This window comes from Marmota monax, unplaced genomic scaffold (genome assembly GCF_021218885.2).
Source record: "Marmota monax isolate L192 unplaced genomic scaffold, Marmota_monax_Labrador192_F-V1.1 WCK01_AAM20220418_F8-fsc00017, whole genome shotgun sequence".
NCBI lineage: Eukaryota > Metazoa > Chordata > Mammalia > Rodentia > Sciuridae > Marmota > Marmota monax.
In genome coordinates, this window is record NW_026695241.1 from 2305242 (window position 1) to 2449420 (window position 144179).

The 144179-nt window shown below is 44.8% G+C and overlaps 1 protein-coding gene across 6 annotated transcripts; it reads left to right on the forward strand.

Annotated features, from left to right (window-relative positions):
• The first annotated feature begins 17379 nt into the window (after window positions 1–17379).
• Dicer1 (dicer 1, ribonuclease III) lies at window positions 17380–88686 on the forward strand. 6 transcript variants are annotated; one of them, XM_058577858.1, is made up of 30 exons: window positions 17380–17566; window positions 27420–27457; window positions 32894–32959; window positions 34089–34189; window positions 41422–41584; window positions 42455–42585; window positions 43521–43655; window positions 44450–44610; window positions 47276–47444; window positions 49404–49876; window positions 56996–57128; window positions 59197–59439; window positions 61413–61567; window positions 63322–63454; window positions 64203–64278; window positions 65105–65244; window positions 66745–66924; window positions 67177–67390; window positions 67584–67737; window positions 68937–69119; window positions 69366–69471; window positions 69901–70076; window positions 71446–72226; window positions 75313–75468; window positions 75981–76109; window positions 78433–79342; window positions 80954–81222; window positions 83622–83784; window positions 83872–83947; window positions 84309–88686. In XM_058577858.1, the coding sequence occupies exons 4-30, from the start codon at window positions 34136–34138 to the stop codon at window positions 84472–84474; spliced, it is 5829 nt and encodes a 1942-aa protein (XP_058433841.1). In that variant the 5' UTR covers window positions 17380–17566; window positions 27420–27457; window positions 32894–32959; window positions 34089–34135; the 3' UTR covers window positions 84475–88686. The 6 variants fall into 6 exon arrangements, 5 of the variants coding, with proteins under 5 accessions (XP_058433841.1, XP_058433840.1, XP_046296494.1 ...); XM_046440538.2 differs by lacking the exon at window positions 27420–27457 and adding an exon at window positions 40617–40805 and having other exon boundaries at window positions 17381–17566; XM_058577857.1 differs by lacking the exon at window positions 27420–27457.
• Window positions 88687–144179: the final 55493 nt, after the last annotated feature.

Consider the following 144179-nt stretch of genomic DNA (forward strand, 5'->3'; position numbering starts at 1 on the left):
TCCTGCCTGTGATCTTAGGCTCTAGTGTCACCAGGTGTTACTATTGGGGGCAATGGTAAATGGAACTCAGGGTCTCTCTGATTAGTTCCCACAACTACATGAAATCTACAATTATCTTAATACAAAAAAAAGTTTAAATGTGAAAGACACTACTAAGAGAATGAAAAGCCACAGTCAAGGAGAAAACTTTTAAGAAATATATGAAATAGAACTTGTATCCAATACATAAAAAAAAAAACCTTCAAACTCAATGGAAAACATGAACACAATTGAAAAGTAAGGTAAAGATCTGAATAGACATGCAACAGAGATATACAACTGTCAAATAAGCATATCAAAAGATGTTCAACATGGTATTTTGTTAAAGAGTTACAAAATCAAAACAACAATGAGATATCACCTGGTAAAGTAGCTAAAATCCAAAATGTTGACACCAAATGTCAGGAAGGACATGCGGCAAGAGGGATTGCCACTCACTGTTGGTGAAACGAAATAGGACAGTCACTTGGGAAGTCAGTTTGGCAATTTCTTACAAAACTAAACATACTCTTTCCGTAGGATGTAGCATTTACCAAAATGAGTTGAAAATCTGTATCTACACAAAACCTTATACATTCATTTTTATAGCTTAATGTCATTTCCCAACCCTGGAACCCACCTAGATGATGTCCTTAATGGGCAAACATATAAACTGTGGAACATTTGTGCAATGACATGTTATTCAACTACATAAAGAAATAAGCTACTGAATCATGAAAGTAAACTTCCATGAAGGAAACTTAAATGCTTGTCTTTCATTGAAAGAAGCCAGTCTGCAAAGGCTACACACTGCAGGATTCTAATCATGTGGTGTCTGGAAAAGGTAAATTTATGGAAGATAGTAAGAATAGGAAGATCAGTGATTGCAGAAGTTGACTGGGGAGGGATGAAAAGGCAGAGTACGGGGTTTTTAGGGCAATGAGTTTATGAGACTGTAATGGTAGGGACACATCATTATGCACTTGTCACAGGCCCTAGAACTACACCACATGATGAGTGAATCCTAATGCAAACCATGGACTTTGATTAATAATAATGTATCATTATTAGTGCATCAACTGTATCAAATGCATCACCCCTAATGCAAGATGTTAACAACAGAAGAAGCTATGATGGATGGTATATTAGAACTCTCTGGACTTTGTGCTTAATTTTTTGTTAACTTCAACATTGTCTAAAAATAAACTTTCTTTTCTTTCCCTTTTTTTTTTTTTTGATGGAGTCTTGCTGTGCTGCCAGACAGGCCTCCAATCCTGGCCTCAAGCGATCCCCCCATCTCTCAGTCTCCTGAGTACCTGGGACTACAGGCATGAGCCTTGTGCCCAGCTGAGTTTAATATTTTATAAAAAGAGAGAATCATGACTATGATAGGAAGTTGCTATAGAATTACATAAAAGGTAGAGAGCTGCTCCTTTGCCTAGAGAGAAAATATGTATAGCCAAGTCATGTCAGAGAAAAGCAAGTAGATAAAGAAAATGTTGTACATTTATACTAGATAAAGAAAATGTAGTACATTTATATTGTTTATATACACACACACACACATATATATATGCATGTGTATCTGTGTGTGTGTGTGTGTGTGTAAACACACACATACACAGTGGTGTACTACTTAGCCATAGAAGGAAATCCTGTCATTGGATGACTTGGGTGAACTGGGAGGACATTTTGCTAAGTGCAATAAGCCAGCGGACAGACACACACCACATATTCCCACTCCTGTGGCATCTAAAACAGTCAAACTCATCAAAACAGAGAGTAGATTCATGATTGCCAGGAGCTGGAGGAGAACCGAGTTGGGGGCAGGTTGGTCAAAAGTTACCAAATTCCAATTAGAAAATGTAGTAGTTTCAAGAGATCTATTACACAACCCAGTGACAATAATTAATAACAATATATTCTTGAAAAATGCTAAAAGAGATTTTAAGTGTTCTCATTATAAATGATAGCCTTATAAGATAATGCATATGTTAAAAACTGTATTTAACTAATCTACAATAAATATATTCTTTAAAACATCATATTATACTGAGGAGGCTGAGGAAGGAGGATTGCAAGTTCAAGGTCAGCCTCAGCAACTGAACAAGGCCGTCTCAAAAAAAAAAAAAAAGTTGGGGATATGGCTCAGTGGCTAATTGCCCAAGACAAACAAACAAATAAAATGTTATATATGATAAGTACATACAAATTTATCTGTCAATTGAAATAAAGTAAAAAATAATAAAAAACACACACCAATAAGAAAAAAAAAGAAAGAAGCCAATACAAGGGCAACAACAGTAGCTAAAGAAATGGAAGTTACAGGAACACTTTACACATCTTCCATCAACAAAATGTAAATTAGGGTGCTACTTCACGTGTGTCAAATTAGCACCCGCTGAAGAGCCTGGCACCTGGTGTTCAGCAAGCTGTGAGGAGGGCATGCAGCGAGAGGATCCCCTGCTGGTGGCAGTGCCTGTAATAAACACTCCTGCCTGTCACATGGTGAGCCAGAGCCACAGAGATGTTGGTGTCCTTTGTGCAGATAATTCTAGAAATTTATTCTAAAGAATGTTTCCCGAGGACCTAAAGCCCATTCTGAAATATTGCTCAGAAAAAACTGTCTGATCTCTCTAATAAACAGATGACATTTAAAAAAATGGGTGAGGCTGGGGAGACATTCCAGGCCAAAGGAGTGTTTTAAGACAGGATAATCAAATGCCGTACAGACTCTGTGTGCACCTGACATAAATAAATAGCTAAGACTTCTTTAGACATACGAACAAATTTTAATGTGGGCTGGATATTAGATTATGTTAATGAATTATTGTTAATTCGTGTGCGAAAATGGCAGATGGTTATGTTTAAAAAGTCATTCACTATCAGAGAGGTAATTTGAAGTATATATGGTAAAATGGCATGCTAAAAATAATGCAAAGTTAATTATTTTTTAAAAAATTAAAAAAGCAGATAAGAATATAGGCAGTGGGAGAGGTGTGTAAGATGTGAAATAGGACATGCAAACGTTGGTCACGGTTGAAGATTTTTGTCATGGGTGAAATTCATGATACATCTTTAACATACTTGCAACTTCATAATAAGGAGTTTTAAAAATGCCCTCTTACGACAGACTTCTAGTTGCTCCTCCCCATGTTATAGTTTAATTCTGCCCCAGTTGCCTGGTGGACTCCTTCCCAGCCTTCCTAGGTACAGCCACGTGACTAAGTTCTGACCAGTAAGAGTCTTGCTGTTGACAATTGTGGACGTGTTCCAATGGTCTTCACCACTTTCCCAGTCTATCCTACTAGGCTCAGAAATACGGAGAAAGGAACCAAGGACCCCGACCCTTCATTGCATGTTCTCAGGAAGTTCATTCCTTACCACATAAAAATTAGACTGAAAGATACGTCATCCCTCTGGTTTAGGACCAGTCTCTGTGATGACAGCGAGGGCTTACTTTCCAATGCCACCTATTGAGCCGCCCATGCACAAGGACTGTCACTGGCATGGTTTCAGTCTGCCAACCAGAGGAAATGCATGAACTCCATGGGCACCGCTGGGGACTTGGGGCGACAGCCTGATTAGGAATTTTCTTAGCCACTTACTCACTTGAGACGGATTATGAAAAATTGGTATTCAGCATGTACTATGTGCCAAGCACCTTCCTGTGTCTGGAAAGACAGATGAATAAGATACTGTGTGTCCCCTTTGTAAAACACTTTAGTCTTGTCATACAAAACTGAGGACAGAAACACGTGCTCCATTGGTGGAAAAACAGCAGCTCTGTCTAAGATCAAGCCCAGTGTGTGATTAGATGTAGGAATCTGAATCTCCACTGCCTGCTGTGGTCCAGTGAACAAACCAAAAGAGAATGGAGTAAGTTTTCTAATTTTTAAACTGCAAAAGCATTATAACAACAAAAATATTTTAGAGGAGAAGATTCTACATCATATATACACTATTTTCATTTTTCTGTGTACTCCAGTTCTTGCCTATGTTTATGTACGATTTTTTACAATACCTAACAAGAGAATAGGTAGATTACATTCTGAAGTGTTGATCTAACCCTCACCTCAGTGGCTCGTAAGCATTTTCTTGTATGTCTATCTAGCCTGCATAAATATTTGCATGGTTACATAATATCCCGTCATTCTAATCTCATATTTTTAGTCATTTAATATTTATTAATAAGGCTTTTAAATGTTTAATTTTAAGTGTCTCTGATAACAAATGCTACAATAAGCAATTTCAAAAATTTAACTTCTTTTCTTTTGGATTATTTCTTAACAAAGGCATCAAACGATATAAATCATCAGTTCAAAAGATGAATTATTTTTATGTTTCCTACCACATTGATTTCCAGAAGAACACGAATCATCCTTACTACAGTATAACAGTCTGAATAGAACTTCACCAGATTTGAGCACTATCACTAACATTTTTGGTTAATTTAGAATATATACTTTAGAAATAGGCTCATAGAAGAAAACCTCTTTTCTTATTTGTGAGTTGGCTGCTCTTGTGGGAATGTAAATGTCTTCTGTGCACTTCTGGGAGGTCACAAAGATTTCACTGGATCTCTAGTTTTTAATAATGTCTTCTTTTGCTTTTAATCAATGCAATTTTTAGTAAAACTTTTAAAAAATGTTTTCTAGTAATTTAAAGCTAGCAAGGATAAACACGGCAAGTGAATCCCATGGCTTTTACTGTGATTAAGCAGAAAGTATGAGCATCAGCGATTGCCAAGACGGTCAGGATTTCATGCTACATGAAGTACAGAGCAGATCACAGTGAAAGACACAGCTCCATCTACTGTAAAGACTTTGAATTGGATAGCTCCAGGTTTTGCCTCCATGGGGCTCCTCTCATAATGGCTTTGGGACTTCTCTGTGTGGCATCGTGCTCACAGTCCTTTACTGAGAGGGGAGGGATATAAACCTGACAAACTTGAGGCTGCTGCTGCCCTCAAGGAGCTCCTGGCAGAACAGCTGGAAGGCAGCAGCTAGTTTAGGCTGACATTTCACGCTCTGCAGACTTTGTGCTGCCTCACAAGGGCCAAGGGTGTAGGAGAAAGAGGGAGTTACTCTGCTCTACTTAAAGCCGGAAGCATCGAAATCAATGGAATTAATCTATGAGTTGGGCAAAGACCTAGGAGAGTGCTGAAGAGGTGACTGGAGAATTGGAAACCCAGGGTGAAGGGGAAGGAGATGCCAATGGTGTTTCTGCTTATGCTGACCAGCATTTCGAGGCAATGAAAGGGCACAGTCAGGGGCGAGGGCTTCTAGATGGACAAGGTCATTCATTTACAGTAACTATGTATAGTGACATAGGGTGACAGCATGTTCTGAGCAGGGAGAACCTTCAAGCAACTCTTCTCTAGGGGATGAACAGGACACTCAAGTAGAAAGCAGCCCCTGATGTAAGTGTTAGAATGAACTTATATGCAGCATGGCTTGGAAGTAACGAGGAAGAACTCTTCTTTCTTCAGTGAGTAAGGTTCAGAGCAATGGGGCATCAGGTGGCAGAATCGGGCAATGGCACCAAGAACAGTTGAGATAGACACTGAAGAATAATGGATTTCCAAGGACACAGAAAGAGAGGATGGGTGTTTCAGGTAAGAGGAAAAGTGTGGACGGCTGCCCCGAGGTGTGGAATTTCATCATGTGTTTAGGAAACAGTGCAGCTTGGTGTGGCTAAGGGTTGGTAAGGTGGCAGGACAAGAAGTTACTTAAGCGGGGACCAGCTTCTAAAAATCTTGAATTCTAAGGCAAAAAGTTTGCACACATCAGAGAGTCATTGAGAGGTTTTTTTGTTTTGTTCTGTTTTTCCAGTTCTAGGGATTGAACCCAGGTGCACCCTACCACTGAACTATTTCCCTACCCCATTTATAAATTTTACTTTGAGACAGTGTCTTGCTGTGTTGCTCAGGTGGGCCTCAAACTTGAATTCCTCCTGTTCCAGCCTCCCAAGAAGCTGGGAATGTATGGTGCACCAGCTCCTTTGGGAGCTTTGAAGTGGAGCAGAGACAAGAGAACAATCACCTCAAAGCAAAGTGGAGGGTGGGTCATGGCAGGATGAGGACGCAGATCAGAGAAGCTGGTCAGGAAGAGAATGCAAAGAGTTCCGAAGAGACGCAGAGGACCCGAAACAGGGGAGTGAAGGGGAAAGAGGAGGAAACAATCACACACGAAGTTCAAATTCACCTATGGAATACCAGCCTGGGCTGATAGCTGGACCCAGGCGGTACCTTTAACAGGCTGGGACAGTCAGGGGAAGGAATGATCAGGTGATTATGATCTACCTGTTGCCAATACAGGTATTACACATAGAATTACACATAGAAAGTGCTATATCTATGTTCTATATATTGTTATTATTATTTACCTCAAAAACTAGGTCATCTTTATACATAACTTTTTATACTTTTAGCAAAATGTAATTAGATTTCTTTAGAGTAAGCAAACTACCAGAGATCACTAGAAAACATGATTTATTGCCCATAATATCATTAACCTTTGAATGAAAGCCTGTATAATGCATGTCTATTCAACATTGCCTCTGAGAAGCAACTGTAAATTATTAGGATAATGACACCCAGTTTACCCCGTCTCCTAGCCTCCCAAGGGACTGTACACTTCTCAAAGTCAGACTCTTAACTGTATTCTCCATTGTATCCCCAATCTCCAGGGGAGTCTTATAAGGTGGCCATTGCTCCACAGGCATTTGTCAAAAGTAGATGATGGATGGATGGAAGGAATGGTAAAAAAGATTTAAATGCTTGGGGAAAAAGAAACTTTCTTTTAAACAAAATATAATGTTTTAGACTCAGAAAATTGTCAAATGATCCACCCAAGGGAAGTGCCCAACGACTCGCTGATAGACTCCCTGAGAATCAGAATCCTACACAGAGGCAGCTGAGGCTAAGCCACCAGATATGTTCTCCCTGGGAGCAGCTTTCTCAACCATAGCCTCATATGAGAGATCATGGTTGAAGGAAAGTTTGGCTGAATAGATGCCATGGGAAGTCTCGAAATGGATGTTTAGCTTAAAATGTTAAGTAAGGCTCAAGTATTCCAGACCAGGAAGCCATGGTGCCTGCGAACAATGAGGCTTCAGGGAATGTCTGTTTGGATGAAAACTGGCCCAGTACAGCAGGAGGAGTGGACTGTGGTCTAGGTTCACAGTGGTATTGTCCATCCTGAGTCCTTGGACTGGCCAGGAGCACTCTAAGCAGGAGAGAGAGGGCTTTCCCTACTGAAGTTCACGGAAGACCACCTGAATCAGAATTACCCAGGAACTGCATGCACCTGCAGAGTTGCAGGTCCTAGCCCAAGCCCTCAATCAGAATCTGAGAGTCATCCTGAGAATCTGTACTCTTAACATCTTCTGGGATCAAAAGAGATCTATATTTGAAACTCAGCTAACCCTCACACTGTCCATCTAAACTTGGACAAACTAAAACATTCCCCTGGATTTTACTTCCTCTGCACAGTGCAGATAGAAAAACTCCTTTTGCCCGGCGGGGCGGGGGGGGGGGTGTGTCATTCTGAGCGCTGGAATGAGGCATCCAAAGCCCAGAGCACTGGAAGGCAGCCCCAGCTCAGAGCTGGGGTGGGCAGGGGAGCAGGTGAAACCTTCTCCTCCAAGCTGCCTTTCTGAATCGCTAGTCCCTGTCCTCCCCGAGCAGGTCTCATCTTCCTCTCCACTTCTTGCCACCCCAGCTCCTATGCTGGAGTGGCAAGAGGGTTCCCTATGATGTACATTCACTCTGCTTATCCCAGCTCCCGGCTGAAAATGTTCCTTTCCCCACAACCACTGGGAATCACAGCTGCATCTACAGTTCTTCCTTAGGTGATCTTGCTCAGCCTCCCAACTAGCTCCCTTCAAACCCACCCTGGGATCCCGTCCTGGTGCCTTTCAGTTCCTTAATTATTTTTTTGTCATGGTAAAATACATGTAATTTTTAATTGTTTTCACCATGTTTTTGTGTCCAAGTCGGTGACAGTAAGTAAATTTGCAATGTTGGGCAACCACCATCACTAACCATCTTCAGAACTTTATCTTCATCCCAAATTGAGACTGGACTGCATTAAACCTTCACTCTACATTTCTCCCTGTTCAAATCCTGCGATGCCACCATTCTTCTATCTACACATTTATGCATTCAAGGCACCTTATATAAGTGGAATCACTTAACATTTGTCCTTTTATATCTGCTCATTTCCCTCAGACTAATGTTTTCAAGGTTTGTTGGTGTTAATAAGTATCAGAATGTCACTCCTTGATGGTTGAATAATAGTCTGTTGTGTGAACAGACCACATTTTGTTGATCCATTCTTATGTCCAGGGTGTCTGGGTTATTCTCACCCTCTGGCTGTTTGAATAATGCTGCCATTAACATGGGTCACACAGACAGTTCCTCTCTTCAGATACTTTGGGTCTGCATCTAGCTCTGACCTCTGCCTTTCTGCTTCTTGGCTTCATTTGCTTCTGAAATGTACCCTCTCGTATTTACAGTACATATCTGCCTGCAGCTTCTAGAATGACATACTTATAGCATCCCAACAGTGAGGCATAGGGATTAGTTTTCACTAACTCTTGGCAAAAAAAAAAAAAAAAAAAAAAAATCCTGGAGGATTTTGATTGGCTGGGGTCTTGGATCCAGTTGGTGACTCATGATTGCTTCAGCCTCCATAAGTCTAACTCCGAGGTTAGGGTAGGGTCCATGACCAGAAGTCCCACAGGATGCATTGCTGGAGGTAGGGTCACAGGGAAGAGACTTACTACTTATAGATGAAACCACATTTGTTCAGTATACTAAAACATGTGCCCAGCCATGTTTTAGTGTGGAAGTCACTGCATCATGTAACTTGCCTTGAAATTACACGAAAGCAGGTAACCTAGATGAATTTAATGAGTGGAATGTGTTTAAATTACATGGGATCATATAAAGACTTAGGTTTTGCCCTCTTCTTCCCTCTCTTTCTTTCTGCTATATGCTGGACTTTGGAGCTACAGAGATGAGGAAAACAAGCACCATCTGTATACTTGGGGTACTGTGCTTAGTGGGAAAGTGGGGTGGGGGAGGTCAGGGAGAAGAGTGATCCCTGGGGTGTCCGGCTATGATCAGGGTGATGTTTCCGTGGGAAAACCAGATGGGGAGCATCAACTGTGTTGGAGAGGAGCCAGAGAAAACAGCAGGATGAGGGGCTTTCAAGCCACATTTTGAAGGACCAGTACCTCTGTAGAGCACAGAGGGCTTCCCAGCAAAAAAGTGGAATAACCACGCTAACTACCCAAGTCAAAACACAGTGACCCCGCAATGTCCTGTCTCTGGAAAGGATAGCGTTTCCATAGAAGTCATAGGAGAAATTATCCAAGTATTATTTTAGTACCATGCTAGATATTATAAGACATTCAAAAGGTTCATTTAGTGGCCGGTAGTGTCTTAATGCTTTTTACAAAATAAGAAGCATGACACGTTAAATCAGTGGGCACCAGTAGATTGTGATAGCATTTTTAAATGGGATGGGTGTAGAATAAAAAAAAAAAAAGAAGTCAAAGGAGGTCAGTGTTGCCAGAGAGCGAGGGACTATGGAAGCAGGACAAGCCCAGCTAAGGAGGACATTGAATTTCACACTAGAAATCTTGGCTGGGCACAGTTGAAGATTCTGGGCAGTGGAGTTACTTAATCAGACTTGTGAGTTAGAAAACTCAGGCTAGAAGCAATGTGAGATTTGAAGTGGAAAGTAGGGATCCTGGATGTGGAAAGGAGTGGGTCTTGAGCTCATGGGGACTTCAGGGAGTTCGGACATGACAGTCTTTTCACTGTGAATTGTGAAGAAGAAGGAAGGTTATAACAGGGCAGTGCGGAAGCTTGCAGTTGGGGATGCTATTCTGGGGTCAGTTATGTGTTTCTGAAAAACCAGATGAGAGAAGGATCATGCAGGGGTAAGGGTTGAATTGTGTCCCCACGAAACACCTATGCTGAAATCCCAACCCTCAGCACCTCAGAACGTGACTGTGCTTGAAATCAGGGCCTTTATTGGGGTGATAAGTGAGGATGTGAGAGTAGGTCCTACCCAAGGTGCCTGGTGTCCTTGTAAGTTAGGGCACATAGAGATGTCAGGAATGTGCAAGCACAGAGAAAAGGGCATTTAGGACACAGGGACAAAGTGGCCTTCTGAAAGCCAGGGAGAGAGGCATCAGAAGGAACCAACCCTGATAACCCTTGATGTTGAACTTCTAGCCTTTAGAACAGGGAGAAAATACATCTTGACAGTCCATCTGGCCTGATACTTTTGTTGTGGCAGCCTGGGAAGACTAAGCCAGTGTGTCAAAGTCCTCCAAGACACTGGATGGACATGGAACTAGCCCGACATTTGCTTTCCTCTGATTGTCCTGGTTCATATCGCATGGAGCGGGGGTGGGCACCAGAAAACCATAGGGGAAAAGTCAGGAGGGTGAGAACTGAAGACAGAAGCCATGAGAAGTTCCACAGGTCCAGGCAAACGGGTTGGTAGTGAAGAGTGAAGCAATAAATGATAGAACTACATAAAAGCAATTTTAAAACCTATCCTTGTGTCTAGTTGCATTAAAAAATCGCAAACTTGGTTTTGTAATTCCAAGCTTTTTCAGAAATTGGCTTATCAGAAGTAGTAATGCTGCCTGCCTGCTGTTGATTCAGTGACAATCCAATCTAAATTAAAAGGTCACTACCATTTTTTTTTTTCTGATGAAAAAGAACTGATGCCAAGGGTGGGGAAATTTTCTGAAGGGGGCAGTTGATCAAATACTGTGACACCGATTACCCTGTGCTATGGTCTTCTGTTGTTTCATTTTCCTCTGGGGAAAATACACTCTGTAAGAGAGCTCCTCAGGGAACTGGAAAAGCAGCAAGTAATTTTAGACAACTTCCTGGTAAAATACTACATGGTCTGAGGGTAGGTTCTATAAATCTAAATGAAACAAGCCTTAGGGAATTGGTATGGAAGTGAGGGCAGAGGTCATAGGCAGGAGAAGCCTGATTTGCCTGAAAAAGAAGATATCAAGAAATAATGATTTAATTTTTACTCTGGTGTGAAGAGCTGAAGAGAGGCATGATCTATTCATGCTCTGGGGCAGTGGAAAAGGTGTTGATTGTGCCTGACTGGTGTATATATTTTTCTAATGAAAATGCAATTTGAATAGAGCTTAGGGTGGCCATGAAAATGTGACTCTCCACTGGAGAGTCATAGATTTTGTCTTAAAATCAAGTTTATTAGCATGTGCCAGGCCCTGGGTTCAATTCTTAGTACATGCACACATGTGCGTATATACACACAAAAGTTGAGGTCTAATTTAAATTCAATAAATTCAAGTGTATACGTCAAAGAGCCTACAAATGTTTAGTGTCCCCACTCTTACAATCAGGACTAAGGGCATTTCCATTACCCAAAAAAGATCTCTATGGCCTCTTATACTCATCTCTCTCCCCGTCTCCTTTAGCACCTAATGTCTACTGCTCTTCTTCCCCTACAGTTCTGCCTTTTTCAGAATGGCATAGAAATGAAATCCTACAATATGTAGCCTTTTGTGTCTTTAAGTCAGGTAGTTGCAGCCTTCAACTTGCAACTTAAAAATTTCTACATGCACACACCTGCACACCCAGCTCATTGGGATTTTGATTGCAATTGCTCAGAATCTATATATCAATTTTGGGAGAACTGGCATTTCTGCAATACTGTCTTTACTCCATGAACATAGTATACCTCTCTATTTATGTAGTTTTTACCTTCTCTTATCAATGTTTTATGGTTTTCAGTGTAAAACTCTTGCATATATTTATTTTGACTTTTCCCCAAGTGTTTTATATTTTTTGATGTTGTAGGGAAAAATCAAATTGATTTCCTCTTTCACAGCACAACAAAACAGGTTTTTGTGACTTCAGAAATGTGTGCATATTTCTCTCCACCAACAAGCAAACAATACTGCAGTGGACACAGTGGGGTAATGCTGTAATCTGCTTCAGTTCAGGCACTGTCTACATGGTGAAAGCATCTGATCCTAAAGGACGGGAGGGGGGGTACATTCCGATAATAACCCCCCACTTCAGATGCTAATTATAAGCTCCACGTTGTTTTACCTGTGCATCTGACCAACCAACTATAAATCATGACTCCCACAACCCTCTTTTGTTTAAATGCTAAAGAAGCTCACAGAACTCAGGGAAATACATTTATTGGTTTATTACAAAGGATGTTACAAAGGATACAGGTGAAGAAATTCATAGGTGACTTATGGGAGGAAGGACATGGAGCTTCTACGCCCTTTCAAGTTGTGCCCCCCAACCCCCCAGGATCTCCATGTGCTCAGTTATCCAAAAGCTCTTCAAAGTCTGGTCTTTTGACTTTTCAAGGAGGCTTCATTACATAGGCATAATTGATAAAATCATTGGTCATTGGTGATCAACTTAAGTTTTAGTCCCTCTCTTCTCCATGGAGACTGGCAGGTAGGGCTGAAAGTCCCAATCCTCTAAACCTGCTTTGGTTTTTCTGGTGACCAGTGTCTGTGCTACAAGCTAGGGTATGCCAGCCACCTGTCAACTCAATGGCACATAAAAGACACTATTTTGATGATTCCAAGGATTTTAGGAGGTATATGCCAGGAAATGGAAATGAAAACCAAATATATATTTCACATATCACAGATGCCATTGTAAATGATTTTAAAATTTTAATTTTTTATTATTTATTGCTAGAATATAGAAATGTATATGATTTTTGAATGCTGATCTTGCACACAGTGATCTTGGTAAATCTGTATATTAGTTTTATCAGCTCTTTTATAGAAAATTGAGTCTTTTCTACAGGTTGGCTTCTAATTTTCATGTTTTATTTGAAAATAATTCCAAACACAGAAGTGGCAAGAAAGTGTAAAGAACTCCCCCATGCCCATCACCTAGAAAGCCCATTCATTTTTGCTATCTATATCATACTACTATTTAGGGCAGAAAGACCTGAGCCAGGAGTAACACATTTCTCTTGGTTGTTATGAATCTTCAGTCTTTCATTCAGTTTAGATCTTAAAACACTGGCAATTATAGTCCTTAAAAAAAACTCAAACAACTATTCTGCAATTTGGGTCTTTCTTGCATTTCCATGTGGTAATATCCAGAATATTCATTTTTGGCAGAAATACTACAGACGTGATGATGCTCATGATGATTTGTTCCATCACTGGTGACATTAATGACAGTAGACATATCAGGAAGATCCTGGAGGCCCATATCCTTCCATCTTTGGTAGCAGAACTGAGTCTGGCTGAAACTGGACCAATTGGACCAATCAGGTCTGTGGAGGGACAAGACCTTGTTGGTGGGCAAGGCTCTTCCCAGGGCTCTCTGTGGGCAGATCTTGGCCCTTAGTATGCCTAGTTTCTAGAACTACTATGGTACATATGATTTCCCTTGACACATTTCTTGTTACTTAGAGAAACTAGGAATTCCTTAAACCTTACTTAGGTTAACATATAATTATGTAACACAATATGGTAGGAGTAGGGCTCACATTCTCTCCTGGGTTGTGACTGTCTGTTGCATCTGGCTGCTGGCTGAGGCAAACCCTATTTCTGCTGGAACTGTGGCCATGATGCACACACATCTATACTCAGCCTATGCTGGGTAATGAAAGTTCAGGGGACAGTATGCATTGCATCACTTTCCGTAAGTTTCTCCCAACAAACCCCATGTAATAGGTGGATTATTACCAACATGTCACTTAAAAATTTCTGAGTTGATAAGCTGGAGGATTTGACACTAATGGGGTATGGCTACTTCTCTCACATGCCAGTTAACTACTTGAATAAGGTAGGTATCTATCAGATTTCTTTTTTGTAAAGTTCTCATTTGTTAAATAAGAATTTCATGGGAGATGCTTTGAACCTATGTAAATTATCTCATTCCTTGTCCAACTTTTACCCACTAGATTTGGCAAACACTGATATTTCTTGTCTGACGATTGCAAAATTGTGATTTTATAATTCCATTATTCTAAATTTATTAATGCGTTCTATCTTAAGGAAAAGCTTCTCATTTATTTATTTAAAAAATATCAGTGTGGACTCATGGATTTCTAAGGGAAAAAAAATTAGCCCACAGGAAATGCATGCCACGAGGCATTGTACTGTTGATTAATGTGGTCTGAAGTATCAGCTATAAGATTTCTAATGATCCAAACAAAGTGTGAAACACTACCCCTTACAAGATTTTGTATTTTATATCTCCAGATTTAGAAAAAAACAGCAACTGGAGCATGAAAAGATAGGGCACTATAACAGATACCAAGTCCAGAAGTGAACTATTCAACAAATCAACAATTAATGGGCAATTGTGTAGGCATTTGGAAAAAAATTAATTTTGAACCATTCATCATCTCATATACCGAATCAATCCCAAATGGATCAATGTTTAATTACAACAGTCTGAAAATTTACATGTCCATTAAAACAGAATTCTTAAATTATGGCATATCTCTGCAATAAAATATTATGGGGGGGCCTGGAGAAAACAGATAGGAGCTCTGTATATATTACTACAGACACATCTTCTGGATATATTAATAAAAAAAGCAAATGTAGTCAATGTACATGGCATACTGGCATTTTTATAAATGAGGAACACAAAGAATAAATAATTATCCTTGTATGAATAAAATTTCTGAAGAATGAGCAAGATATAATATTGTCTTTTGGGGGCATGAGAACAAGTGAAGTGGAGAGACTTTTTTTCACTGTGTATTTTTCATTGGTACTGATTGTAATTCTGGAAAGATACAATACCAAGTGCTATAATCTCTGAAGATTACAATCCCTAAACTTCCCAAATTCACAATGCCTAGAGATTAAAAATTTTGAATGTTGAAATCCAGAACACTTAAGACCCACTGAAGAAAAGAAAAAAAAAAAGGCTTTGGAAGAGGTTAGAAAGATGAATTCTGGGGAAGAGATTGATGCATCTTGATTGTATGCAGGAAAGTTGTATCAAGTTGGGTGGAATGAAAACCTAGAACCTAGTAAAGCATTACTCTGGATGCACAGAGGAGGGTGTTTCCAGAGGAGATGAGTGTTTGAGTGGAAGGGAAGATCCTTTCCCTATAGCTGCATTTGTGAAAATCAAGTTTCTTATTTGGCTCTTAGGGCAACTGCACATGTGGAGATGACCCACTGTGGTTTTTGACTGGTCTTATCACAAAATTTAGGTTATCTATCACTAAAGTTGAGATGTCTTCAGTTTTAATAAGCTGGGTGCACACATTTCCAACTACAGCAATATGCATTTGTATATTTCCCTTTTTGGTCCATTTGTGAACATAGTTCATATGCTCATAACTGCTTTTGCAGTGACTGTTATTAATCCTGAGAGTTGATGCTTACAAAAATGTTACTGTTGCCTATTTTACTGTGTAAAAATAAGGCTGTATCAAATAAAGCCTGTTTAAAAGTATAAATGTCTTAAAAAATTTTTCAAAATTTTTTCCAGAATGATATTTTTGGGATTTTTCCAACATCTGGGATTATGGCATTTGAGAATTGGGTCTTTCAGTATTATGGCCCAAATCCATCTTTTTTTTAGATGCTTTTTTTTTTTAAATGTAAGATGATCTGAGTAATTTTTTGTTGTTGTTGTTTAGATAGATACAATATCTTTATTTATTTATTTTTTTTGTGTGGTACTGAGGATAGAGCCCAGCGCCTCAGAGGTGTAAGGCGGGTGCTCTACCACTGAGCTACAGCCCCAGCCCTTTTTTGATAAATGAACTATATGTATGCACAACAATGAAAATCTTGCTAATGGAAAAGATAGATTATAAAAGGACACAGGAAGGAGGACAGTTTACCTGCCCATGAGTTTCCACTGCCAGTGTACACCTACACTGAGAGGCCATTCTGCTCAAAAAAGATTATGTCTAAACACCCTTTACATATTTACTGGGGAAATCTATTCCCAAAGTGCTTGGCATATAAGAAATATCATTTTTTTAATATGCAGATCTGTCAAAAGCATTCCCATTACTTCTTAATTTTGCCCATGATGATTCCATGTTCAGTGAACCTTCAAGCCAATTTATGATAAATACATGATCAAAATTTCAGCACAGTAGAGATCAAGCCCATCAGCTCCAAAGCCCACTTATTAGCTGGGGCATGTTGGAAGTTATTCTGTTTCTTAACGTGTTTAAATGGGGAGCAATTCCAGCACCCACCAAGGTCCAGGCGTGTAAACCCAGACCAATCTCTCCAATAACAACGTAATTCCAGCAGGTAATACCAAAATTTTGAATAGTACTCACATCAGAATATTAAAACAAATAAAACTAGATTTATCCCAATATATCAAAAATAGTACCGTTCCAATGTGTCACAACACAAAATTATTAGATGTTTTATTTACACTCCTTTCCGGTAAAGAACACAGACCTTCACGCTGTCTGAAGGGCTCAGCGGCTACACGGGGCACGGAGGGGCGCAGGGCCCTGACCTGTGCGGCCCCCGCCAGGTGCCGCCGGTGCCACCAAGTGCGTGAGCAAGCCCACCTGCTGCTACCATACCTCACCTGGGCCCAGCCGTCTACCGGGGTCTTCGGGAAGAGAGGCCTACACTTCGGGATACACTAAGCCGGTTTTGTTTCAGCCACTTCCCGCAGGTCCACCGATCCTTAACCCACCAGTGTGCCGCGGGTCCAACCCCTGCAAACGGGCGGTGTGCGTAACTGGGGCCACCGCCTACTTCTCTCGATCCGGCTACCCCGGTTCTGGGAGAGTGACTTTCCCAGGGCGGAGGCCCCCGCACCAGTAACGCGGGGGGCGGGCGACTGGGAAGGTCCTTGGGAACCCGGAGGGGCAGCCTGGGCGCCGAGCTCGGCGGAGAACAATTACGACCGCGGGGAAGGGCCGCGCCGAAGGGCGGTGGGCGCCAGACGGTGCCGACGTGGAGACTGGCGAGTCCACCGGGCCAAGCCGGCATCCGGCCGCGGGAGAGCAGCCAGGACGCCGGGCCGCGGTCTGCGCGACGCCGCTCGAGTCCCAGCGCTGAGCCGCCAAGACCGCCTCGGCCTCCCGGCCCGCGCCCGCTGTGTCCCAGCTCCTGAGTGGCTGGGAGGCCGGGATTAACCTTTCACCGCCGCGCTCTGCCCAATCACAGGCTCGCTCTCATGCCGCCGCGGGGCGAGCGGAGCGTGGGGGCGCGGAGCGGCGGCGCGGCGCGGGTGGGATTCTGCAAGCGGCTGTGCGCCGTTGCCGCGGGCCGTGCGCGGGCTGCGGGCGAGCCGGGCGCTGCGCAGTCTCCGCAGGCGCCGGCGGGAGGGGTCGAGGCGCGGCGCGGCGCGGCGCAAGCTGCTCCAGGACCAGGTGAATGGAGTAACCTGACAGCGGCGACGAGGCGACGGCGAGCGGCAGGAAATGGCGGCGGCGGCGGCGGCGCCGGGCGGCACCGGGAGGCCTGGGCTGTGACGCGCGCGCCGGAGCGGGGTCCGATGGTTCTGGAAGGCCCGCGGCGCCCCGTGCTGCAGGTGAGGCGGGCTCCCGCGGGGCCGCTTTGTGTCCGGGGCGGGGGCGGCTCCGCCCGGCCGCGTCCCGCCTCCGCGCGAGGCCCGCGTGGGCGCCCAGGGCCTGGGCCGCGCCGGCAGATGGCGGCCTGCTGGCTGCAGCCTCCCCGCTCCCGGCCGGCCCTGCCCGCGCGCGCCCACCCTGTCCCTGCTGCCGCGTCAGCCGCGGGGTGCGGCCGCCCGCGCCGCCCGCGCGCCCCCGCCCCGGGCTTTTGACAGGTCGCGTCCCGCACCCCGAGGCGGCGAGCTGGCCCGAGGGGTCCACGCGGGCGCGGCGGCCGGGCCTGCTGGGACCGCGGCCGGCCCGGGGGACGCCTTCGGAGGGCGGGCGGGGGGGGGGGGGCAAGGCCGGGGCGTGGTGCCGTCGGGAGGGCGCGAGCCTGTTCTCCAGAGGAGGGCCGTGTGTGTTTACTGCCCAGGGACCTGGTCTGGCCCCAGGGGGTTGGTGGCCGAGGCCATCTTTTGCCCCTCCCCTTGGATGTGTTTTGTGCCAGGATGCCTGGATCTGCGAAGGAGCTTCAGGGTTTTCAATTTCGGGGGAAATCTGTGTGTTTCAGGTTAGCTGTCAGGGTTATGTGGGTTGTCTAGGAAAGCCGAGCTGCCCAGGTGGCCCTGCTGCAGGTCAGAGGCAGTCCCCTGAAGACTTGCGAAAACCCATGAGCTGGAGGCCTTGCTCTGCAATGGTCACCGATTGCTTTTGTGAGGAAAGTTGTGGTTGAAGGGATAAGTTCCCGGTGCACATGGTGCGTGTTAGGTCTGAAGATCACGTTTGAAGACGTCTGCTGAGCAGGAGGTATGACTTCGGAATCTGTGCTTCTCTCTCAGTTTTCTAAATCTTTACCATCCCGATTGTCAGTTATCTTGCCGGAGGTTGTTTTCAAGTGCAGCATACTCAGCAGTGCAGGCCTCAAATTAGGAGTTAATCAACTTGGGAAATGTGTTTTAAACATGTTCTTTAAGAAAAGTTTACCTAGCCGGGTGCGGTGGTGCACGCCTGTAATCCCAGGGGCTCAGGAGGCCGAGTCAGGAGGATCTCAAGTTCAAAGCCAGCCTCAGCAATAGAGAGGCGCTTCAGTGAGATCCTGTCTCTGAATAAAATGCAGAATAGGTCTGGGGATGTGGCTCAGTGGTTGAGTGCCCCTGAGTTCAATCCCTTCTACACCCCTCCTGCAAAAGAACATCCGGGTTAAAAATTTATTAGTATAAATATCAAATATCTATCGAGGCTAAGAGCTCAAATAATTTATGAAAACATGAATTCTGGATAAGCCCTTTAGCAAATCATAACTTGATATTAATATCTTTGGGAACTGGATTCTGGAATCATTAGTATATTTTGTAAAGCGTCTTTTTTGAAGCCACCTGTGGCATGTGTATGTTATATGTAATACATGCAATACACATACACATACACATATAATTATTTCAAAGCCTATTTTAGAACTTATTTTATAAATCGTGTACATAGATAAAAACACTAAAGATTGCTTTTTATTTATTATAAACATTGATAATGTGGCATAGCTGTGGCTTTGATTTACTCATGGCACACATGCTGATTTAAGAAAAGATGAATTACTCAATTTTCATTTCAGGATAAAGGCCTCTTCTTGCAGTTGGTATAATAAGGATATTCTTTACTGTCTATGCCACCATCTCATCATTAAAGTTTTGGTTCTGAGTATTATGCCTGTGGCTCTGTATGAGTTGTATAGCTAGGTTGCTTTGCTGTTGTTGAGCTTTTTTGGCTTAGTTTTAAGAGACATTTTGGTGTGACTCATGATTCTTACTTGATAGTGATTTTGTGATGTTATATAATCAGGAATACATGCAGTACTGATTTCTAGGGAAAATAACTTTCAGAGCATTGAGGTGTTTAATTCTTGCCACTGACCAACATGTAAGATGTTTGTTTCATTTGAGAAAACAGATATTTCATAGACATTCATTCACTTGTGACTTTAACATGCTAATTTGTGGCAGAGTTATGGGAAACATTTATTAAGTACCTCCTCATTATAGGCCAAGATGTGTCCAGTTCTTTGCATATATTCTCATTTAATTTTTGCTGTAATCCCAATACAAACTCAATATTATCCTTATTTTATAGGTAGGAAAACTAATGCTTAGTGATTGTTGTTGTGAGTTGTTAATCAAGCGGAGGCACAGCCAGGACTGAATCACTGTTTTTGATTTCAGAGATGTTTCACGTTTCCTTTGCAATATATTGTACCAGCTGGGTTTTAGGGGAGAAAATCTGCACACTAGGAAGTAAATCCTGTGGAGTGAATGAAGCTCTGTCTAACCTTGAATGTTCAGATGACCTCTGCTTGTCTGAATATTTCAGATTGTTTCTTTTTTCCTTTTAATGTGGTAAAATACACATCACATTTACAGTTGCAGCCTTTTTGAGTGGACAGTTCAGCTGCATTCAGTGCATTCACATTGTTTTGCAATTCTTTCCACCATTCATCTTCTCCATCTTAAATTCTGTAGCCATTTAAACACTAACCCCACATGCTGCCCTCCTCTACGCCACCTTTCAACTCTCCTTCTCTGAATCTGCCCACCCTAGGAACCTCATAGAAGTGGACTCCTGCGGTAGCTGTCCTTTGTGTCTGGCTGGTTTCACTTAGCATGGTGCCTTCAGGGTTCATTCCTCATGGTGACTGCCAGGCTCACCTCTCTTTTAGGACTGGATCGTGTTTCGTGGATGCACAGATGATCCCCAGCTTATGCTGGTTTCACTTATAGTTTTTCAGCTTTAAGGTGGTGTGAAAGCAACACATGTGCAGTAGAAACTGCAGTCTTCTCGGTGTTATTTCCTTAGTGTTCTACCTTCTTAGCCTATGGAGCTTGGACTTTGTAGAATTTATTTTCTGAGACTTTGATTTTTACTAAATCCTTTACATGTTAAAAGTTGATTTTCAGTTCTTAGCTAATTTTTTTCTAAGGAGACTCATGTATTAGAACATTTGTGGAGAGACAGCTATTTATTTAACAATTTATAATCTGTCTACTTTGAGAAAAAAATTTAATATGTTTTTACAATAATAGCTGTTGTAGAGAGTTATGAAAATATTGGTAAAGAGTCATGGGGATTAGTGTGGAGGGAGAGAATTAGGTGAAAGATAACTAAAGTTGTCTTTTTAATTTTAATTTGCCAAAGTGAAAGAGGAAATAGGACTAATTATAATTAGCATTGTTTAGAAAGAGAAAGTATACCAATTAGTCAGGAGAAGTGGGCCTTTCTCTCATATAATTGTTTGGCTATGGAAAAATGTTTCACATTTTATGGATGATAGAGAAAAATTTTTCACATGCCATTGTAAACTGGATAAAAGTCTCAGGCATGATGGAAAAGCCTGAATAAGACAGGTGTACATGAATCTCGTGATTTAACTCATTGGTCTTTCAGGTAGTGTCTCTTAAATGTCACTTGCCTTATTTATGCTTTTAATGGATGTCAAATAAAAATCTATTCAAGAATGAACTCTTTTCTGGACCATACAGGCAGTCAAGATTTTCCCAATAGTGATTTTCAGCTGGACTTTGGGAATGTGTATTGTCTAAAAAGTAGACCTGCTTATATGGTGGTGTTTACCCCATTAATAACTGAATACTGAGAGAGAAGCTTTGCTTTTGAGATGTAGCTAATGAAATTGAAGTTTTTAGTCATGTAAGAAAGCCTGTGTTAAAATAAATTCTGAGTCCAAAATGGCTTTCATATTTATCTAAAGTTGCCGATGAATTAACACTCAGCGATACCACTATAAATGATTCAAAAGATGCCTCAAAACCTTGTCTAAGGATGTCAATATGTCTGTTACTAGAAATAAGACAGGACAGGCTTCAGTTTGGCCTCATACTTTTAGTTTTTGACGCTCATATTGACATTAATGCTCTTGGCTGTTAAGGTTTGTAAAATAGTGAGCATTAAGTATCTAATTCATATTCATTGCCAGACAGTATCTGGCCTGTAAGAGGTGCCCAGTTTTGCTAAGTGACTAAATTAGTTTATAATATTTTTTCACATTTTTAGAAGCTGAAATAGTTTCATGGCCAGGCCTAGTGGCACGAACCTGTAATCCCAGCTACTTGGAAGGCTGAGGCAGGAGGATCCTGAGTTTGAGGGCAGCCTGGGCAATTTAGTGAGACCCTGTCTCAAAATAAAAAGGGCTGGGTGTGAGGTTCACAAGTACAATGTTTGCCTAGTGTGCTGGAGGACCTGGATTCAGTCCCTAGGACCACAAAAGCAGCCAACCAACTAACCAAGCCAGTCTTGTGGAGAGTAATACTGCTTCATGTTAAGGCTTTCAAAAAGATTATTACTGTTCTGAGTCTGGACAAAGAGTACTAGTGCTCCTTCCCCACTTGTGAGTTGCATGTGACTGCATGCATAGTAATGTTGTGGTATCAAGAATCATGGAAGAAAATTGGTATTTGGAGTTCTATTGGTATTCTAAACTTTTTCATTGTTGAAAGAGGCTAAATTCCTTTTTTTTTTTTTTTTAAGTGACAGCTCACTGTATGTAATAGAGATTTAAAAAAACACATTAAAAAATCTTGGGGATTAAAAAATAGGGTCATTAACCAGTTCAGAATTTTTTAAAATGAGGTCTAGAATTGTGGTTCAGTGGTGCTTGCCTGACATATTTGAGGCACTGGGTTCGATTCTCAGCACAATAAATAATTAAATAAATAAAAAAGACCCATCGACAACTAAAATATATGTATAAGTATAAATATAAGTATAAAAATTTTTAAAGATGCATTCTATACTTAAATAATGCAAGAAGGGTTTAGAGCAGTAATAGACTTATCTAATGTGTTAAAGATATTCTGAGATTTCAAGATTTCTGTCTTCCTTCCCTTGGGAGTGGCTGGAAGGGCAAGATTGCCATGAGCCTGTGACCTCCCCCTCCTTTTACATTTCTGCTGTATAGCAGTCACTCAAGGTAGCTGTAATCTTAGTGATCTTTTAGGCTTTTTCTGTTTTGCAAAATTAAAATGTTAAAAGGTATGCTTAACCACTGAGGCACATCCTCAGTCCTTCTAAAATATTTTATTTAGAGGGTCTCACTGAGCGCCTGGCTGTTGCTTGGGCTTTCTTTGAATATGTGATTCTCCTGTTTCAGCCTCCTGTGCCTCTGGGATTACAGGCATGTGTCACCATAATCCCTGTTCTTATAGTTTATGGCTGAGGAGCTTTGGGCAGATAGCAGCCTGAGTTGCAGCTTCCTCATCTGTAAAGTATCTACTTGTTCAGGTTCCTAAGCAAAAGCTCTCTGCCCAGTCCTGACATGTGACTTGCATTTGATACAATTTTGGTGAAGTGTTTTTTATTTAAATGTGTGCTTCAGAAAAAATTTTTCTCCATTCTTAATGTGATTGGATTATATCACAGCTCAAAATTATTAATGACGAAATGCATGTCTAGCTTTGTAATGGAAGATGAAAAGGAAAAGAGGTCTTGAGAAAAGTGTTTGCTCTGACAAGTTATCTCTGAGGCTTCTCCATACTGGTTTAGCTGTTCTAGTTGGAGCTCTATAATATTGATACCAAGTCTAATTATGCTTTAAATGTCTCTAATGTACCTGGAATAGCCCATTATTTATCTGTTACACATGAATAAATGTATCCATGAGACTATACCAGCTTACTAGCTTAGGCTTTATATATATATGTGTTTGTGTGTGTGTGTGTGTCATATATACTTGATGTAGACAGTAGTTCTTATGCTTTGGAGACTCCTGATTTGTTGGAGGACATGAAATTATCCCCAGAAAAATATGCCTATACATATTCATAGTTTTATGTAAAATTATGGGAGGTACAGTGCCCCCATCCAGGTGATTTGACTATGGCCACACATATACAAATAATAGGTTAATTTTGGGAACAGATAATTGAGGCAGATGTGATCCATAGAACTGAATGAACAGTGTAAAAAGAAATCTGTGTTTTGTTCTAGGTGGGCTCTACCTCTGACTCACTTTGTGGTTAAAAGCAAGTCAGCTTGGGCTTTCTAGACTCAGTTTTAGTTTTTTCACAAGTATAATGAGAAAATGTACTAAAATATTCCATAGTTAGCAATTTTCGAAATGCCTATATAATTCAGGGACATCTCCATTTCAGACTTGAGAATCTAGACTAAGCACCAGACATGGAGAGATTGTCTCTGCCAGGCATTAAGGTGCGTTGATAGCAATTGAAGGAATGGAATTGTCAGCTGTTCAGACAGAAAATGTGAGATGAAAACCCTTGGGAAGAACAGCTTGAAAGCTAGATAAAGCCTTGGATGGGATAGCAGATCCTCTCAGAGACATGTGTTTTCTTCTAAGTCCAGATTTGATTCAGCTTAGTAAATGTTTGCTAAGGAGGCAGAATCTGAAAGAAACTCTTTAAAACTTTCCATCTGATCATTATAGCAAAGAGCAAGGAAGCCTTGGAGAATCCTATCTGATGGGGACCTTGCACTTTAATTTTAAAAGCTTATTACATTTTGTATGTAACAGTACTGACATTACCCATTTTTTTTTCAGGATCATGCATATTGTATAGCTAGATGTTAAAAAGGGAGAGAAAAAAGCAAATGCTAAATATATGTACCTGTTACATATTATAAACTCAAATAATGTATTAATCTTAGACCAAACATATTGTACTTTCAGTCCAATGCAGAATTCTTTTGATAAAAATATGTGGACAAATAACAGAACAATGTAAATTGGCATTTTAATGCAGTATCTAAAAGAAAATTAACATTGAACTGGAGTTAAAAAAAGCTGAAATTTTTGAATTGTGCTAGTGTCTTAAGAGGAATAATTCTTCCTTGCCTATGTAATATATGGATTTTATTTTCCAGCCTTTCTTCAATAAAATATGTGAAGACATTGCCAAACAGTGCTTTCCTTTTGGGATCTGTTTATAAAAGAAAGTTTCCATTGACATATGACAGACTTCTGAGGGAGAATACTGTTTTTACAAAGGCTGTAGCTATCACTTAGTCTTTGTAAACCTTTAGTGTTTTTGTTGCTGAACATTAGAAGGATTCCAGAAATATTTTTTGTTGTTATGTGAGTCAAGATCATACTTTGGTCAAGAGTAGGGAGATATATAATTAAATCTTCTTTAGCATAGTTTGTTGTTAAAGTACGTCTCTCTTTCAGTGTATAATGTATTATAGATAAAATATGTAAAACTAAAAAATATAAAATATACACACTCATACATTCATGTATGCATTCTACATCTTGTCTAAGCCACAGACGCTCTGGCAAAGTTCTTCCTGTGTTATCCATGTCCTATGAGGATACACACTACTTGTAGTTGCTATAAGTCGGCCTATTCTATGGCACCATGCTGAACCTATGTTATGGTGATCATCTTTTAATAATCTCACTAGAGAGATGAATTGTTATGTATATTCAATCCAGGATTGTATCTTTTATTTAATTGTCAAGTCTCTGTGTTCTTTTAATCTGGAAGTTTCCCAACTTTTGACTTTTATGATGCTGACATTTTTAAAGAATGTGAGCCATTTGTTTTGTAAAATGAACTTCACATTTGGTTTTTATGTTTCCTCATGTTTAGATCCATGTTTGCACATGAGATTCATGTTGTCAGTTTGTCCTAATATTGGTAATCTTAACTTTGTTAGTTGGATTATATTAGTATCTGTGAGGTTTTCAGGTATTTCCACTATAATAAAAGTACTAGTTTTTATTGTAATTAGTAGGTAATCTGTGCAGAGATAATTTCAGACTAAGTAAATATTCTTTTGTATCTTCACCCAATGGTTTTGACATTCATTAATGATTCTTACCTTAGTTACTAATGTGATGATTAAAAATTACTATGCAATGGTGATTTTTCTTTCATTCCTGTTACATTTATTAGTTGAAATTTAATAGCGTTTTGCCTGAATTTTAAACCTAACAAAATACAGTTTCTAAAATGAAAAATTAAAGTTGAGAAATATTGTTTGAGCCTTAGGGTTTTCCCAGTTATACCTATTACTTTTAAGAACTAAATTGTTTTTGAAACATCTTCAAGATTAGAATCAGAGTACTTTGCATTAATGTGGAAGAGAATTTTGTAGTGTTTAGGAGTTACCTAGAAGTACTAGAGTGGGCATGGCTGGATGATGTCAAAGTTAATCATTGTATAAGTTGCTGTGTCGCTAGCTTTGACAGTTTCTAGCTAGTCCTTCTTTGGGCTTGGATGCCAAGGATAGAGACATTGACTTGTTAAAATAATTTGGGTTCTTGCCGCAGTCTGGCTGGGCACAAATCACCTAGCCACCACAAAGCACTTGTCAAACAGGAAGCTTTATTGCCCGAACTCTACCAGCACTCCGCGAATACTCCCCGGGAACTCTCCCAGCTCTCCACCGGGCTCTGTGCCCTCTCTCTCTCTCTCTCTCTCTCTCTCTCTCTCTCTCCAGAACTCAAAGGGAACTCCAAAGTGGCGGGCGCCTGAGGCAGCAGGAACCACCCTATTCCTGGAGCTGATTCCAGAGCCACCCTATTGCCGGACAGCAGGGGTCCATAAACAACTCAAAACACAGCCTGTCCCAATCCAGCATCATCCAGTCACAGCAATTATAACTTAATTATCATCACCTTAATGGCTTGCTGGTGTCACCTCTTAACCACTCCTTCTGGTGCCATCCCAACTGGCTGTGGCTCTCAGCAGGTTCTTTAAAGTTTTTTTTTTTTTTTTTTAAGTAACAGGTATTTAAATTGAATTTTTGTGTTTGAACTACAAAAAGATGTGTTAACTCAATAGATGTTAAGGTTAGAACAATAAAGCTTATTCTCAACTTAGAATTAATCAGTGACAATGTATTTGTGAATAGTTCCTCCCCTGCAGTCTAAACTATATTCTCATGATTAATTTACCAAAAGATGAAAATCAAACAATCCAAGAGTATATAATAGTATGAGTATAAGTGAAGTATGAGGTTATTGTACTTTACAGATATTTTAACAGTTTGGGGGGTGATGGCAATAATACTACTGCATGGAGCAGTAGGTGTAATGAAGCCCTGGTTTGGGTGATACAAATTGCCCACATGTGGAGTCAAGAGATGGAGGATTTTAGGGAAAGCCTGGGCATTGGGTACATGAACATGAGGCCAGGGAGCAGGGGTCATCTGTTGGTACTTACTTGTAATGGGGTGAGGTGGTGTTCACAGAAGCTGTGGTGTAGTGCTTGTTTTAATCAGCTTTTTCGCTGCTGTGACTAAGATTTGACCAGAACATTTTTAAAGGAGGAAAGGTTTATTTGAGGGCTCACGATTTCAGAGGTCTTAGTCCATAGAAGGCGGGCTCCATTCTTTGGGGCTCAAGGTGAGGCTGAACATCATGAAAGAAGAGTGTGGCAGAGGGAAGCAGCTCACACAGTTATCAGGAAGCTGAGAGAGAGAGAGAGACTCCACTCGCCAGATACAAAAGTTACCCCATAGCCATGCTCCCAATGAACCATTCCCTCCAGCCACACCCTACCTGCCTTCAGTTACCACTCAGTTAATCCTCATCAGGGGATTCATTTACTGATTGGGTTAAGGCTGTCACAATCCAATCATTTCTCCTCTGAACCTCTTGCACTGTCTCACATGTGAGCTTTTGGGGGACACCTCACATCCAGACCTTAACAGTGCTTTATCCCTTGCCTGGAATTCTTCCTGTCTCATATTTATTCAATTTTCCATTATATTCATTGTCTCTTAGGTTCATTTTGTCTCAGGATTGGTCTCTCTTTAGTATTCAAGTGTTCAAGTTAAGCTATCTTTCTTCTTCTTCTTACACAGTGCTGGGGTTGAACCCACTGCAGCCTCCTGCATGCTAGGTAAGTGCTCCACCCCGAGCTCCCAGTCCCCTTATATTCTCAGTACGTCTTAACCTATAGAAAATTGTAGCTCCTTTTTCCTCATGAAGATCTTTCTTTGGTGTAAAAAGCAGGATAGGCATGAATTGAATAAAATTTGAGCACTTAAGAATAAAGTACAGAAACTTGGAATCAAGTATTAACCTTAAAACTCACCATGAAAGTATGAACTCGATGTCCCTTGAAGTAGAACTGCAGGGGAAGTGTCACTGGGTATGAGGGAGGGCCTGGTGGGTATCTGCAGCTTTGGTGTTGGAATGTCATCTTTCTGAGAAGTACTCCCAATAAGTGGGCCATTGGCTGGCAGCCTCGATGATGTGTTTCATATGGGAGGTTTTGATGGATGGAATTTGTTAAAATGGTATTTGACCTGTGCTCAGCATCAGTTTTGGACAAATCTAATTTTAGGCATGATTATGTTGAAATCTAAACATGATATATTTATGTTACAGATTTAGAAAAACCCAGAAATTTGTTTGGTTCATAGAGAAGTGCATGGAAAGGACTTGGAATTTGTGGTTTAAATTAGATGTTGGAGTAAATTTTACCACATTTAGTGGTAAATTTAGGGGAGGAATTTTTTTTTTTTTTTTTTTTTTTTTTTTTTTTAAGAGAGAGTGTGAGAGAAAGAGGGAGAAGAGAGAATTTTTCAATATTTATTTTCTAGTTTTCGGCGGACACAACATCTTTGTTGGTATGTGGTGCTGAGGATCGAACCCGGGCCGCACGCATGCCAGGCGCTACCGCTTGAGCCACATCCCCAGCCCAAGGGGAGGAATTTTTTGTTACTTAAGATTATCTAAATCAGAATAATCTTTCTAAGCTATTGTCTTCACACTCATCATCCTCAGCATGAAAGTCTGTTCTCCAGATCTACAAATAATACATATTCAAATTGTAGGGAATTTTAAAATGCAGAAATTTGGGGGTGAATTTTCTTTCTTCCTCCTCTCCTCACTTCTCCTTTCTTTGTTTTTTAACTAAGACAAAATCATTAATTTTTTCTAGATAAAAGTGGGTTTTTTGTTTGTCATAATGTAGGCTTTTTGTTCATCATAAACTGTCATCATTTTTATTGGTTGAATTGAGTTGCACCATGTACAGTGAACCATGGTTTTCCAAACAATGCCCTGTTCTTTTTTAATAACCTGGGGTGTGTATACGTGTGTGTGTGTGTTTCTTTGCTATTATAAATGGTAATGGTAAAGGAAGTATTTCCGAAGTTTTTTCCTGCCTGTGGTAATGCTATAGGCTAGCATAATAGTAAGGATTTTTTATAATGATATGGGCAATTAAAAGCAAAAATTTAAGTATTTCTCTTGTGTATTAATTATTTAAAGGTACTAATGTTTAAATTCTTTTTTTTTTTTAAAGACAGAAGCATTTTAATTTTTTTTAGAGAGAATTTTTTAATATTTATTTTTTAGCTTTCGGCGGACACAACATCTTTGTTTGTATGTGGTGCTGAGGATCGAACCCGGGCCACACGCATGCCAGGCACGCATGCCAGGCAAGCGCGCTACCACTTGAGCCACATCCCCAGCCCCACTAATGTTTAAATTCTTGAAGTTATTGTCTAATTTCTTTCCTGTTAAGTCTCCTAATCTTTGATTTGAGCTTGGTCTTCTCATATTGTATATTCACTAAATAATACTTGACACACCCTTAACTTATCTCATATATTGTGGATATTTTAGATATCTAAAATTTTTATCTTATATTTTACATTTTCAAAATTTGTCCATTTTGAGTCAGGTGTGTGATGGTACAGGCCTATAATTCAGGGACACTAGGGGGCTGAAGCAGGAGGATTGTAAGTTTGAGAGCAACTTAGTGAGACCCTGTCTCAAAAAAATATAAAAAGGTTTAAAGGACTGGGCTGTGGTTCAGTGTAGCACTTGTATTGTAAGCAAATAAACAGAAAATATATCTATTTGATTGTTAGGATTTTTTGCCCATGTCTGTAATATTTCATTGCCTAAAAAAGTTTAGTTAAGTATTTTTAGTGACGTCTGCCCTGCTACTAAGTGGCACGTACTAGTTTTTGTTTTTGCTTTAAAAAAGAACTAGTAGATACAAAGGTGTTTAACTTTATTTCATGTTATGTACCATATTTCATGATTTTTAAGAAATTTTATTGTAATGCAAATTTCACATAGACTAGGTAATTGGGAACATAGAGGAGGAAAACATTTCTTCTACCCTCTTAGGTTTGATACATAAGGTCTTTGAATTAAACTGACAAAAGATAAATTAACAGGAAAAAGAGCTTAAAAATTTTATTGATGCAATTGCTAGTTTTGTGTGCACCTGGCTTCAGAAATAGAAGTGAAACTCCCAAAGAAATACCTTGGCTCAGATATTTACATGCTACATCTTCCTTGAGTGGGTGGTATGGTGTGATCAGAAAAGAGGGTGTGGTCTTCTAGGGCTGCTGAGTGTGGAGAGGGGCCTGGGAAGTACAGGAGAAAGCTGGTGGTAGATGGGGGTCATTTAGTAAGATTTATTTATACAGACCAGTGTTGGGGCCCTCTCTGTCTGCTACTTTAGGGAAATGGGGGAATGTATGCCTTAGTTTTTGGTAGAAGGGGCGAAGGAGGGCAAAGAAAATTTTTTTTTTTTAATCTGTTGGCTCTTAATTGCCTTCAGCTCAAAATAATGGGTCTGCCAAAGCACAGCGTATATGAGGGTGGCATGTGTCAATTCCCCATGGGAGTTGATGGTTGAAAGTACCGTAAAAGTCTTGTATGATTTAAAATATATCGCAGAGTGCATTTTCTTTGCTGAATCTTAGGATTCATGAAACATTTTAGGTTTTCTTTAAGGAGTTCCTTAACATTTTAAGGGTTTAAGAATTGTTTATAAACAGTGATTCTAGATAGAGATAGTGGAGTGCTTTTTTAAAATCTACTGTTTTGGGAGCATTTTCCATGTTCCAAGTCCTTTATTTTCTCCTTACCAAGTTCAAGATTTCATATCATCTTTATAATAGACATTTCTGTTTTATAGGCAAGGACACAACCTTAAGGGATAGTGTCATCTCAGTGTTCACCTTGGTCTTCCTGGGCACAGAATCTTTTGCTAGCATTCAGATGATTTTTAAATGAAAGATATTAAAAAAAATATGCTTTGTACATCCCTGGGGTCTTAGTGCATCCTAAATCACAGCCCAGTTTTCAAATATTCATACCAAGTAACAGCAATCTGTTTCTTGGACGTACTAGAGAAACTCTACAATATGCTGCCTACTACACTGGGGAGAGGAAGTTCAAAAAAACGAAGATGGAGCTAAATGAGCAAATAATGCGTTACACTAAAATGCACCCCCACACAGAAGGACCCAAGCTGTTTGAAAACCACTCCCACTGATCCCCTACTTCTCCTGGAGTCTTCAGCTAACTTCCTAAGTCAAGTTGATGCTCTGGCTATTAATGTGTAGTCACTTAAAAAGCCAGTGTTGTGAAAATATAATTCAAAAAACTTCGAACCCCTGGAAATATTTTCCCAAAGGTAGAAGAAAAAATTGTTTTTTTTACTGAATAGCATTAAGTCAGACTGTGGTTCCCATTCCAGGCAGAAGACAAACAGAAATCTGACCTTTCTGTAGCTAAGTGGTGTCGAGAAATGCAAACTTTAACCGTGAAAGTAAAAAGGGCTTTCTTCATGATCTTAGGAACTGCAATCCAGGAGACAGATTCAGGTGGCTGGGAATCAATGTTTTGAGGAAGGCAAGCAAAGCGGGAATTTACGGAACTTACGTTGAGCAAAGAGCGTTGATTTATCGCAAGTCAATAAAAATTTTTTTGTGGAGGGACTTCTATTGGAGTTGAGAACAGGTGCTGTGTCAGAAGGCCTGTGTGACTAATAGAAGATGAAAAAAGGAATGTATATACTTATAAAAAAATTCATAAGAGTCCTGTAACCTCTTGCTGTGTGTCTCTAATCTTAATCTGTTCCAACTGCCCAGAGTTCAGAAGGTGACCACAGTTCCCATGCCAGGGCCCACCTGCAGTCATGTGTACATGGTCCTCCCTTGAAGGCCTTCCAAAGGTCTTTCAGTGTTGTTTGCATTATACTTTTCCTTTAACTTTTCAGTGTTTATTATGCATTATGTCCACATCTTCAAGATAAAATCTCTAATTTTCTCATGTCTTTATGAGTAGGTTTTATAATTTGGAAATTATAACTGGGAATTATAACTGGGAAAAATAACTGGGAAATTGGTGTTGTCTTCCTTGATGATTGCATTTCAGAGATGCTCTTAGGTTCTCCAGGAAACATGCTGCTGTTGAGATAGGAGTCTTAGATGTCCATGCACCTGGTGGGAAAGAGGATGAAATTCTGACAAAGGGAGAAAAGTTTCATACCCTTCCTTTCCAGCAGGGAGAATTGAATTTGTGTGTGACCCTCTTGCCTTGCAGTCTACAGCCACAGGTGCCTTTAAGGACTTAGTCAGTCATAGTTAAAGCAATGCCTTGTTGGCTCCCCCACAGAGCTTTTGTTGCTAGGAACTTAAAGTCCTTCAAATATTTTTTAGTTTTCTTGTATGCTGATGGAGTGCTTTTGGCATTATGTTAATGCCACAGTATTATTCATATTAGAATGTGCTTTTCCTGTCTTGTGTACCATGGGACTTTAAGGAAGTTGTTCATTTGAACTTGAGTGTAGGAATGAAATCTGGTAATTATAAAGTTAGTAATATTGGGATCTGTGACACATAGTGGGATGAATGAATTGGAAATTTCTGTAATCAGTTTTGAAAATTCATACCAGGAAGGTCTGGATGCTTTCAGGTGGTTGCCTCTCCTTACTAGTCTTTGAAAGGATGCAGCCTACTACTTGCTGCCTTTAGATGCTAATGTGAGTAAAGTCTGTTGGTTTGTACTAAAACTTGACCAGGTGTCTGGAATGTGATCTGTCTGTTTCAGAGTTATCTTAAAGGACTCCATGAAGCAGAACTTTGCAGGTTTATTATTTAAGTTGTGGTCATCAATTAAAACTAGAAAATGACCTATTGGCTTGGTATTATCAACATAAAATAAGTCACCATTATACTTGTCATATTTCTTTCTATTGGGTATATGGAATTGTCTAGGAAAATAATTTGGATAAATTAGCAGAATCAAATGATATCTAGAGGGTGACACATTAGGCTGTGTTGGTGTGTATATTTTTTGCCTCTTACTAGGTGGCAGTACAGAATGGAATTAAAAATGAGGTGGTGTTAGGACAGACTCTGACATAACAGAAGATAGGAAGAAATGATCATTAAAGGATAGTACTGATTTACCATAATGTGTGTTAAGTATTTTTAAAGTGAAATTTTACTGGGGGGAATGTTACTTAATGCCGAGAGTGAGTTGTCTCTTCTAAAATATTTTTTCTGATTGCTTTTAGGTTACCTAGGGTATGAATTAATACAGACTTGGAATCTCTGAAAGAACTTAGAATCAGCATTTTGAGGTAAATATGTATACACTAAAGTAGTAAGGTTATCCCCATCTGCTTTGTTAACATCTTAGCCAAAAAAAAAAAGTATATGAAATGAGAAGGTTCAGTCTCCCCATGAATGTCTTGAAGGGTTGGAAACAGATGAGTAAAGACAGAGCACTGCCAGGGGAAGTCCACCCATCACAGTAAGCTCATTTGCATGAATAAAATTTGGTGTAATATCTTACCAAAACCAATGTTTACTGGTTTACTGATTAAATATTTCTTACTGATGCTTTATGCCTTCTTAGTTTTTTAATCTATACTCTTATTTAGGAGAGGCACCCCAAATTTAAACTTCTCCTCAATATTAACATTATTAACTGTATTCTTGAACTCTTTTGTTTATAAACTAATTTTATAAAAGAGCTTATAGTGTGAATATAACTGTTCTTTGAGTTTGTGTTTTTAATTTTGCTTTGGGAAAGGAAAATTGTTTGAATTTACACTTGTAGTACAGACTTAATACTAGGTCATGTCAATTTATCAGCCAAGTGCCTCTTCTGGTGACCTTCTTTATTTCTTTTGCTTTTTTTTTTTTTTTTTTTGGAACCTGGGATTGAACTCAGGGATGTAACCACTAGGCTACATTCCCATCCCTTTCTGTTTTTTATTTTGAGATAGGGTTTCTTAAATTGCTGAGGCTGGCTTTGAACTTGCGATCTTCCTGCCTCGGCCCCCTGAGCCAGAATTAGAGGCCTGTGCCACCTGCTGTTTATTTCTTTTGTGTATGTGAATTTAGGAAACAATGCATAATTACGTTTTCACTTTTCTGTAATCTATAAAGCATAATCTCTAAAATTTACTTAGCTTTGATTTCCTGGTATTCATTTTGAAATCTTTCCTTGATCTTTTCTTTAAGTCCCTTCACTCCCCACCCAATACTCCAGAGTTTCTTGAAGTTAGGTATAGTGTTGTTAGAGCTCATTCTCTTGTTCTTTGTTGTAAGATAAGACTTCATAACCTAAAATAACTCAAATATTTTTAATTTAAATTTTAATACAAAATAAGGGCCTTTTATTCAGCTCTTTATCAGCAGGACTCTCATGCATGTTCAGTTTACAGGACTCTTACACTTGGCTATTTTTGCATTTATTTTTAGAGCAGAAGCGTGGGCATGCTGTGATTTTCCAATAAACTGCTATCACAATGTCAAAATGCAGTTCAGACAGCAGCAACACAGAGATCTCAAACATTAAAACGGTAAATCTATGATGCGTCATACGTGGAAAGAAGGAAAGAGTTCGTTCTTGTGTTCTGTTATTATTGTTTTTTTGTGATGCTGGGAGTTGAACCCAGGGCCTTGTGTGCTCTGTCCCTGAGCTATACCCCAATTGTACCAAGTTATGTCTAAATTAATAATACATAGACACAGTGAAACAGCCTCACCAATTTCATAAGTATAAGTTACTTGACTATAAATTTAAAACCTATAGTTGAAAAACAGTCACTTGGAGTTATTCTTTTGCCTTTGCCAAAGTAGTTAATCTGTGAAACAAAATGTGAACAAAATAGTTCATCTGTGAAACTGTAGAACTTTTACTTACCAACAGGTACTTGGGGCTTTTCATTAGGCCAAGTTTAAAAAAAAAAAAAACTGCTTAAACATGCCAAAGAAAGTAATAATTGGCAAAATTACAGGTTTTCTGTTTTTACATTATTAGATAATCTGTCACGTTTTAAAACTTATATTTACTTTCCCTAAATAGCCCATTACTGGAGCCAGCCACTATATATAAAATGAATGAAAATTAATTTAAATATAAGGACCTTTTGGAAAATATAATCAGAAGGCCTACACTGCTATCTTCATTTCCTTGTAAATCCTCTTTCCTACACTCACCTGTCAGCTAGTAGGTATGGGGTAGGTGGGCTTATCCAAATCAAATAAAAATATATATTGAACTATCCATGATTCTGTTCTCTATCATATGGACATTCATGAATCTCTGACTCAACTTGTAAAAACACTTATTTAAATGTATATGTGGAACATTACAGCAGGAAATTTAAGAGGTACAAAAAGTGAGACGCATCTTGTTCTTGTAGAGCACGTATTCCAGTAGAAGAGGGAGGTGTGTAAGTGTTTCTATGAGTGTATGGGATGCGCACATTATAAAGGGCAGATGAGTAGAAGCTGTTGGAACATTTTTATGTCACTCAGGCTACATCATTTCTGTCCTGCAAACTTGCACTGTTGTTTTGCCACGTCCTGGGTATGGTTCAGGCAGTGGGTCACAATAAAAATAAGACTATACAACTTCTGCACTTAACCATTTCACTCAGTTATACATGTGAATCGGAGGTGGATTGTTTATATATTTCTGTAGTTTTAAAACAAGTTTTGGGCAGTCGGGGAGCATTAGACATTTAGCCTATAGAGATTACTTGGGTTGTGGAAATGGTTGGTGACTGACAGGGAAGCGTAAGCAGCATTGTAAGCTGGAAATGATCCAAGTGAGAGGGTAAAGGTGTCAGAGGCCAGGCAGCGGTGAGTAGGATACAGTGATATCCAGAGTGTTTTTTGGGACCAGATATCATAGATGGATGTGCTTTGATTAATTTCCCATTTTAACATCAAGTGTCTTTTCTATAAATTCTCTTCTGATATAACAGTTTGTATGACCACTTGCAAGATTTTTCCCTTGAAAGCTGATAGAATTCTTGTGTTTGCAAAGTTATATGTTTCATTTCTTCATTGACATCTTTTTAAAAAAATATATTTTTTTTAGTTGTCGATGGACTTTTATTTAGTTAATTAATTAATTTACATGTGTTGTTGAGAAGCAAACTTAGTGCCTCACACTCAGTAGGTGAGCGAGCGCTCTACCCCTGAGCCCCAACCCTAGCCCTCTTTATTGCCATCTGGTTTGACCTTTCCTTTATGTAGAGCCCAGCTGCTGACAGATGCTTTCATTTCATTGTTGTTTAATGGTTTTGTCACTTTTATTTTCAAATTGCTTCTTAGAAACTAATCACCTGTCCTTTTCCCCAAATTCTGTGCAAATCGTGGGTGGGGAAAGTTATGAGAAATGTTCTGTTTTCTAACTAAAACAAAACAAAACATAACAGTTTTCTGCTTTTTGAGATTCCAGGAATACATAGGCTGAACAGTGAGTCCTCATGCATCTCCTTCTTTTCCAGACTCTTTACCTGTTGGTTTATAGGAACAGGTCACTTATGGGTGAGTTGGTGTCTTGAGGTCACACTGGCATGAGGAGCAGTGGAGGTGGAGGGCTTGCTTTTCAACGGGAGTTGAGTCTGCTCTGCTGGTCTCGGCCCAGCTTCTCTGGCCTGCCTGCTTTCCTTTGTGACTTTACTATATTGTTTTCGAACAAGATCTGTTTCCTTCCTTGACTCACTGCAGAGGGAAGACTGACCACATTTCCCACCAGTTCGTTTTTGAAACAAGCAATTGCTCATTTTCAGTTTAAAAAAAGATTTACTGATAACAGGAAAAAAAAAAACCTCCCAAAATTCATAAGAACAAACTAGAAGAGAAATTCTAAGTTTCAAAACTCTCAGAAGCTTCTAGATGGAATCCCTTCCAGTTTCTTGGTGTAAGTGGTGCTAGACTAGTGGTTTCTGTCTTACAAACAAAGCCTATCAGCCTTCCTGTGATGTGGCTGCAGTCTGTTTCTGATCTGGCTCTTCTTTTTTGTCTGGCCGCTGACTTACCTTTACCCTTTCCTCCCTTCTTTTCTATTCCATTTATTCCTATTATTATTTTTCCCACCTAGACCTTTTATAAATCACTATAATAGTGGTTTAGATTATCATTTGGTTTACTTTTGTTCGTGAATCACAGAAAATTCAACTCTGGCTAGCCTGGGTAGGAAGGAAATCTTCTGGCACATGTAATTGAAAAGGCTGTTGTTAGACTGGGCACTTCACTGATACTACCAGGGACCCAGTTTCTTTATTTTTGTCTTCTGCAGTGTTGGCTTCATGACCCTTTTCTAGGGTGTAGGGTGATTTCTGCAGCAGATAGACAGTTATAATTTCTTAAACTATATTCATAGGGAAAGAATGAATTTCTTCTCAACCATCAAATAAAAATCCTAAACTTTTTGTCAGTGGCTTAGCATTACCCAGTTTCTCTGGCCAAGGAAGAGTCTTGTGCCTGTGGATTGGTCTGGATGAGAGCAGAAAAATAAGAAACTGGATCTTTGGTGACATCAGTGAGCTACTGCTTGCCTGAGACAGCACAGAGCCAGGGACTGTACCTGTAGAGGAAGTACACAGTGGGCATGCGAGATACAGCTCCAGGATCCACTGTAACTGTGCCTTTGGCTACATAAAGGAGTGAAGTATTTGTTCATATTACAAAACGGAATTTAAGAAGGGACTTGGTAATATCCTGTATGAGCAAGATAAGAATTACTAAGAGATTATCACCCTTTGTTTGGCTTTTGTGGCAGTATCATTCACAAAATTGAAGCCACAACTTGCATTTGTCAACAGACAAACGTGTACACACACGTACACAGGCATATTATTCAAAAAATGAAGGAAGAGGTTTATGCTGCAAGAATAACAACAGGAAAGTATGTGCTTTACCCATTTGGCCTCGTTTGCTTTCTGCCTGTACTTATCTGTCTACATGTACGTTCTTTTTCTGAATCATTTGAGAACAAGTTCCATACATCATGGTCCTTTACCCCTAAATACTTGGTATGGGTTTCCTAAGAATAAGGAACTACAGTGCAGTTATCAGCATCAGGAATTTTAACATTGCTGTTATCTACAAGATTTTAAATGGATTCAATAATGTCCTTAATGAATGAAAGAAAGGAATACCTCTGAGATCCCTGAACTTGAGGATTGATTGCAACATATTCATAGTAGCCAAGATATTGAAACAACCTAAGTGTCTGTCAGCAAATGAGTGGGAATACACACACACACACACACACACACGAATATTTATCCCTGAAAAAGAAGAACATCCTGCCATTTGCAATAAAACAGGTGAACATGGAGGACCGTATGCTAAGTAAACTAAGCCAGGCTCAGCAAGACAAATGCTGCATGATCTCTCTTGAAATGGAGGATTTTAGTAGGCTTCTTAGAAGCAAAGAAGAGAATGATGGTTACTAGGGTGCTGGGGAGAAAGGATGGTATCAATCAGAAGATACAAAGTTTTAGTTTTGTAAGTTCTAGAAATGTTAAGTACAAGGTGAGGACTGTAGTTAATAATACTATATGCGTTTACACTAGAATTTGCTGAGAGAGTACTTTTAGGTATTCTTACCCCCCAAATGGTAACTATACGAAGAGATGGATGGGTTAATTAGTTTGATCATAAACAGTTAACTATATCAAAACACTCTTCATCTTTAAGCAATTTCAACTGTCAAAGAAAGTTCTTTATGGCACTGTTCTCCTTCAGTGTGAGATCCCGTGTTTTAGGTATTTCAGCAGTTAGTTATCTATGCCTCTTAGAGCTTTCTTTCATCCCAACATTTTCTTAGTTTTTCTTTCTTTTTTGGCATTGACATTATTGAAGAATATAGTCTCTTTCCCCTTTAAAAAACAACATTACTCACACTTGTTGACTATTTTTCTGGAGTTATATATCCTTGTTATATGATGTCTATATGAGAAGAAAGGGTACCATAGAGTCGAGGGGACACAGCTGGCTCCTGGATGCACTTGGTGTTTGGATTGGGAGGGAATGGGAGAGTGGTCGGCACTGTGGCACCACCCTCTTTTCTGCTTCCTTTTATCTTCCCTCACCAAGCTTGGGCTCTTCTCTGACACATCCCACCATGTCCTCCACAGACCTGGCTTAGTGTTGTGGAGTGAAAAGTGAGGTGTCAGGCATTAATGGGCACACAGCCCTGGATAGGGTGCAGCTGCAGTCGTGAAGGATAGAGAGGTATCAGAGGACATGGTGGGGATGAGGGGGTGGAAGGTGGCACCTGCCTTAGTCTAGGACCTTCAGAGTGACATGTTGGTCTCTGGGAGTTAGGTGAACTAGACTTCTGCATGGGATTCTTAGCCTCTGTTGCTGAGAAAAGAGTTGAACTGTATGTCTTGAGGGCCTGAGGGGTTTGAAGAAGTAGATGCCAGGTGTGGGGCAGAAGCAGTGACTGTTGGGGCTTTGGTTCAGCAGCTAGTGAGCAGATTACTTCTCATAAGGAACATAGTTTTGTTGATCCGGGGAATATAGCTGCTTGTTAATGCCTCTCGAAGCGCTCTTACTGTGCCTGCACCTTCCTCTGAGAAAGATGGTGAGACCCCTGTGCTCTGCAGGCCCTGCCCTGCCCTGTTGTGGTCTGCAGCATGAGGTGTCCCAAGCCACGTCCTTGAGATGGCACTTTGTACTGGCTGGATGTTGAATTTTTATATATATATATATGTTTTTTTAGTTATAGTTGAACACAATACCTTTATTTATTTATTTTTTAAATATGGTGCTGAGAATTGAACCCAGGGCCTCACACATGCTAGGAAAGTGAGCCCCAGCCCCAGCCCTGGATGTTGAATTTTTGGCAATCAGAATTTGGTATTGTGCCTAGGCATGAAAGAAACTATACTTGAGGCTTCTTGTTGGATTAGGTACAACAACTTAATCACATTTTTGTACCCTGGTTATAAATTTAACATGTTAAGAAGAGTCACAGGTTTTGTTTGTCAGAGAAAGAAGATCTGGATTCTTCTTTCAGTTTCAGAGTGACAGCAATGAACCCTTAAGCAGGGTAAGGGAGGACATACCCATCTAAGGGGCAAGTCAGTCCTGCCTATTGATGAACTTTCTCACACAGATTTGAAACCCTAGCCTTCTGTAAAAAAAAGACTCAATTTTTACTTTATCATTTTGCATAATGAAATTTGTGTAAAAACTATGAGATATGCAAGAGTGCTTAGGTAACTTGAAAAAATTTTCATTTCACAGAATGGCATTCTTTATTTTAATTTATCTGGGGTATATTTAGTTTTAAAGATACATATCTAAATCATCGGTCAGTTCTGTAGTGTGGTATATTGTCAATTGAGTGAACATCTGCATTCATGGCCTTTTGATAAAATGACATCATTGGATGAGGTGTTGTAATCTCTTCTGTGGTGTGGGCACAGTATTAAGTCCTTCCCTTATATTGTGTCGTTGTCTTATCAATAACATCATAGAGATTTACTGATAATATATTTGTATATATTTACATATGTTATATATACAAGTATCTTTAATAAGGCATTATGCTGTGCATATTTTCTTTTAAAGGGGTAGTATGTTCTATTTCAGTAATATAATAATCTTAATGGATTTAAGAATTAGAATACAGGTAGCTACACCATATTTCATTCAGCTAATTTTCAATGAATTGATTTTAAAGTTATTTCTTGTTTTAAGTAATAATGCAACAACACCTGTTCAAGTACTTACAACTGTGCAGAAGTCTGATTCATTCTTTTAGAAAAGTTTCTCAGTAGAGGTTTGCTGGGTCACATATAGAATGCTTGACTTTTAAAACGATCTTCTGAGATCAAGAGAAAACTAAAACAACTCTAGGAAGAGTTTGAAATGGCCCCTAGGAGTGATATTCTGATGTTTCTCTTGTTTCCATGCTTTCTTTTGTTTTAACCCTGCATGGTTGTGTAATGGTATTCTTTTTCCCTTTTGTAGTAAGCTGTGCTAGGACAAAAATGCAATGAAAGAAACACTGGATGAATGAAAAGCCCTGCTTTGCAACCCCTCAGCATGGCAGGCCTGCAGCTCATGACCCCTGCTTCCTCACCAATGGGTCCTTTCTTTGGACTGCCATGGCAACAAGAAGCAATTCATGATAACATTTATACGCCAAGAAAATATCAGGTACTAATGAAAACACTAATACTGGAGCATTTTTCACTAAAATGGAATAAATTAGCATATAGTTGACACAACTTATAAAACTCATTTACCCTTCCAAGCCTCCCTCTTCTGATTAATTTTCTCATTTGAAACACTTTTGTTCTTAATAGTCCTTTTCTTTTCTAACGTCTGCTGGGTAATTGATTTGTTCTATTTATGAAATTCCTCATCCCCACATACCCCTGTAACCTCACTGTTCCTTAATGTCCATTTGGGCGTGTCTCTCCTAATGAGCTGGGCAGGAGCTGAGGTTGGTTTCCTAGTGCTCAGTTGTGCATGGGCAGAAGCACAGTTACTGTGAGTTTAGTCAGTTGTATTATTCTACCGAAGTAGTCTGTGCAAAAATAGTTCTTAAATTAAATGCCATTTCAGCATCTATTTATACAGCACAGTTATGTATTGCAGGCATTTTATTCCTCTGTTATTCTTGTATAAAGGTGTAGAAAGTTTATTTTGGGGAAAAATACTAGAGGAAGATTTTAGAAAATGCTGAACTTTCCTAATTTAAAAATCTAATTTTCTAAATTTTGTCCTTAGGTTAGGAAATGTATAATCTTGTTTTCCACCATATTTCTAGGTTGAACTGCTTGAAGCAGCTCTGGATCATAATACCATCGTCTGTTTGAACACTGGCTCAGGGAAGACATTTATCGCAGTACTACTCACTAAAGAGCTGTCCTATCAGATCAGGGGAGATTTCAACAGAAATGGAAAAAGGACCGTATTCTTGGTCAACTCTGGTAATAAAAATTTATTTTATCAAATGGTGTGGAAGAGATTGGAAGAGAGTTTTATGTTTAAGCAGAGTATCTCTGTGGATGTTAAGTTAAGGTATTGAAGGTGAAGAGAGTTTGACAAATGTGCTTATTGAAGCTCTGCTAGCAGAAATATTTTCTTTATAGTATTTCTCTGATTTGTTTTATTGTTGTATGTCTTTTGAACGAATTAGCTTTTGGAACATAATTTGTTATAGTCATTTTCATCCTTTATGTTTTAGCTTCACAAAATATGTTAAATGCTTGGATATCTTTTTGATTTGTGATTTGGCTATGCCCAGTTATAGGAAGAAAGTTATATGCTCTTAGATACTCAGTATGAGTTTAAAATACTGGTTTTATATGTTTGAGATTATATATCAAAATTAAAATTATCAAGTATGCATCTAAGCTAATAGACTCCTGAAGGACCACTGCCACTCCTCATCCTTGCTTTTGAGGCTGTCAGCATAGCTCTGTTCTGAGTACACATGAGACTGTCTTATTTCTTGGTGAAAATGCCTGGTGTTGTTGAGGGCAGAAGGGGTGGATCTAAAGTGGTTGCCACTCCAGCCTGGAAGGGAAAGTCTGAGGTTGGAGGGAATCTACCATAACGAAGCAAGGTGGTGTAAGGGCCCCTGGAGTGAGTGGCAGAGGGCCAGGTGGGGAGTCTTGCTAAGTGCCTGTTGGAGGGGATTTTGACACTGTGATTATGAATTGGGCTGTTTAAAAACTGGTGGCTAAGTGTGATGGATGACCATGAGTGTTTCTGTGACTGTCTCAATCATTAGTAGACCAGAAAGCCAATGAAGCAAAGTTTCTTATACTTACATGGAGTGTTGTATTTGTACTCAGCAAACCAGGTTGCTCAACAAGTATCAGCTGTCAGAACTCATTCCGATCTCAAGGTTGGGGAATACTCAAACCTAGAAGTAAATGCATCTTGGACAAAAGAGAGATGGAACCAAGAGTTTACTAAGCACCAGGTAAGACTTGTAGAGAAATTTCATTTTATAAACCCTACAAGTACTTGACTTGGTTTATAAGATGACCTGTAGCCTTGATTGTCTGAATTAGGTTTGAAAATTTCACTTTCCTGCTTCTTCTCAGCCTAGGGACCAGCCCTTGGGCTCTTTCTTTCATTGTAAGGCTCATCTGAAAAGAAACCAAATTACTAATTTGTGTTGCTTTTAATATGTAGAAAAGAAACTGCTTTCCTTGACTTGTACTTACTTGAAACACACAAGTTCGAGTGACCTGTTTCTGACTTGCAGATAACCTGCTTTCAGGAGACTGCTCTTTAGTTAAATGTATTGACTGGAGAAATTTTTTGGTTGAGGGCTTTGGATCTTTGATGGATACTCCCTCTGAGGTCCATGCTTTGTCAAGTAGCCAGCCTATGCTGAGGGCCTTTTGTGTGTGACACTGGTGACATAGAGTGATTAAGAGATGCTTCCTAACTAACTTTAAACAGCCCATTGTATACTTTTATTTCACATATTGGACTAAAGCCTTATAAATAAAGCCCTACGGTCCACAGAACTGTAGACTATGAACAGACATTCGGACTTCCAGACAAACTTATCAGTTCTGTGGGGGGAAACTTAGAAGCCATGTGAAATGTTTCTATGATTTAACTAAATTGACAGATTTTATCAGTGAGGATATGGCTATAGGAACCTTAAAACACCCGAAGGTCTCTTATCAGGAGGTTTTTCTCATAATTTTTTGCCCTTTTTTTCCTAATTTACTTTTTGGTTCCAGTGCATGAAATTCTATACATTTAGAATTTTTGTTCTAATTTTCAACTAAAAAATTTCTTATTCCTCACATATAATGCAATGGCTCTGTGATCTGATCTCATAAGTATATCCAAGCAGGTAAATGGCATATTGAGGTATTAATATCAATTTTATTTTAGGTTCTCATTATGACTTGCTATGTCGCCTTGAATGTTTTGAAAAATGGCTTCTTATCACTGTCGGACATTAACTTGTTGGTGTTTGATGAGTGTCATCTTGCCATTCTGGATCACCCCTATCGAGAAATTATGAAGGTAAATTTTTAGACTTTTTATCAGTCCTCACAATTCCTGATAAAACTTGAGTATATGCAGCTTTACTTTTAGGTATAAAAGCTAATAATACTAGTTAACAATATGGAGAACTTGGTTCCAGTGAATGAATGACTGATTATTAATGTTTTTATAAATCTATAATGTTTTAAACATTATACTGCAAATGAATTACATATAATAACCTTGTAGCATATCTAATATACTTTTTGAAAAAACAGATCTTTTAAACACACCACAGTAATTCTATAATTTTGCTGTTCTTGGTATATTGATGTTTCCACTGACAAATTGTTTTTTAGTATTTGTCAGTGATTTTTTTTTCTTTTTTTTTTGTTTTTGGTATTTATTTAGTTATTATTTTTTTTCTCTTTCAATTTTTTTTATTAATTGCTCAAGACAATACAATGATCTTGACATCATACATTTGATTCAAATAGGGTATGAATTCTCATTTTTCCATGTGTACAGATTGCAGGATCACATTGGTTATACATCCATGTGTATACATACAGCAGTCCTAGTGTCAGTTGTATTCTGTTGCCCCCCCTCCTCCCCTCCCCTCCCATCACTATTCTCTATCCATTCTACTGTGACACTTATCTCTCTCTCTCTCTCTCTCTTTTTTCCTTTCCTTCCTCCTCACACCATCATATATGTGTTTTGTGATCCCATAAGGGTCTCCTTCAGTGATTTTGATGTTTTCATATGACAATGTCTCTGGTCATGGCCTTGCAAAATGAAGTCTTTATTGTTAGTATCTTTTATTATGTTAGCTCTGTGAAAATTGTCCATCATGTCCTCGAATTTTGGGACTAACTGCTTCCATTTTAAATGGGAAATGTGATCCAGAGGAATTAGAAGAAAAGATTCAGAAACTGGAGAAAATCCTTAAGAGTAATGCTGAAACTGCCACTGACCTGGTGGTCTTAGACAGGTAAGCACTTCTAATTGGCTTGGCTTTAGGAGACTAGTTATGTCTAATAGTAAGCCCTTAGTGTCCTTTGTAATGCCTGGTGGACAGCACCTGTGTCTGCCAACAGGCAGCTGTTAATAGTAGTGAGACAGACTAAGCGTTCTTTGTAAGTACTTGCCAGTTCCAGAAACTCACCTTATTAGCCCAGAGAGCAGCAGGTGGAGGCGCATCTGCCTTGAGAGAGGACATTGCATGAGCATCAGGCCTTCCCCGCCCTTGGGCCACTAAAGTCTGGGCAGCAAAACAGGTTCTCCTCTGTTGCTGTGCTTTGTTGTTCTGACCTTGAGTCTCACAGGATGCTTTGAAAGAACATTAATTTTTTGAGAGAATTGAGCAATATACTTTAAAATATTTGGAAACACCCTTTTGTTTTTAAAATGATTTGCAGATTTCTGAGAATGATGTTGTTTCTGATTTGTAGGGTTGTCTCCTTGAGGAGGTTACTATTTTGAGTTTCAGTAATCTACACACAGAAATGCACACACACAACCTTAATGATGTGCTTAAATTGGTGGAAGAAAACATATATAAATTAGTAGGGAAATGGGTTTTTAGGTAATTATAACTAATGCACTTCATAAAGTTTTAAACAAGCCGAAGTAGATTACCAAGTGGTGATTTTGTTTTTTGGTACCGGTGATTGAACTGAGGGGCACTTTACCACTGAACCACATCACATCCCCAGACCTTTTTAAGAATTTTTTATTTTGAGACAGGGTCTCAATCAGTCACTTAGAGCCTCATTAATTTCCTGAGGCTGGCCTCAAACTTGCTATTATCCTGCCTCAGCTTCCCAAGTCACTGGGATTACAGGTGTTTGCCATCATGTCCGCCCAACTGGTGATTTTTAGGGTAGTTATGATAAATAAAAAAAGACTGATTTCTCTGGTTATGGATTTGAGTCTGACATGGGTTTGATTTCTTGCTCCACTAATTGTAAGCTGTGCGATCTCAGGCTGGTCACTTCCCTATAGTGTAAAATGGCACTGACAGTGGTTTCATGGGATTCTTCAATGATCACGTCAGTGCCATTTTACATTACACTCATTGTCACATTGTAGTGTGCCTGGCATTTAGTGGAGGTTTGGGAATTTCTCTTTGTAGAGTAAGAGGGAGAGATAACAGTTTGGATCTTGGGCTGACGTATCCAAATGCCTTATGAAATACAAACCTGTGGCCTTTAGGCTCTTCTGTTTTTGAGTTTCCTGAGTGTGAGCTATGATTAGAAGTAAAAGGCTGGGGCTGGGATTGTGGCTCCTCGTTGGAGCGCTCGCCCAGCACGGGCGGGACCTGGGTTCGATCCTCAGCACCACATAAAAATAAAGGCATTGTGTTGTGTCTGTCTACACCTAAAAAAATATATATATTAAAAAAAAAAAGAAAAAGTGTGCTTTTCTCGGACCTGAATTTTTTTGCTTGGCCTGGTGTAGTGGAAGTTTTTGGAAGAAGGAGCCTATTAGAGCATTTAAGTAATAGCTACTAAGTGATTCTAGGAGTTTGCAGCCATTTTTGAATGTTTGTGGCTTTTAATTTACCTATTTTTTCAAACTTTAGTTAAGTATACATTCTGATTTTGGTTAAGTGAAGAGTATAGTATTTAAATATGTCTTTACTGTGTCTTTCTGAAGTGAAACAATTGTGTGTGCTGATAGGATATCATGCCATTCACAGTTTATGAAAGGCAGGACAGAGCCAAAGAAATCAGAAATGAGTGAAAACTGGGGGCCAGGAGGGGGTTCCTTTATGAGGATACATTAAAAATTAAAATTGACTTTTGGAAATGTTAATTTCAGAAACTTCCCTCGTTGACTTATCCCCCCTTTTCTGTTTCAACTTCTGAAAAGGAATTGTTATGAGTTCATGAGTACTTTGAACATTTTTTGTTCCTTATTCTGGCTGATAACTAAGGGAACAAATGATGGAATCTAATCCCCAAAACAAAACCAGAAAAACCTGGGATGATAATGAAATCTATCCACAGAGTTCTTTGAACACCAGCCTTATGCCGTTGTTCCTTGTGACCTTAACAGGCCAACGTGGTACAGATAAAAGGCACTTCCTAGTGCCACTCTGAAGGCTCTCCGTGAGTCGGCCTCTGGCCCACGTGGAGATACAAACTGAAACTAGTTAGATGTGTAATGTCCTACTGGTTTTTAAAAATGAAGCAGAGGGTGTTTGGGGAAGAGTGTGGGGCCTGAATGAAAGAGTCTTTCAGAGGAAGGCCATCCTGAGTTTTGGTAGAAACACTGAATGCCTTCGAACTCTCATTTCCTTCATAATCCTGTGTGAGGATTAAAATGAAGGTTAGGCCAGGTTCTGGCATAAGGCTCACATTGTAGTAGGTGCCTGGTTTGTGTTCTCTTTTTCCCTCCTCTTCCCTTCCTTTGGAAAATGTATTATAAACAATGACCTACCAGTTTGCAAATAATGTTACACATTTTCTGTGGAGAAATTGAGTAATACAGAAAAATACTAAAACAGCTACCTATAGACTTATATCATTGCCAACATTTTAGAATATTTCTTAATATCTATACTCTTGTCCTTGTTTTAGAAAAAGTTTTTAAAGTTTTTTTTTTTGTTTTTTTTTAATTGTGACATTGACAACCTGTTTCTGATCTTAAAGGTATACTTCTCAGCCATGTGAGATTGTGGTAGATTGTGGACCATTTATTGACAGAAGTGGGCTTTATGAAAGACTGCTGATGGAATTAGAGGAAGCACTTAATTTTATCAATGACTGTAATATATCTGTACATTCAAAAGAAAGAGATTCTACTTTAATTTCTAAACAGGTAAGCAAATACAAAGTATAATGTAAAAACTTCTGTTTATAATATTGAAATGAAGATATGCTTCTTAGAAACAAGAGGCTGCTTTCTATATATTTTAAAGTCTCATCTTATCTCCTTGGACATTTTTCATTGAACATGTCATGTTGAATTGAAGATTGAGTTTACCTGATAGTTATTTACTTATTTACTTACTTATAACTTTCTGTGGTACCGAGGATTGAACCTAGGGCCTCACACATGCTGGGCAAGTGTTCTGCTGCTAAGCTACAATTCCCCAGACCTTCTTACTTTATATGGAGACAGGTCTTTCAAAAAGACAGGTTCTTGCTGGGTTGTCCATGCTGGTCCCTAACTCCATCCTTCTGCCTTAACCTGAGAAGCTGGGATTAAAGGCTTGTACCTCTGCATCTGGCCAGATATGTATATTTTTAAGCCTGATCCTCCCTGATTGAAGGGATGAGGTAGATTCCAAAGCATGGTTATTTAAGTGAAAGGAGTGAGCCCAATTTTTTGTTTTGTTTTGTTTTTGTTCAGGTGAGTTAATTCCTGCTCCAACCCTTGAACATAGGAATTCTCCCACTGTTTCCTGGTGTCCGACTGGACATAAGCCTGTCATCCTGAGTGCTGAGTAGTACAGCTTGAGAGAGAGCCTTTAGGGAGGTGGTCTTAATGAGCTCCAAGTGGGTGATACTAATATCCCATTCCCTAGCTTGTTAGAAATGCAAGTTGTGCCCCCCTCCACCTGCTTAATCAACCTAGATCTGATCCCCAAAACCGAGTTTTGATTTTGACCAGCCCACCAGTGATCCTGATGCATTGAAGTTTGAGGACCACTGTCCTAAGAGTTGGCAGCCATATTTGGATATTGGTATTGTATTGAATATGGGTTGTACTTTCTCTCATGCTGACTTTTTCGTGGTGTTTGTTTGTTTGTTTGGTTGTTGTTGTTTGTTTTTTTGTTTTTTGGTACTGGAGATTCATCCCAGAGGTGCTCTATCACAAAGCTATACCCCAATCCTTTTTATTTTTTCTTAGGAGACAGGGTCTCATTAAGTTGCCCAGGATGGCCTTGAACTTGTGATCCTCCTGCCTCAGCCTCCTGAGTAGCTAGAGTTCCAGGCATGTACCGCTGTGCTGATACCCAGATTTTTAAAAAATGTTTGAATTCTTGCTAAGTCCATGTTCAGTTCAGCATGTCTTGTGCTTGGTGTGTAGAACTAACAGTTCCTCTGTGATAGCCTAGCTGTAAGGACTCTGAGCTGGAGTTGTGAGGCATGGCACTCTGGGCAGATTTCAAGATCATACTCTAGATTTAGCTGGGATTTTAAAGATAAGGAACTCTGGAGTTGTGGTGGTATTTTCATTGAAATAATACCAGAGAACAGTTGTACAGTGAGTTTGGAACAGTTTCCCCTTTACAACCAGAAGTACTGGGCTATCGGCTAGCCAAAATTCACCCATAATCTTACTCTGTTTAATATTCATTGTAATGGAATATTTATATAAGACCAAGGAATGGTGTACATAGATAAAATTCAAGGAAAATTGTTTTGCTACTTACTTCTTGAAGAGCAAAAGTTGCTGATGGAAAAATTGCTCTACTGCATAGTTCTGCATAATTTGGCAAGAAATAAATGACTCGATTGTAGTCCTAACTAATTTCACAGATCTAAAGTTAAGTTTTTGTAGGTTTCGTTAACTTGGTACGGTTGCATCTTCTCTCTTTATGTTATGCCTAGATGGTTCTATGCATAGATACATGAAATAGCAGAACCTAAGAAGACCATTGGTCTGTCCCACCCCCCCGAGTTAAGGGGTTAACCTCAGTATTTATATTGGTGCGATAAATTGATTTTGAAGGGCATTTGAGGATGATTTAAGTCCCAATTAAACCCAGGTAAAAATGCTGCCATGATATATCGCCTAGCATTTTCTTTTTTCTTTTTCTTTTTTTGGTAGATTCTGTCAGACTGTCGTGCAGTATTGGTAGTTCTGGGACCCTGGTGTGCAGATAAAGTAGCTGGCATGATGGTGAGGGAACTTCAGAAGTACATCAAACATGAGCAAGAGGAGCTGCACAGGAAGTTCCTATTGTTTACAGACACTTTTCTGAGGAAAATCCATGCACTGTGTGAAGAGCACTTCTCACCTGCCTCGCTTGACCTGAGATTTGTGACTCCTAAAGTAATAAAACTGCTCGAAATCTTGCGCAAATATAAACCATATGAGCGGCAGCAGTTTGAAAGTGTCGAGTGGTACAACAACAGGAACCAGGACAATTATGTGTCTTGGAGTGATTCTGAGGATGAGGATGAAGATGAAGAAATTGAAGAAAAAGAGAAGCCAGAGACAAATTTTCCTTCTCCATTTACCAATATTTTATGTGGAATTATTTTTGTGGAAAGAAGATACACAGCAGTTGTCCTAAACAGGTAAACCTCTAGGTTAACCTTTGCTTCCAGGTAGAACAAAGCACCTTTTAGCCTTGTGAGGCCCCATCTGAAATGGCTCCAGAGCCAGCTGAGTGGTATCTAGGTGACCTTTGTCAACAAATTGTTCACTTGTCACACTGCTGGCATTGCAGAGGCGATATCTGTAAACACAGTTGCTGTCTTTTAAGGCCATTTGACATGACTAAGAGTTTTGTCTGCAAGGATGTTAATCTGTTCTGATTTAAAATAGGGAAATAGATTAAGTAATATTTCAGTAAAGTATTCCTTGTTTTGTATTTGATTGTTAGATTCAATTCAGATATTTATTCACCTTTAATTAAATATTAGCCATTGTGTTAAGCATTTCACATCAAGCTTTCTCCTTCAAGGGATTTTAGGATAAATTTTATCTGAGTATTGTGGCTTTTTTAATGTGAATTTTTTTCCTTAGTGTGATATGTTGAAATAGCTTTTTGGTCTTGTTCTTATTTCCTGGCTTACAGCTCTTTAAAATCCTTAGAATCCTCACGGTGATATGTAAGTCTCTTTGTATGCTAATGATGTGATTTATGGCTGCCAGCCCCTTAATAGCTTTAGGATGGGGCTGATCCCTGGAAAAACGGGCAAAATTAGAGGCGTGGGACTTTTACTCCTACCCCTAACCTGGAGGGAGGAGGAGGGACTGAACCTGAGTTGGTCACCAACAGCCAGTGATTTAGTCAGTTCATGCCTCTGTAATGAAGTCTCCATAAAAACACCAAGGGACAGGGTCTTGAGAGCGTCAGGATAGCTGGACACATGCAGACTCCTGGAGTAGCAAGCCTGGAGAGGGATGGAGGTCTGCCTTCTACCATAGGCTTCCTCCGGGGCATCTCCTCTCCTGTCAGAGTTCTTTGTACTAAACTGGTAAAGCGGAGCGTTCCTGACTTCTCTGGGTCACTCTAGCACGAGAAGCCATCTGGGGTAAAACCACCAGGGGCTTTGGTTGGCATCTGAAGTTCTGGAGTGCCGCTGGGCACAAAATCACGAGCCACCACACAGCTTTTAGATTCAAACAGCAATTCTTTATTCCCGAACTCACACCGGCACTCTGCAGACACGTTCTCGGGGGAATTCACGTTCCAGGCCCCAATCACGTTCTGGGCAAAATCCCAAATACTCTCTGAATCCCAGGAGAACTCAACGGGAACTCAATGAGCAGGCGTGCCTGAGGCAGCAGGATACGCCCTATTCCCAGCAGGGTACACCTTAAACCTGGAACCAGCCTAAACCCGGATTGTCCTAAACCGGGAACGCCAGGAACGCCCTAAACCCCGATCCGCCCTGGTCCTTGAGCAAGGTCACCTTACATGCAATGTCACTGCAAATGACCTGGGTCATGCCATGCGTCATTCTTACTTAGCAATGGCTCTCAGCCCTTTAGGGGCTTTGCCTTGCAACCTATAGGATCTGACCATACCCAGGTAGATAGTGTCAGAATTAAATTAAACTAGAGAGTATCCCCCTGATGTCTGCTGCTGCAGAATTGCTTGCTTGATAGGGGAAAGTCCCAACCCTTTTTGAGGTCACAGGAATATTCTGGGTTGACTGCTGTGGTGTGGGAGCTGAGGCAAGACTGTTTATTCAGCGTGCTAAATAGTTGTGAGTTGTGCTTTCAACGAGACAGTGGAAAAGCTGAGAACTAGATTTGCAGTATGGATTGGATTGTCAACTATGGGTCAAAACTTTCTGAGTTAGAAGAGAATGATGTTTGGAAGGATTCTGAGAATATTAGCAAAGGAGACAGTGAACCTGCATTTTAGGTTATGGATTCCAACTCCTTCCCCTTCTTCAATAAAGGCTAGTTTTTCCTGAGTATAGACCAGCCAAAGAACTATACTTAAATTTGTGCTAAATGGTCACCTAACATGTAGTCCTTTTAGTTTGTGGATGGATAGTCTATTATTTTCGGCCAAAAAATGGTCCATATTTTGTACTTAAGACAATCAGCTTTTCTATGCAATCTATTAATTGTCTAGAGTTGATCTCTTAAGAGCCTTTTCTGCAGGTGGTGATCTCTGAGGAAAAATTAAACTTTGTTTCCTGAGGTAATTTGGGATTTTTTTTTTTTAACTGCTTCTGAATGTTTGGGGGTTTTAAATTTTTTTGAGTAACGAGAAATTGGACTCGAGGGTAGTCGTCTGGCAGTTTTCAGTCTGGTAATTTTTGTAGTCAATTGAGCCTGAACTTTCTGATGAATATGAAATAAAATAACTCTAGGTACTGAATTACCTTTAAATCAGAAGTTTAAGGTTGGAAAGGGACCTCGTTGACTATCTAATCCAGCCCACTTATTTTTATAAAAAAGAGAAAGTGCCCCAGGAGGAAAAGTGATTTGCTCTACATTAAATTGCTAGTTAGTGGCAGGACAATTCTAGAATCCTAATATCCCAACTCCTAGTTTCCATTTCTTTGTACAATCATCATGCCCCTGGGCCTCACAACACTGGAAACCAGTGCTTCCCAGTGGGAAGATGGCCAGGAGACCTGCACAGGACTGACTAGGGATTATTTCTTAGAATGGGAAAAAGGCATTTCTAGGGTCATTTTCTGGGGCTTGGAAAGAAGAATGATGCGAGTTTATTTTCCTTCTCCCATTTCTATATGGTCCCCTACATCTGCCTTGTGGTGGCGGGTGGGGGCTCGATCTGCATGTTGTTTTCATGTAGAGCTGTGTCAGTTTTCATTGCAGGAATATTAGCCTGGAAAGGTTTATCCAGAATCAATCAGTTACTTCCTATTGACTTTAAGGATCAGATTAATTGTGATCAGCTTTCATAAAATGCGGCTGGAATTTAGTGTTATAGGATGAATCAAGAGCAGTCTGAGGGTTGACTTTATGGGCAGCTAATTAAATGTACAATAGAAGTCTTGTTTCAGTAAGCTTTTTAATAAGCTTAGAAAAACTTCCTGAAATCCAGATTCTTTCCTTCCATCAGTTTAATGGGAGGAAAACCCTCTTTCGGTGGCTGGTTTCATGGGAGTGTAAGCTCTTTCCGTGCCCATCTAGTTTTCGGTTCTTCTGATGGGAAAGCTCGTTCTCAGCTGCTTTGGGTGTAGTGGAGGTATGTGCTCACCCCATGTTTATGGCTTTCCTTTTAGCATATATAGGGTTCTATAGGTTACTTTTAAGTATTCTTAATTTTTTTTTTTTTTTTTACAGCACACCATGAGGAAGGAAGGTAGATAGGTGTTCTTAACCATTTTATAGATGAAGAAACCAAGACTCAGTTTGTGATCCTGCCCAAATTAACAGATATCAAGTGGCAGAAAATGGTTCCCGATTGGTCACCAAGTGTTGTTTTTTTCATCCTGTGATTTACTAGTATTGTGAGATATTGGCATTGAACAAACCCAAGTAATTCACATCCTGTCTCTACCCCTCCACACTTTTTTCCTAATTTTTTGTTTAGTTTTGTTTTGGAATAGTTTTAGATCTATGGAAAAGTTGGAAAGACGGTACACAGTGTTCCCATGTTCATCCCCAGACTTAGCTTCTCCCGTTGTCAACATGTCACCATTTGTTGTAACAGAAAACTAACATGGCGCCTTGGTCCTTACTAAACATTAGGCTTTTTTCTACTCCCATTCTCTTTTTAATCCCAGGTGTCATATGCATTATTGTCGAATCTCCCCAGTGTCCTCTGGTCTGTTTGCAGTTTCCCTGTCTTCCCTTGTTTTTCACGAGCGTGGCCAGTCTCGAGGAGTACCTCCAAGTGTTTCATAGAACATGTATTTTTTATCAGCATGGACCCATGTTTATCTTAGACTTCAGGTTCTAATTCATACGGTTACTGGTTTTGCTGCACACACTAGTGCAGCTTTAGCCATCGGGAGTTCATTGAGCTCCTGTGTCCCTTTAACATACATTTATCCTTTTGTGTTTTTGAGTGTTTCCTTGTTTGGTAATAAGATGCTTCATTACTCTTTTTACCTTAGTAGGGGTTTATGGGTTACTTCATATGTGGGTGTGTTTGTTAAATATAAAAATGCAAAGCTCTTGTTTTTCCTGCCCATTTTGCCAAAAGGACTGTGACCCTTTTATTTCTGCCTGCCTTTCAGAGGTATATTTTATGAAATTTTTTTATCTTTTATAGTACTAATACTTACCTTTTTTATTGGTTTGTTAATAAAAGACAGTGTATATAAAAAAGCTGTTATATCCCTGTCACATAGTGATATTAGTTCTTAAGTTTTTTATGGACACATTTGGGGAATGTAGCATCAGTATGATGTTCTGTGGCTGTCAATGAGAGGGATAGGTTTTTTGTATGGGTTTGGTTTTTGTTTTTCATAAGATTATAGAGAAATGTATTTGGTTTTCTCACACTAACAAGAAAATATAAGCAGTAAAGGATTCTCCTAGTGGTTTTATTTATGATGTACTTCAAGTACATGGTAGAAATTTCAGGTATTTTTGAAAAAAGTTTTTCTTTTATAGTTGCCTGTGCTACATGTTTTTAAAAGTAATCTACTAGTTTTTGTTTACATATTTTCTGCTTGGGTTCATACTGACTCCAGTCTAATGGGGGGAGGTGTCGTATGTGAATACAGCACGGTCTTCCCTCTACCCAGAGTTGCATCAAGAAGTCAAGAATAAACATGGGGAAAAAAAAAAAAGCAGTGTTATGGTAATTTTATGTCTTCTAAATATAATAAAATAGGCGTTTTAATTTTAATGTTTTTTTAAGTTTTCTTTTTTGGTACTGGGGATTGAACCCAGAGGTGCTTAACCGCTGAGCCACATCCCCAGCCCTTTTTTATATTTTATTTAGAGACAGGGTCTCACTGAGTGGCGTAGGGCCTCGCTAAATTGCTGAGGCTGGCTTTGAACTCGTGATCCTCCTGCCTCAGCCTCCTGAGATGGTGGGATTGCAGGCATGTGCTACCACACCTGGCAGTTTTATTTTCTTAATTAGTGCATTTTTTTACAGAACTTTTCAAAAAGATTAGTCTCTGGATTGGAGAATTTTTGAAAACCTGATTCTCCACTCTTTATAGCGTGAGAAGCACTGAGCACCAGAGAACAGTATAGTTTATCAAGCAGCATGTTTGTGGAACAATTCATATAAACTCAGTTCAAAAATCAAAACACTATTTTCTCTGACCCAGTCCATGATAACAAGAAAATCAACTGACTTTTTTTTTTTTTTTTTTGGTACTAGGGATTAACCCAGGGTGCTCTACCTCTAAGCCCTATCCCCAACCCTTTATTTTATTTTATTTTTTTTTTTGAGACAGGGTCCTGCTAAGTTGCCTGGGCTGGCCTGGAACTTGTAGTCATCCTTTCTCAGCCTCCCAATTGCAGGGCTTAAAGGTGTGCACCACTACGCCCAGCACCACGAAGTCTCTAGGTAGTTTGTTAGTCTTTATAAAATCTCCCTGAGGACTGTGGACACTTGTTTCCCTTGTAGCCTTTGGTTTTATCTTGGGACATGGTTGGCCATTCCTTAAATTCATCCAGTAGAGAAATCATTTTCTTTTCTTAATGTTATAGCATAGGTGTGTGAGATTTAATTATTGCTTCCAAGATGTTTTTATTAATGTGGGTGTTGTCTTTTCTGTTCTCTGCAGTATTGACGTGGGTGTCATTAAGGGGAAATTCATTATGTTAGTGTTTCTATTTTTCAGATAATTGAAGTGTACCCGATTGAGAAATTTGGCCAGGTATATTCTTTGCCTAATTTAGAGTACCTTTAAATGCATTTTAAAAACCCCTACCATGTTCAAAATGATGCTTATTTATATAAAGTAAAATTTGGATCTACATGTTATTTCTAAGATGATTATTTCAGATTTTAGACTTTTGGGAATGCTATTTGTTTGCATGTAATTCTGTTCTCTGTTACTGGCATCATAGTTATAATAAAATAATTAAATGAAGGACCTTGGAATACAATAAAGAAGTCTCAGGTTCTGGACATTTTAAGCCCTTGGACTATGGAGCAGACGCTTGAGCCACCTGGACACACAGTGTTCTGCTGGTTGGGGGTGGAGGTCCTCTGGATGGCCACTCAGTTCTTTCCACTCTTTGATGTTAACCTCTTTCACATATTTCAAAACAAAACAAAAAAGATCTGACTTAAAAATGCAATTTTCTATTAGGAATTTATACTATGTATGACTTCAGAGGATCCATGTGGAATCACTTAACTCAGGTGTGGAACCATTTATCTTGTGTGCTGAGTTTCTGAATGTGGGTATTTCCAAAATAGCTGTAATGGCAGCACTAACTGTTAACCTTTGGTGCCCATGTAATATGATCCTGTCCTGTAGCTCTTTCCATGTCTTAGCCAGAAGGCCAGCTCTAGGTTATTGGCATTCCAGGTTAATACAGAGGGCCAGGCAGGAAGGGGATCACAGCTCAGGGGTCTCTTTCAAGAGAGGAGGGTGGGAACTCCATGGCATTGCTGTACTAAAGGCTGTGCGGATGCTGGTCATCTGTCTGGGGATCAGAAGGTGTTGGGATTGAGATGGCCAGGCATTTCTGTCCCAAGAGCTCTGCTCCTAGAGATGCAGGGTGTTGGGGAAGATGAAAAGAAGCAACTGTCGTTTTCCACATGTGGATAGAATTCTTTTGCCACATGGAAAGGGGTCTGAGTCCCTCTGCTTGGTGTCAAGCTTGGCAGTCCTTGTTCTGTGTGAGCACTGTCACAGAGGAAGGAGCATGGCGGCTGCCAAAGCCCGTCATGTAGCAAGTGTGTCTTTCCTCAGAAGTCTAGTTCTGAAACCAAAATGTGCAAGGAGCTGTGTCTCTCTCTATCTGCTCTGGGCCTACTCTGGACCAAGTTCCTGTTCTGTCATCCTCACCAATCAAAACTTGGAGGTAGTGCCCCCGTTTCATTTGTCAGCGGAAGTCAGCCTCAGGCACGGCATTGTAAGTACTTGGTCCACAGACGTGTGTGGCAGTGATTTCTGTTGAAGCAAGGTAGAAAGAAAAAAAAAAACAATACTGTTGTCTGGTATGTTGGCAAAAAATACTGGACATGTATTTCTAGTTTAAAGGAGACCTTAAAAACAAAAGCTTGAATGTTTTTCCCTCAGCAGTGTTTAACTTCCAAATGTGTATAATTTTCTTAGATTGATAAAGGAAGCTGGCAAACAGGATCCAGAGCTGGCTTATATCAGCAGCAACTTTATAACTGGACATGGCATTGGAAAGAATCAGCCTCGAAACAAACAGATGGAAGCAGAGTTCAGAAAACAGGAAGAGGTAACTTAAATCAAAATAGCCGTACGATAGCAATTTTCAGAACATAATACAGACAAACTTTGCTGTAGCAACTCCTTTCTTCAGAGTTCTCCAGCAATTTCTTTTTCTCTGTAGTAGAGGACACTTGTTTATAGAACAGCTGTCCCCTGTGAGGTGTTCTATGGTGGTATATAGAATAGCAGTATGGTAATTCAATTTAGTCTCTTCATTGTTGTCAACCAGTTCATTTTCCTTTATTAGATTGATGTCACAGCTGCATCTCACAGAAAGAATAAAGCCTGGATAACCCTAACTCCCCTTGGCTCCGTATAGCTAGGAAGCAGCACCTGAAATCTTTTCCTAGAAAATGTTTTCTTTTTTTAAATATTTATTTTTTAGTTGTAGGTGGACACAGTTTTTTTATATTTCTATGTGGTGCTGAGGATCAAACCCACTGCCTCACGCATGCTAGGCAAGCTCTCTACCTTTGAACTACAACCCCAGCCTCCTCCCCCCCTTTTTTTTTCCATTTGGAGTCCTGCCTTGGTTGAATACTTTGAAAAATAATACTATATTTTGTAGATTTTAGTTTAAAATTTGTTGTGCTTTTAAAGGTTGAATATAGAAGACAGCATTATAAAGATTCTGAAAGTTAATACAATATTCAGGCTTATAAGAAAAACCTTGTATTTAAAGTTCTTATTTAAGTTAAACTTAGCAGACTAACTGTTAAAGGCATTTTTATTTTTTTATTTTTTCTCTTTCTTTTTTTTTTTATTGGTTGTTCAAAACATTACAAAGCTCATGACATATCATCTTTCGTACATTTGATTCAAGTGGGTTATGAACTCCCATTTTTACCCCAAATACAAGTTGCAGAATCACATCGGTTACACATCCACATTTTTACATAATGCCATATTAGTGACTGTTGTATTCTGCTACCTTTCCTATCCCCTACTATCCCCCTCCCCTCCCCTCCCATCTTCCCTCTCTACCCCATCTGCTGTTATTCAATTCTCTCCCTTGGTTTTTTTTTTTTTCCCCCTTTCCGGTCACAAACTCTTATATGTAATTTTGTGTAACAATGAGGGTCTCCTTCCATTTCCATACAATTTCCCTTCTCTCTCCTTTTCCCTCCCACCACTTGTCTCTGTTTAATGTTAGTCTTTTCCTCATGCTCTTCCTCCCTGCTCTGTTCTTAGTTGCTCTCCTTATATCAAAGAAGACATTTGGCATTTGTTTTTTAAGGATTGGCTAGCTTCACTTAGCATAATCTGCTCTAATGCCATCCATTTCCCTGCAAATTCCATGATTTTGTCGTTTTTTAGTGCTGCGTAATACTCCATTGTGTATAAATGGTTAAAGGCATTTTTATCACAGCTTTTTGATAGTATTCAGGGCTCAGGGAGTCCACAACGAGACAAATAAATGTGACTGTCTCAAAACCAACTACGTTGTTATTTCACTTACCCTAGACTGGGGAGTGATAAGATTTTAAATCTCACATGAGAAAGCTTTCATTTTATTTTAATCAATTCTGACTTTTTAAATGGGAAATTTCCAAACGTGCTAGAAGGTAAGCAATGCTCTGCTTGCAACTTTTAATTTTAAGTGGATTAGCGATTTCAGTGATGCAGTTTTGATATTGGAGGTAGTGCCCCCGTTTCATTTGTCACACAGTGGGATGTTAGCAGTGGTCTCACAGACATGAAGTGTCAGCATGCAGAATCAGAATAGCTAGAGGACTCTAGAAGTGGTTTCATTTGGTCACTTAGTTTGGTAGACCTACTTGTCAATAAAGAAGTCAGCCCTTTCAACTTGAAGACTTGCTTGCTATGATTTGTGACATGGGTACTTCTCAAGTAGAAAGGCATTTTGATTTTCCAGTCATTTTCAGTTGAAAACTCCTGTCATTAAAGTTTCTGTGTCCATGTAGCCATGCATATGGGTTTCTATGATGCTCTTAACTTATCTTACTTAGGCTGCCCAGCATGTATGTCAGACACGGACATTATTAATTATTGTTATTATATTGTTTTCTTGAGAAAATTTCTTAGAATTGCTTTTCTTGGCGGATTTTTTTCAGGTACTTAGGAAATTTCGAGCACATGAGACAAACCTGCTTATTGCAACAAGTATTGTAGAAGAGGGTGTTGATATTCCAAAATGCAACTTGGTGGTTCGTTTTGATTTGCCCACAGAGTATCGATCCTATGTTCAATCTAAAGGAAGAGCAAGGGCACCGATCTCTAATTACATTATGTTAGCAGATACAGACAAAAGAAAAAGTTTTGAAGAAGACCTGAAAACCTACAAAGCAATTGAAAAGGTAAGGTCAAAAACTTAATGTGGTGTCTTCTAGATAAAAATGACTTATCCACAGAGAATAGTGTGATCAAGGGGTTGCAATGCATGTATTACAAGAAATTTTAGAATATCTATTACAAAGACCCATTAGTATTTTGTGATGTGTTTGGAAGTTCACAATAAAATACCAGTGAAAATTATTATACAGATTTAATGCAATTCCTATTAAAATCCCAATGACGTTCTTCATAGAAATAGAAAAGGCAGTCCTAAAATTTATTTGGAAAAATAAGAGACCCAAAATAGCTAAAGTAATCTCCTTAGCAAAAAAAGCGAATCAGGGGGCATCACAATACCAGACCTTAAGGTGTACTACAGAGCTATAGTACCAAAAACATCATGGTATTGGCACCAAAATAGACTTGTAGACCAGTGATACAGAATAGAGCACACAGAGATAAACCTACATAAATACGGTTATGTCATACTAGACAAAGGTGCCAAAAACATGTACTGGAGAAAAGATAGCCTATTCAACAAATGGTGCTGGCAAAACTGGAAACCCATATGTAGCAAAATGAAATTAAACCTCTATCTCTCACCCTGCACTAAAATCAACTCAAAGTGGATCAAAGACTTAGGCACTAGAACAGAGACCTTGTGCCTAATAGAAGAAAAAGTAGGCCCAGATCTTTACCGTGTCAGCCTAGGATCTGACTTCCTAACAAGAGTTCTGAAGTGCAAAAAGTAAAATCAAGAATCAATAAATGGGATGCATTCAAATTAAAAAGCTTTTTCTCAGCAAAGGAAACAAACAATAACGTGAGGAGAGAGCTTACAGATTGGGAGAAAATCTTTACCATATGCACCGCTGATAAAGCATTAATCTCTGGGATATATAAAGAACTCAAAAAACTTAACACCAGAAAACCAAATAACCCAGTCAGTAAATGGGCTAAGGAACTGAACAGACACTTCACAGAAGATGAAATACAGTTGATCAAGAAATATATGAAAAAGTGTTCAACATCTCTAGCAATTAGAGAAATGCAAATCAAAACTATACTAAGATTTCATCTCACTCCTGTCAGAATGGCAGTCATCAAGAATACAGACAATGATAAATGTTGGCAAAGATGTGGGGAAAATGGTATACTCATACACTGCTGGTGGGACTGCAGATTGGTACAACCACTATGGAAAGCAGTATGGAGCTTCTTTAGAAAACTTGGAATGGAACCACCATTTGATCCAGCTATCCCACTCCTCACTTTACACCCAAAGGACTTAAAATGCAGCCATGTCAATGTTTATAGCAGCTCAATTCACAATAGCCAACCCATGGAACCAACCTAGGTGTCCTTCAATAGATGAGTGGATAGAGAAAATGTGTGTGTGTGTGTGTGTGTGTGTGTGTGTGTATCCATCCAATGGAATATTACTCTGCTTTGAAGAAGAATGAAATTATGGCATTTGCCAGTAAATAAATGGAGTTGGAGAATATCATGCTAAATGAAATAAGCCAGTCCCCCAAAACTAAAGGCTGAATGTTTTCTCTAATATGCGGGTGCTAATTCACAATAAGGCTGGGGGCACTAGAGAGAATAGTGTTACCTTAGATTAAGGAGCCGGAAGAAAAAAAAAATACCAATGAAAATGTTCATAGGGATCATTGGGGAAGGATGTGGGGAGGGTACAAGGTAGTTACTGTTCGTAAGTTGTGGAGAGAGGTGAGGAATGCATATGCATTTGTGCAACACTGGTGGTCATGTGTGCATGAGACCTGATACTGTGTGGCATGTGTCTCCATATGATTAGAGCTGGGATGGATTCTGCACGAGAGTTCTCTTTAGCAGGTGACTTAAAGAGTTTTGAAATATGTTTAGGAGAGATGGATATGTCCCGTTAACAGAGCTTTGTGGGTATTGAGGAAGACAACTTGCATACGTCAGAGAAGACATTTGTTCTTATCTCAGTTCTGTTTTTGAATGTCAGATTTTGAGAAACAAATGTTCCAAGTCTGTTGATACTGGTGAGGCTGACGTTGATCCTGTTGTGGATGATGATGACGTTTTCCCACCGTATGTGTTGAGGCCTGATGATGGGGGTCCCCGGGTAACAATCAACACAGCCATTGGACACATCAATAGGTATGGAGTCAGGTCATTTGTGTGGAAACGTGTGAGTATTGCAAGACTTAAGTCTCAGCCTGTTAAGTATGATTTTTATTTATTTTTTTTACATTTTGAAATCATCAGTCTTCAATTATGAGTTATAGTATTTTGATGTCAGAAAAGTTGTTTTTTTCATGCAAAAGCAGGATTGTAATAAATACGCAATAGTCATTGATAAGGTTGACATGATAACATGCTTCTTTTAATTAGATAATTTTATTAGATGTGATGATTTTTTCTAAATCTTGAGATTTGTTGTTTTGTCCTATGAATGTTGGCTAATGTTGACTTCATTAGTGATTAAGCAAGATTATTAATAAATTTATATTTTTGAATATATTCTAATTTACTTTGTCCTGAGCTGATATCATGTCTAAGAATTAAGAAAGACAGATACATACCTAGATATATATCAGGACAAATTTTATTCAGAGGTAAAATAAATTTTGATGTCAAAAATTCCAATTTGGCCAACGGGAATCCTTCAAGCTAGCTTCTCTGTCTTTAAACATGTCACCATTGTTCTTGAATGCTTCCTCCTTTTCTGGCACAAGATGTTCTAGTCTCAAGTGGAATAGATTCCTGCCCCAACCCTGATCCTGTGGCTGGTTTCCATGGGCCCTGGCTTCTTTTAGTGGAGAATGAGTTGTGTGTAGAAATCAAGATCTGGACCATAAGTGTGTTCATTGACACTAGGGTGTTAATGTTGCCAGACTTTTTAGTGGACAGGGCTGTTTTGCCTGTTTACATTATGTGCATGTTCATATCTATTTGTGTTCAAATACATGTTGACGCCTCCATCTACTTCTGTTTCTGATCACCTATCTTTTGGTACGTCTACTTTCATGTGACACTAAAGGATTTGTTCTAGATTTCTTCTTGTCTTTGTACCTCCCTTCTCTGATGGTGAGGAGTCTGGTTTTGTGGTCCTCAAACATAAACATTTATGTGCTCTGTCAGCCTGCCTGGAGCCAGTCTCCCCACTCCATGGTGTGCCCTGACCACCCACTTTGTACCTTCTCGGGGCTGGTGTCATTCCAGCACCCTCCTTAATTGGGCCTGGCTTCCTGGGCTGCTCTGTCACTCTTCTTGCTTTGATGCTCTTCTTACGTCAGGCTATCTGTGTCCTTTTTTTGATGTCTTCCTTACATCCTAATAGTTGCTGGCAAATGTAAGATTACTAAGGAGCAAACACTGGCAATATTTCCTGTTCACAGATTCAGAAGAATGCTTTGTGTGCTGTGCAAAATGGTCACACTAGACACATATGGCTATTTAAATTCAAGGTTCAGTTTAAATTAAAGTAAGATTAAAACTTTTCCCAGCTGGATGTGGTGGCACATGCTTGTAATTCCAGTGACTCAGGAGGCTAAGTAAGGCAGGAGGATCATAAGTTTGAGGCCCTAATCAATTTAGTGAGAGCCCTCTAACCCTCATCTCAAAATAAAGTGCTGAATGATGTGACTCGGTGGGTAAACACTCCTGGGTTTAGTCCTCAGTAGCTCACCCACACACACAAAAAGTGTAGTTCCCTAGTTGCACACATCATTCAAGTTCTCAGTTGTATCTTATTGAAAGTTTGAAGCAATGAAGTACATACTTCACATGGAAATGCCAATCCAGTGAACAGAAAGAGGGACATGAGAAATCAAAATTCAATTGTGAATATCAGTACAAGTTTTTCTATTTTTCATTGTATATTCAGCTTTATGATTTCTTTTTGTTCACAGATACTGTGCTAGATTACCAAGTGATCCGTTTACTCATCTAGCTCCCAAATGTAGAACCCGAGAGTTGCCTGATGGTACATTTTATTCAACTCTTTACCTGCCAATCAACTCACCTCTTCGAGCCTCCATTGTTGTAAGTTAAAAAAAATAAAGGATTGTGTCTTTTAAAGTATGTCATTAGTGGATTTTTTTCCTAGCTTCTCTAAAACATACAAGTTATACATTTGGCTTTAAAGTCTTCTTTGAAAAGTAGACTCAATTCTCTTCTGCAGTCAGCTACATATTCAGATTATTCAGATTTTGAATAGACTGTACAGTGTACGGACTCTTAGAATTGTACTGGGGACCTCTGCAGTTCCCTGAGGTCTTCTGTGCAGACACTTCTGACTGAATCATTCATTTGTGACCTCGAGAGTCACCGTGACACAGAACTCATTACATGTAGCTGAGCTACTCTAGTTATCTTGTTAGCTCAGAAATCTGCCTTTTGTAAATCTGTTGGTCCCAGCATTCATTTGCAGATACTGCAAGATGATGGCTTTATATTGTACATAGAAAGCTGCTGAGTACTGCTAATCTGTGTTATATCCCAGTGTATCTGTATTTTTATAGATTAGTAAAATTAGGTACTTTAAAATCTTAATGAAATTTATTAAAATAGTTAGGACTTAGTTTTTCTCGGGCAGAGTTTTTAAAGATGAACATTTCAAGTATGGAGATTAGGATATTTAAAAGCATAGTGGTATTTTTAAATATGAAGAATTTTTTTTCTGGTAAATTGAACTTTAAAGATCCTGGGGCAGAGATTTCATAGTGTTTCATGTGCTGGTGATAATATGGCCTCAGGCATATGCAGTGGAAAAGTTTTTTGTCATTTCTAGGGCCCACCAATGAGCTGTGTGCGATTGGCTGAAAGAGTCGTAGCTCTCATTTGCTGTGAAAAACTGCACAAAATTGGTAAGTAAACATGTTTGAAAAACATATGTAAATAAAAATAAGTTTTAAACATTGTAAAAAAGAAGTACATCAGGACTTGACACGTTTCTGGGGAGTTTGTAGAGCTGTGAACATGGTGCTTGGTGAGCTTTTATGGATATAAATGCAAATATAACTGGAAAGCCTGCCGCGTCACGGGAGCTCTCCACAGCCTAGCTGTGAACAAATGCTACTTATTTGCTTCCTTTTCTGACTCCTGTTAAGGACATAAAAGTTAGGGTTAGGGTTGTGTGTAGAGGTGTAGGGGTGTGTGTGTGTGTGTGTGTGTGTGTGTGTGTATGTGCGCCAGAGAGGAGGGGGAGGGGGGAGGGGAGGGAGAGGCAGGAAAGGAGGGAGAGGGAGAGAGAGGCTAGTCTCTCATATTCATCTTTACTGTGTTGAGTTTAATCATTTTGTTTTTAAATGGGAAGACTTGTTCTCTGTGGCCTTTTGTTTAGAAGTGATATGTGCTATTTTCCCGTTCATTTTTGTTCCCCCAGTGAAGGGGATTGGAACCCCGGGCCTTTTGCATGTTAGGTGAGCCTCTATCACTGAGCTACAATCCAGCCCTAGATGTTTTTAGTTTTGAGACTTAGAATTTGCAGTTCTGCTCATATTGAGTCTGTGGATGTCAAAGTGGGCTGCCTGACGTCTCACCTCTGGTTGCTTTGACCTTGTTAAAGGTAGAAGTGCTTTAGTTCTCACTGCTTTTTCACTGACTTCTTAGCATAGTACTGTTTTAGGTTATTTACTGACCAGTCAGCAAAATCTGGGTTGTTTATATTAACTCTCTTTTTTGTTTTCTCAGGTGAACTGGATGAACATTTGATGCCAGTTGGAAAAGAAACTGTTAAATATGAGGAAGAGCTTGATTTACACGATGAAGAAGAAACCAGTGTTCCAGGAAGACCAGGTTCCACAAAACGAAGGCAGTGCTACCCAAAAGCAGTTAGTATTGGTTAGAACTGAATAAAAATTTGGCCTTTCTGACTTGATTTCCTGTTGTATCAACTCTAAATTTCTCTGCGTAGTTGTTTTTCCAGTCTTGTGATTTGACCCACTTAGTGGATATCAGCTCATTTCTCCGATTCATAACTTCTCTCAGATTAGCTTGTTTCACTTTAGATATTGTTTGTTTTATTCATTTTGGGTTATTGTTTTTTCCTCAAAAGGATTCTTGGACTCATTAGAATGAGTTTATTTTAGTCAGAGACACCATTGGGTTCTCCCTTATGGTGTGAGTCTTGCCCTGCTTGCCGCTGGCACTGAGACAAGAGGTGTGTGTGAGGCAGTGGACAGGCGAAAAGTGCACAGGGTGGGAGCATGGTCTCCGCCAGGAGGTCAGGTGTGGGCCTCTGGGGTCAGAACAGGTGGTTTCTGTGGACTGTCGCCTGGTCTGTGACATTTGGCAGATTCACACACTAAAACCTCCGAGTCTGACTTCTGGGTATAGCCATACTTGCTAAAGTATTTATTTTTAAAATACTCATATTTTTATGTCATAGGAACTTCAAACAAAAGCAAAATTTTGCTGTATACTTTTATCTTAATCTAAATGTATGGTTCTTTTGCTTTTACAGGTTTTATGTAGTTTCACTTTTAACAAATGTATACCCAACTAAGCGTTTTCAAGATCCACAGCCACATTGGCTTTGTAGAACTCATGAGCTTTAGCCACTGTTGTGAAAGCTCCTTTCCTTCATGCTGAGTCTTCCTGTTGGACTAGTTCATAGGGCGGATCCCACAGATGATGAGTGTTCTGAGAGCGCAGTACTGCCTTGTGCACTGTTGAACAGACTTCTGCTGTCCCTTGTCCAGCATTTCTGTACCTTTTAACTATAGATGCAGTGATTTGTCATTATCTCAGAAACTGCGGGACCCTAGTCTGCAGGCTGTACTGACAGTGAAATCTTAGGAACAATTGAGATGATTTAATCATGGCTCATTCTCATGATGAGATCGCCATCAAAATGCTTGTGGGGATTCATTGAAAAATACTCTCATGTCTTAACTGGGGATAAATCAGATTATTTTACACACAGACACACACGCATGCTCACAGTCTGTTGTGTGACTTTATTCGTATTGAAAAATAGGAGTGTGTATATGTCTATATATGTTTATGCATAGAAAAAAGTTTAAGGAATTATGCAGTATATCAAAATATGACTGAAGATTCTTTTAAAAAATACAATTGATTTAATGTAGTACATTAGTGGTGATATTGCAGTGATTCTTGATTCCTCCTTCCTTTCTCCCTTTCTCCTTCCCTCCCTCTTTTGCTCCCTGTTGTGGTACTGGGATGGAACCCATGGCCTCACACATAAAGCTCACTACCACTGAACTGCGTCCCAACCCTAGTATGCTAGGAAGAATTTTCTTGCCAACACCTAGAATAGAGGCTATTTATACTTGTGCATGATACTCAATTTTTGTTTCCAACTCTAGATTCCAGAGTGTTTAAGGGATAGTTATCCCAAACCCGAGCAGCCCTGTTACCTGTATGTGATAGGAATGGTCTTAACTACTCCGTTACCTGATGAACTTAACTTCAGAAGGCGGAAGCTCTATCCCCCCGAAGACACCACACGATGCTTTGGGATACTGACAGCCAAACCCATACCTCAGGTAGACCTTCTATCATGACTGTCGGGTTGAAAATATCTTAGATTTTGCTTTTTTAAAAAAGAAATAGGGAAAGGAAAATTAGTAGTAAGTGTCTTCGTTAACTCAGCATATTTAACATTTAAAGAGTGGGGTATCTCTCAAGACTGGGGTATCTCTCCTGCTGATAGAAGGCATCATTTTCTTCTCAAGTTAACTATATTGGGGTAAAGACTTATTGACTTTGAAGGGTGCTTTTGTTTTCTTTTTGCTAAGATTCCACACTTTCCTGTGTACACACGCTCTGGAGAGGTCACCATATCCATTGAGTTGAAGAAGTCTGGATTCACGTTGTCTCTGCAGATGCTCGAGTTGATTACAAGGCTTCACCAGTATATATTTTCACATATTCTTCGGCTTGAAAAACCTGCACTAGAATTTAAACCTACAGACGCTGATTCAGCATACTGTGTTCTACCTCTTAACGTTGGTAAGAAGGGCCCAGGCTTGAAGTGTAGCCACAGAAAGAAAGTTTTGCTGATAATTAGTTAATCAGATATACTATAGCAGTCTCTCACTTTGATGATTCTACATTAGGTACATGTTAGTACACAGCTCAAGTCAGAAAGAATCTTATCTGTGTTATATTTTAATAAGCTAAAGAGTCTATTTTCTTTCCTAAGTTAATGACTCCAGCACTTTGGACATTGATTTTAAATTCATGGAAGATATTGAGAAATCTGAAGCGCGCATAGGCATTCCCAGCACAAAATATTCAAAAGAAACTCCCTTTGTTTTTAAATTAGAAGATTATCAAGATGCAGTTATCATTCCAAGGTAGGTGCGTAAGCGGGAGGGAAAGCAGTGTGGTGCTTCGTGAACTCGGCAGTGGGGCTGCATGACCCTTCACGGTAGAAGGGGCTGTTTTCTCTGGGCTACTTGCTTTACAGAAACCTAAGCATTGTTAGTAAAGAGATTTTACTTATGAGGGTCAGAACATCTAAATAATGTTGATTGTCTTTCTTCCTAAAGCCTCTATCCTTTTAATTCCCTAAAGTCTTATATAATTTGATCACATATAATAGTTTTGCTTCTTAAAATTTATATGTTATATAAATGTTATGTAAGCTCAGTGAAGATAAGAAGTCAGAATATTTTTTTCTTATTTTGTGAAAATTTAAGGATGAACTTTTGGGACAATAAAATTAAATGTAGGAACTTTTCAAAAAATCAGAGTACTTGTATAATTTAATCTTTGTTTGATTTTTTTGGGGGGAGGGGTTGTGTGCCTTGAAAGCCATGTTTTAAATGACAGTTATCACCAGTCTATCACTGTCATGGGTGAAATAGTAACTCATTTTATGTGGCAGATATCTCACAGTTAGCATTAGTGATATTCAAAGTATTCATTAACCTGAGCATGTGAGTACACACCCTATAATCCCAGTAACTCAGGAGGCTGATGCAGGAGGATTGCAAGTTCTAGGCCAGCCTCAGCAACTTAGTGGGACCTTGTCTCAAAATGAAAAGTAAAAATGAGGGCTCATTCCCCAGTACCACAAACAAACAAGAAACCAATATTCACTTAGTTGTAAGTTTTTGTAAGCTTTCTCTTTTGATTATATTGATGAAATAGATTCTCAAAGATACCATATATCATTCATGTATTATCAAAGTGTAGATATTAAGAACAAAAATAACAAAATAGGAGAGAGCAGAGAGTCAGTTTTTAATTGATAAAAATAGACTTTTTAGGGCCTGGGGTTGTGGCTCAGTGGTAGAGTGCTTGCCTAGCATGGGTGAGGCACAGGGTTCGATTCTCAGCACCACATATAAATAAATGAATAAAATAAAGATCCATCAACATCTAAAAAAATATATTGTTTCCTGTTCAGTTGAAATACATCCTTTGGAATTGATGTTTTCGTTTCTTTTTAACCTTTTGAATTCTTAATCATAATTTGTGTTTCTAATTAAAACAGTTGTGTCTTGACAAAAGTTGATTTAAACAGAAAAGTAATTGTTTTTCTTTTCAGATACCGCAATTTTGATCAGCCTCATCGATTTTACGTAGCTGATGTGTATACTGATCTTACCCCACTCAGTAAATTTCCTTCCCCTGAGTATGAAACTTTTGCAGAATATTATAAAACGAAGTATAACCTTGACCTGACCAATCTCAACCAGCCACTGCTGGATGTGGACCACACATCTTCCAGGTGAGAGCTCCATAAGTGACGTCAGATTGCACTGGAGGGTTTCATTTTGGAGGTCGGGTTCACATGTGGAGGTTCCCTGTACCCCTGGCCTAAACCATAGACTCTGAAATCAGGACCCCTCTGCACCCAGGCATACCTGGGAGTATGATTCAGGAGTCTGTGGTTAAGTGAGTTCGCTGAAGTTGGAAAACCACTGTGAAAGCATACTTACTTTTGTTTGACAAAATTGTTTTGAAATTTTTATAGACTTAATCTTCTGACACCTCGACATTTGAATCAGAAGGGGAAAGCTCTTCCTCTCAGCAGTGCTGAGAAGAGAAAAGCCAAGTGGGAGAGTCTGCAGAATAAACAGGTACTGGTTGTTGCTGGTGTCGTCACTGTGTTTGAAGATAAGTTTCAGTTTTACATCATCAGGTTCACTGAGTGATTTGCAAATTGGGGGCAAGTCACTCTACCTTAGATTTTGTTTTGTTCTAATCAGTATTATATATTGAATTTTACTTGAATATCTTCTTCAGTAAGGATTGAGCATTCTGCTTTTGTCATTAGTCCATGCTGTATCACACAGTCATGCTCATGAATCTTAGGTCAAATTCCATTTAGGCTTAAAGAATTATTTAAAAAATATATGTGAAATTAGATCTTATTAGCATTTGTAATTTTCATCTTCATCCATTAGTGAAATTTGTCTTTTAATTTACTTTAAAAACATTTTGTGTATGTGCCAGGCGCACGTGTGTGCTTTTTATTTATCTATTCACCTTTTTTCCTTATTCCAAAGATACTGGTTCCAGAACTCTGTGCTATACATCCAATTCCAGCATCGCTGTGGAGAAAAGCAGTCTGTCTCCCCAGTATACTTTATCGCCTTCACTGCCTTTTGACTGCAGAGGAGCTAAGAGCCCAGACAGCCAGTGATGCTGGCGTGGGAGTCCGATCACTTCCTGCGGATTTTAGGTATGCCTGTACTGTTGGCCAGGAAAAAATGGGTCATGAAGTCCTATTTGTGAGAATGGAATTAATTTAAATTTAATTTTATATAAAATATTTCTTTAAAAAGTAAAGGCAAAACATGGATGTCTAACACATTTAAAAAATGTCTTGTTGGACTTGCAAGTGAAAATTGGCACATTAGGTTATTAAGCCCTCTGTTCTTACCAAGTTACAGAGGGAGGGGAGCCCAGAAGCAGAGGTGCTTACTCGTCCCTCAGTGCTGACATGGAAGTGAGTGAAAACAGGTCTTTAGGACAGCTTCCTCTTTGGAAGAAAACCCTGTATATTAAAAAGCAGTTACCCTGGGCTGGGGATATAGCTCCCTTGGTAGAGTGCTTGCCTCACATGTACAAGGCCCTGGGTTCAATCCACAAAAAAAAAGGTCTACCTCAGTATTCTTTGTGTTCATTATTTTTTTCCCCCATTAGTAAAGTCTCTGCACCCTAAGGAAATTTTTGGTTTAACCACTGAAATTAATTTTGGTTATCCAATAGTCCAATTCTAGGGATTGAAATAACTTTAAAAATACAACATTAATGGGGCTGAAGTTGAAGCTCAGTGGTAGAACACTTGCCTATCACGTGTGAGGCACTGGGTCTGATCCTCAGCACCACCTAAAAATAAATAAATAATTTTTTAAAAAAAGGTATTGTGCCCATCTACAACTAAAAATAGATATATTTTTAAAATATTGATTTTTTTAGCTATAGTTGGACATAATACCTTTATTTATTTATTCTTAGGTTGTGCTGAGGATCAAACCCAGGGCCTCACATGTGCTAGGAGAGCGCTCTACTGCTGAGCCACAACCCCAGCCCTAAAAATATATCTTTAAAAAATATAACATTGACAATCGCAGCTCTGTAGATTGAGTACCTGCTACAGCGTTAAATACATGTTTAAATGAGGCAGCCTATATTAGCTCATTTAATCCAAGGGCCATCCTGTGAGGCAGGAATCCTGAGCTGCATTTCCAGTTACAGAAACTGAGCCACAGAGTTGTGTAAGCCGCTCACCTAGTTAACCAGAGAACCTGGGTTCCAAGTCCTAATGGCCACCTTTAGGCTGTGCCATGTGCCTCAGTCATTGCACTGCGCTCGGGCAGGGCGGAGGGCAGGGCAGATGGCAGCCGAGTGAAACCAATCCCACTTTATAACTGACTTTGTGTGGAGTGTCAAGTGATGTTGATTTCTAGCTTGGAAACTTGTTTCTCTCTAAAAGTAGAGGAGTGTCTTTATTTTGTTCTTTACTATTAGTTTTTTAAATTGAAATTGCTGTGTTCTTAGCTAGCCCTTTTGAGGGATCTGAAGAAGTTATGAAAATGTCTTTGCAGATACCCTAATTTAGACTTCGGGTGGAAAAAATCTATTGACAGCAAATCTTTCATCTCAATTTCTAACTCCTCTACGGCTGAAAATGATAATTACTGTAAGCACAGCACAATTGTAGTCCCTGAAAATGCTGCACATCCAGGTGCTAATAGAACCTCCTTAGAAAACCACGACCAAATGTCTGTGAACTGTAGAGCATTACTCAGCGAGTCGCCGAGTAAGCTTCAGATTGAGGTTTCAACAGATCTGACAGCAGTTAATGGTCTTTCTTACAATAAAAACCTTGCCAATGGCAGTTACGACTTAGCTAACAGAGACTTTTGCCAAGGAAATCAGCTGAATTACTACAAGCAGGAAATACCTGTACAACCAACTACCTCATATCCCATTCAGAATTTATACAATTATGAGAACCAGCCCAAGCCCAGCGATGAATGTACTCTACTGAGTAATAAATACCTTGATGGAAATGCTAACAAATCTACCTCAGAAGGAAATCCCGTGATGGCCGCGATGCCCGGTACGACAGACACCGTTCGAGCGCTTATGGACAGGAGGGGTGCTGAGCAGAGCCCTTCTGTTGGGTACTCCTCGAGGACTCTTGGCCCCAATCCTGGACTCATTCTTCAGGCTCTAACTTTGTCAAATGCCAGTGATGGGTTTAACCTGGAGCGGCTTGAAATGCTTGGCGACTCCTTTCTAAAGCACGCCATCACCACGTATCTGTTTTGCACTTACCCTGATGCTCACGAGGGCCGCCTTTCGTACATGAGAAGCAAAAAGGTAAGCTGTGGTTCTCTGGGTTGAGCGGCGGGCTCTTCAGGGGCCTGCTGGTAGTTTGCAGGGTGGTGTGACCTCCGGACAGTCCGCCAAGCGCTGCGCTCCTTCGTTCCACAAGGGCCAGGTGAAGCCTGTGGGTTCTCGCCAGGTGACACGAGTGCTCCATGCTGTCGACACTCGGGTTCAGGGGTCAACTGATGTTTGTATGCTTTATTTATTCATAGAAATTCAGTTCAGGTAAACCTGTTGGTGCAAGTCTAAGTCCTAGATCCCAAGGGAGACAGAGGGATCACAGAACCCCGGGCTGGCACTTCACCCCAGGCGTGGGAAGCCTTTGGGTGGGAGGGCGTGTGTGGGCAAACGGGGGTGTACACTTGAGTAGGACACAGGCTTCGGGGAGCTGTGTGGGGGACAGAGTCACAGGCGTCCCAGAGCCAGTCAGTCCCTGTTTGGTGTAAGGAGTCACATCAGAGTTGCTGTGAGGCTCCGTGACCCCGGGGAAGTGTGTGTGCTTCAGACGAGAGTGGGTGCAGGGCGGCTCGCGCAGACTGTTAAGTGGTGACAAAGAAAGTGAGCTGGTGACCCTCGGCTCTCAAAGGAAGGCCACTCGTGAGTTGGAAGAAGAGGCGTGTGCACACGTGTGACCAGCACCAGTGACGGCAGTGGAGCCAGCGCTCGGCAGGTGCAGCCGGCACAGCCCAAGAGTGGGAGAGCTGAGGGAGGTGTGGAGGAGGCGCAGGGCGCGCCAGCTGAGGGCCTTAGTCGGGGGTGAAGCGAGGGACCAGGACGATAGTGAACTGATAGTTCTTAACGTGAGTGGTCTCTGGGACGCAGCGTGGCTTAAACAGCAGAGCCAGAGCAGGCCGAGCAGCAGGGCGGGCAGGCTGGAGTTCTGGGAGAGGGAGCAGCTGAGGCTGGGGAGGGAAGAAATGGCACCTCAGCCACCACCAGGCACTGCTGAGGCCACTTTGTGTGTGCATCTCTCTCTCTCTCTCTCTCTCTCTCTCTCTCTCACACACACACACACACACACACACACCACACACCACACACGCACAAACATACCTAAGCCTAATTTAATCCTGAGTATAATTTGGAGAGATGTGTACTTCCATTTCTATAGATAGATAAACAGGAGGCAGGAGAGGTTGACTCACGCTGCAAGTGAGGGCAGAGTCTGGAGACCCTGCCTGTGGCTGTCACACTCAGCTGTTTCTGGTGCTCTCACGGCAGGCACTGTGCTGAGCGCTTCTCCAAAGGCTCCACCCGGAGTTGCCTCAGCAGGGCTCCAGGAGGCAGGTGCTGAGGAGTGTGGGCGGATGGTGCCGGTCACCCTGCTGGCCCAGCACCGTCGGGAGAGTGTCTGAGGCTGGAGGCCACACCACGGCCTCCTGTCCTCTGCTGCCTTCTGATGAGCTGAGACAGGGTGGTCATGCCCTGACGGGAGCTCTGCCAGCCGGGAGGCTGAGGAGAGCAGCCATGTGGAGGTCAGAGAGGTAGGAGGTGGGGAGGGTTGTGCCTCGAGACCTGGTAGGACATGAAGGGGAAATGCTCCGATCATTGGGATTTGGGACTCAGCTGTGGTTCTGCAGAGGCCTCTGTGGGGTGGGAGTTGAAGCTCTGACACAGATGAGATTTCTGAAGAAGATCTGGGAGTCTAAGGATGAGCGCTTCAAGGGAGGAGGGAGGACTCCATCCCTGCGTCTGCTCTGAGCCCTTGGCTCCTAATTTCTTACAGAAATAACTGTCGCTCCCTGAGCCAGAATGAGGGCCAGCTCAGAGGACTCCCGAGGGCGGGCCTCACTGGGCTGTGGCCTGCTACTCCACAGGGACCTCACGTGCTCACCACCCAGCCCTGTGCCTTGGCTGGCCCTGCTGCTCCTCCCGGCACTTCTCCCCCTTTGCCTCCTGCCTGTCCCGAATTTCAACTCATCCCCGAGTTCTTCTTTAGTTCCTTCTCCCTTCTCCATGTGGCCACCCACTTGTTCTTTCCCTTCCTGGGAATCCCCTTCGCTTTATGCGCGGCTTTATAGTCGAGTGTGGAAAGGGCAACTCACATTTTATTGGAGTCAGTTCTGGCTCAGGCGGTGAGGAGAGCGCTTGGCACACAGCAGCTGTCCTAGGCAGGTCTCCTCCCCCACCCACGGTCACCTTGCAGGGACTGCTTTGTCCCTCTGACCAGTTGCCACAGGGCTGCCTGGCCAAGTGCCTTTCAGGATTGGGTACTTGGCTAAATAGTAGCAGGGTGACATGCACAAGGGCTCAGGAAGTGCTGCAGTGATATTTTTAGAAAATGGAAATGGGGTGGACAGTTCTGAACCTGAGTCTCCAGTGAGAACTAGATGAATGAAGTGGTGTGAGAGGTTAGGGAGAGGCCAGAGGCTCTGGGAAGGGCGCCTGGACCAGGGTGGGCAGGGAAGTGCAGCAGGATGTGCAGAGAGAGTGCCTTGCACCGCCTTTGCTCCATGTTCAGACCATGGAATGAAATGTCATGCAGGCCATCCAAACAAAGGAGCATCACAGTTGAAATCACATTTGTACGTAGGCTCTAGGAGGGAAGGCTGTGAGTACTGCACAGCACCTTTGGACATGCATTCTTTCTTACATTGATAGTTATAATTAGTAATTTGTATTTTATATTAACAGGTTGTTTTGAAGACTTTGAACTTTGGCTCATTAATAAGGAATCCACATTTATATACATATATTTACATATATATTAGTTATATATAATATAGATTACAGTGTATTTTTTTATTAAGAAATATTTAACTTGTATTTGGAGTAAAAATGGGAGTTCATAACCCAATTGAGTCAAATGTATGAAAGATGACACATCATGAGCTTTGTAATGTTTTGAACAACCAATAAAAAAAAAAAAGAAATATTTAACTAACTATACTAAAAGTTATAGAATACTTGGGAATTTAAAACTCTTTTTCTATCATAGAAAAATCTATGCAGCCCTTAAAATTGGTAACCCGTTATAGTAACATAAAGAACATTTAGCTGAGAATATATTAATAAGCCTTGTGTAGTTTCCCCCAGTGATCTTAATGGTAAGTGTCTTATGATTTTTTCTGCTGAAGGTCAGCAACTGTAATCTCTATCGCCTTGGCAAAAAGAAGGGACTGCCCAGCCGCATGGTGGTGTCTATATTTGATCCCCCTGTGAATTGGCTTCCTCCTGGTTATGTGGTAAATCAAGACAAAAGTAACACAGATAAATGGGAAAAGGATGAAATGGTAAGTTTTTAGTAATTGGAAGTATTTTATTTTTGGTAGCTGGTGAATTTTGTTGTTTTTTGTTTGTTTTCTGATCATGGTATGTTTACAACAGATATTTAATATATTAAATTAATTCTTTTTAAGTAGACCATCTTTTCTGTGGAGGATAATTTCCATTTTTATCTTCCTTTACCAAAGGCAGGAGATTTTGTTATATTTTGACTTAAAAAAAATCACAGCCCGTTAAGTTTCACTTTACTATTATGTATTACAGTTTATTCTAAATCCTTAGCTATATTCCAGGAAATGACTTTCAGTGACCCATGATCTTCAGGCTGTGTGTAGAGTGATTGATTTCAGTAGGATCTAGCTTTTGCACCTTAGGATTTTCTCAGGACTGTTTCTGTTCTTGTGAACTGGGGTGGGGGAGAAATCATCACACATAAAGGTTGTGCTGTCCTGGAGATCCTGAAGTCATGCTCCAGGAGACTCCATGTAGCACGGCTGCCTGCCCTTGTCTTGTCTTGAAGGCCACCAGAGGGCGGCTGGGGCCTATGCGCTGTGACGCAGCTGCCCAGTGGACAGTGGGAGAGCGCTGGGGCCTCTCCAGCCACACACATCTTCAGGCAGCTTCGTGTCCCAGGTTATCTGCACCAAAGGTAAATTGGCTCATGTTACTTCATTTTTCCTTCAGGCTGATGGCGAGCACACAGTTTTCCAGGTTCTATTTTCTGCATAGCATTTCTGTACGCCTTTCCTAGGACATGTGTTGTAGGTATGTCTTTAGTATTTACAGGTAGTCTGCTCTGCGACTATTCAGTTTATACCTGTTTATTGAGCCTACTTTAACTCATGTAGTGTTTGACTTATTACAGAAATGATTCTTATTTGGAAAAGCATTAAGAGAATATTTTAATGCAGGTTACTTCAGAAAAATCATGTTTGTTATTAATTTAGAAATATGTAAAACCAATAGAAAATGTATAGATTGAGTTTTAGAAAATATGTTGCATTGCTATGAAAAACCTTCCAATAACAGCTGTCGTCTTTATAAATAAACCCTGTTTCATAATATATTTGACTCTTAAAAATTGTAGCATAAAGGTGACAGGCATGTCAGCTTTGTTTTTATTGTTTTAAGATGGAGGTCCTCGTTCTCCTTGGGTTTCTGATGGTGTGGCACTTTGGTTCTTGGAGCGCATCGTAAGCCTGGCCCTCCATCTTGGTTTGTGTGACTGGAACTGGCCCTGCATCATGTTGAGGTCTTGTGCCTCGCCACCGCACCCCCCCCCCCCCTTTACTCCTGCTCTGCGGCAGATGGGGTCAGCTGACACCTTTGCACACAGGTGCCTCCAAGAAGAGAGAGTGGTGGTGACTCAGGTAGAGAGGTGACGTGAACTTTCAGAGAAAAGGGTTCACGCTGATGTTTCCCTTACAAGGTGTGAAGTGCTTTTGGAGAACTTTCTGTGAGGTCGATCCCCACATTATTCAGATAAAGAATCTGAATACCAGAAGCATGAAAGGACTTTGCCCAGGATCACACTGTTGGTGATAAAAACTGGTCCTTTGTGTCCTTGTGTTCTGCTGATTTCAGCTGATTGTGATGCCTTATTAAAGAAACAAAAGGACTTTTTTAATTTTTAAAAAATTATCCAGTCTGATTTTTTAAATTGCATTTTGGCCTATTTTGTCTGAAGAACCAAACAATAGTCAAGAACAGCTCATATTACCTTGGAAAATAGAGCGGTTTAGTTCCTTGAGGTCTACCACTGTAGTTTTCTTTGGTGCCCTTTCTTACTCTTCAAATTTTTTTTTTTTTTTTAATTTAAAAACTGAAGGATATATAGTTCTAGATATACGGCTTGCCTTACTGTTATTTCTTTTCAGCAAAATCAAGTGTTTCTCTTTCAAACCTGGTTTAAAAGAAAATCTTTGCACTATTTAAAAACTGCTTAGCAGTTTGCAAATGTTTGTCAGAGTACTCTGAAAAGTTGTTACAATCAAAATTGAATCATGCCTTCCTGCCTTTCTCCCCAAAGGAAAGTGGTGGACTTGTTGTTGTTATTTTGTTTTGTTTTCACGCTTAACAGAAATTTGGCATCTTTCTAGCATTGTGAAAAAGTTACATCATTACAAAAGCCTAGCCTATTATTAAGGTTGTCATTCACAAATAAGCTTGTGCCAAAAAAATTGGAATTAGCAAAGATTTTTTGACAGCAATTGGATTGTTGTGTTTCATGTTAGTCTAAATTTTCTGTTTTTGTCAGTTATGCTATAATCTGTTACTCTGATTACTGCAGCTCAGAGTGAGAGGAAACACATAATTTCTCAAATTCATAGCTTATTTCAGCATTCGTTTTTATTTGTTACAAAGCAAAGCAGTTTGGTTCTACATTCTAGCTAATGTGCTTTGATTTGAAGTGGAAGTCAGGAGAAAAACTTTATTATAAAACCCTAGCATATGTTTTTAGTGTTATAAGGTTTTAAAAATAATTTCATTTGTTTTTGTAGTACATATTTACTTAATTGAAATGGTAACGCTTTTCTACATTGGAATTTCATTTTATTAATTTGGAAATTAGTTCACCATGATTTAAAACTTTGTCAGCCAAGTGGGATATCTCTGTGATCAGCAGATGAGTGCCTGCCTTGTGTGGCCTGCCAGAGTTGAAGTTTTGCAGTGTGGACATTAATTTTAACTTTATATCCATGTTCAGGAGTCTAAACTTAAAGCTTTATACTGGATAAAGGTCATTTTAAAACTTAGAAAATGAACATTCAAAGAACATGTTTTACTTTGTTTATATGATTAAATAACTTATTTTATGTTAATTGAAAACAAATGGTCATGATTTTAAAGTTGCCTTTTAGCATTTGTGGTTGTCATTTGAAATTATCCATAACCCTTGCTTTTATTGAGTTTCAAACCCTTTTAAAAACAGCAGCTATGACTCCCCTCCTTCTCCCCATTCCCTGTTTCAGACAAAAGACTGCATGTTGGCTAATGGCAAACTGGACGACGACTCAGAGGAGGAGGAGGAAGAGGAGGAGGAGGAGGAGGAGGAGGAGGAGGAGGAGGAGGACCTGATGTGGAGGGCTCCGAAGGAGGAAGCAGAGTATGAAGACGATTTCCTGGAGTATGATCAGGAGCATATCAAGTTCATAGATAACATGCTGATGGGCTCAGGAGCTTTTGTAAAGAAGATTTCTCTTTCTCCTTTCTCAACCACTGATTCTGCATATGAGTGGAAAATGCCCAAAAAGTCCTCGTTAGGTAGCATACCATTTTCATCAGACTTTGAGGACTTTGATTACAGCTCTTGGGATGCCATGTGCTATCTGGATCCTAGCAAAGCTGTTGAGGAGGATGACTTTGTGGTGGGGTTCTGGAATCCGTCAGAAGAAAACTGTGGCGTCGACACAGGAAAGCAGTCCATTTCCTACGACCTGCACACGGAGCAGTGCATTGCCGACAAGAGCATAGCTGACTGCGTGGAAGCCCTGCTGGGCTGCTACCTGACCAGCTGCGGCGAGCGGGCTGCTCAGCTGTTCCTCTGCTCGCTCGGCCTGAAGGTGCTCCCGGTGATTAAGAGGACTGCTCGGGAAAAGGGCCTGTGCCCTGCCCGGGAGAATTTCAGCAGCCAACAAAAGAACCTTTCAGGGAGCTGCGCTGCGGCCAGCCCTCGGCCCTCGGTGTGGAGGGACTTGGAGTACGGCTGTCTGAAGATCCCCCCAAGGTGTATGTTTGACCATCCAGATGCAGACAAAACCCTGAATCACCTGATATCAGGGTTCGAAAATTTTGAGAAGAAAATCAACTACAGATTCAAGAATAAAGCTTACCTTCTGCAGGCCTTCACGCATGCCTCCTACCACTACAACACTATCACTGGTAAGGAGCCCACCTGCGCCCTGTCCCTGCAGAGGAGCCTCTGTGTGCGTCCCATTGTTTGGGCCTTATAAAAACAGCTTGTGCTTGCACAGTCCTGGGCTTAATGTGCTTGGTCAGAGAGGAAGCAGACGAGAACAGAAAGAATCCTTTATTTTCATCGTCTTGTGGGGAGTAAGAACTGCTTTGTAGCTTTGACAGCTGGGAGTGTGACACTCTGGGTGCTCTCCTAGATGTTGCAGTGTTAGGGAAATCTGAGCCTTACTATTTTGCTGTTCTTTCCCATCTTATCCAAGTATCTTTCTGATGCCCACTCAGTGCTGCTTTTGATTCTTGATTTATTAATATATTCTGCATGTGTTTCCAAATCTTTTTTATTGTTCTTAGTAGACAAAAACATCCCTCTCTCAAGGTCTTAGGGTCTTTTAAAAAATCTGAAGATGAAAAGATTAAAGGAAACTTTTTCACAGGAAGGTTCCATTGCGCTTGCCCTCATTCTGCCGTCACCTTTCTACTCTGCATTGTCTCTTTCCTCCTCCTCTATCAAAGAGGCTCCTAATCCATGAGAGTAGAAAGCAGCACAAGTTATTAAAACAAAACTCAGCTTCAGCCTGGGAAACAAAATTTATATTTTGTTTTCTGTATGAAAATAATAAATGCTTGAATCCAAAATATCAAAGCATAAAGTTTGTAGCTTGTATGATTACACTATGTAGATTAAGATGAGATGCAAAATAGAAAACCACAGTATGAAACATTCTCTGATTCTGGACTTGAGGACTGATGTAGATCAATGGTTTTCTCAGTGGGGGGAGAAGTGGTGCTTGCTCTGTGCTCACTCTGCTGGGCACAAGGCCTGGGTGCCAGCCTGTCCCACTCAGCCCTTGGCTCTTGACTCCATGGCTATTTTGGGACCGGTCACTTCATGTCTCTCTGCCTGCATTCCCTCAGCTGAGTGAATTCCTTTAGTCACCGCTAGCAGGTCGGGACGTAGGCTGGCACTGAAAACTTCACGTTTTGGCAGCCGTCCATCCTTGCTCAAGTGCTTTGCTCACGCACACAGCTCCTTCCTCAGTCTCTTGGTTTGTGTCAGATTCAGCATTCTAGTTTCAGTTGAGAAGAGGGTCTCCTTCTGTCAGGAGTGGTGAAGAGTGGTGTCACTGAGCCACACTTTCTGCAGTGTGGGTGAGACACTGCGCAGCGTGGTAGCACAGCATGAGGGGTGGCAGGTGTGTGTCGGATCTGGTGTCGTTGAAGCGGCAGTGTGTGTGGAGACTCTAGAGGGTGCCCAGCTCCTGCCTGGCCAGCAGGTGCAAAGAAGAGCACCTGTTAGATATATCACCTGGCAAATAGCAAATTAGTTTTTTTGGCCACTTGAAGATTTTATGACCCCAATTTATATATATATAATAAATTTGCTTTAAATTGTTGTTAAAATTTAATTTTCAGAGGCTTTAGTATGATATGATATAAGTAATTTTCTCATTGAGGAAGATATACAAATAGACGTCTTTAAAACGGGTCTGGGGATCACACCTCACATCAGTTACGTATTCGGAAGGAGAGTAGATGTTGCTGCACAAGCTGATGGTTCCACCTTGGATCCTCGCGCAGATTGTTACCAGCGCTTAGAATTCCTGGGAGATGCAATTTTGGACTACCTCATAACCAAGCACCTTTACGAAGACCCACGGCAGCACTCCCCAGGGGTCCTGACCGACCTGCGCTCTGCTCTGGTCAACAACACCATCTTTGCGTCACTGGCTGTGAAGTATGACTACCACAAGTACTTTAAAGCTGTTTCTCCCGAGCTCTTCCATGTCATTGACGACTTTGTGCAGTTTCAGCTTGAGAAGAACGAGATGCAAGGGATGGACTCTGAGGTCAGTGCCATTTAAAATATGTTGAATTCAGTGTTGAAGAAAGCCATCCCACTAGCAGTCTTGGTAATTTGAGCTCTGACTTAATTGCTGTCCAGAGGGACACCTGAAGGCCAGGGCTGCGCTGTCCACAGGCTACGTGTTCTCAGGGAGAACTGAGAAGTGACTTGCTGTGGTCAGGTGGGCTTTTGGACTTGACTGCCCACACTCTGGGCTGTACAGTGTTGAAGTGGAGAGGAGGCGCTGCGGATTGGCAGCCACCCCTCATCAGACTCCCATGTTTATGCACACTAAAGAAGGGCACATCCCCCTGCCCCAGAGCAGGCTTGACCTTAGGGAAAGCTCAGGGTGGTTTATGATGCCTTTTTTCTTTTTAAAATGCATCTGAAATATTTGCTAATATCTGAGGTAAGCATCGCAAATACATTCAGTTTTACTTGAAATGGGAAAATCTCATCTGAAAACCAAACTTCTAAATTTTTAACCATTGGGATTTGGGAAGCATCTCCGGTAGGTTCAGCCAGAGGTCCTCTGGTGATAGAAGGAATTCTGATGTTTGCCCACAGTGAGCTCTCCAGAGCCCTTGTGGGAGAGGGTGCTGCGGAGGCCTTGCCAGCCACCTCCCACCCTCCAGGGTTCATCCCTCTACCCAGGGCCCTGGGAGAGCGCTCCCATTCCTTACTCCTCTCATTCTGATCCCTTTTGTTTTCTTATTGTATAGGAGTTTATTCTGGACTTTGTAGCTGTCTTAATTGTTCTTGTTTTAATTTGTACCTCCTCTCTTTTCTAATTGCTCCAAACTACTGTTGGGCTGTAGTGAATTTTTTTTGCTTTTTGTGAGAAAAAAGTGAACGTAGGTTTTTAAAGCCTTGCCACAGGGTGAGCGTCAAGTGCTGCCTGTACAGCTGCGCCCTGCAGGGAGGGCGGTGGGCAGGCTTCTGTGGGCCTTCCTGCAGGGCCAGCTCTGATGCAGAGGAGGCGCAGCCCAGCCGGGCAGGAACTGTCTCATCCAGGTCCCAGTGTCCCTGCTCCTCTCACTCTTTAGGAATATTGTACTTCAAAAGTGGAAGAATTCACTAAATTAGATTTCTGTTCTCTTTTTGATGCCATTGGGGCACACTGTTGTGTTAGGGTTTGTTCTTTGACTTCCCTTGGTTTATAGAAATGTGTATAGAAGTTACAGATGCTTATTGGGAATGTCACGGTCTGGCTTTTCTAGCTTAATATTTGATCTTAAAGAAGTTTCTCTTTCTCTCTCTCTCTGTTTCCTCAGCTATAAAAGGAGAGAATTTAACTTACTAAGTTCAAAAATTCCTTTCTATTTCAAAACAATGACATATGAACAGTAAGCATCTTGTTTTTCTAGTTTTCAGCATCATAGAGAAGTTTGTGTGACTAAGTGTCCTCTGTTTATTTCTCTTTCACAGATATTGTGCATTTATTTTAGAAAAATTAGAAAATATAAGTAAACACAAAGAAAATTAATTAATTAATTCAAGTTGCCTAATTATGCTGCCCCAGAAATAACTAATATTAACATTTTGAGATGTATTATTGCTAATGTGTATAAAAATAAACATGCATAACACATAAAATGGAATAATGTATAGTGTTCTTTTCACTTAATATATTGTAGCTGACTTTCCATGTATTGATTGGCATTATGGTTTTCAGTAGTGGAGTCAAATATGGCTAATTTAGGGTTCTTTATGGTTGAATAGTTAATAGTTTTTAATTAGGACTTCTAGTAAACATGGGTGTTTTAAGAAAAATTCTTGAGGCAGAATTGCATCATAGAATCCGAACTTTTAAAAAGGCTTTTGATACATACGTAAAATTTTAGCCTGTTAATTTGAATATACTGTCAAGTACTCTGTTATAATGAACATTTATTAAGTAGTTTAATGAAAAGAGAGCCTGGAGGGGAAAATCTTCCAGGAAAAAAAAAAATCTGCCATAAAAGTCCTGTTCTCTTGTTCCCAGAGCAGAGCACACCCTGCCCAGCCTGTCCTCGTTAGCGTCCTGTTTCATCCTCGCCAACCTTCCTGGGGGGAGGACTGTTTCAGTGTGCAATTCTTTGATTATGAGTGAATTTGAAAAAGGGTTTTTTTATACACTTATTGACCTCTAGTTTTGTGCTAAACTTGTTTTTGTTTTAATTTAGAAGTAATTTTTTTCTCCTTTGCTGGGTGTAGATGCTAAATGGGGCAGGGAATTTTCTCCTTTTTTTACTTTTTATTTAAGATTAAAAATGATGTTTGTGGAAAAATCTATCACAGTGTTGCAGGCGATCCATAAATGGTTGGTATTGTTAACGTTGTTAGAAGTACTAGCTAAGGAAAGAAAACGCGTCTGTGCACTGCCTCTCTGCGACCTTTGGCTTACGTCACTTTCTGTTATAGCTTAGGAGATCAGAGGAGGATGAAGAAAAAGAGGAGGATATTGAAGTTCCAAAGGCCATGGGGGATATTTTTGAGTCACTTGCTGGTGCCATCTATATGGATAGTGGAATGTCGCTGGAGATGGTGTGGCAGGTGTACTATCCTATGATGCGACCACTAATAGGTATTATGGATTCTTTGTTGAAATAAAAATAAAATTTAAAAATGTCTCAAGGATATTACACACATAATTCTTTGATTTTGATTATAGAAAAGTTTTCTGCAAATGTGCCCCGTTCCCCTGTGCGAGAACTGCTTGAAATGGAACCAGAAACTGCCAAATTTAGGTGAGCAAAACAATATGTGTGGAAAATAATTAACTGCCTTAAGAGCAAAGGGAGAAGTTCTTAAAATATCATTAAACAGTGATTTTGAAAAATACTGATGCCGTGGCATGCTATTATCCAATTTTCATCTGACTAAACAGCTCTTTTTTTCTTTTTTGTTTTTATAAAGCAAAGCTAAATTAAGGCAGAAACGGCAGCTGCTCTGTCGGCGGTGTGCCCCTGTTTAGCCCTAATGCACGTTTCCTTTGTTCGGTGTCAGCTCGTACCCAGGACATCGGCCTGACAGTGCATACGGAATGCTGACTGACAATGATAATAAATACTTCTGACTTCTAACTCAGGCTGTTTGGGTTTTTTACAGCCCGGCTGAGAGAACTTACGATGGGAAGGTCAGAGTCACTGTGGAAGTAGTAGGAAAGGGGAAATTCAAAGGTGTTGGCCGAAGTTACAGGATTGCCAAATCTGCAGCAGCAAGAAGAGCCCTCCGAAGCCTCAAAGCAAATCAACCTCAGGTTCCCAACAGCTGAAGCCCCTTTTTAAACTTAAAGACAACAACAACAACAAAATAAATTAAAATAACAGAATTAAGGGGAAAATATTTAAATCGAAAAGAATGATTTAAGTTGGTATTGAGCAGAATGAATGGAAGGCAGAATTTAAAGTTTGATAACAAGATAGATAACAGAATAAAACATTTAACATATGTATAAAATTTTTGAAACTAATTGTAGTTTTAGTTTTTTGCGCAAACACAATCTTGTCTTCTTTCCTCACTTCTGCTTTGTTTAAATCACAAGAGTGCTTTAACGACATTTAGCAAGTGTTCAAATAATTATTGACGGTTTTTTGTCTGTTTGTTTTTTTTTGTTGTTTTTTTTTTTTGTTTGTTTGTTTGTTTTTTGCGTTTGTCGGCTTTGCCTAGAGTTAGAAGGCCAAGGAGCTTAATCCTCAAACAGCCCCTAGAATTCCATAGCGTCCTGAACATCCTTCGGTGCATGTGGTAGTGCCACTCCTGCGGGAGTCCTTGCCCCGAGTGGAGCGATGCAGTCGGCGAGAGGAGGAGCGAGCAGGTGTAGGCTTTTCTTTCCATTTGTGTTGTGTAAGGTGAAGTTCCAGGCGCTGTTGCACTTGATGGTAAGGAGTGGATTGTGGATCAGCATTGGCTGGCATGTTGGTGAATCAAATTTGAGTTTTCGATGCCATGTGGTCCTGCATAAAAAAGGTTCTTGCCTTAAAATTAAAACTTTCATGAATATTCTTTAATTTCTGAACAAACCATTTACATTCCCTTTGTTTTATTATACATTAGATGTTGAGATGGAGTCAGTTACAGCTCACTAGTATAGTTGTTACTACAGGATTACACTAGAATTCCTGTCACATGTATTCCAAAGACATTTTAAAAACCAGAATATGAATTTTTTTAACATCATAATCAAAATGATCTTTGGCTAAATACCCAGTTTTACTAAAAACCTCCCGCTAGGTAGTTCCAGTGATGGGAATGTTTGTGGCGAGTGATTTTGCCCTGTAGGCTGTCGCTCTAATGAAATAACCCTTAGACATATCACACCTGAACTATGCTGCAGACTTTATAACTGGCTGGTGGTTTGTTGCAGAAGCAGACAGAGCACCTTGCTATAGTCCTCTCTCCTGCGTCTCCTGCTGTGCTTTCCAGCGTGGCACGCGCTCTCCCCAGAGCTGTGCTGGCAGTGCCACGGGAATGGAACGTTGGCGATGGTCTGCCGTGACTTTGATACATCTGTGGTTTAGGTCATTGATTTAGGTAAACTAGCTCATTATTTCCATCTTGGGAAAAAAATTTAGGCATTTGCCAGAGTTTCTTTGATTAGACTTGTAGGCACTCTTCACTTCAATACCTCAGTTCTTCTTTTCTTTTGCATGCATTTTCCCCCTGTTTGGTGCTATGTTTATGTATTATGCTTGAAATTTTATTTTTTTTTTGCACTGTAACTATAATACCTCTTAATTTACCTTTTTTAAAGCTGTGGGTCAGTCTTGTGCTCCCACCAAAATACCAGTAGAAGTTTGCTGCAATTTGCCCCATTAATTATGCTTGAAGTTCAAGAAAGCTGAGCAGAGGTGTCTCGTATTTTCCAGCACATCGTTTTGAAGTCGATGCTTCATGTAATGCTGCATTTACGTTTCAATTACATTTGGATATTTTTCTGCACCATCCACTCGCAGAGAAGGACCTCTGCCCACACACACAGCAGCTTTCAGCTCTGCTTCATACTCAGCCCCAAGTGAAGGGGATGTTGAGCTTCTCCAGTGTATTTGTTGTCTTAATTTGAGATCTAAATTCTTAGAGTTTTTGAGCAAATTAATCTAGGTGACTGATTTTAAAAATAATTCTGATGTACAAACCTTGGATGTCTATTTGATTTAAAAAAAATATATTAGGTGCGATAATATTAGGTAAAACCAAGCGATTCCTGAATTATATAACTATGAAAGTGTATAGGTAACAGGTGAGGCTGGATATGAATTTTACTTGTGGGATGATTTGTGGTCATATCATGGCTCTCTTGATAATTTATAAACTACCTGATGCCAGGAGCTTTGGGCTTTGCATTGAATCTGATGCATTTATCCCAGTGTTAGGGCGTTCTCTGGCTTCTTGGCTTTCAAATCAGATTGTTTCAGTCATGATTCATTGAAAATGCCTCAATGTATTTTGTAACCTTAAGAAAAATATTTTATGATCATACTAAAAAAAGTTCAGACTCGCATATGATTAGGCCATACATTCTCAGGGGCACGAATTTCTTGCTACTATTCAAAATGTTTTATCAACAGCAAACATGAGCTACTACTATTACTGCCCCTCTTTTTTTTCTTTGGAAAAAAAGAGCTGATATTAACAGTTTGAAGCATTCTATGATCCCCTGGTGACTAAGTAAAAAATAAATGAACAATATTATTTAGACACATTAAATGGTTATGAACGCTTTTGTGCTGCTGAGTTTTCATGCTGTCAAGTTTTCCCCAGTTTAGTTTGTTGACATGTTTTGCATCTGTCAATTAAGAAAAAAGTCACTCTGTTGCCCCACTTTAAAACTGTGTGTGCATCTTTTGCCCCTGCAATGGCCATGGGGGCAGAACATGCCGTGGAAACGGGCTGGTGAGTGGGGCTGTCCCCGGCACATGATAATGGACCGCTGAGGTGCCGCTCGGCAGAGCCACTGCAGGAACCCTGATGGTGTGCAGGTCGGTTGGTATGGACCTTCACTGTAAATGTCTCCTTTCTTTCATGATATGCTTTCTGCAGTCCTGACTATGCTGCGTTTTGAAGAGCTTTCCCCCTCTGTTCTGTTCATGCACAGATGAGCGTTGCACTTGGTACATGCTTTACCTCATTTCAAGGAGAATATGCTTAACTGAGAGGAAAAATGTGGTTTGGCCTTGGCTGCTGTTTTGATTTGCTGAATTTGAAAAAGATGATTATAATGCCTGCAATGTGTCATATACTTGCACAACTTAAATAGGTCATTTTCGTCTGTGGCATTTTTTACCATTTGTGAAAGTATTGCAAAGATTTGTTAACTGAACTCTTAATTATGTTTTAAAAATGTTTGTTACATTTCTTTTACATGTGTGAAATGATTAAGTTTAGAATGACCTCTAACACTCCTGTAATTATCCCTTAAAATACTTCTATTTTTACTTTCTTAATAATAATAGCCTGCCCTCAGAAAGATTCGATGCCCTGCCTGCGGAGCAAGAGTCTTGAGACGGCTCTGGCTCTGCGTGTCCAGTTCCCAGCTGCAGTTGCTCACCCGCAGTCGGCTCTTCCAGTCGTTTCCTGGCAGTGGGTGGTGGCCGCAGAATATAGAGAGTATTCAAGACCCGGGCCCACCCCACCACACTCTTAAGGCCCTGTTAATGTAAAACTCTGTATCCTGCTCGGTTAGGGCATCTAATCCTTTCCCGCAGAAACGAAGGCCAGCAGAGACTGGCGTCTTTATTTACCTGTGTCGAGTCACGTTTGAGTCTGTAGCTGGTTTACAGTTGTCCGTGGAGGAGGAGCTCATGCCGTGTGTACCACCCGTGTGGTTTTTTTAATCACATCTAAATAGGTATATTTTTCCAGCCACTGATTGCTTTTCTGAAATTTAATTATTTCCAAATAAATTTTCTTATTTTATATTGTACATGAGAAGTTTTAAAGATATGTTTAAGACCAAGAGTAGTAAAATGACTTTAAAAGTTGTTGGAGGTGCCAGTAGCAATATCTAGGGAATTTGCATTGAGACCATTGTATTGTCCACTAACGGTGAAAATGAGCTTTCAGAACTAACTTGTAAATATGTTTTCATCATTGCTTGTTTTTTTTCTATCCATATTTGAACGTCAACCACAGACAGTTTAAATTTTGTAGATGCCCTCAAAATTCACTGCAGCAGCAGGTTATATAGCAAAAATGCAAAGATGAACAGGAGGAAGATCTCTGCCTTTTCTGCTGTAAATAGAGTAAAGGAAAATGACTAAAATCAAGTAATACTAATACATCATTTCATTGACAATAGAATCTTCACATCACATGCTGCAGCTGTTTTTTAAGGAACATGATGTAATTCTTTCATAGTAATCATGCTGCAGAAATTTGCAGTCTGCACCTTATGGATCACAATTACCTTTTTTTGTTTGTTTGTTTTTTGTTTTCTTTTGTAATAATTGTAGCCAAGTAAATCTCCAATAAAGTTATGGTCTGTTCACTTTGTGTCCTTTTATCTTTTTCCCTTCCAGTTTTGACTTACTTCATGTGGATGATAACATTTAAATAGTGGTAGCAGAAATGTTTTAAAAATGTTTGAATTCCCTGGTGAATCATGTAAGAGTCCATATTTTCACAGGAGGAAATTTGGTTCATCAAATTATGCTTCTTGTCTACCAACAGAATTATATTGTAACAATTGTCTTTTTGCAAGTGTGGTTTTTTCTGAAATTATGTCACAGTTGATTAACGTATTCCAGGTCCTGGGATCATTGGTGATATGTTTGACACATTGCTTACGTGAAATTAGTTATTCTGAAGCACAGTGGACAGAATGTTCAGCTTCCAGGTTTTTAGGACACATTTTCCATATTATCTATTAAGAAAGAATTCTATTACTTCAAGCTTGTGAGTCAACCTCTTGGTAAGTAATCTAAGCGCGAAGGGGCAATCACTTGACTGTAGGAAGATGATAGGCAGATGTTTTATAGAATGAGAAAAAAATTTTTAGTCTTCCCTTTTGCAAGTTTAAATTAATCCCTTCCTAATCCCTCCTGGTGGCCCTAAACCAAAGGAGAAGAAAGTGTATGTATTTCAACCCTAAGTACTTGGGGAAGTGCTGCATGCCTGTGTGTGCTGGTGTTCCTGCCCAGAACACACTGGATGGTCCGGCCAAGCCTCGTGGCCTCATCTCCTTTCTGCCACTGTTGACTGTGACTTCCAGAGACGAGCAGTCATTCCCTTCTGTGGCTTCCGGGACCAGCAATATCTAACAGCCACACCACGGGATCACTTTGCAAATCGAGATGTGAGTGAAAAGATTCAAAATGGAATTGGAATGTTTTTGTGTGTGCAGATCCATGAGCGCAAGGCAGGTTTTAGATGGAGGTGGATCCCAGGTCACAGCCAGCTCAGCTGTGTGCAGACCTTCAGGCCAGGAGGATGCTTCCTCACCGTCTCATTTTAACCCCTTTAAGTGAATAGTCCCATGGCGTAAAGAAAGTTCTCGGAGCTGTACGACCATCAGCACTGCAGTCCTCCTCCAGGACTCACCCCACGCTTTCCACGAGCCCGCACTCTCATTCTTTCTGCAATAGTGTAACTTCATAGACATGAAATAGACATGATTGTCCTTTTGTGTCAGGCTTACGACACTCGGCGTATGTCTTCAGGGTTTATCTACGATTTAACAGGGTCAGCGTTTGCCCATTGAGGCCATTGCCCATCCTGTGTGTGGGCCCCACGCCTTGTTGATCTGTCCTTTTGCTATTGGACACTTGGGTTTCTCTCACTGGTCAGCAGTAGTGAGTGCGGCTGCTGTGAACACAGGTGTACATGTACCCGTTGAGTCCCTGCCTTTAGTTCTATAGGGTGCAGAACCACAGTGTGGCCTTGCTGGGTCATGTGGTGATTCTGTGTTTAATTTTCTGGGGAGCTGCCATACTGTTTCCCGTACATTCCCGGGGGCCACTAGTCAGGATTCCAGTTTCTTCATATCCTCATTAACACTTTGTTGTTTTTGTGGTGTTTTGGTAGTAGCCATCCTGGTAGGTGTTAGATGACATCTTACTGTGGTTTTGATTTGCATTTCTCTTAACGATGAGGGGTGGTGCACATCTTTCCATTTTCAAAGGTGCTTATTGGCCATTCTTCTTTGGAGAAATGTTTATTTTAAGTTCTTTACCCATTTTTGAATTGGGCTACCCATTTTTGGTTGAGTTTTTGGAGTTCTTTACATATATATTTTTCTGTAGATATTTAATCCTCTAGATGTTAAACCCTTCTCAGACATATGATTTGCAAATATCTTCTCCCATTCTTTGGTAGCCTTTTACTCTCTTGATAATGGTCTTTGATGCACAAAGATTTTGAATCTTGATGAAACCCAACTTATCATTTTGTTTTTTCTTTTTTTTTCCCCTGTGCTTTTGGTGTCCTGAGAAATTATTGCCAAGCCTAGTGTCACGAAGCTTTTCCACTGTTTTCTTCTAGCAGTATGTTTTAGCTCTACATTGACACTTGGAGATCATTTTTGTGTGTGGTGTAGGGACAGGGCCAGCTCCATTCTTTTGCATGTGAATATCCAGTTTTTCCAGCACCACCTTTTGAACCTTTTGATCTTCCTCTTGTTCTGCTGCCAGCAGGCCTTCTGCTCCCCGGCTGCCCGGCCGGAAGCCTCCCCAGCATGCTCTCTGGTTCCTGTCCTGCCCTCTTGTTCTGCATCTTGCCAGTCCACTATCAGCAAATCCTGTTGATTTGGCCTCCTGAGCACAACCTAATCCCATCCCCACCATGGTGGGAACTAGTGTGGTCTTTACCTGGGCATGTCGCCGCCACGTGTACTCTTGTCCCTCTCTAGCCTATTTTCCATTCTGTAGTCGGAGTGCTCTGTTTAAAGTAGACATCCACAGAGACCTGAACTCCTCTCGTGGCCTTGAGAGCCCCTGTGCTCCAGTCCTGCGAGGGCCCGCCTCTTCCCTCCACTCACCTGCTCCCTCCACCAGCCCAGGCTTGTGGCCATATCCTGGTGTATACCAGCTCCTCCTGGAATAGAGCTGGTTGTAGGTGTGACAGTTGCTCTTCCTGCATCTGTGGCCTGCTCCTTGCAGCTTGCAGCCTTGGGCAAGTTGCTGTAGGCTTCAGTGCCTGCTGCTCTACCACAGCAGGGGTGGTACTCAAAACTGGAGCCTGGGGAGCAGAGAACACAGGCCTTTGGTGGGAAGGTCTGAGCCCCGCTCTTGCCTGTGGTTCAGGCCCCCACCCCACCTACCCATCTCAGACAGGACAGCCCGTGTTTAAGGGAAGGTGGCCCACCACAGTAGCACAGCTGTGGCATGCATCACATCAAGCCACCTCATCCTCTTCCAAGGCTGCTCTTATCTATACGTGGGGTAGATCCAGGACCCAGCCCCTGGCTCAGGCTGGAGAAAACCATTCAGTTGTCTAACCCATTTATCTAAGCCGAACCGCAAAACAAGGAACCTTACAGTACTGTAGGACCAAAATTCATGTGGCCCCTGTGCCAGCCGTTTATCTCATGCCGGCAGTTACCTTGGTGGTTCCAAATATTCTAAAACCAGCACGCCGGGCTCCCACATTCCTTAGAACAAAAACACATTACGGACTCTTGATTTCAGAACCACCTTTTTTCCTTACAATTGAAGAGAAACGGTGATACGAAGTGCACCGATCTTCAGAATACAGTTTTGACGTGTGTAAATACAACATGTTATGGTTTGGATGTAAATTGTGGCCCAGAAGCTCCTGTGTCAACACAGGAACAATCAGAGGTAAAATAATTAGATTATGAGAGCTGTAACCTCTTCAGTCCATCCTGGTTTGAGTGGTAACTGCAGACAGGTGGGTCACAGGTGAGCCCCGCAGGGTGCATCTTCCCTTTCCTTCCCCTGCCCCTTGCTTCCTGGCCTCCCTGAGCTGAGAGCTGTCCTCCACGGGCCCTTCCCCATGGCATGCTGCTCTCATGGGCCCAGAGCAGTGGAGCCTCTGAAACTGCAAGCCCCAAATAAACTTGCCTCCTATAAGTTCTTGGTGTTTTGGTCACAGCAACGCAAAAGCTGTCTAACATACAAGGGTACATGTGCACGTGTGTCCACATGGTTGGAAGGCTACCTGTTTGTACATTCACACACTTGCAGCATTTGGAGGCACTGCCCTCATTTAGCCTGCTCCCTGATATTTGAGTTGTATGTTAGAAACAAAAGCATGATTAATATCCTTGATTAATATCCTTGCCTTGTGCATACCGGCAATACTGCTCATCTTGGCCGCCAAGATAGCTTTCTAATTGCAAAATCCAGAAGTACTGAAGTTCAACTTTTTTGGAATGTATTTGACACAAAACCTGACCTACACTGAGTTGAGCCCATTCAGCCTCCATTCCACCAGGGTCTGCTCATAGATTTCATAAAGGTGCATCTACCTGTCTCCAAGTGGACCCCGCTGCATGTGTTAAATAATATATGAGGAGGGCCATGAATTACCATCCGTAAATCCTAGATCAGAAAACAAATTGGCCTCAACAGAAGGATTCGTGGAACTGATTTTTATTAGCCAAGAGTAACTGAGCTTGAGCACACGTGCCAGGTCTGTGCTAAATGTTTTACAGCGTTTATGCCATTTACTCCTCAGTCCAGTTACCAAAGTGGTTACTTTGGAGGGAAGTGGATCATAGAGGTCCAGACTGGAGTCTGGAGTCACACCCTCTGTCCTCCAGTGTGGATGGCTTTGCAGGGTTCTTTGCCTGTCCCCACTTCACACCCTCATCCATACAATGAGAACCAGGAGTTGTTGGGGCTAAATGCATTCACAAGGGGTGACGGTGCGGTCCCTGGTGGGACTCAGTGTCTCCAGTGCCTGTGTCCCTGTAGTCCTCGGGTCAGCTGGTGGGACAAGAATGGAACGGGCAGCTGCTGGAGAACAGGGAGTCAGGACGGCCTGACCGAGCACGACACAAGAGCACGTTTGCCTTTGTGTAAGAGTATTTGAAATAAAGGTGTGCACATATGGATGTGTGTCTGCACGAGAGACATTTCCTGTTGCTAGGAAGGCTGGACAGGAGGCAGTTCCAGAACACGGCGGCTCCACATATAACCTAGATGGTTTCTCTATCTTCCAAAGAAGGAAGGGGCATCCTAGGGTCGCCTGTCAGAGCCAGAGTTGGAACCTCCCCTCCTTCTTACCTAGCTCACAGCAGCCTGCAGTTAGGGACACACCCAGTGTCCTCGGAAGGACTGTGTGCACCAGGCCAGTCTTGGGAAGATAAGCTACTCACCCCTCACTTTAAACCCTGCTCTGCCTGATGCCAGGGAAGCAGGTATTGCCTGACCTCTACATTCCCCTGTGTCCCCGTCCTGCTTCACTGTCCTGCTATTTTGAAGAAAAAGAGAATCCCCCAAAGCCACCTCTGTTATGCTGTGAGGTGTCATCGTAACAGGTCCGAGGCTGAGGATGCTTCTCCCAACATCCTTTGGGGACCAGGTGACTGGGGAAGGCTTGGAGCCTTTTTCTTAGTGAGGGACGCTGGCTCCAGAGTGTGTGCTTTTCCCACACACGTGAGTGCATATGCACGCATGTACACACACACACACACACACACACACTCAGGCTTGCTGCAGAAGTGTGGCCAGAGTGCCCGTTTCCCCCTGCAAAGTGAGCAGGACACTTCATGAGCTTGGGGAGTCCTCCCGGGCCCCTCTGGCTGGGCAGGGGGGTGGTGGGTGGTGGGTGGTGATGGGTGACTGGACTAGTCAAGCAGGTGCAGGTGGTGAAGCAGTGCTGTCCAAGCTCTCTTCCTCTCTCAACCTTTTTTCCAACTTTTTAAGGAAATGGGTCTTGGATAGCTTACTAACATCGTATGTTCCCTGTTTTTGTTTGTTTAGGTTCTGGGCATTAAACCCCTGGGAGCGCCCTACCACTGAGCTACACCCCCAACCCTGATCTTTATTTTGAGGCAGGGTCTTGCTAAGTTGCTGAGGCTGGCCTCGAACTTGCGATCCTCCCTCCTCAGCCTCCTGAGTCGCTGGGATTGTCGCCATGGGCTCAGCTAGACAGGCACTCACTGTTTATTTGGTTTTGAACATTGCCTTTCCCTTAAGATTCTCTCCACTGGCCCTGTCCTCACTTCCCTCTCTGCCTGAATTTACTGTACTGGATGGAGATCTGGGTAGATTCCAGGAAGAGCAACAGATGGAATAAAGAAAAATAAAAATGTTTCTCGGTTAACCGTTTGAGGAACTGTGTAAACAGAAATTAAAGAGGACTCTTGGCAGGATTTCTCGGGTCCTTTATTATGCTAGACACAATAGGTCTCAGAGACGGCTGCATCTCCCAAACTTCCCAGGCCAGACATCTTTGGAGTACGCTCACCCTGGTGTGTCCTGAGCAACACACGACATGCTCTAGCCAGGGCACCTGGGCATTAGGTGGCCACACCGATGGCATCCGGGAACCTAGCCTGGCCATAGTGATTGGCCAACCGGCCATGTCACACCTGAAGGCGGTCGCTGTTCCTGCAGTGGGCCTGGAAGGAGCAGGAGGTTTTGTAACCCATGGGTCACTTGGGCTCCCCATTCAGGTGGCTGAGTCTAGTCCTTGGGATCCTGGCTCAATGTGGCCTGGAACAAACGACTGCAAAGTGAAGCTCCTACTGAAATGCATGTTTTAGGTGAAACGAGTTTCTTAAGACGTTGACCTCTGAAGGTCCCAAGAACACAGTCCAGTTCTCCCCCTGGGCACTGGCCCTGCCCACCCAGGGATGGGAGCCCTGTCTTCCCCACAGTTCCACAGCTCTCCGGGAGCCCTACTGTGTGCTGCTCTGCCTTCGACTCCTCCCAGACCTCCCTCTCCCCACACCCAGCCCTCCTCAGCCTGCTGTCCCCTCTACAGGTGCTCAGCCCGCTCAGCACAGCACACAGAGTTCTTCACATGTCCAAGCCACCGCCTTGCAAAGGACATGTCCCACCCACCACGTGTTCCCAGTGCCTAAGGTAGCTAGACTGCAGCAGAACCTTCGTCAACATCCGTCTCCCATCGCTCTGCTGTCCTCCATCTGCCTCTGCTCGTGTGATTCCTGGGGACCAGGAGTGGCAGGGCTACCAGCAAAGTGGGACAATTTTAGAAGTTAAAAAAAAAAAAATGTCACCAAGAGGAGCAGGCCCCGGGCCTCTTCTGAGTATTGGCGTGTGGTGGTCGGGAGGAAGCCGGGCTCCCTGGCAGTCGGACATAGTGGAGCAATGTCTAGAAACGCCTGTGTCTTTCCTGAGCAGCTGGTTCACATGGTGCTGCATCCTGTAGCTGATATTTCCCCTTTTTGCTTTGATTGCATAACGGTCTAGAGACGAGGTGTCCCTAGAAGCTCGTGTGTGCGGCAATGCAAGAATTTTCCAAAGGGGAAAGGTTCGAGGTGAGAGCTGTGGCCTAACCCGTGAACTACCCGCTGATACGATGGACTAACTGGGCGACACTGAAGGCAGGTGGGGTGGCTGGAGAAGCAGGCATGGGCTGGGGCATGCCTTGGGGGCTTTATATTTCGTCCCTGGTGAGTGGAGCGCTCTCTGCTTCGTGTTGCCGTGTCCCGAGCTGCCTTCCTCCCCCACGCCCTCCCACCGGCATGCCCTGTCTCACTCGGGTCCAGAGCAATGGGGTCGCCAACCACGGACTGAAACTCATGCCTCTACGTTGCTCTTGTCTGGTCCTTTGGTCACCGTGAGGAAAGCTGACTGCAACAGGCTGCCAGGCACCTCTCTCCACCCTCTGCGTGGCGCCAGCGCTGGGCATTGTGTGATGCCCCTGGTTCCAGGCAGTGACATCCGCAGGAGGAGGGCAGGCCACACCAAGCCCCTGGGTGCTGCGTCGTCATTGTGAAAAGCTCTTGTGAACGGCAGCTCTGCTTTTCCCCTAGGCCTTGCTCCCCGACTCCCATCCTGCCCTGTAGGCTCTGTACTGTCACATCAGTGCCCTGGAGCCCTTGGGGACTGGTACCAGCCACACTGACAGAGGGAGGCACCAACCAGCCTCTGAGCCTGCCTGGGCATCTGCAGTGTCCAACGTGCCCCCAGGACAGCTGGCCTTAAACCCTCTGGTGCCAGGGATCCTGAAGGACACTGGCCAGTGGGGACTGGGCCCTGTGCCTGGGGGAAGGCTGGCCTAGACATGCTGGCCAAACCTGGACTGCTCGTGGTTCAGTCTCCTCATCTGCAGAATGGAGCTGGCCGGGGATCCGCCCACAGATGATGATACTCAGAGCCACAAGCACCTGAGTCGTGAATGCACAAGAAATGGAGGTGTGAATCGGGGCTGGACTTGCTCTTCTGCTGAACCCTCGCTTCCTTCATCCACTCATGACTCAATTCAGTGCCCAATATGGTCAGCTCACTTCTGGGCACTGTGGGGTCAATGCCTTTTGGTCCGATAGACATAGATGTTTAAATTCCAGCAGGATGGGAAGGGGTGGGGAGACAGACTTTACATCAAGAAAAACCCCTAGCTTTCAGAGAACCATATCTGCTACAGAGGCAATAAAACTTGCAGCCGAGTTTAAATAATAATGATAGATAACACATATCAAGTGCTTACTGTACAATAGCAATGAAAGATCCCACATATCAAGTGCTTACTGTACTAAGCACTCGGCTTTGCTTTGTGTAAATAGGTACTACTGCCATTTCCATCCACAGATGAGTAAAGGTGTGAATTGTGGACCCCACATTTAGGGCTGGGAACAATCATGTGTCACTAAATTTCAATCCTGTTTCACCTTTGATAAGCAAGAACCCACCAGGGCACAGAGAAGGCGTCTGGAATATTGAGAAAACATTTACAGAAGGGGTGAGATTTCAGCTGGGTTTTGAGGGGTAAGTAGGAGTTCTTACAGAGTATCTTGCTCCCGTTTTCATGGTTAGTGGTATAATGGCCATTTGTGTCTCTTTAGTAGGCTGCATTATTCTTTAAATGATGGATCTGGGGAAGCTCTTAAGATGTCATTTATGGTTTTTACTCGTATCATAAAGCCCTGAATATTTTTGAGGAATTATTTAAGACGTGTATGTGATCACTATAAATCTTCAAAATTAACTCACACATTTTAGCCCCAGGTTACAGTTTCAACGTGGATAATGACATCCCTGCAAACCTGAGGACGGGCTGTGTTTTTCTAGGTTGTCGTTTAAAACTATTTTCTTAAGCAGATCATTTTCCCTCTTGGAGTCTCAGGTTCCTCAAATGTCAGATGGTGTTTGGTCACACCAGGGAACCCCCACACGATCAGAACCTCTGGGGGGGACCTGGGCATCTGGTTTCAAAGGAGTCTCCCTATGAGCCTAATGCATAGCCCAGGTGGGGGACTGCTGATGGAAACAGGGTCCCCAGCTGTGTGAAGTGGACACAGCCATGTCCAGAGGGAGGGCTGTTGGGGATGGCTGCTGTCCTCTCTTTTTTTCAACAATATATTGGGAGAAGCAGCTCTGCCACCAAAAGTTAATGTTTGAAAACACAGCCTGGGGTTCTGCTCACCGTGAGAGTTTGCCAAGTGCACTGGAAGCCCAGGTTCCAAATAATGGAAAAGAAAATCACTGGGGCTGAAACCCGTGGGGACCACCTCACGGTGCGCGACTCTCTGGTCTGCCACGGTCTGGACCGTGGTGCCATTTCTGAATTCTGTACAGCAGCCCCTGCGTTCCAGCCATCACCTGCCCTGGGTAGGTGAGCTGTCCTGGAGGTGGCAGGGTTACAATGGGGTCTTTGAGTGCCTCCTCGTGAGTTATGATAGGGCGCCCTGGTGAAGGGTAGAAGGTGTTTGAGGTCCTTCCGGATCAAATGTGAGATATTACTAAAACGAGACTCCATTTAATAGGGGATAAATCGTGATATTGTAAGTTTAATATAGTTTGATGGTTGTAAATCTAGTGAATCTACTGTAGGAATTGGCTGTGTGTTGTATTTATGAAATATTTAGCCAGGTGTTTTTAAAGGTTTGGCTTTTCTCCTAAGGTGCTAATGTTTATGAGCTTAACAAGAGAATTTTTTTTTTTTTTTTGGTGCCAAGTGTGCTGCCGTACTGGGCCTTTGAAAAAGAAATGTATTTATATTATAAGGAAGCTCTTAGTTAATACAGTGATTGCCAAATCAAGATTGAGCAGATAAATATCTTTTAAGATTAAAAAAAAAAGAACGGGTAAAAACAACAAAAGCAAGCTTCCATTTGATGCTTGGACTTCAGTGTTTGAAAGAAGTCCACACACAGGGTTGAAAAGTGTCCATGTGTGAATGTGGGACAAGCCTATTTGGTAGCCAGGGCCCTGGCTTTGTTCCTGGCCATGAGTATTTGTTTTCTATTGCCCTGTAACAAGCCACCACATTTAGTGGCCCAAATCCCATGTTCATTGTCTCACACTGGGGCTTGGAGTCGGCGTAGCTTGGCTCAGGTCAACCCACTTGGAAAACTCCCACTCCCCTAAATGCAGTCTACTGATTAGGGACCTTAATCACATCTGCAAACCCCCACTCCCCTAAATGCAGTCTACTGATTAGGGACCTTAATCACATATGCAAAACCCTTTCACCTTTGCTGAATAAGGTAGTCTGATCACAGCAAGAACATTCTTCTCATTCCCAGGCCCTGCCCACACCCAGGTGGGTATTAGCAAGGCAAGCACACCAAGGAGCAGGAGTCAGGGACCTGCCACACCACCAAGTGACCTTAACCTCTTTGAGCTTCTCTTTTGATGCCTATTACATGCCTATTACATGACAGCCCTCATCAAGGGCTATCATCACCCTTGATGAGGTAAAGGGGTAGAAATCTGGCACGAGGCTGGAAAGCCACTGGTGCCATCTGCACAGTGCCCTGGGCAGGCAGGAAGTACCTGGATGAGAGAATAAGATGTGGGATTGTCACCAGTGTACTTTTGCTTCTGCCTCAAGACACAGCAAATACAACTGGCTGTGGGAGGGGGGGACACCATGGACGGATCATCTGTTCTTTCCTTCAATCCGAGAGAGCCCAGTGAATGGGTGCTGAAGTCCCTCCTAGTTCCCCTTTCATAGAGGTGGCCCTTCCAAATCCCCACGCTCAATAATGACCACAGACATCTTTCTTGGAGTTAGGAGTAGATGCGCTGCCCACTTGTCTTGCTCATCCCCCACTCCAGCATTCTTCAGGACCAGGAAGACACCACAGTTCACCATGAGTGCCACTCAGGGCCCCCCGCCCCTCGAGTCCTCCTCCTTCCTCTCTCCTCATCCTCCCCCATGATTTCCCCGCCGATCGCTTCCAGTTTCACCATCGATGGGGAGCCCAATCGCAGACAGATAGGGAACAAGCAGCGATTTTTTAAACAGATGTTGCGGGTCGCGGGTGAGCTATTGGTCAAGCAGTTTCTGGAACACAGATAACTGCTTTTGCCGCTGTAACAAGGCCTGGGTTGCAACTGCCCTAATTACAAATGCAGGGAAGTGTAGGGGAAATCCATCTTATTTAAAAGTGTGTTAGTGTCAGCCAACGTGTTGCGTTGCCATTAAGAAAGTCTCTGCGAAGGACACGTTCTACTTGAGGTTTTTAATTTGTTTGAAGTATTTTGCTAAAACAGAATTATGTTGGAGTTTATATAAAAGTAGAGAATGACATGAAAAGTTTTAACTTAAGCAGCAAAATATAGAGGTTAATCTTATTTAAAAGTAATATGTATGTCTTGATTGAGTGCCCAGATATGTTCAGCTGGGACTTTTTAGTGGAATCGGGTCTAAGCTGTTACACTGAGTTATACCGAGAAGGTTTTCCTGAGCTTATATTGCCAGACCTGAAATACTCTTGTGGCTGCATTTAATAAAGAAACGAAAGTCTTGAGAAAGGGGGATATGATTTTTTATGACAGAAGGAATGCAAATAACTTTTAGTCTCATTGCCTTGACCGGGTTTGGTTTGATTTGATGGAGTTTAATAATGACTTATAACCTGTGCTGACAATGTGCAGGCCCGCACAACGTCATTTAACTCATTTATTCTGCTTGCTGTAAAAACAAAGAGATGGCAAATAAATATAGGGAACGTTCATTGTTTGTCAGAGGGCCCAAGCCAAGAGTTTTCAGTGACCTTTTAAAATATAGTCCCAGGCTAGTACTAAAATGTCTGTCACTCAACACACACACTTGCACACTCTGGCCTTTTAACCCACGCAGCTTGTGTTTTTCTCTTGCAAATGGGCGTATGAATTTCCAATCAGCTGCAGCGATTTAGGCTTTTGCATTGGAGGATTACTGTAAATTGCAGCCTGACAATTACAATACACAGGGCTCTGGCGAGTTATTAATGGGCTCTCCTACTGATGGCCTTTCAATGCAACCTCAGACCCGCTGAGCCGCAGCCTAATTGGATCCAGGGGTGGAGGCCCCAGCGGATGAGGCGGGTGGGGAGCGGGGCTCCCCGGGACCCCGCCTCCGGCAGAGGAAGATATCAATTGATTATGTATGGCTCCCGTCCGCCCTGTCGGATCTCCATTCTCCTCCTCCTTAATGACTTGTATTGGCTTAAGGAGCTCTGCACTATTTGACAGCGTCAAGCTCAGCTGACAAAGACCAGCAGGTGACTTTAACCGAGGACTTGTATTGCAGGAGACTTTATTCAAGACAGAGCAACAGTCCAACAGACACAAAAGAGGCCTGTAAAAAAAAAAAAATCTGCAGGCCTTCTAGAAGGAGACCCAGTCCAGACCTGGGGTTAGCTACTTGACTTTCGTTCCGTTTACAGTCTTTCACCCCTTCGGTGGTGGGACCAGGAGGGAGACCCCCTCTCCTACCTCCCCTGCCCCTGGAAATGCTGCAGCCGTCTCTCCTCTCTTGGGTTTCAATATTTATCTTGAGGGATGAATTATGTCCAGGCATAAATTATGTTTGACACATCTTGAGACTGGGGGGCAAAAATTAGATTTTTCACTGCTCTCAAAAAACATTCCGCAGAACACATCACGCTCAGAGTGCATCCTGAGAGAACCCAGCGTGATGTTTAGTTTTACAAAATTAAATGGACGGCCTGTCTGAGCGTCAGAGGTTTGGAGGATAATGATCAGTGAGTGAATGAATGAAAAATAAAGACGACGGCCGATAGGATCTCAGGCTCGCAGCCCTGGGAGGACGGAGGGCTAAGCAGGGTGCAGCCGGAAAGCGCCCCACTCTTGGGGTGGGTTAGAGACTCTTCAGAGGAGGCTATTGTTTTGGGGGGATGGGGCAGGCTGAAGGCATAGTCCTCCCCACCAGGCGGTTGGGCAGCCATCGCTTGCTGGGTCCCCTGATGTGCGCTCTGTGCTGGGGCCTGGGACGAATTGTGTCCACCTTCTTGGGCACTAGATGGACAGTCCAGTCTGATCAGCACCTGGGAACTCTGTGTGCTCTTCCACACCCAGGGCTCCCCCTCTGCACCCCACACTTCTGCCTCACCTAACTTTTCCCCTTTATCCGCGTATGCCAAGGATTTTCATGCCTCCGACCCGGAGCCATGATGCTCCCTCTGCCTGACCGTCCCTTCCTCCTCCTTCCTTCATCTTGCAAACTCCTGACCCAGTTTGGTCACCTCCTCCAGGTCTTTTTCCAGGTCCCCTCTCTCTGTTCCCTCAAACAGCACTACCAGCCCCAAAGGGACAAAGAAGTACTCGGATTCCCAAATGACCAGTTGGAACCCTGTATCCCAAGGCCAGTCCCAAAGATGCCCCAAAGTTTGAGGGGAGGGAGGGAATTCTGATGGAGCTGGGGAGGAAGAATCAGGGGTCACCTTGAAAGAGAGGTGGAGCTGGGGCCCTGGCGGGGGCTGGCGGTTTCAGGCATCGCTCAGGAAAGTCCCCTGGGCACCAGGGCTGGTAATGTCACCAAGGTCTGCTGCCCTGGAGCACAGTTGGCAAGCCCCAGGGTCTGATCGGCCTAATGGCCTTGCCTGGTCCACAGGTTATGAACAGGTTGGCCGACGCCTTCCACTCCAATGAGCCCATCCAGCAAGGGCCTGGCTTCAACCTCTCTGCCTCTGCTCTGAAGAAAAGCCTCCTCCTTGTGCCTGGCTGGCCCTGTGCAGTGCTCGAGGCTGGGCCTCCACACTGAGGAGTGCACCTGGTACGCTCTGCCAGCCTTATGTTTGACTTTCCTGGAGCCCATGGGAGCTGCTGGGGGGCGGTTCTGGGCCAGATTCATCTCTGCCTGGCTCAGGGTAGCCACAGCCTGGTGAATGAATGAGAATCAAAATGCTGGCGTTGGTCCCCAGGAACAAGCTTCGTCCCCAGCTCTGAGAAGCTGGGTTGCTTTGACTTGTTTTTCATTTCTTTAATTTTTTAAGTAGAAATATGGAACCCTTTCATGATGACTTTTCTCTCGGGTCCTTTTCTAGGGTAGCTCAGCATGCTACTTCAGACTATCTTTTTGGCTTGCAAGACCCCTACGGTGGCTGCACTGGGTGGGGTTGGAGGTTCCTGCCAGGGAGGCGACCCCTGTCCAGTTTGGGAGGTGACGCACAATGGCAAACAGCCCCACAGCAGGAAGAACCGTCTCCGAGACCACAGGGAGGAGCCCTGGGAGGTTCCATCAGAGTGGAAGGGAGGTGGGGCTCACATCAGGGACCTCAAGTCAAGCCTGGAGGGAGCAGTGGGGATGGCGTGGGGGCCCCTGGGTCCCTTCTGGGAGGAAGGAGAAGGTGAGGATTCCGTGGTCTCCTGGTGCTGCAGCAGGTATTCTGTGGCACATGGGCTGTCCAAAGTCCCCTTTGTCACCTCTTCCATCTGGTCCAGAGCCTGAAACAAATTTTCAGCACATCATTTATGGAATGAATGAATGACAGGTGTGTGGATTGCATCGAAGCCACACTTCAGCCCTGTCGCTGGCCCCGCCGGCACCCACACAGTAGGCCTGCAGTTTCCTCTGCTTTTCTGCATCTCTGCAGCTTGAGGTCCCACTATAGCTTGGATCCAGAACGTTCCCCAAGGCTCGTGTGTGAGGACTTGGTCCCCAGCTAGTGGTGGAAACTGCAGGAGGCGGGTCCCCTGGAGGAAGCCGGTCACCGGGGGTGTGTTCCTGAGGGGTAAATCTTGCTGGGCCCCTTTCTCTCTGTGCCCCGCATCCCTTTCTTTCTGTTTCCTGGCCACGGTGAGGGGAGCAGCTCCGCCCACCACTCACTCCCCACCCTGAAGTGCTGCCTTACCCAAGGCCCAAAGTGACAGGCGGAGTGACCCCAGGTGGAAACCTCTGAAACCATGAGCCAAAATAAACCTTTCTTCCTTTAAGTTGTTTTTCTCAGGTGCTTTGTTACAGCTATGAAAAATTGACTGACACAGGCTGCTTTCTCCTTCTCCCTCAGGGACGGTTCTTCCCACGGCCCTTACCACCATATGTGCAAACCCTGCCCTTCCTCTGTCCCACCAGGGCCTGTCTCACAGTCTTACATAGTTTTTCCATCTTCTTCCTCCCTCTCCTTCCATTCCTGTCCTGGGCAACTACCAGAATTTTTGCACAAAAACACAGCTCAGAGCACACCAAGCCCCCACGCACGCGGACAGCCCCCTCCACTCCCTTCCTCCAGGCCCACTCCCCCGCCCACTTCCTTGCCTGGGTTCTCTGCTGGACCAACATGGCTGTCACCTGGCTCTGTCTCTCCTTCCTTGGCTCTTCTCTCTGGAACCCTGTTTGCCTTTCCTCTGGACACACAGGACCGGCACCGTCCATGGCTCCGTACCCACCGACCCTCCGTTCTTGTGTTGCTGAGATCAGTGGGTTGGCTGGAGTGGAGGACAGGAGGTAGAGGCCATGTGACAGAGGGGCGAGCCGGTCTCTGGCCTTGAGCAGGGCTGGTGTGGAAACCCCAGTGTGCCCTCAGCACAATGGAAATCCTCTCTGACCTTTGAACCAGTTTCCTTCTCCCCACAAAGGGGACCGTGCCTGCGCCCCAGGACGGTGTTCCGAGGGCTCCAACCTCATCAGTGGATTGATCCACGGAGAGCTAAATGGGATGCTGGGGGGCAGTGGATACTGTGGGACATGGGACCTGGCTGAAGGAAGCAGGTGCTCTCCTGGCCACCGCGAGCGGAACAGCTTTCCCTTGCCACACCCTTCTCCCATGATGTTTTGTCTTGCCTCAGGGTCGAGGAATGGAGCCTGTGACCACAGATTGAAACATCTGAACTTCCCCAACTGTGAGCCACACAGGCCTTCCTCCTCCGAGTCGGTGTTTTCTTATGTATTTGTTATGACCATGGAAAGCTGACCGAACACAGTGGTGATGGTGATGAAGATGGTGGTGAGAATAATGATGGTGGTAGTGATGGTGACGAACACGGTGGTGATGGTGATGGACATGGTAGTGATGATGAAGATGATGATGATGGTGATGAAGATGGTGATGATGAAGATGGTGGTGGTGTTGATGATGGTGGTAGTGATGGTCATAATGAAGGTGGTGGAGATGGTGATGAGGATGGTGGTGATGAAGATGGTCCAGGTGGTGAAGATGGTAATGGTGTTGGTGGTGGTGGTGATGGTGATGAAGATGGTAATGGTGTTGGTGGTGGTGGTGATAATGAAGATGGTGGTGGTGTTGGTGTTGGTGGTGTTGATGGTAATGGTGTTGGTGGTGGTACTGATGATCAAAATGATGGTGGTGGTGATGGTAATGAATATGGTGGTAGTGTTGATAGTGGTATTGATGAAGTGGTGGTGGTGATAGTGATGAAGATGGTGATGGTGTTGATGGTGGTGTTGATGAAGCGGTGGTGGTGATGATGATGGTGATGAAGATGGTGGTGTTGGTGGTGGTGGTGGTCATGGTGATGGGTGAATATGGCGAGGATTTTAATGATTAGTTCAACTCACTGTGTGACCTTGGATAAGTCTTTTATCTTCACTGGGTCTTAGTTTCTTCATTTCTAAAACTAAGAGGTGAAACTTCAGTCTCCTTCTTCCTCTGAGATTCTAAGAAAGGATACAAAGGATGTAAGAAAGAAAGGAAAGCAGGTGAGTTGGGGCCACAGGCAGAGGGGAAAGGTGTGTTCAGTCGTGAGTCAAAAGGGACCTCTCCCGACAGTGTCTCTCATCTCTGGACTGGGAAGCTGTCCCTCTGGGTGGGGGAGGAAGAGTCCCCTTGCCTGGTGGAACTGAGTCACTGGTGTGGCCCTGCATGCGCCCACAGCACCTGCTTTCCCAGCCCCCAGAGCGCTCACCTGCGAATCCCATTGAGCGGCCGCCTCCTCCAACAGGGTTTCTCCACACAATCACCGCCCCACCCCCAAAGGGTCTGGAGCACATCATTAAATATCAGGTTTCCAGCCCCTGGGGGATGAGTAGGTGCTAAAAAGAGGCCAAGCTGGATTTGTCAAAAACCAATCAGCTCTCACACATAAATGTCCCTCTAGGTGCGAAGGACCAGCCTGGTGTGTAGGGGGAGAGGCCGTGGGAGGGGTGCCGAGCAGGGCTCTGGGAAAGTGCTTAACCCCAGGGCACCAATTAGTTGCCCTGTTTGGCCCCCAGGTGAGCCGGGGAAGGGCCCAACTCTTGGGCACGATTAAAGCCCGAAAAGTTACTCTAGAAAGAACCTACAAATCCAATCCACCCCGCTTCCCAGGCTCTGAAGCCAGGGTTTCGGCCTGCAGCCTCTGCTCTGCTCTGTACGCCTCTTCTGAGGGTCAAACGGCCCCTGTTTGGGGTAGAACTTTGCAAACTGCAAAGCCCTCGGGACATGCGAGGCCTGCAGGCATTTCTCGGGTCTAGAATACACTCTGAGAGCAACCACTGAGCAGCAGTCCCCGGGATGCTCGGCCCTGCCTCCTCTCTCTCAGGTCGCCCTCCGTCTCAGTGACCACAGCTTGGTCTCCCACCCTGGCTCACCCTCTGCCTGACCCTGGTTTACCCCTCCCGTTCTCCAGGGGCCATCTCCTCTACTCCCATGACTCCTGGTCTAAGTCTCCCATCCAGTCTTTCTCTCTCCCAGACCTACTCAACTGTCCGTCACCTGGACATCTCCCCTTCTGTGACCCTCAACATCAACCCATGGAGAACTAACTGACCATCTCCACAGCCAGTGCACGCCACTCCACCTCCTCTGCTTCCTGTCTGAGTAAAGGCACCACCGTGTAGCCAAGCGCCCAGACCAGAAGCCAAGAGCAGTCGCCTCCTCACCCTCCCTCGCCCTTGCCCAGGGAGCCCCGGCCTGGCCACTTCTTCCCCCATCCAAGCTCTGGTGAGGGCTCCTCCCCGCCCAGCCCAGCCACAAAGTGGACCCCCACATTCTCCTGCCCTGCTCCCGTCCCCGCCCTGCTCAGCCACCCCAAGATCTTTCTAAATGACAACTCTGGCTTCAGCCCCTCCCTCCCAGGAGACCCCTGACCCCTTGGGCGAATTCCCTGAACACGATACTTAGGGGAGCCACTGGGTAGCCTGCATGATCTCTGGTGCCAAAAGGCCACCGTCCAGGGGGTTTCCCTTCCTAATCGTCGTCAGCAAGCCCCGTAACACCCAGGCCTCATCCTGCCTTGGGGATAATACTGTCCAGTGTGCCAGGTTGGCAGGAGGCCCCCAGAAGGCATGGCCTGTCTAGTTTTCACAAACAGGGGCGGGGCTAACTCAGGTGTTCCTGTCCAGTAGAGATCCAGGGGACGCAAGGGACATGGGAAACGTGAGGGACTTCTGCACATTATCAGTTTTGCCCAGTTCCCGGTGGGGAGGGCGAGTCCAACACACTTTCCAGTTAATCAAACATGGACAAATGGCACTATGCGGAGGAGAAGCGCAGACCTGCGGTCACTCCCGGTGCTCTGTCCCAACCTCAGGGACGACCGCTGTGCTCCTGGTGCCACTCTGGGCTTTCCTGCTGACAGCTTTCTCTGGCAGCAGAAGCCCCTCTGCCCACTGCTCTCCTGGTCAGAAGGGCCAGGGGGTCGCCAGCCCCTGGCAGCGGGCTTCAACCAATGAGCTGCAGGATTTGGGGTATCAATACGGCAGCTCAAGCCTTGCTTATGGAGGTGGGGCTGGATGCTGCCTGTCCCCGGGGCTCCCCAGCAGAGTGGGGACGGTGACGTGGCCAGTTGTTGTCCTGTCTCATTTCCCCATCCCCCTGCTGGCATTTCTGGGGTCTTGCCTCCTCTGTTCAACCTACTGAGAGGGAAACAGAAGCCCTCCACCAGCCTCAGCCAGAGAAACAACCACCACAACAAGAATGGCTCCGGTCAGCGTGCCAACCATTTCTCCCGCTTTGGGTTCTCCCGACCGCTCGCTTCCTCTGTGCAGCAGGCACTCTTGGAGGATGAGAGCGGATCTGGGAGAGGCCGCGCAACCAGGCTGAGGCCGCACAACCAGGGTGGAGGCTGGGGTCCAGCTCCCAAGCGTGTCTGGAGCCCTTGCTCACACCGCAAGGCCAACGTCCAGTTTTATGGGTGCTTTTTGGTGGAGCCTTCTGGAAACGCAATGCTGAGACTAAAACCACATAGGCAAAACTCAGGTGGTCTCCCCACAAAGGCCGGGCTGGGCAGGGGCTGTGAGATGGAGGCTGATAGTGAAGGCCGTGCCTTCCTTTTTACTCCTGGATCTCTCGCTGTCCCACTTGGTGGGCTGCAGGACTTGAAGATCTCTTGCCTTCCTCTTCACTATGGCAGCAGCAGGGTGAGGGTGTACATGAGTGGCCCTCAGCCCAGGACCAGGAGCCACCAGCCCTGCCACTCACGGGCCCCCAGAAGGCAATGCCTGCTCCCCACTGCCTGAAATAATGTGTCGGGGAAAGCCTGAAATTCAGATTTTGATGATATGGCCCCTGTGATATATTGGTCACTATTTAAAAGCATTTAAAATCTGAGGGTTACACTTTTCCCTCAGCTTGTGACCCTGGCTATCAAGTGATATCAAGATGCTACTAGGAGACAAGTAGCATCCATCTTTTTGACAGGGAAACTGAGGTACCTGAATTCCAAATGGCAAGGGAAGGACTTGTGCTCAGCTCAGCTCAGCTGAGGGGCCGAAGGCTGTTCACTGAACTCTCCCCGCAGAGTCGAACCAAGGGAAGGTCCCCAAGGTCCCCCTTCCCGTGCAGGGCAGGAAGCAAGGGGAGAAGAGGAAAATGCCCCTCCCGTTTCCCGGGTTATGTCCCCACCCCGGGCCCGACTTGGCAGGGTCGCAGCCTTGGTTTGGGCTACTGCCATGGGAACCCTCCTCACTGGCCTCTGTGGGTGGCTCTGCCCACGGGTTTGTTTTTGGGGACTGGGGCTGTGGGGTCTGCTGAGAAGTGCCAAAGCCCCGGGTGAGTGAGTCATCAGACTTCAGAGGGGTTGCGAGTGTTTATTTAAAACCTTACAAACAGTTTACAGCCAATGGGCCAGAGTTTACAGGCAGGGAATTCACTGTTGGAGGGTCCCGAGGGGCCACGGGGAGTGCAGGCTCGAGCTGGTCGGGAGATGGCAGGAGCCCGTGGGGGTCGGACTCGTGGGGAGGCTGTCTTGAGGGCAGCAGCGGAGCTCCTGGGCCCCCGGGTTGGGGTTCCTCTATTGTGAGCTGGATCTTGTCCCCATAAAAGATATGCTGAAGCCCCGACCCCAGAAGTCTGTAAATGTGTCCTTATTTGGAATAGGGTCTTTGTAGATGCCACTGAGATAAGGTCATACTGACCCAAATGGACCCCCCATCCAGTGACGGGTGTCCTTATTGAAGGCCACATGAAGACACGGTGACTCACAGAGAGGAGAAGGCCATGGTCAGATGGGGACAGAGCTTGGGCAGAGCCAGCGGAACTGGAAGAGGCGAGGGAGGAGTCTTCGCTGAGATTCAGAGGGAGCGTGGTCCTGCCATCGATTTTGACTTCCAGATTCCAGAGTTGTGAAATAATGGATTTCCACTGTTTTAAGTTCATCGATTTGTGCTTCTTTGTCACAAGCAGCCCCATGAAATGAGTGACATGGGCCTTGGCCAGCACCTGTTCCTCCAGCACCTCCCTCCAGGACTCTCCCCGAACAGACCCACAGACACCCTAGCGCCCCCCGGGCACGTCCACCTGCCCACCCCGTGGCACTTTCAGTGAGTCTCCCTGACTCAGGGCCCAGGAGCTCCTCTGGGTTGACCTTATTGGCCTCAGATGCCTCTATGTCTCCAAACCATGGTGGACACACTGGGGGCCCAGAGATGTGGTCATGAGCACATAGATGGCAACTGAGTGGGGCTCTCGGGACAGCTGAGGATGGACTAGGAGAGGAAGCAGAGTTCCTGCCTTTGAGGGGGGCTCAGGCTACAGTAAATCTACGTCGCCGTGTGGTCTGTGACGGAGGCGGGCAGCACAGATGCCCACGTCTCCAGAGAAGAGTGCGCATTGCCCCTCGCTGCTCCCGGGTGGGCGAGGACTGCTGCATCAGCCGCCCACAGCTTCGTACCAAGCCCCTGTGGGTGACCGAGACGCTCGTTCCTGCAGAGTTTCGCTGGCTGAGACTGGACTTGCTTCTCCAGCGCCTCTGTGCCTGGCCAGGATTTGGACAGGAGCTGGGTTCTGTAAATGCTGGCATTGGGTGTTAATAAGAGAGAGGGGACATGCAGGGTCTTGGGGGTCTTCAAACTCATCTCCATGCAGGTGCTCTGCAGAAGCACGGGCACCATGCTGAATCTCTGCCACCCTCCACCAGCTGGTCACCAGGAGTGCACGTCTTAGGACTGATGAAGGTCCACCCCCTCCATCCTCTTGGTCAGCATTTCCTCCTGCCTCCCCTCACCCCGCCTCCCCTCACCCCGCCTCCCCTCCCCTCATCCATGCACAGAGCCTTCTCAGGACTTTGTCCACGAGGTTCCCCATTTGCCGCCTTCCCTGACCCTTCTGCCTCCTGGTCAATGGTACCTCATCCATGAGGTGCCTCATCCTTTGGGAAGACGCCCCTGCACCCCAGATGAGGCCAGGCCTCCCCAAGAGCTCCTTGCTGCCTCTCAGCCCTGCTGCACCCCTGGTTACAGGTCTAATGCTGTGTACCTGAGGGGTGCTCCGGGCCCTCTAGATGTCACATGCCACACAGGCTGAGGTCAGGTCCCCTGTGCCTAGCGCACACACTGCTGCATCTTTCCACTAATGACAAGGAACAGTGGCCGTGTCAGCTGCATTTTGTATTCAAGGGGAACTCGCTATTAAGACTGTCCTTTATCTGTGGCTGAACACAGGAGCTCGGACCCCGCGGGCTGCAGGAGTGGCCCAGGCAGGCCCAGCTCCGTCTCCAGGGTCGTCCACCCAAAGGTTCTCAACACCTGGGAGTTCAAGGGGGCACGGATGGGAATAACTGAGAACCACGGTTTCCCGTGGTCTCCTGTGTGAGTGGACCTCGCCGGGCACTCAGGGCAGCCTCCCTCAGGACCTTGGGGCGAGTTACCTGAAAGTGCACCCCACCCTCATCCAGTAAGACGCTCGGTCACTGGTGCCCTCCGATTTCTGCCTGGCATCTGTGACTCCATGTGACATCTGGGAGGTCCATGTGGTTGGTGCACGGGTGGTGGGTTCCTTTTGTTTCTGGGTCACATTCCATTGCAGGGACCCGCCATCTTAAAGAGGACAGTGCAATCTACAGACATGTAGTGGCCTGGCCACGGCTGTCCACTTAGCGTGGCACTGGGAGACGGTTTTCTGGTAAGTCATGTGCTCAGTGACAAAGTAAACCGACGGGGAAACAGCCAGCCAGGGCTGGGAGAGGGTTTCCCAAAGGAGAGAGGCAAGGGCCCAGGCTCCGGTGCCAGCACCTGATGACCTCAGGAACACTGGGTGACCTCCCCAAACCACATTTTCCTCCCTTAGAAAGCAGTGGGTCTGGCTTCCCTCAGGAATTAGTTCTGCTCCTTAAGCGTCACCAGACATCCAAACTCATAAGACAGCAAACAGGCTCTTTCCTGGTGCTCTCGGGCAGGTCCCTTCCCACTCTGGGCTTTGTCACCTCCCCTGAGGATCAGAAGAGCACCCTGGACCCTGGCTGCTCCCCCCACCGCAGGGCCTTGCACTCCACAGCCTGCCAGGCGACGGGACGGTTACTTAGTCTGGGGTCCAGCGACCTGGTTTGAGGTTCTGCTGCCTGGTGTGTGTAGGGGGGCTTGCCGTGGGGGGTGCAGAGTGTCGCCTTGTGTGATTGGAGTCCATTCCTGAGTGTCCACAAATTCACTCTTGTTTATTTTCCCAAGGGGCTAAACAAGCAGCGAGACGGAGCCGTCCCCAGCCAGACCTGCGTTTCCATTGTAAAAATATTTTTGCGGGTCAGAAAATTGCACCACAATGTTTTCACAGGCAGAATGCTGCTGCTGTGTGCTGTCCATCTCTGCAGCCAGCCGGCTGACCGCGGGGGACAGGCACAGGCGCCCTGGGAACACTTTCCAATAATAATAACAAAAACCACGGATGAAGCCCTCACTGTGCGCTGGACGGTTTGCCAGGGAGCAATGGTGACCGGAGCTTCAGGCAGGGAGTCCAGGTGGAGGCAGCGGCCCATCTGTGCCCAAGGAGGGGACGGGGTGGAGCTGAAGACCTAGCAAAGTCCAGGCACACGAGAGAGGCCCAGGGACCAGTGGCCGAGTCAAAGTACGGTGGAGGGCAGCCCTCAGCCGGGCAGCCACGGGAACATGCTGCAGGAGAACTGCATTTTCTGAACACCTTTTTGTGCTAGCCACTCTGCTGAGCTCTCAAGGACACTGTCCCATTCCATCAGTGACCCAGACATACGAGATGACCCGTCCAAGATCCTCAAGCTGGTGGGTAACAGATGGAGCAGTGGCAGACCTGGAGCCCGAGCCTTTATTTGGTCAAACATCATTCTGGATGTTTCTGAGAGGGGATTCTTGGATGAGATTAACATGTAAACCGGTGGACTCTGAGGAATCGTCTTCCACAATGTCGGTGGGCCTCAGGTAATCAGCTGAAGGCAGGGATATAATAAAGACTGGCCTGAGCAGGAGGAAATTCTGCAGCAGACAGCCTTGAACTACAGCATCAGCACTCCCTGGGTCTCCAGCCTGAGGGTCCTCTCTGCAGATTGTGGACCTGACCAACCTGTGTAATGATGGAGCCAAATCATTAAATAAAACGATGCGTACACACTCGTACATCACACATAAACCCACCCTGTTGGGTTCTGTTCTCTGAACAATTGTAATTCATCTTTTGGGAGCAGATTGCAGGAGAGGTGGGAGCACAGGACTGAACATCCTGAAATTCACTGGATCCTTCTGGCCCACAGAATGGTCCAGGAGGGGAGTCAAGCCAGGGAGCTGTGGGGGTGAAAGGGAATCCAGGACAGGTAGGAACAGAGCAGGAAACAGGGCTGGTGTCTGGGGGAGAGGGTGCCAAGACCAGGCCCACTTCTGCCATGCTCTCCTTTGCGTCTCCGACCAAGCTAGTTTCCCACTCTGTGCTAGAGAAGCTTCAGGGACCTTCCTGCCTTGGCTACTCAAGGACCTTCAAAGAGAAACGAGAGTGTGCGGTGCTGTGTCCTCCAGTCCTGCCCCCCAACAGGTAACTGCTCTGGGCTCGCAGGGATCCTGGTTCTGCACCGTGCACTTGTTACCAGTCCCAACCGAGCTTCATCTCCCCTGTCCACAGAGCGGGCAGTGAGGCCGTCTTGCTGGTTTCTTCTGAGAGGGAAGGAGGTGAAGATGTGAGTCTGGTGTTTAATACAGTTAAAAAACATTCCTGTACTTTTTGCTGAAGCCTTCTGAGAACAGGCATGAAGTACGTGACCTTGGCTTATCTCAAGGGGGTCACAAACTCCATCTCCCCGTGGTCACCTGTGGGAGTTGCTTTTGGAATGGAGTCACCCCTGGGTGAACCAGCAGATCAGGTGGGGGACCTGCTGTGGGGTAGGATGGTGCTGTCCCTTGTGACCTCAGTCTTCTTTCAACAGGTGTTTCCTGGTGTCCTGGACATTTTGCTGGAAGTCAATAGCCGGTGGTATCCAGAAGAAATGCCCCCAACAGGCTACAGCCCAGTGGGCAAGAGTTCTAGCAGAGTAGCAGGTGGGAGCCCAGAACAGAGCAGAGGAGAGACCTACAGATCTGTCGCCCTTTTCTGCTGCCTACAAACCTACAGGAAATGGAATGAAGGCAGTTCTCAGAGAAACAGAAGTTCTGTCACACAGGGAAGTGGACTTCAGTGCAACTCAAGGAAGGGCTTTGTGTCTATCTCTCCAATGACCACTGGATGCCTTGAAAGAGGCTGAGCTCCATGTCACCGGTTTTCATCCATCCATCAACCCATCCATCCATCAACCCATCCACCCACCCATCTATCCATCCATCCATCCATCAACCCATCCACCCACCCATCTATCCATCCATCCATCCATCCATCCATCCACACGTGCATGCATACATCTTTCAAGCATGTATTGAGAACACAATCTCTATTTGGTTCTTTACTGGAATCCTGGAACTCAAAGTCCCCCATCAAGGGACTCCTAGAGAAGTAGGAGAAGTTCAGCTCTTCCACCTGAGGAGGTGAGCCACCTGCCAGGCAGATCTCTGTGGGGAGCTCTTAATTGGATTAGGTGGGACAGAGAGATCCTGAAGGGTCTTCCAACGTAGACATTCTCTCCTTCAAGAACGGCGTCAGTGACTTTTCTCAGGTTTCGTCCTCAACCACTGATTCCTCAAAGTGCACACCTCTCTATTCAACCATGACAGTGAGTGCAACTCCCCTGGGCTAGCCAGAGCTGGGGGGGGGGGGGACCAGGGAGAAGGCAGATCACATCCTGTTCCCAAAGAGCTTATCCCTTCACTGGAAAGACAGACAGTGTGCAAAGACACACATTAGACAGTGATAATGCCCATGAAGAAAACGCAGCCAGGGGGGATTGGGAAGAACAGAGATGGGGAGGGATTGTAGATAGACAGGATGATCTGGGAGGGATTCTCTGAAATCAGGGGCATTTCAGCAGGTTCCTGCAGGCAGCAAAGGTTTCTGGGAGCAGAGTGCAGAGGGATGGAAAGGACCAAGGTCCTGAGGGTGGGAGATGTTTGGTGTGTTCCAGAAAGAACCAGAAGGTTCTGTGAGAAGAGAGTTAGAGAGGGGTGAATGGCAGGGATGGAAGAAGAGGAGTTCCAAGGCCTCAGGAGCTGAGTGAGAGGCTCCCCTGGGCCCTCTGGGTTCCTCTGAACCAGGGGAGGAATCAGGGGTGGGCGTGGAAGACACTGTACTGCAGTCTTTGAAGGTAGAGGGAGGGGCTGTGAGCCAAGGAATGGGGCAACCTGGGCAAGGCAAAGAAATGGATTCTGTCCTTGAGCTTCCAGAAGAAACCAGCCCTGATTTTAGTCTAGACCTTCTGCTTTGCAGAACCGTGTTCTTGTCTAGGCCCTGAGGCTGGGCTCATGTGTCATGGCAGCCATAGGAAATGAGTGCATCCAGGTAGAGGTAAGGAGGTGACAGGTGGTGGTGGCTCTGTCAGGTTGAGCTCCTCGGAGGGAATGGGACGTGGCTGGATTCTGGACAAGTGGGCCGCTGGAGCTGATAGTTCACCCAGTTGAATGTTCTGGGTGCGGGTGTGGGTGTGAGCCACAGAATATGCCCCTCCCAAGATGGCGGCAAGCCCTCAAGGATGAGGCATGGAGGAGTAGGTGAGGGAGTGAGGGAGCCAGCCATGGTCACCTGGGGTCTGAGGAGCCTCGGGGGGAGGATGAGCAAGGTGAGGAGGCCTCTCGGCTGGAGTCAAACATCTCAGAGTCCTCGGTGGGTATGGACATCATGGGACGAGATTGTCACTAAAGGGGGTAAGGACAGAGGACTCAAGGGCATCAGCTTCAATGGAACAGAAGCATCTCACGCTCCACGGTGGCCTGAGCAGGAAGTGCTCTTTCTAAGGACAGATGCGCACCCACTACAAAGATGAGCATGGCCACTCGAGGGCCTAGCACCATCAGCCATGGTGTCCCCGGACCTGGAAACCTCCTATGCCTTGTGCATCTGGCTGCTGTAATGAAGACTCACAGGCTGGGGGTGTCATTTTCTGACACTTCTGGAGGCTGCATGTCCCACGTCAAGGTGTCAGGGGTGGGGCTCCTTCTGAGTCCCTTTCCTCGGCTTGTAGGTGGTGTCCTCTGTCTCCACACAGCCTTCCCTGCACGTTCCGAGTCCTCGTCTCCTCTTCCTATAAGGCCACCAGTCCTACTGGATGAGGGTCCATCTGGGTGATCTCATTCTACCTTAATCACCTCTTTAAAAGTCCTTTCTCCAAGGATAGTCACACTTTGAGGAAGTGGGAGTTGGGACTTCATGCAAATAGCAGGGGGACCCAGTTCAGTTGGCCGCACCCTGCAAGATGGACGGCGGGTTCTCCACCAACTGATGGGGAAGCCAGGGCTTCAGGGGACAAGGGAACTTTCCCGCCCCTCCCCCACACGTGGCTGGCCACGTCCTGTTCAGCTCTTCTTGCCACCAGCCTGGAAAACAGAACATCCCTTCTGCCAGGGCCGGGCCTTGTCCCTGTGGGCACACCTCATCAGCGACGGGGGCTGCTCCCCGACCTCACACCAGTCATGTCATGTGTCACCCTGTTGGTGGTGGCCTCATGTAATCAAACACCCCTGAGTCAGACATCACAGAATTAACAGTCCTCCACATGGTATAAACAGAGTCTAAATCAAGTGCCAGCAAAAGGATATTGCCTTTTAAATGGGTCCTGACAGCTGTGGAAAATATTATGCCCAAATAGAATCCTTACATATGACAGACATTAATTCTTCAAGAACCCCTAAACGGGTCCTCCGGATCGTTTGTAAGATTTTATTTTATTATGGGTTGGATGTATTGAAGTAAGACTATAATCTTATTGTGCTCTGACCTCTGTTTTTATAGCTCTGTATAAACAGCAGTTACCGTATTAGATGGAGAGATGTTTACAGATGGAGAAATAAAAACACACCGATTTACTGTGTCGTAGAAACCCAACACCAGCCCGAGGCAGGGCCTGGGTTTTGTACGTCAGAGGCCCAGCGCTGATGAGAGCCGACAGCTCGGACCGGCAGGAACAGGGACAGGGCCTAGGCCTGGGGTTCCTGTGGGCTCCAGAGCGCCAGGCCTGCCACCAGCCAGCCCCTTGTGACCCTCCAGGACCCAGCCTGCAGGATACCGGGTGGACCCTAGGGGGAGAAGGCTCAGCCCGAGGGTGTGGCTCTCTCTGTCCCCTGCTCGCAGACAGGGCCGGGGACTTTGGAGTCGGCAGCCCTGCGTGTCCTACCTCTGTGTTAACCATTCAGGGACCTTGAGCTGCAGCCCTGGAGCCAGCCTCCCACCTCCACCATGGGGTCTGGAAACACTGGCAGGTTCCGGGAGTAGATGAGGTAACCGACAGAAGAGTCAGGCTCTCGGGAAAGTTCCTTCCCCCCATTCCTCCCCCTCCTTTAAAAGTTCTATTCTGTTTTCCTACCAGTGGACTCGACGGTCCTCTGCCTGCATGGCGGCCATGAGCCCCTCCGTGGAGCCCCCTCAGGATCCCCAGGAGTCTCCCAGCACGTGTTCCTCAGGGCACTCGGGGTGCCAGCCACCAGGACCACGGAGAAACAAGGCGGAGAGAGGGATGGAGGGTGGACGGATGTTAAAGATTCAGGAACGGTGGCCAAGGATGGTTCAGCAACTCACAACATTTGGTGACACATCCATGGCAACAGAGGCCGAGGACCGCAGGGGGAGGGCACGGGGAGGCAAGGGCTGGAGTGAGGGATAGTGATGGCGATGAGGTCACCGATGGCCTTGCCCAGGGTACAGGTGGGGAATGGCCGGCTCTAGCTCAGGGCCAGGGGCTCTTGGGGACAGGCTGCTGGAAGAGTTTGGGGGTTCCCCTGTCAATTCAGGACTCAGACAGGGTTGTCATTTACTTCCTAACAGCTATGTCCAAGGGTCACCCAATTTCAAAACATCCTCTGGGTCCTGGTTAGAAGGATTTGTTTAATAATTACAATTATACCATCTAGGTTGTAGATACATACAAATTAAAATACACTAAGCAGTCCTCACGTTCGCATTTATGTGCTGGTTAATGTGTTAATTTGCACTGTTATGGGAGTTAATAAATATACTGATATCTGAGCAAGAGAGGCTGATGTGACCTCCAAGTGTGCGGCCAACTCCGGGATTGACTGGTACCGTCCAGCTGGCCCTGGCTTCAGGGATCCAAATCTCTCCCTCATTTTATCGGATCCTCATGACACCAGCTCACTGGGGTCTTCGAACCGTAGACAGGGGGGCTCCCTTTAACACTGCTGTCCTGCATCGACGGCCCCCCATGAAGCTCACTCCGCCTCTGAGTTCAGGCCACAAGGGTGAACCGCGCCTCCATCTGGGGGTAGCCCTGTCCAGTTGCTGGGTTTATAGCAGCGTAGAGCCTGCATGGACCGAGGAAGAGGGAGAAGAAGGAGGTGGAGGACTGTGGTGGGTGGACACCACTGTGCCAGCAAGTGCCAAGGAGAAGGGCATAGCAGAGACAGCAGTGGCCCCAGCCAGGTCCTGCGGTCATCGAGAGGGCCCCTTCATAAGGGTTCATTCTGCTGAGAGAGGACTTCCTGGGCCACCATCCTGGGTAGTTTGTGACTTATCCCCCCATGGTGGAGGTGGGAGGCTGGCTCCAGGGCTGCAGCTCAAGGTCCCTGCCTGGTTAACACAGAGGTAGGACACGCAGGGCTGCCGACTCCAAAGTCCCCGGCCCTGTGTGCAAGCAGGGGACAGAGAGAGCCACACCCTCGGGCTGAGCCTTCTCCCCACTGGGCCCACCCAGGTATCCCACAGGCTGGGTCCTGGAGGGTCACAAGGGGCTGGTGGCAGGCCTGGAGCCACGGATTCCCCCACCCACAGGAACCCCAGGCCTAGGCCCTATCTGGAGAGCAGGCTGGGCCCTGCTGGTGAGGAATGGAAGTGCAGGTCTCAGGCTGAGCCTGACCCCAGGTGCTCTACTTTATAAAGCCAGGAGCTACTCCATTTTGAGCACAGGTACCAAGGAAGAATGAGTCCACACCTCGTTAGTACAAGTAAACAACCACCCCTGCCCAGCACAACCAAAGGTACGAATTGATAAGTAATTGCTATCCATCAACTTATCAAATGAAATCAGGAGCACCTGGGACACGGGGACATCCCAAATCATATCAGGAACATCCGACACAAAAGCTTCTCAACCCCACCAGATGCAGCCCCCTCTCCTAAGAGCTATGAGAAGAGGAGACCCCCACCGAGACTGGACATGGTGGCCCACTGACCCTGCCACTTGGTCATGACTTGCTCAGAAAAACTTCCACAGAGACAAACCTCTGATTCTCCGGCCCTGGGCTTCAGCTCAGTGTAGCTTCTCCTGCTCATGACAATGACGCAGCTCAGGCTGACACACTGAAATTGCACCTGCTGGACACTTGCCCTGACCATGGTGTGGTTACACCCTTACCTGACCACCGGTGGCGCTTGGCCTTTGCTCTCGGCATCCCGTGCCCCTGTGGCCTCCCTAGCCATTCCTTAGTCTTTCTGTTACAGACATAGAATGCTTGTGTCAAGCATGACGTGCGAAAAGTATGAGGGAAAAAAAGAAATTGCGATTGCCAGGTGAGTACTTGGTGAATTACAACCGATGCGAGTGGGTGTAGCTTGCGAATCACAATGAGTCAATAAATTCTGACATGGTGGAAAGACACAAGGGTGTCTGGTCTACGCTGGGGGCATAGCTCCCTCGGGATGTGGGCTCAGAGCGTCCACAGTGCCATGGCTGAGAAACTTCTGTCGGTGAATGTCAAGATCAGACAGGGACCTCAGAACTTAGCAAATGTTGAAGTCAGGGAAAATGAGGCCCAGAGAGAGAAAGGACCTTGATTGCGGTTGCACAGTGAATCCAGGGCAGAGCCAAGATGGGTCCCTACGGACCCTCATCTGGGGCTTGCTCTACGCTGGGCCGAGTCAGCTTCCTGATTCACTTCAGACCCCCTTTGTCTCTTCCAGCCCTTGCCTGGGTAGACAATCACAGTGGCTGTGGCCAAGGTTAAGACAACATCGTGCCCACGCAGACTCGTTTCAGCCTAGACACGGTTGCTGCTTGCTGTGTGGCCACAAGCTCTTTTCTGGTTTTTTATTTCCCCCACCAGAACCTGGATGGAACCCAAACCAGACTTGCCGTCCCATCCCCAAGCCACAGACCCAAGCAGGCTCCCGGGCATGCAGCTTCTGCTCGAATACAGTGATCCCTGGCAAAGTTTCCACCCGTAACTCAAACCAGGGCCTCTTCTGCCCTTGTCCTGTGGCATCGCTGATGGATAACTTTCCAAAATGGTTCAATTAAAGATTCTACATCCCTGTCATTGGGGATAGGTCTGCAAGGAAGGTCTCCAAGGTTGGAGTCCCGGCTGGCCTTCTCCAGGCCTCTTTGAGGACAGGCATCACGTCCAAAGGAGGATTTTTCCCTTATTTTATCTCCAGTTCCTTGGAAACACATTGATCCTCCCTCAGAATCCAGGGAAACATGGCGCCAGACGTGGGCGTCTGACTTCCACCATTGCCCAGCCACGCCAGGGAGGTGGGGCTGTGGCCATGGGCCCTTCTGCCTGTGGGCATAGGTGGGCGGGTCCCCAGCTAATGACTATGTGCTAAGGGCATCCTGATGGAGGAGCAGCCACCTGGGGCAGGTACTGTGGGGAACCCTGCAGCGGGAGGAGAAGTCACCTGGTGTCCCAAGGATGCAGGTAGGGAAGGTGGGGACGGAGTCTGAGCCTGGGTGGCTCAGGGATTCTTTTTTTGAAATAATTATAGACTCACAAGAAGTTGCAGAAATAGTACCAAGTGTGGTCCTGAGTGCCCTTCACCCAGCTTCCCCAAGTGGTGACATCTTACGTAACCCCAGTGTATCACCAAAACCAGAGCCCTGTCCGTCACTATATCCTGTAATTAACTACGCTGAAGACTTTACTTGGATTTCACCAGTTTTTTACATGCATTTGTGTGGTTTTGTTTTTTTCTGGAGGGGTGCATCTTTGTGTATAGCTCTATGACATTTTATCCCATGTATAGATCTGTATGCCCACAGGCAGAAGGGCCCATGGCCACAGCCCCACTGAGATGCAGACTGCCCGTCAGAGGAAGGGACGCCCTGACACTCGCCCTTTGCAGTCACACCCGCCCTCCCTTGGCCTGATCCCTGAAACTGCCTGTCTTTGCTTGTCTCTCTAATTTGGTCATTTCAAGAATGTATTTAGATGCATGGAATCATATAATCTGTTACCCCTCTGACATTGGCTTTGACCTGGCATAACTCTCTTGCAGTTCATTCGAGTTGTTGCAAGGATCAATAGTCTGTTCCTTTTCATTACTGAGTAGTAGCCCATGGCATGGATTTACCACAGCTTTTTCAACCCAAATTCCACCAAAATTGTCAACTCTACTCAGTGGGGAGAGACCAGCTGAGACAGCCATACGGAAGGTCACACAGCCTTGTCCTACTAGCGGGGAGACAAGCTGAGCAGCAGTGCCATCCTATTCATTAATTCAAATAGTCCCTCCATGCATTTATGTAGCACCAACTAGGTGCAGTCTGAGCAATGCAACAGTAAACAAAGCAGACCCAATTCCAGATGTCCAATGAGCTCATGGCTTAGTGGAGGAGACAAACTCTTAACTAATAAATAGAAAAATACACAACTCTAACTTTTGGTGAAGGCTTTTCCAGAGAAAGAGCGGGGTCCTGGGAAGGACCGTAACTTTGGATGGAATGGTTGCAACAGTCCTGCACAAGGAAGAAGGACTGCTCAGAGGGGAATGGTATTCCAGGCCAGGGAACATCATCTGCAAAGGCCCTGAGGTTGGTGAGAAGTGCATCCTTGGAAAGATGGACGGATAGATGTGTGGAGCTTCAGGTCAGGTCAGGCGGGGAGGTGGGTGAATCATTTGGGTCCTTGTGGAGGAATATCTTATCTCCAGGGGAGTGGAAGCCACTGAAGCATTTTAAACAGTGGGGGGAAGGGGGCATTTCTTGGTTTGTGTTTCTCAAAGATTAGCCTGGCTGCTGATGAGCTTGCTGGGAACTCAGGATGGCTTCCTGTGACCATGACCTTGGTGGTCTGGCCTACCGTCTTGGCAGCAGCAATTTAGAGAAGTGGACAGATTGCAGAGATGGGAAGGGTGGGTCCCGGGGGCAGTTCTAATGGGCACGCAGGGGGGACGGGGGCCCCGGGCTGGGGTGGGTCTGGCAATGCTGTTTTGTGCCTGCTGATCCCTCTCTGAGCCACGGGTTGTGGAGAAAGGGCTGCATGGGGTCCAGAAAGAGCAGGAACAGGCCCCGCAGAGAGTGGCTGAGTTTAGGTTCTGTCTGCACCACCAGCCCGTCTCTCTCTTTCCTCCTAGTGGAATGGGTGTGTCGTGATCTGCAGGTATTGCAAGGACCCAACGGACATGTGTGTGTGACATCCACACTGTGGCTGATGCAGAAGCCCTGATTCCCCACACCCCTCTCATCTCAGGCAGTGGGGATGGGATCTCCTTGCTCTGCCAGCACCTAGCAAGCCCCGGGCACAGGGGAGGTGCTCGTGTAGACTTGTTGATCTCTTCCCCTTCCTTGAGTTTCCTCGAGCATCTTCTCATGCAGGGAATGTGGCCAGGGCTGGGTGGCAGGGGATATCCCGTAAGGCGTGGGGTGGCCGTGCAGGGAGCTGGGGGTGCCTGGCGGCTGTGTGTAGCAGAGTCTGGAGGTGGGTACCCAGAGAGCTGCCGGGCTCTTGGGTTTGTTGGGACTGGAGTGTTCTATTTTTCATTTTTAGAATTTATGACTCATGCTACATGTGGGTCCTGGGAGTTTTAAAAAGCAAGTCCCCAGGGAGAAGGGTTGGAAACGATGACACTGTGGGTCTCGAGGGGCAGAGACGCCCACGGTTCCTCGGTTGTGGATGCGCTTTGCCTTCCCCTATTTTCCAGCGTTTCCCAGTCGGGATACTCGATCCATCTGTGTGCACATTGGGCATCGTGCTCTTTTTTCTGTCCCTCCCCCTGCTCCAAAGTGGTTGTTAAATCTTCCCTCAGATGGCACTTTGCACAGAGTAGAGCTGGCTGTGCTGGCCCCGCTGAGCCCCTGCCACCGTGATGTCCTCAGTCACAGTGAATGAGGCTGGACCGGCCAGAAAGATCCTGCCTGAAGGTTTTCGGGTCCCCTGTGGTCTCTCCTGACTGTCCAGTGCTTCTGAAATCAGAAGGAGATATTTTATTATTTGGTGACATAGAACTTCCTTGGAGCGGGCTCTTGGTGGCCCGTTACTGGTGAATTCATGCTTTTGTTACACATCAGATTTTGCCCTCTGACTACACAAACCACAAAATGAAAATTCATGTCCACAAAGGACGTGGAGGTGACATATTCTTTCCAAGGCACGTGGTCAAGGCCCTGGCCCTGGTGTGGAGGGGTCCACTGTGTGTGACTGAGCGGGAGCCAGCTAGGTGTCAGAGAACTGCCAGCCGCCAGCTGGACATCACTCAGCCCAGCGGGAGTGTGCAGTCCTGGAGGGGACCCTGGCTCTTTTTTTGAATATTCATTTTTTAGGTGTAGATGGACTCAACACAATGCCTTTATTTTTATGTGGTGCTGAGGATCGAACCCCAGGTCCTGCCTGTGCTAGGTGAGCTCTGCTGATGAGCCACAATCCTAGCCCTGACCCTGGCTCTTTGGAGGGAGCAACCCTTTGGACTGAATCAGAGGGTTCAGAGTGGACGGGAGCCTTCTGCCCTGGAGTTCCGTCCAGTGCGCTTCCCAGGTCAGCTGTGTTGGACCCAAGGACCATGAACTCACTACTTGCAGAGGTTCTGAAGTGTGGACACAGCTGCCCGCCAGGTGAGCTGTCCTGGTCTTGGGTCCATGGTTGGGGACACACTGGATCGGCCCCTCCTTTATCTCATCAGCCCTTCAGGAAGGTGACAAATGGGTGATAGAGTGGCAGTGCCTGGTGTGGGACTGAGTTCCAGACTGTCACTCCCTGCGTCCCCCTCTGTGGTGTGTGGTGACCCCAGAGCCAGCTCGTGGGATGGAGGGGATCAGATGAGACATCACAGGCGTTGGGTGGCTGGCACCATGGGGACCTGGGGACCTCAGGGGATAGGACACCATGGGGACCTGGCCCTGGATGCAGGTAAGGGGACACTACTTGGAACGTTCAGGTGTCCCATGAGAACCCCAGGAAGGGGACTCTGGCCTTGTTTCCAGGCAGAGCTTGAGTTGCCCTCAGCCCTGCTTGGGCCCGCTGTCACCCTGAGGGAGAAGAGCCTGTGGTGCAGAGGGCCCCCAGCTGCAGAACCAGAGCCTGGGGTCATGAGGCGGCTGTGGGGTGGGGGCCTGGGACGGTGCTCGGGCTGCGGGCGCTCCCCTCCCCGACGCGGAGCAGCCCCACATTGCCGTCCTGGTGGAATGGAGCACTGCTGGTGTGGACTGTCCTTACCGCCTGCTGTCCCCACAAGCAGAACGTCCAGGGCCTCAGCCTGGCCTTGGTTTGTCCCCTTGCCTCTGTGTCACCTCATTGTCCTGCCCGTTCCCCAGGTGGTGTCTTCCGCTGTTCCCAGATTACATTTTACACGCTGGACCAGCTGCATGTCCTTTCTGGGTTTTAAGCCAGTAGGGGTAAGCTGACGGAGTGGCTAGCAACACAGCGGTTGTCCTTGGCCCTCTATGTCACTTTCATATTAGTGCAGGCTCAGGGCTATGAGAAGTAAGTCAGGGTGGACGTAGGAGAGGGCTGGACCCCAGGTCTCCAGGTCCCTCACCCCTGGATGGTGGGCCTCACTTCCTGACTGCGCACCCCTCCCATGTGAAGCCGCCACACTGTGCAGACTCTTTGTTCCTGAACTACCCCGGGGACCAAGGTTCTGGGACCCCTGCCCCAGCCAGGGCCAACCTTGTCTAGACCTTGGCTCGAGTTCTCGTCTGCCCTGGAAACGATGCAGGAGCCTGAGGCCCTGGAGGGCCTGTTTCAAGAGAAGCCAAGGATGAGTCCAGCTCCAGAGGGGTTTCGGGCTGTACCTGTCTTGCTGTCAGGGGCTGGACCTCAGGGGAGAGGCTTGGGCTTAGGAAAGTGGCAGCAAGGGACAAGACTCCCTGGGCCCAGACCCAGCTGGAGCTCAGAGGCCTGTTCTGCTGCCAGGGTCCCCCCGTAGGACGTGCCATGAGCGTCTCCTCTCCAGGGTTCGGTCCCAGGAGACGTAGGGCCAGCAGGCAGGTGCCTCCCTGAACAGGCTCATAGCTCAGTCCTTGAGCCCTCTGGTCCTGGAACCACTCATGCCCTGGACGCAATGTGGACCATCTTGCCATTTGCTGAGGGGCGATTGGATGGTCCCACATTGCTCTTCTCTCTCCCAGGGATTCCTGGAGGCCTCAGGAAAAGGCAGGGATGGTGACAGGACTGGCTTGTGTGTTCTCCTGGGGGCCAGACCTGCTCACCAGGCAGGCTCTGCCATTCCACTCAGGCCTCCCTCCCAAGCTCCTTCTTCTCCATGCTTGTCGCCCACACTGACCCCTCGCTCCAGACACCCACAGGCCTCCAAGATCATGCTCAGTGCCACGTGTCACCAAGTCCTTGTGTGCCACCCACAGAGACACTCACCCCCACCTGCACACACACATCTCTCCACTACTCTTCTGTTCCTACTCTCCCTCCCTGAGAAGAGTGAGTGTGGGCGTCGGTGATGGCAAATCCAGCATGAGAAACCTGACTGAGCTAAGGGGTGCCCAGGTAGCCGGTTAAACAATATTTCTAGGTGAGTCTGTGAGGGAGTCTCTGGAAGAAACTGGCATTCGAATTCTCAGACTCAGGAAGAGCTTCCCTTATCAATGATCCATTGAGATCCCAGAGAGAACAGAAAAGCTGGGACATTTGTCTCCTCATGCTCTCAGGAGCTGGAGTGTCTGGGTCTCAGGCACACTGATGCCCTCCCTCCACCCCACTCCAAGTTCTCAGGTCTTTGGCCATGGGTTAAATTCCACCACAGGCTTCCCTGTTCTCCCAATTGCAAAATGCAAATGGCAGGACTTCAAGGGACGACGTGAGCCAACTCCCCTAGGAAATCCCCTCATACGTCTACACATAGGCTTGCCTCACTTTATTTTGAAGATATTGCACTTTTAAAACATAAATTGAAGGCCTGTGGCCACCCCGTGTTGAGCAAGTCTATCTGTGCCCCCCCACCCCCACAAAGGTAGGCCTCTCGCTCCCAATCATCAGCCAAGCTGTGAATGCAAAGGGAAAGTTCTTGAAGGAAATTAGAAGTGCTCCTCCAGTGGACACAAATGATAAGAAAGCAGAGCAGTGCTGTCACCATGTGGGTGACGTCTCAGTGGTCTGGATAGAAAATGAAATCAACCACAACATTCCCTTCAGCTGAAGTCTAACACCCAGCAAGACCCCAACTCTCCTCTCTCCTAGGAGGGCTGAGAGAGGCGAGGAAGCAGCAGAAGAGAAGTTGGAAGCTGGTTCCTTAGGTTTAAGGACAACAAGCCATCTCTGTAACAGGGTCCTGCAGGCGCTGACACGCAGAAGCTCCGGCGGGTTTCCAGAAGACCTGGCTAAGACGGTTGATGAAGGCGTCTCCACCAAGCAGCAGATTTTCGGAGCAGATGAAACATCCTCCTGTGGGAAGAAGTCATGTAGGACTTTCATAGCCGGAGAGGAGAAATCAAAACTTCAAAGCACAGGTGACTCTCTTGCCGGGACTGATGCAGCTGGTGGCTTAAAGTTGAAGCCATGCTGAAAGTCCTGGGCCCTGCAGAATTACACTAAACCTCTCTGCCTGGGCTCCATAAATGGAACGGCAGGGCTGCCTGACAGCACATCTGTTTACAACATGGGTTTCTGAATATCTTAAGCCCACGGTTGAGACCTACTCTCAGGAAAAGATTCCTTTCAAAACGTTGTTGCCCATCGACAAGGCACCTGGTCACCCAAGAGCCCTGGTGGAGACGTGCAGTGAGATGAGTTCTGTTTCCGCGCCTGTCAACACTACACCCATTCTGCCTCCTGTGGGACGGGGAGGGGATTTTGACTCTCAAGTCCTGTTATTTAAGAAATGAATTTTGTAAGGCTACAGCTGTCGTAGGTGGTGGTGATTCCTCTGATTGATCTGAGCAAGGTGTCATGGGCTAGGCTCTAGGGACAATGACCAAACAGACTCCATCTTACCCTGAGACTATACTATGTAAGAAATTCTTCTCCCCTGGGGATGCCCAGCCTCTGCACCCATTACTAATCGCATAGCGCAGCACACTCGACAACACAAAGTAGCAGTCCTTCTACAACGTAAAATGTTCTCTTTGGTCTCCATTTTTCTTGGGCAAGGTACCTCATTGGGGAATAATTGATTAAATGTTAGTAGACATTCTTTAATTCTGTATTTGACTAGGGCCACTTTGATCCATTTCTCTGATTAGGATGATGGAAAATCCCATGAGAAAACTGAATGAGGATAAAAATCTTATTAAGGACATGGCATTGTCTCACTAGCTGCCCGATTCAGCTTCTGTAGCTGCTTGCTTGCAGCGACGTTAATCCAGATGTGGTTTTGCCTTTAAATATCTTAAAATGCTCAGGCTCGGGGCTGTTCCTTGCAGAGACAGTTATGGGTCCTGCGGGGGCAGATCCTGGCCGGCTGGCTAAATAAAGCCTCTTCCATTTGGGCAAAACTGGGACTTGGTGTGTTTTCTGAGCGACCTGCCCCACAACAAAGGCCGACTGACAACCTTCTGGAAAGGATTCACCATTCCAGATGCCACTAGGAGCATGCATGATTCCTGGGAGGAGGACAAAATGTGAACAGAACAGGAGTTGGAAGAAGCTGATTCCAAATACTTGGACTCTGAGGGGCTCAAGACTTTATGTGGGGGAAGTAACTGAAGTTGCAGTGGACATCAAGGAACCAGAACAGGAAGTGAGCCTACAGATGTGACTAAACCGCTGCCCTCTCACGATACAACTTGGACACACAAGGACTTGCTTCCTGTGGGTGAGCAAAGAAAGCGACTCTTGAGATGGAATTTACTCTTGGCAAAGACGCTGTGAGCACTGTCGAAATGACAGCAGCGGGTTTAGGATAAGACCTTAGCTTGATTGATAAAGTAGCGGAAGGGTTTGAAAAGATTGTCTCTAATTTTGAAAGAAGTTGTACTGTAGGTGTAACGCTGTCAACAGTATTGCAAGGGAAATCTTTCATGGAAGGAAGAGTCAACCAATGTAGCAAATGCATTGTTGTCTTCAATTGTCACAGCCACTGGCTTTCAGCAGCCACCATCCCACATCAGTTAGTAGCGGTCAACATCCAGGCCAGAAATCCTCCAGCAAAACAAGTAAGACTTGTGGAAGGCTCAGATGATTGTTAGCATTTTCTAGCAATAAAGTACTTTTAGATGAAGCTCTGCACATGTTTTAGACATAATGCCATTGCACACTTAATAGACTACAATATGCTGCAAACGTAACTTTTATATGCACTGAGAAACCAAAAAATTCATGTGACTTTCTTTATTGCGATATTGTCTTTACGGCAGTGGTCTGCAACTAATCCTACACTATCTCCAGGGTATGCTGTGCATCCTGTTGGTGCTGTTCCTCGGAGAGCCCTGACAGCCTTCCCTCCTGCTAGAACAACCTTCTTACACAAGGAGACCTGGCACACCGACGTCCTCCTCCTGGTGTCAACAGACTGAGTTTCTCTTGAGGACCCACCCTCTCACGACACAGCTTGGTCACATAAAGACTTGTTTGTCGGTCTTGGTTTCTAGGGGTCACCTGGAACTGACCCAGGATGTGATCCACATTTGGCCAACCAGTTGCCAGCCTCCTTCTGGCTGTGGTCACAGGGCAGGGGTCAACATGTGACCTGGCTTGGCCAATAACAGCTGTTTTGGCCCTTGCCTAGAACCTTCCAGAAGAAGGCTGTTCTGTTGGCTGCAGAGCTGGACTGAGTTCAGAGCTTTTGAGGACCCTGAATGGGGTAAGCTTGCCCAGGGGGCAGAGTCCAGACAGAGGGCCATGTTCCTCCTGTGTCTGGGGTCCTTGGGCCAGCCTGTGTCTGCAGGTGGACCACCTTGGGCCACTTCTGTGCACCAGCTGCCCCTCTGCTTGCCCAGATGAGGCTGGGCTGGGCTTCTCCTGCGCTCCCACTGTGATGTGGAGCTGGGATGGCGTGGCCTCCGAGGACTGTGGGAGGAAGGTGGGAAGCCAGGGGAGGTTGGGCTTGGTGAGAAGAAAGCTCAGGACTGGTCAGGGGGAAACGAGGATGGAAAGCAGGTGTCACACTGCCTTTCCCGCAGCTCCAGAGAGGCCCTTCTGCAGCCAGCAGCAGCACTTAAGAGGGAGCCTGGGTCCCTCCCTGCCCAGGGGAGGCCGGGAGACAGCCCTCCTTGCTCTCCCAACACCTGGCAGAGCTGGGGGGCAGTGTCCCTAATGCCAGTCCTTCATGCTGCAAGCATCCCTCTGAGAGCAACCTGGGCCTAGAAAGGTGGCAATCTTGGCTCCCTGGGGGACACGTGGAGCAGGACTTCAGCTCCTCCTTAGGCCACGGCTGGTGGATTGACCAGGGGCAGGAGGTGCTCTGGGTCAGGAGGTGCCTCATTTGGAGTATAGACGATTTCTATTTTTTCCTTAACAAGCAGGACTGCTGCATATCAAGACAGTGATGTACAGCAAATTGCTCCCCCAAACATGTCAGCCCTTCCAGGGGGCTTTCCCGCCCTTTACCCCGTGCTACTTCTGTGCTTACTTCTAGGTGACATTGGGGACAGAGGTGTGGCTGCTGGCATCTGGCATGACCCCTGGAGGACAAGGACTGTGTGACTATCCGTCTCTCTCACCTGGCATTCAGCAGGCTCCTTGGAGAGGCTGAGCTGGTCTCTGTGAGGTTTGGTCGTTTTCCAGCTGGACAAAGATCTGGTCACCCGCTAAACCGCAGCTTCATCTTTGACAAATGGAGTTAATAAAGATACTGGCCCAACACTGTCACAGCAGATTCTGTAGCCATTGGTGCCACATCTTCTTGGCTATCTCTGTGGTCACCTGCAGTGCAGTGGGCAGCTGCCCCAGCTGCCGGGTGGCACTGCTGCCCCGTCTGAGGGTGTTCCCTGGCTCACAGGTGGCTGGGGGTTGCTCCTAGCCAGGAATTGCAGGGTAGTTGCCGTCCCAAGGACTCTCCCAGAGTGGTGCTGGAACCCCTGGGGACAAGTGGCAGTGAGAAAGGCAGGAGCCAGGGCAGGACTCCCAGTTTGCCAGGGGGTCCTCCTCCCAGTACCAGGGGGTGCAAATGGAGAGAGTGTTGAGGGTAGAACACGATAGTCCCTCTAAGGAGCTGAGCACCGTGGTGACACAGGAAGCAGCTCATCGATGTGGCCTTTGCATCCACCATCATGACTCTTGTCCTTGTCACTATTACTATGATTCTGGAGGCTTTTCTTCAGGACAGGGCCTGCCTCACCCAGTGACAGCTTTCACCCACAGGTGGCCCCGCTTCCCCGGCAGGCCCTTGGGACCGCTGAGTTCCAGATCAGGTGCCCATCGGATGTCCCAGGGACTTGGCCCTGGCTCTGGCACCTGCCGGGGGCCCTGCAGCTGCTCTTTCTGCTTTTCTGACTTTGAACACTAACGTAGAAGCTCCAGTGTCCCCTCTGGAGCTAGGCCCTGGGAGTCTGCCTCTCCCTGTGGGCCTGGCAATCCTTCCAGCCGGGTTCCAGCAGGAAGATCCGGTGGTTCGCAGAAGGCAGTCATTTTCTGGGCCCAGATGGCTGTTCCCTGAGCCCTTCCCCCAGCAAGATGCACGTTCCCTCCTGCTCCATGGTCCAGTGATTAAAGCAAACCTATTCAAAGCAACGAGTTGGGCCAAATCAAAGGAAAGACGAAGAATGCATAAAACCCCAGCAGTTTAAGTTTCATATTGGAATATCAAAGGAATATTGAAATATAGGAATATCAAATACCAATTCGCTATTTTTTAAAATGTTTTGCATTTACAGACTCAATTTCAACGGGATAAAGAGCGCTGTCTTTAAGAGGCTCCCATATAATGTAAACTTCATTGGTTTTAAAGGAAACAGATTGGAAACCTGGATGGGCTCCTCGTCCCCCTTGGTGCACAGCCGTAAGGGGCTCAAAGGCAAGGAGACCCTCGCTGAGGTCATCGGGCCTACTGGAGGAACCTCTGGACTCCTGGTGTCACAGGGCACCTTGAGATGGCACCTGCCATCCAAGAATCTCCTGAGATGACACCAGCTCAAATGGATTAGTCAGAATTTTCCGGAACCAATTGGATATACACTTAGGAGACTCTCTATACCTTTGGGTTCTGTATCTGCAGGTTCAACCAACAGCAGATAAAAGACGTTTTAAAAAATTGCATCTGTATGGAACATGTACAGGTTTTTTTTCTGCTGTCATTTTTTCCTAAACATTAGAGTACAACAGCTATTTACACAGCATTCACACTATATTAGGTATTACCCGTAATCTAGAGATGGTCGAAAGGATATGAAAGGATGTGTTCAAATACACTCTATAACAAAAGACAAAGAAGTCAACTAACAAACAAAGGATTTCAGTGGATATTCCTGCAAGACCCACGAGTGTCCCATAAACCCTGGACGAGGGCCCCCGTCATCCTTCCACACCCAGCAGGGTGGATCCCTACTGTGTGTTGCTGGGTGGCGGAGTCAGATGGCACAACTGCTTTGGGAACCCTTCTGCTGTTTCTTGAAGGGGTTAAACATGGAGCCACCATGCCCCAGCATTTCTGCTCCTAGGTGTCTGTCCAAGAGGGGAAAAGCACAGGTCCACTCATGACCCTGCATCTGGATGTGGACAGCAGCATTATTCCCAATAACTAGAGAAGTGGAAATGACCACCGACTGCCAAATGAGCACCCAAGATGTGGCCCGTCCATAGGGTGAGAACAGTCAGGTGACAAAAAGTAGTGATGCAGGGTGCATGTGACAACTTGGGTGACCCTCGAGATGCTGCTGAGTCTGACTCCATCCCCAGGAATGCCCCACGCAGGTAAATCCGTAAGGGTGGAGAGCAGACTAGTGGCTGCCTCTGGCGAGCAGAGGGGACAGGGACAGGGACGGGAGCAGTGGCTGATGGGTTGGGAGTGTTTTCTTCAGGTGATAATAATGTTCCCAAACTAGATCATGGCCTGTTCCTACCCTCCTTGCAAACAGTAGACACCATGGAACCGTATGCTCGGAGTGAACCGGATGTGAGCTGTATCTCAATAAAGCTGTTAGGAGATAAAGACTCCGGGCAGCTGTGGTGGCGGGAAAGTGGGGGGTGGGGGGGTGGGCGTGGACACGCACAAGGTTCCCAGGGTTGCAGGTGGGCTGGAGGCCGGTGGGAGGTCAGGGAGAGCCTGAGGCCTGGGTCTGAAAGGTTCATGGCCTGTCCTGAGAGGGGAGAAGAGGGGGCAGGATCGATGCAGAGGGCCACTCTGGGAGCTCCTCAGGACATGTGTGAGCAATTTGGGAGACACCCCAGGGGACAACCTGGCCCCCGCAGGCACCGACCATCACTCCACGGCTTGCACACCCTCGTCTTCGTCAGGCTGAGCCTCCATGGGCGTGCACTCTTGCCCTTCCTCCTGTGGCTGAGAGGACCAAGGCCTCCAAGGCCAAAGCCAGGCAACTTCTCTAAGTGACGCCTGATGGCAAGAGACAGGGCTGGGGGCCTCTCCTGACCCTCCTGGCTGTACAGGCAGCAGAGAGGACCCGATGGGACCCAGTGCGGCCATTCCCTGCTGGCCCTCAGACTCTGCCTCTGCACATTCAATGACCTCTCTAAACTCTAGCGCAGCCCCTTGTTCAGGACCCGCGGCCTCTCCAGGAGCCAGTGGTGGACACAGCTGGATCACCCCAGGAGCAATTATTTTTGGAAACTTCCATCCCCTGGGACACCGAGAGGACAAGCAAGGGCTTGCCGGGGCCTTGGTGTCCAGCTTCCTGGAAAACACACTCAGCCCTCAGGGACACTGCAGTGACGGCCAGGTCTGAGCCCTCGGCAGGACCCAAGGCAGAGGGGCAAAGAGACCTCCTTCACGCACGATGGGCCTTGCTGTCGCCCGCAGTCCCCACCTGTTCCTTCATTCCCCCCTCACTCTCTCCTCCGCCAGGCTGGGTGGGCACCTGGGCTGGGCACCTGGGCTGGGCAGTCAGCTGTGGAGGGGAGTGCACGGTCAGGCTTCATTCTGCCCATTCACAGATGAGGCTGCTGAGGCCCAGCGACTGGCCTACATCTTCCTCTAGGGGAGCAGTGGGATCCTGGGGTGCAGGGACAGTCTTCAGCTTCAGTGGCTTCACGTGACACACGGCAAGTGCTCAGAGCGAGGGGAGAGCAGGCTCAGGTCCGGGGCTCAGCCTCTCTGCAGAGGGTGCTGCCTGGGGGAGGGGCACAGGGTCGTCCTCGGGGGGCTCTGGGGCTGCGGAGGACTGGGCCAGGTACATTTCTGGGAGAAGACCAGGAGCCCTGACCCCGGTCGGTACCTTGTGGTGCTCGGGGACGACTGGTAATGAGCACATGTCCCCAGCCAGGTCCTAGATCCATGCAGGAGCTTCCAGACGGAGGGTGTCAGCAGGGCAGGGCCCGTTAGGGTCTCCTGGAGGACACCTGCCTTCCTTATTTGGGACCCTTAGAATAAGGGAGGTGGGGTGGAGAAGAAGGATGGGAGGGGACCCAGTGGGAGGAAGGACGGGGAGGGAAAGACAGGTGGGAGGGGAGAGGAACGAGCGTCTGTTCTACAGCTCACTGGCCGCAGGACCTGGGCAGAATTCTTGGTTAAATTCCAACGTGGATACTCTTTGCTTCGGAGCACTCAGCACTGCACGGAGGGGGCAGTGAAGGCTCAGTCCCTGCCCTGGGGACCTGCAGTCTTGTCCAGGGGCAGAGACAGATGGGCAGCTCACGAGGTGTTGTACCCCCCCAGTCTCTCCCACAGGAAGCTTCCAGAGGCAGGACTGGCTCCCGAGCTCCAGGTCTCCAGTGGTGCCTGGTCCCGGGCCTGGCTCCTGTCCAGTGCCCAGCGTCTGCCTGCTGCGTGTGGCGGAGCTGACCCTGTCTTCTGGCTGGGAGGTCACATGATTGCCGCTGGAAAGTGCTGACTGATCCCATGTGGGACAGCCCCACACCCTCTGGCTGGAGCCGGGGACTGGCAGACTGGACCTTGACCACACCTATCAATGGTTCAGGCTTGGGGGTTATGTGGAATCCAGAGTCCTGGCCTCAGTTTCCTAGTGAGGCCTGTTCTGTGGCTGGGGCCTGGTAGCCACGGGGAAGCAGGAGACGATGGCCTTCCTGCTGACCAAGGCACCTTCCAGCTGCCCAGGCTGGACAGAGGCAGCCCGCTCACTGTTCTGCACTGGTGAGCTGCAGCACGGCCAGCAGAGCTGCCGGGGTCCCCTGGCTGCTTGGTGCTCCTTCCCCAGGGACACTCGCTGTTTGCAATGCTCACTCCTGACCTTGCTACCTTGGCTTAACCTCCGGGATGCCTCTGGTTTTAAATTCCTGCTCATGCTTTAGGGCCCAGAAAACAAGCCACTCAATTCTACAAAACATTCCTGACACCTCTTCCTTCTTGGAAAGTGAATTCTTTCTTCGATACATCCTCCCTGGGCTTAAATCCCTTCTGAGATCCCTTTGTACCCAGGGTCAAGCCCTTCTCCCCTCTCTCTTCCACACCTCAGGCCTTCTATGATAGGACCCTTCCTGTCTCATGCCCACTCTGGCCACTGCCCACTCACACTTGATTCTCTCCTCTCGGCCTCTGAGCCTTTGAATCTGCTGCCCTCCTGGCTTTCCCTGATGCTCCCAACCATGTTCTAGATTTCTTAATTAGATTTCTTAAGCCTCCATTTAGAGGCAGCTTCTCCAAGAAGCCCCTCCAGTGGGCTCCCCACCATCCAGAGCCCATCCCAGTTATGGCCCCAGCTGCTCCCTTGGAATGGAAGCTTTACCTGTCCGCCTCTCCCACTCTGGGAAGGGAAGAGCCTGCTGTCGTTGCTTCTTACCTAGTTCAGATCTTGGCCCTAGGAAGTGGTCAGCAAGCGGCTGAATGAGTGGGCACACCCTCGTGGACAAGGCTGCCCTGGTGCGGGCTCTGGCTGTCAACATGGAAGCCAGCCTCTCCCCTGGTGTCTCCTCTGCGGGTGAGAAATCAGAGGTAGATCCTGACTGGACCGAGCAGTGCGGTAACCTGGCTTTCCTTGCCTGACTGATCTAGGGTGGACGTGGCCTGTTCTCCCAATGAGACGTGAGGAGGGGTCTGGGCAGGGGGACCTCTGGGAGAGGATGCTCTTCCTACTGAGAAAAAGCGACTCACTTTCCCTTTCTCCTGTTGCTGTCACATCTTCACAGGGTGGCTGAGACCATGGCGGCCACGGGAGGCCAGCCATGGACACGGGCACCCTGGGTGGACACTGGGCAGAAGCCAGTTTCACCATGGAGCAGGTAAATTCACTGACCCAGAGGCCGCTCTACAGGAACCTCTATTTGGATAAGAAGATCCATGTTCTAATTGTTGAGTCCGTTTGGAGTGGGAGTTTCTGTTCCGGACGTCCCACGCATTCCCTATGTGACCTCAGAGACGTTCCCACCAAGGGACGAGTGGACGGGAACATCCCCTCCAACTCCAGATGGTCTGCACTGCGTGGGGTTCGCGCATGCTCGCAGCGCAAGGCCAAACGTCCGTGTGCGCATGTTTCAGATTGGCTTGGTGCCAACCCAGAAGCCTCGCGCCGCGCTGGCTGCCCCTGCACGAGGCTGGCAGCTGGGCTCGGGATCTGCAGCCTGGGGTAGGGCGCAGTTACCCAGCGGCCACGCCTGGCGCGGCTTCAGAGGAGCCCTAATTGCAGACTGGGGTGGGAGGGAGGGGTTCCAAGATCGCTGCCCACCGACCGCCGAGATTGCATCAGCCTCCCACCCAGGGCGGCGGGCTGGGATCCCGCGCTGGCCTCTCTGGCCGAACTTGGGGTGTCTCCGCTCTACTCCATAGCTGCCACCACCACTTGTCACCTTTGTCCCAGAGGAAGGGGAGCTGGGGCACGAAGCCGGAAGGAGAGGGCAGGAGCGGCCCTGGAGCTGCTGGGCACTGACCTCCCTGAGGGCTGGAAGGCCCCTGGGCTCCCGCTGGAAGAGGGGCTCCCAGGGACTTGGAGATTGTCCCTCCTTCCCAGGGAGGGAAACGCAGCCCCTCGTTGCCTGCCTCGGAAAGGCTGAGTAAGGACTGAGCCACAGGGGCCTCTGGAACCTCTGTTCTTTATTAGACGCAGAAGGACGGTGACACCGCAGGGCAGGCAGGGTGGCCGTGCTGGCTGCAGGCCGTGTGCGAGCCCTGCGCTCTGCCTGTCTTTCCAGACCCACTGCGGTGTTCGGGATCTTGGATGTCCCCCAGAGCTCCATCCATGGTTAAGGCCCTGGTCCCAGGGTGGCACGACTGTGACACAGTGGAACCTTGGGAGGTGGGCTTTAGAGGAGTCCTTAGACTATAGAGAGTGTCCTTGAAGTGGGCTGTGGGTCCTGGTCTTCTCCTCTCTCTGCTTCCTGACCATTGCCATCTGGTGCCCTCTCCAGAGGCCTGAAACAAAGGGGCCCTTCAAACTTGGATCTGAAGCTCCAGAACTTGGAGCTCAATGGCCTTTTTCTCTTCTTAAGTTGATTGCCTCTGGTGTTTTGTTACAGTGGCAGAAAGCTGACTAATACTGTTATGTCATGTTCGAGAACTTCTTTCTTCTAAAGACCAAAGTAATTTCCACTTACAAAAGAGTAAGTTTCAATGATTTTCCCAGAGTCACATGGCTAGTGAATGCTGTCAGGCACTGAAACCCAGGATTCCTGTTTCCGGGTTGTGAGCAAGGGAGGGAGAAGGGTGGGGGTGGTGCTGTGAGGAGCTTGCTTAGTGGAGGAGGGGGGGGGAGAGGCTGTTGCAAGGGATCCTCTTTCCCTCCTGTGCTGGGAAGCCTCAACAGGCCCCGGTGATGCCGTCCACTGGTATTCACTGGTCAGTGGACTCCCTTCCCCTTGGATGAGGGCTAGATTTAGTGGCTCACTTCTAGCAATGGAAAATAGCAGAAAGAGTGGGACATCATCTCCAAAATTAAATCGTAAAAGAAAACTGGGGCTTCTGTCTTGGGTATGTGTCCCCCACCCTTGTGGCTCGCTTGCTGTGGGGGGAACTGGCTGACATATTCTTAGGAAGGAGAGAGCCACCTGATAGGAAGCGGAGGGCAGCCTCCAGTGTGCAGCCAAGTGAGGCACAGAGGCCACGCGAGGGAGTCTGGGAGTGGATCTCCCCCAGGTGAACCTCCAGATGGGGGCAGACCCCACCATGCTCAGATTCCTGACCAAAAATCTGAAACAATATTTATTGTTTTACGCTGCTGAATTTTAGAAAATTATAGGTAACTATCACTCATGAACTTAAATGCAAAAATCCTAAACAAAATATTTGCAAACTAGTTCCAGAAATATATATGATTAAAGTAGATGTATTCCAGATATGCAAGGCAGAATCAACATCAGAAAACATCAGGAAAATTCAGCAGGTTAATACCTTAAAGGAGACAAATAATATAGTCATCTCAATACTAGAGTCTCCCTCTTACCCATGGTTTTGCTTTCCATAGTTTGTTACCTGCAATTAAATGTGATCCAAAATATTAAGTGGAACATTTCAAAATAAACAATTGATAGGTTTCAAGTGACATGTGGTCCTGGGTAGCATGAAGGAATCTCATGTTGTCCTGCTCCATCCCACCTGGAAAATGAATCCACCTTTTGTCCAGGGTATCCACATTGTATACATTACCCACTCATTAATCACTCTCAGCCTCTTGGTTATCAGAGTAACAGTTGCAGTTTTGTAGAGTGTGTGTTCAAGTAATCCTTGTTTTACTTAACAGTGGCCCCAAAGTGCAAGAGTAGTGACCTAGGATCTCTGAAGCAGAGGATCCTCTTTCTGATGGATGGCCAGAATGTCAGTAGTGGCCTAACACCACACCACAATGGATGTCATTTGATTTATACCACCACATCAGGGAGCCACGTATCACCTCACATCATTACAAGATTTGTGGGTACCATACAATAAGGTATTGAGAGACGGGGGGCACATCCATATCCATGGAACTTTAATTACAGTATATTGTTCTAGTTGTATTTTACTATCATTTATTGCTGTTAATTTCTGGCTTTGCTTATTTATGATTCAAACGTTACATAGGTATGTATATATAACAAAACAACATAGTATTTATGGGGTTTGGTACTGTACACATTTTCAGGGATCCAGAGGGGTCTTGGAGTGTTTCCCCTGTGGCTAGGAGGGGACTATTATATTTAAAGAAAATGTATTTGATTAAATTCAACTCATAGAAAAATCCCTTAGCCTCTCTGAAAGTCCTTCAGTGGATAAAAGAGGACCCCCCCAAAGCTTGCACCAAATATGCCACTCAGTGGTGACAGGTTAACACCGCCCCCAGGTCAGGAAAGAGACGAACGCTTCTGCCATCCTTGCTTCTATTTACATTTAACTGGAGGTCCCAGTTATGCAGTTAGAAGAGTAAACAAATTGCATAAATATTGGAAAGGAAGAAACAAAAGTATCATTACTACGGAGGATACTCTTAGCCATGTGGAAAAATCCAAGAGAATCTCCGTGCAGATTTATTAGAGTTAATAAGGCAGTTAGCAAGTTTGTAGATGTTGGGCTTCACGTGGTCCCCTACTTCACATGTTGAACCCCTAACTCCTGATGTGACCATACTCAGAGATAGGGTTTTAGAGGAGAGCATTATGTGAAGTGAGATTGTTATAAGATTGGGGTCCTAACCCAGAAGTACCAGTGTTGCTATAAGAAGAGGAAAGTCCCCAGAGACCCCCCCCCCCTCTCTCTCTCTCTTCCTGAGCACGGAGAAAGGGCCACAAGCTCACAGCGAAGAGGCACCTGCTTGCAATTCCGGCGGAGAGGCCTCCCCACAGGGTTGCCAAACTTGGGGGCAATTTGATCGTAGACTTTGATCTTCTAGAACTGTGAGAAAATAAATTTCTGTTGCTTAAACCGCCCAGTCTGTGGGTGGCGGCCCCAGCCAAATTACATAGTAGGCTTAAGAACAGCATGTGTGTACGTTGATTACGCTTCTGTGAATCAGCAATGAGTGGAAAAGGCAATCAAAGACACCATTTGCAGCAGTAATAGGAATCGAGGTACCGTGAAGTTGAGTAAGCCCGATAGTTCAAGACAGTAGGAAAGTACAAACGCATCGAGAGGCATTAAAACTCCTCACACAACCCTGAGGGCGGGAAGACAGAGCATCTTGGGACCGTTAGTTCTTCCCAAGTTGATTTATTGCCCCAGAGCCGTTTCTCCCAGAGGGGTTTCTCTTTTTCCTTTCCTACTTTTTCCCTCTTGGAAGAAAATCGACAGTTTGCTCATAAAGTTTAATATGTAAACAAAAAAAAAATCTAGATCAAAGAACAGCGAATATGCCAGGCATGATGATGCACACCTGGAATCCCAGCAGCTTGGGAGGCTGAGACAGGAGAATCGCAAGTTCAAAGCCAGCCTCAGCAAAAGCGAGGTGCTGAGCAACTCAGTGAGACTTGTATCTAAATAAAATACAAAATAGGGCTGGGGATGGGCTCAGTGGTTCAGTTCTCCTGAGTTCAATCTCTGGAAAAAGGAAGAAAGGAAGGGAGGGAGGGAGGGAGGGAGGGAGGGAGGGAGGCATATACCATCCTGGAAAAGAAACAGAACCGGTATAATTTTATGATTTTCCCTGGCAGGTATCAATAATATCAAGCGACTGCAATTAAGACTGTGTAGGGTGTATACATGGCAATTTATACTGGACTAAAAGAAATGGGTCCCTACTTCACACCATGAAAAAAACCCCGGATGGAATCAGGACTTGAGTAGGAAAGGCAGACCTCCTCCGGGTTTGCGTTGTGCAGGACGGTGCCGATGCCGTCCGAGTCCTCAGCCGTTTCTTTGAAGGCTTCTGATTTACAGATCTGTCTCTTCCTGAAGGGATCCGGGGTTCTGATTGTCCAGTGATTCCGTGAAATGCGAAGACAAAGCCAAACTAGGAGAGGGTTCTGTAAACCCCGCTGACCTGCTGGACATCAGGGCCTGGCTGTTCAGTGGGATGGCAGGAGAGGGACGCGGGTCGGCTACAGGTTGTAGCAGCTACCACAGAAAAGGGACGACACACGTGGGATGTTAGTGTGGACCACCTCTGGTATCAGGGTGCGTGCAGGGAAGGGTTTGTGGGGAGCATTTCACGCTCTGCTCCGGGTTTTGGATTTAGTGAAAATTAACTGCAGCGACGCCCTCCGATCCCCAGCAGCTCTGTGCCCGACTTTTGGATGAAGTTTGCCTTTTTAATGATTCTGACACCCTTTTTCGGATTCCCGTGCTTAGAGAATGAGAACAGGATCATCTTATTCTGGAATAATTTTATTTTCAAAGCTATATAAGAAAAATTCAGAAAACTTTAAACATAGGGGAAAAAAACACCCTTAATTCCACCTTGGACATTCTTGTGTGACCCTGGTACACCCCTGCACACCTCGCACAGTGCACTGGGTGTGCACACATACAGTCACACTGTCGGATGAGGTTCAGCTCAGCCTTCTCCCACCCTCCCCTCGCACCCCGAACTTTTCCTTAAATGACCGTGTGTCCCCAACACCGTCAGTGAATCCCTAGTACACAGAAGGTGCTCAATAGTTGTTGAATAAGTTGTTGCTCTGTGTTCCTGTTGATTCTATTTTTTAAGAAACTATTATTATGGCAAACGCATTTCCAGTTTGTGCATGATCTTCACAGAGATCTCTTCCAAAGGCTGAGTCGGTAGCACTCGGAGGAGCTCCGTGGGGTCCACTCTCCCAAGCCATGGCACAGGAGGGGCCGCCTTGTGAGAATGGCTCTAGTAAACAATGCTGTGAGGGACATCTGCTTGCACAAGGCTTTATCTTGTGTTGAATCATGACTTCAGCATACTGTCCCCAGGGTGCAATACCAGCCCAAAGCCAGGGATCCTAATCACGGTTCTTGAGACGCGTGGCCAAGTTCTTTCCTCAAGAGCCGTGCCAGTTCCCCCTGCCAGCTGGCCCTGGGTCCCCACATGGCATTGCCAGCAGTTCGTCTCCTGTTAAAACAATCTCAATAGCTAAGTCTAGTGGGGGGGTGAAGGACTGCGATCCGCTGCCTGTTTACATTTCGCTTCCTCAGACCTCGCCGGGCTTCTCTTTTGCAATTTTGCTTTGGGCTTCAAAGCTTTGAAAATGATCACTCCTTCAGGACTTTGACAAATATTTGGTTCTGTTTTCTGCTTTGATTTGGGGATAATTTAATTTTTATGTATGGCTTTTTATTGGAAGGAAATCGTCTAGGAGCACTGCAGAAAATTTTGACATAAAGAAGAAAATGTTCATAAACACCACCACCACCACACCATCAGAGCTACTATTTTTTTTTGTGAGCTCTCTTTGGTGTTTTTCCATTTGCATAAATATTTTACCATGTTTTATTCATGAGCAGAAATGACTTTAAATTCTGTTTTTTCACTTAACATAATAGCATAAAGCATTTCTCGTATTCTTCTTAAGAATATTTTTAATGGCTGCATAATATTTCACAGAGTGCCTATGTACCATGCACCCCATAACATGACTAGTACCCATCCTCGTTTCTGGATCATAAGTTGTTTTTGAATTTTTACCATCATAAAGTAATTCAGCAATAAAGGATTTTATACATGAAGTCTTTTTGAAGTATTTCTTTATAGCAGCACCCAGAGCTACATTCTTGGTAGAGTATCAACTCCTGGCAGACAGACACCATTACCTACCCAGTCTGGTTCTCCTCCTCTTACTCACAAACAAAACTTCAGATTCTGTTCAGGGCAGCAAAGTCCTCAGTTTAAAATGACTTTCCCAGATCCCCTGCGGTTGGGGTAAACAGCAGCCTGTAGCTCTAGGCTACTGGGAAAACGATTGCTTTCTGCTTTGAGGAGAACTGATTTTGAGACCAGGAAAGCTGGAGATGTAACAGAGGGCCCTGGCCATTGATGACCTCATGGGATGGAAAGCCGGCTCTAGACCTCTGAGTTCCCGGAACAGTTATAATAATGAGTTAATCAGTCTTAAAGCTATTTTTAATGCCACACCATAAATCCTGGCATTTCCCAGAAGGAGTGGAGGATGAGATGTGCAGGAGAGGGAAATGACATGTGCTACATGTCTCCTAGGACACGTCAGGTGTCTTGTATGCAATGTGTCCCTTGCCTGTTGCTATGGCTGGATGTGTGTGTCCTCCCCAACGCATCTGTTGACACCTAATCCCCCAAGGGATGGTACTGGCAGGTGAGTAGATGGGGCCTTTGAGACAAGGAGCCCTCATGAATGGCTTTAGTGCACTTAGGAAAGAGTTCTGAGGGGCTGTTCGACCCTTCCATCATGTGAGGACGCATCAAGAATGCACCGTCGTGAGGCAGAGTGAGCTCACCCCAGACACCAGCTCCGCTGGGGCCTCCATCTTGGACTTCCTGGCCTCCAGAACAGTGAAGAGAACTTTTCTGTTGCTAGGAATGACACAGTCTGGCCCTGTTACAGCAGGACTAAGTCGCCTGCCGTGGCCATCTGAGGAGAGAGGCGTCATCATTCCCATTTTACAGACCAATGAGCAGGACCCAGAGAGCTTGGGCAGTGTTTCCCGAGCCTGTGACAGAGCCAGGACCCGATCCAACTCTGTTTAACGAGAACTTTTGGGATCATTCAGTTTCAATAAGAATCCTGGCTGCGAGGTGGAGGGAAAGGCAGTCTCCATTCATTCAGCAGCAAAGGCCTGGGCCACTCCCACTGCTGAGCCCCCGGAGTTCTGAGCACTTCCTAAAAGTCATCTTGAATTTTCCTGCAGCCCAGTGTGTATCAGCCTCCTAGATGTCCCCAGTGCTGCTTTTCCATATGCATGGCCTGCGGCCCTCCCCCACAGGGGCTGGGACCCTCCTCAGGGGCTGGGACCCTCCTCAGGGGCTGGGACCCTCCTCAGTACTCTCCACTGATTTCTCTGGAGCGCCTTGGTGGAGGGCATACATTCCTGTTGATCTCCGTGATCTGCAATCCCCTTTTCCTCTGAATTCTCCAGGTTACCTGCTCCTCCTCTCCTTTCTGGCCCGTTTCCCAGGGTCCATCCCTTGACCTGGCATTTTCTCCTTCAAGAAAACCCAGCATGGAAGACTGTGCACAGGAATGTGATTGCTGGTAGCACTGGGACGCACCAGGCTGACACAGAACGTGGGACATTGTGCAGGGGACCTGTCCTGGCTGGGCCGGAGGAAGCTGCCCCTTGTCCCTCCTTGTAGCCATCCCCCCTGACCCTGTGCTCTTCCTGAGCACCCCAGAAACATTGAACTATCTTCACTTGTACTCATTATCTTTACAGAACTCTCCCTCCACCTTTTGGACAAAGTCTTCTGTCCACCAGCATGTCGAGCTAAAGAAAGTGTTGAAGACCGATTTCTAGAGACCTGTGTCTTGTCTTAAAATTTGTCTTTCTTCAACTTGATCAAACTCTGTCTCAACTTCTTTCCCTCCCACCTCTGTGGGTAGCAGGAAGCACACTATGTCGCCTGTCATCTCCATTCCTCCTGATACCCTGTTGGAAGGTAAAGTGGCTCCTTTTGTTCTTGGTTAACTTTTCCCCCAAAACACTTCTACTTTTTTGTGCTTATACAGCCTGCTTGATCCTCATTATTCATGAATTCTGTATTTGTCACTTTGCCTCCCTGGTGAAAGGTATTTGTAACCTCAATGGTATTCTTGCCGTCACCCAGAGACACACACAGGGGACACACACAGGGGAGTACCTAAGATGATACTCTACTTTCCTGTTTCAGTTCTCACCCTGCAAGTGACTCCACATATTCATTGCAATCTATTTAGTGGCTGTTTTAAATTATTTTTGCACTTTTGTTGCTTAGGGTCTCGATAAGTTGGTTGAGGCTGACCTTGAACTTATGATCCTCCGGCCTCAGCCTCCCTTAGTTGCTGGGATTACAGGCAGGCCCCACCGTGCCTGGCTAGATTTCACCATTTTTAACTCCCCCTACGTGTAGTGCCAATTGTTGGCTAGTGTCACCAAGAACAAGGAGGCCCTGATGTGCCTCATGGAGACAATAAACTATGTTAGATTGATTTTGCTTGGGCATGAGTTCTAGTGCTGTTGACATGAGTTCAAGGCCAATAAACCAAGGGAATTCATTCAATGCAGTGCCTTTAAATGGAGACACTCACAAAACAAGGTTAGGCCTTGAGTAGCTCATGAAAATGGGACCAGAATCTCATAGGAAACTTCCCCGAATTTCTCCCAGGAGCAGTGGCTTAGCATTGGCTAATTTGGTGTCTGTGTCAGCTTTATAGAGCGTAACTGCCACAGATAAGGAGAAGCCACTGCCCTTATCTGTCCCTGTTGTGTGCAGAAGGGATGCGAACTCCAGGGAGCCAGTTCCCAGGTCCATGCCCACCTTGGCAGGCTCTGAGCCTTCTGCTTTTTTTTTCCATGAAACCACGGTGCCTCTACTCCTGCCTAGACCTTTGAAATGTGAGGTTTATTTTCTGTCCCTCAAGGGGTCACGGAGAAACCACCCATCTCCTCTGTCCCCCTGCATTTTAATTGTCCCTGAAGGGTCCAGGGCTCGGGATTGCTAACCTCCCCCACCTCTAACCTGGGCATGGCACCAGGGTCCCCATTTCAAGTTCTCCCACTCCCCAACTTTGAAGCTTAATAGCTTTAAAATCTTACAAGTTGTAAAAACAATTAAAGCAATAATCTTAAAAAGAAGCAGAATGCGGCCTTCAAAGGAATGTGAGCCGTTCACACTTCGTGGTTGAACGCGGCCTGTAGCGGAGCCGGGCCTGAAAAAACCCAGAGGCGCCCTGCGAATTTGTTGATGCCAGTTTGGACAGACTGTTTATTTTCATGATTTCATGGAAGAATTTTAATTTAATGAGTGTTTTATACTC

Bases quoted from the DNA above. Each gene is read 5' to 3' on its own strand.
- Dicer1 (XM_046440538.2), top strand. From the start codon at position 40,662: ATGAAAAGCCCTGCTTTGCAACCCCTCAGCATGGCAGGCCTGCAGCTC. The intron at 61,568-63,321 runs GTATGGAGTCAG...TTTTGTTCACAG, and splicing joins GCCATTGGACACATCAATAG to ATACTGTGCTAGATTACCAA. The intron at 67,738-68,936 runs GTAGGTGCGTAA...TTTTCTTTTCAG, and splicing joins GATGCAGTTATCATTCCAAG to ATACCGCAATTTTGATCAGC.